Raw genomic sequence first — 137994 nt, 5'->3', positions numbered from 1 at the left:
TTAGACAAATCTAACTGTGCCATCAACATCACAATCTGTCACATTGTAGCTGTCAATCGCGAAATAAGCTTTGGAACCCTAGTGTTGTAAAATGGAAATCCGTTACATTACGGTAGGAGTTGTGTAAATGAGACAATGCAAGGTATGTCTCTCGGCCTGGTAACTTGTCTGTAATACGTAAAAAGCATTCTGCATCAATTTAAAAAAAAATCTGGTTTTTTATTCATCTATCAACTGAAGACAAAAAAGAATTCAGCAAAAAAAAGACGGTAATGTCGCCAAGTATCTAATTATTGTCTCAGATCGGTTGATTAAAAATTGATTGCCGCTTTCATCAAAATTATCTTTTTTTTTCTCGTTCCATTCCTTATGCAAGTTATCGACAATTACTCATTTACACCATAAAAAAACAGTATTGACACTATAATTTACGATAATTACACACTTTCGGGTCAAGAGGTGTTAATGGATTTGTGTATTTTCATTCCAACCAGCAGCACCAATCTCTATGTAATTCGTGCATTCGAATAAAAAAATCTCGTCTTAAAATCCCAACAACATTCCACATATAATACTCATTTAATCGACATAACATAAAATGCGTAACTTTTTGGTTAAATACAAGAAAAAAAAAACATTTCATTCCTCCAGCACCGAGTGCCCCAGACGGCCCAGACCAATCAATTGACAAATTTATAGCTCGTGTAATTTCATTATGACGCGATGTAAATTCATTTAATTCGTTTCCACTTAAAACGAAAATCTATGACATGGTATGAACGTATGAATACATTGCATGTTAAGATGTTCGATATTATGTTATCTTATCGATAGGGAAATAAATTTACATAAACTTTCAACGTCTAATGCTAAACACAGAAAATTGTGCTCTTGATATAAAATTTGCGCGAGGGGTATCACGGACGCCGGAGAATCGTGCACCAATATCCGCAAAGTATCATGTGTAAAGTCACTGCCCAAACTTCCAAGCACATGCACACAATCTCAGAATCGTAGGCAAAAGAACAGAATTTAAATAAGGTGACTCCGCGACGCAACAGTCCAAAATTCTCATATAAATTCAGTTTTTTTATGTTTATAATTGCGCTGCATTACCGACGTTCCATACAAAATAAGAGGCCAAATGACAGTTAATAAAATCTGTTCCTTTGCCTGTTCTTGGAATGCTTTGGTCACACCCACTGATGGAAGTGGTTCACCCCTCGACTTTACGTTTCGCATAATATAAACTAGCGTGAATTTTGCGTTCTTGTTTTCGGCAAGATGTAAACGTATGATATGTGGCGTTCGGATGTATGTGAACCTGCATTTTAATTTACTGCTCATATTGATGTAGCGTTCTTTGAACGAAAAAAGTTATGGCATGTTCAGTCCGGTATATCCGATACAGCAAAATGAATAGAAGTCTACAGAGCCAATATGACTTTGCATAACCCGTGCGATATCGGGGATGACACACATTATCAAATAGTTTTAGTTTTTAGACATCTCATGTGACGAATTTCGGGACCTGGGTGCCGATTCTCTTGAATTTGGGAATTCGTAACTTGACTGTCAAGTTACGAATTCTTAAATTTACGAGAAACAGAGCCTGTCCCGGTGATGAACGAAATTTTGCTTTGAAATACCTCGAAATCTTCAAAACTTTTCTGGTGGTAAAATTCAACGTCTAATCCAGCGTCTCTTTTTGGAAAAACGTTTTCCCAAATTTGCTCACATTTTTCCACATTGTTACATACAAGCAGAGCAAGCAGAGACAGCTGAAAAACAGCTTAAGCAAATTCATGCTGAAATTTCACTGCCTCTAAGTGAATTTTCCCAATTTTGTTTTTTGGGAAAATGCGGGAAATCTTTAGAAAAATTAAAAAAATTCGGAAACATTCACCATAAGTCAAAAATTCTACTGAATCGTATTAGCCCATTAGCTGCACTGTAGAGGTCGTCACCAATGAAAGTAAATGGATAGGTATGGCCAAACGTTCAAATTTGTTCTAGCCGGAGCACATACGGATTTGCATGGCGCCACCTCAAACGCACTCATTTCTAGTGCAAATTTCCACTAGAAATGAGTTCGTTTGAGGTGGCGCCATGCAAATCCGTATGTGCTCCGACTTGTATGGACTGGCCATACCTACTTATCTACTTTCATTGGTCGTCACTTTGCTCATGTCTATCATTTTTTCATATATTTTTGACGTATCGTAATCTTTGCTAATAGTGTTGCCAGCGTATACCTAAAGGGCATCAGGGAATCTCGCACATGTGCGTGATTAACATCTATAGGGGAATTTTGCACAAAAACTGTTTTGTGTGCGAGTCTATAGAAATAGTGTGCGAGTTTAGAGATTGTAGAGATGAATTTCGACCAATCCTTCACGATGCTCCCTTAGAGCGAAAATGATTTAGTGTAAACCAGACTTAAGGCTTGATTTCCACTCAAAAAAAAGTTCTCTTTTTTTCTCAGTATGAAAGCGAACTGTCAAGCAAACAGAGGAAAAATTGAAAACGATCAACGCACTTCAAGCAGAAGTGATCATAGACGACAACTGTCAAATATAGTACCATTTTGTATGAGTGCTTGAAGTACGTTGAAACGATTCAATTTTGCTTGACAGTTCGCTCTCACTAGGAGGCAGAACAGAGAACTTATTTTTTTTTTAAATGGAAACCATAAGGGATAACTAAATGAGTCCCGGTCATTGGTACGAGCCTAACAAAAAATCCAAAACTCAGGAAATTGTCTGGCGAATTTTTTGCTGAAAAAAAAAAATCTTGGAAAAATATGGTTAACCCATGGCATTAGATATAAACGAAAGTGACTGGACTCAATACAGTAATACAGTGCTATCATGTTGATTTTATTATAATTTATTATCGACCTATAAGATATATACCCAGTTCTGTTGGTGTTGCATTATTATAAAATAGGCGACGATCTTTGAATTTTCTTTTCTTTCTTTTCGTTGTAATTTGTTTTCATTATTATGCCAACAGTATGCAATAGTTGGTACCTCTCTCATATGTGCACTGTACACGTATGGTGTAATTTATTATGGTTGAGTTTAATAAGGCAGCGGTAGGAAGGTATCATCGATACATGAGTCGAGTTAATCATCTAGTAAATATTAATTTCGCTGGTGCTGCCGCTGATTTACACTGCTGATGTAATTTTTATCTCTATTTAGGAGGAAATAAAAACAAAATTGGTCTAGAGGGCGATAATCACTGTATTCGGAGAATTTAAGTGTCCAGTTGAGAAGTATGCCAATAAGGTAATACTTCAGAGGATCGCAAAAAGCGCAACTCTACTTCAATAAATTGAACCTGCGCTTCATTTGAATTCACCCGAAAAATTTGTTGCACTCGTTTTCGAGGATTTGCTATTTTTTCTCTCAAATTTCTGTGTAAATATGAAAGTTATGTGCAAAAATTGCGCACGATAATATCATTCTTAGCTTCACTGACGTTTCTAACATAAAGAGAAAGCAAATCACAGAATCTGTACAAAATTCCCATTCTCATTTTCTAAACGGAGACCAAAACCTATTGACTGCTTTTCGTGCTTAAGTCTCGATTTCCACTTAAACCGTTTACTCTTTAAACAATAGAAAAGAGTCGTTGTTTAGCTAACCGAGTGGTTTTTTTGTAGGTGGAAATCAAGCCTAAAGGTCCCAAAAAAAGCATTCCGTCTTGTATCCGTTTTGTCTCTGTTTACGTAAGCCACGCCTCTCTCCTATTGTTAAAATCGATCTGCAATTTCAGCTGAAGGCGTGATTTCCACTTACCAAAAAGGTGTATTAGAAACAAATTTTAATTTTTACAATTTGCCATTTGTTTACTTGACAGCTCGCTCGTTCACGAAGTACTTTTGTTGAGTGGAAACCATACTTTAAGCTGAATTCACAGTCATATGCTTTGCCTCCGTTTTCATTCCGTTTTGCCTTCGTCTACGTGATAGTTGACAGTGCAAACAATAGGTCTATGTGTGATGCATTGTTTGTAATGTCAACTACCCGGATACCCTGATACAAAACAGAGTGAAAACGCAGACAACATGGATGACTGTGAATTCAACTTAAAGCTGCAATCTCAGTCAAAAAAGTGCAGATTTGACTCCGTTTTGGCTCCGTTTACTTGACAGATCCCTTTAACAATAGGAAAGATGTGTGGTTTACGTAAACGAAGTGGTTTTTCTGACTTAAAGCTTAATTGACACTTCACTCCGTTTTCTCACTGTTTTCAGAAAAACATTGAAAACTGCTCTCTCTATCTCTCTCGGCATTTCCCATTTTTGTAGTGTAAATGAAACAAAGTGTAAACTTTTAAATCTAAACTTTTGTTGATACGATAAAAATTAAAATAATGGAGAAGTTCAGTTGTGAGACATCGTCCCCGCAGTACTCTCTCCGTTCATAAAGATATGGATTCAGAAAACTTGGAAAAAGAACCGACCCTAAATTAAAGGCAGAATTGAATGATGAAAAGGTGATTCAGCACATCTCTTATTGTTTCGTGATCGAAACGGAAAATATTCATTTTCTATACGACAATGCACTTCGCACATTAGCATTTTGTCACTGTGAGAGACGATGTGTATAAATAGATCAATAAAATATCATTCAATTCTCACGGTCAAAGCGGAATGGAAAGTCTTTTGTTTGAAACGAATCTAATTTTGCTATCTCATTCTCAAATTGGAAAATAAGTCGCATGATTGTGTGTCTCTCTATAGATACTCTGTACTGTGTGTATTACCAGATGGCATATAGTCAGACATAAAGTGTGTTTGTTCATATTTATTGTGTGCTGATTGCTTGTTTGACTTCGGTAAAATTCTTTGGAATGAAATTTTATTCGCTTTATTGTCGTACACCTTTTTCCTACTGGAATTATAAAACCAAACGAGCATTGAAACTCATCTCGAAAATCAGTTAGACTTTCAATTATATACAGAAATTAGTCCAGATGCTTTGTGACGGAGCGCGGAGCTGCAGTGTATTAGGTCCCTTATTTGACGTTTCAAAAATGAACCGCACCTGCCTGGCTGATTTTACTCTGCCGTGCTAGAAATCCCGGATTTAAGAGAGCCACTTAGCTAAACTATAGCCTACAACTGTGCGTTTCGTATTTTGTTATCTTTTTTCAAAAATTCTTCTCAATAAATGCGACCTTCATTTCCAGCATAAATGTGTCTTGTTTGGCACTTTATCGTCACGGACGTCACTTTTCTATGTAAACATTAGTTCAGCAAGCGAGCTGTCATGTCTCTCATTTTTCCATATATTTTTGACGTATCGTTATCGTTGCTAAATAGAGTATTATGATGAAGGAGAAAGAAATGTTTTGACAAGTACCCCAAGGCAAGTAATAATAAACTGGTCTTCGGTCTTCTCGCTCTGATCATAACAGTCTATGGTGTTGCCAGATTGCACCTCAAGTGCCAATAGGTTTCTTACAAGCAACGGTTAAGCCGAACGAAATGAACCGAACACGAACCGATGTCATCCATAGATCCATAAACACAATTTATTTTTCTTCGTTATTTTGACAATGGATGACGGTTTGACATCTCATTTCATTTCATTTCAGTCTCAGAGAGCTCGTCAAACTGACACAACCAATTCCATTTTCTATTGGCACTTTAAGTGTAAGCTGGAAACACTATTAGCAACGACCACGATTGATCAAGATACATCAAAAATATGTTTAAAAATGAGCGATAGAGAAATTGGATGACAACGAGCGATCACTTCTCATCATAGAAAATTGACGCCCTCTACAGTGCAGCTCAATTGCCTGACTTGACTTGAATTTAGAATTTTTTCATTCGTTAATCTTTGACATCTCTACTTAAACACTCGGCATACGTATTATACACGATTTGTACTGTGACTAACATTCTGAGTCTGAATTCACAGTCATCCGTTTTCATTCTGTTTTGCCTACGAGTGCATGACAGTTGACATTTTATACAATAGAGCAAGTGAGGTCAGGGACTAAAGTAAGGAACAAGTGTGTAGGCAATTGGCGACACTGCCCCTTAAAGTGGCGACACTGCCGTCGACATTTGCGACCACAGAATTTTCACGGTATTTGTGGCGAAACCGTTTTTCTAAATGAGGAGCTTATTTACAGCATTTGAACTCCTCCTCTGCAATTAATGCTTCGACTGAACTCAACAAATTGAACCAATAAACTACCAACAAAACATGCGTCACGAATGACAATTGTTGATGAAACCACACCATTTTCAAGAAAATTTTAGGATAAAATAAAATAACTTTAAAGACGAAAACCGAATCATTCGTTAAATTTTTTGAGTTCAGACGCAGAATGCGACACCATTAGCGGTCATGAGTTCCAAAGTTTGAATTACCACGCCAAAATTCTAACTTCAAGTTTGCAGATCTATCTTGATATTTTCCGGTCAGTTCTTTCCGCTGCGCTGAAAGAAACGTCTTCACCAGAACCCGAAGAATTAAAACTGCTTCTGGTTAGAAGATTGCCTGTAGCCAAACCAAGAAATTTAAAAATTTCACCTGCGTCGCATTTTTCCTTTAAATGTTTTTATATACCTAAATTACACCTAAATAAGTATTTGCTCGAATCAGAGATTCACTTATACTTTAAGAGTTGTGCAGTTCACTGTTTTTGTATCATCAAAAGTTAGTATTTAAAAAAAATTCATACCTAGTACCCGAAAAGTGCGATTTATGAAAATCTGTGTATTTTGGATAAATTCTGGTGGGTCAGTCTATGTTTCACTAACATTTTGGATAAATTCTGGTGAGTCAGTCTACGTTTATGATATAATCTGTCTATTTTGGATAAATTCTGGTGGGTCAGTCTATGACTCACTAAAAATAGACAGATTTATGAAAATTTGGCCAGTTCAGAGCAAAAACATGGGCCCCTGACAAGATCTGGCTACACCGAAAAAAATCCTTATTTTAGTCCCTGAGTGAGGTCACCTTTTGAGACCAGCCATTTAAAAAAAGAACGTTACAGCGCATTATTTGTAACACTACATAGCACTGGTATGTACTAGCAGATACTGGTACTAGCTGGTACTAATACTAGCAGATGACTTGTTTTTGTTGTATGTGTTAAAACATACAATACAAACAATCCTAAGCTGTAGCTCGTATCACTAAAGCCTCCAAATTTTACACTTGTCAATTCAGTGTTCATGCTAGTTGCAGTGCTGTAAACACTCTCAAAATCATTGATTAATTAAGAATTCTCATACATTTTTCCACACGACATGAAAATTTTGACAGGTGGCCCATCCATTTCTGTCAAAATTTAATTTCACTGGCTGGTGACTTGTTAGGGAAAAACGGAAAAGGAAGACGTAGGCAAAGCTTGACTTCAACGAATAAAATTACTCGAGAAGCCGGACTAAATGCTGTGCTTTATTCATCATATTTTACCTATCTCCTACATTGCCATGTACCGAACTCATTTCGTTTGGTTTTGTGCATAATAATAATGTAAAATAATTGAAAAATAAAATTACCAATTTGAATATTGAATGTTATCTAACAGTGTTAGACTAACACACCGAGTTACAGTGGAAATAATATTGTGAAGATGTAAAATTGAAGATTTTTTTTTCCTCATTTTTCGTATTAAATTTTTCATTAAATTATTGGTGTCGTAATTCAATACAGTTTTTAGAATTGGACATACACGTTCAAATTGGAAATGTACATTTTACACATTTATCCCGAATCCGACGCAGAGATACGGCTAGATTATTATGTTCAGATTCATAAATTTCATTTTATTTTATCGGATAAATTTGTACAAAATTGTTTATTTCGAGATAAATCTCTCCGACAGGTATTCCATTTCGGTCGGTTAGTCGAGACGCTTTTTGTCGCTTCCTGCTTTATAATGTATCATTTAAGTTAAGTATACAACCAGTTGGCGAAATGAAATTTCGACAGAAAATGTATGGGCCATCTGTCAAAATTCTCGTCATTTAGGTCATTTACGTCATTTTTCGTGAAAAGGGAGATCTATCATGTCCCATAATTGAAAATAGGGACCCTGGGTGGGCGCCGATTCTCATGAATTGAATTTAAGAATTCGTAATTTACGTGAAATTTGGTTCGTCCTAAAAGTATGAAAACAGTCCCAATGCAACGACGCTTCGTTCCAGACAACTTTATATAGTCCCTTCATTTCTTGCTCTTCCTAGCCTTTTAATTTAGAAATGTTCATAGAGAGATAGCATCAGTGCGACCATGTACAATGTACATGTCACCTCTCGTGATTATAACTCTTTCGATATATTAGGCAGTGTAGTGTTGTTGCTTTGTTAACATTGTTGCAGTGTAAAGATTTGGTCGCACTTCAAGTATGAGTGATACTGAAACTTGACAGTGTGTCACGCAACTGAAAAACACCATTTCATTCACATTATTACTCTTTTTGACAGCTGTCGACTATAATCACTTTTGAATGACTTAATGCATTGATTTCGTTGTTTACGTTATAAATGATGGAAATGATGCCGGAGAAGGAGTCTGTCTTCTACGATTATGAAAACTCTGATTTCCTTGGTCTCAATGACTTTTTTACAAATGCTGACTGGTCACGAGTGTTTTCTGATGGATCGAATGTTGACGAGGCAGTTGATGCGTTTCAGTCGGTGCTACGTGAAGGCTGCGAGCGGTTTGTTCCGATTTTAGTCAAAAGGTCGACGAATGCTCCACCGTGGTACACGAATGCGATCGCCAATTTGAAGAACAGGATGAACAGAGCATTCAAGAAGCTTGCACGCTCGAGTGACCCGTCGGATAAGCTTAAGTATTGTGCGTTGAACAAGGAGTTCCAAACGAAGCAGCGTTATGCCTATGACGCCTATGTTCGTAAGCTCCAGGTTGATCTGGTGGATGACCCCCGAAAGTTTTGGAAGTTTGTTGACTCGAAGAAGAAGACGAAAGGTCTGCCAGCTTCGATGTACTTAGGTGATGAAGTGGCCGATGACCCTGAAGGAATTTGTTCACTTTTCAGTAAGTTCTTCCAGTCAGTTTACGTTCCTGACGTTCACCCTCCGTCGGCCTTTCGTGTTGATAAGATGGCGGATGTTTTCAGTTACCGGCTGGATGAAGCCGAAGTGCTTAAAGCTCTGCAGAGCCTTGATGTTAATAAGGGTGACGGTCCAGATGACGTTTCGCCGCTTCTGATAGAAAGTTGTGCTGCCTCGCTGTTTTCGCCTCTGCATCGGATTTTCAACTTGTCTCTTAGTTCTCGTTCATTTCCTTCTCTGTGGAAATCTTCTTATTTGACGCCGGTTCATAAGAACGGTTCTAGGAGAGACGTTTCCAACTACAGAGGTATTGCGATACTGACTACTCTGGGAAAGCTGTTTGAGTCGTTGGTGTGTAGACGGATGGTTGATGACCTGAGTGATAAAATTTCTGTGAAACAACACGGCTTTCTGAAGGGGCGCTCCACTACCACCAATCTTTTAGAGTTTGTGACCAGTGCACTTCATGCCATTGAGTCTAAGTCCCAGGTTGATGTAGCTTACACTGATATTCAGAAGGCATTCGACCAGGTTCGTCACAGCTACCTTCTTCGGAAACTTAGTGAGTTGGGCGTACAGCCGTGTTTGTTGGACTGGATTGAGTCCTATCTCCGTCGCCGGGTCCAATTTGTCAAAGTCATGGGCCACTCATCTAAGTCGTTTGAAGTCACGTCAGGCCTTCCTCAGGGTAGCCATCTTGGGCCTCTTCTGTTCATTTTGTATTTTAATGATGTTACGAATGTTCTCATAAGAGCTGACTGTGGACTGTTTGCCGACGATCTTAAGCTTTATCACGTCGTCAATGGTCTATCCGACGCTATTGACCTTCAGAGTGACATTGATGCTTTTGCGAATTGGTGCCTTAGCAATCTTATGACTATTAATGTTTCCAAGTGTAAGGTTATGTCATTTTATCGGATTAAGAACCCAGTGGCTTTTGACTACTCAGTTGGTGATGTTGTTCTGACGAGGGTGTCCGAGATGACCGATCTTGGTGTGTTGCTGGATTCCCAGCTGACCTTTAAGCCTCACATTAGCGTGAAAGTTGCGAAGGCATATTCTATGCTGGGTTTCTTAAAGAGAATATGTTCTGATTTCAAGGATGTGAAATGTTTGACGAGTCTATATAATGCGCATGTCAGGTCTCATCTTGAATACGCTTCCGTGGTCTGGTCTCCTTCTGGTGTTGAGCTCAGCGACACCATTGAGTCTGTACAGAAGAGGTTTGTTTTGTATGCTCTAAGGCACTCGGTAAGGAGAAATCGGAACTATGAGCTTCCCCCGTATGACGAGCGTCGGAGGGTTTTGTGTCTTGAGCGGCTGTCCACTAGGAGGAGGAACGCGCGTGTGTTTTTCTTGTATGATGTGCTGAAGGCCAGAGTGAACTCGCCGAAGTTGACTACGATATTTGAATCGTATCGTCATATCCCTGACCACCCATACGGTTTGCGTCACTTTAATGTTTTTCGTCCTCCACGCCATAGAACGCTTTATGGCTATCATGAGCCGATTGCTGAGGCATGTAGAGAATTTGAAAGATTTATAGACGTTTTTAGAACCAGTGATTCTCGTGAGATTTTTCGTTCCAGGGTGAAGTCCTCCTCACGATGAAGGATCGTTACTGGCTATTCTCGTCGTTGCAGCAACTCATGACACACAATTCATTCGTACTACAAGCATAAGGTGGATTGCAATTTTGACGGGTCGACTGGGTTGCTTCCACTTCCGGTTTGCTTCTTCGTGCTACATCACAGTTAATCGATGTTGGCACCGTAATGATTTTATCAGTCTGATTACTTGGTTTTGTAAATTCTGTAATCTTTTGATAAATAAAATGTTTCAAATCAAATCAAAATATTATAGGAAGCAACGAATGAGACTTTCCAAAACCGAAGCGTAAAAACTTCCGCTACGCGCTCGGACTAGAGCTCTATGCAAAACGAAATTTTGTTTGTGTACACACAACAGACAACTTTTAAAATGTCAGTTTTGTAGATATTAAAACAAATAATTTGAAAATAAATTGATTTCTTCATTGTTAAATGTTTCAATTGTTGCTGAAATATTCTCGTTGTTATTCATAGACTTTTGCGTGTGGTCTTTCGCTTATCGCTGCAAAGCATCAAATTAACAACCGTTTACGTTTATTGTTGTTGTTGTTAAAAACCATGCTTGAATACAAAGCTTTAATTGAAAATCTACTTCCGGTATTCACCATTGCACCTTTTTTCGGCAGTTGAATAATGCAAATAATGCTGAGAAGGAGCTGAAAGCAAGCATTTTTGCATTGCCGAAGGCTTTATCAATTTACTGAAACACTACCGATAAAAGCAAAATGATCAGTAGGTAAGGTGATGTGAAGTAACGAGAGAAGTTTTAGGTGAATATGAAAGCGTTCAGCGGATGACCGAAATTGTGCGATCCTACTTTTGGGCAAGTGTAGCGCCACCCTTTCTTTTTCCTTGAATGAATTAATTAATGGGAGAGCGATCAATAGATCATGGTCAAATATCTTTTTAAATTCTCTCAAATCAATACTATCTCAAACTCTCAGCTCTCTGCGTCAAATCCACACCTTATTTCTTTGAAGTCTACAAACACTATTCTATATTTTGACTGACTACGCTGTAATTTACATGTAAATTTTAAAGGCTACTTGACACTTTCACCACCTTAATAAAAGTAGTTTGTTTGCTAGAGAGAGTATTGGTCAAATTCATCAAGAGCTAAAATTAAAATTTCAAATACATTTTTTAAACAATGGGGACAGCTGGGATGAAGTTGACAACTGATTTGACATATCAAACGACATTGGTAATGATCTATACATCGGAAAAGCCTTTCAACTCTGTGCGGAATTCTATAGAAATCGTAGGTTGCAAGTTGCAACACACAGTGTTCTCGACTTCACCTAAAAGTTGATTACAATTTTGGGAGCTTTTCTTTTGAGAAGCAGAGATGATAGATTTTCTCATTTGAAGTTCATAATACCAGAAGGTGTAGAACTTGCAATTGTTGGCGAGTGGACAATACAACAGTCTCTTCTGATGACAGATTTGTCAAAAACACAGATAGAGTTAATAGATTGGTCTGTGGATATGATCGTTAAGTTTGCACTGGTTGGATCCACCAACCACTTATTCCGAGCTTATATATTCAAGGAGTTCGTAACTCTAGTAATTCGACAAAAATGGTCAAAAGAGTTTCGAACGGATACCAGGGACCCATATGTTCCGATGGATTTGGACTATTTTCCTTGCTTAAATCCGAATTTACTCCATCCTTTTGAGACATAGTAACAGTGCTTACCAATGGAGTAAATGATGGAAATGATGCTTCTTGTGTGAAGTTTACCGATCCGATGCGAAGCCGAGTACACACAGATGAATTTTTCGAAAAATTAGATCAACACTGAACTTTGGAGTTCAGTATTGGGTCAAGTGTTCCATTGAAGGGGATCTGGTTGGCAACACTGAGGAATTTATCAGTGATGTCAGCTACGTCCGGTCTTTTTTAAATGACTAGACAAGTCTGGTTGGCAATACCTCAGTATTTTTGTTTAAACATCTCTCAGTGATGTCAGCCAGGTCAGAGAAATGTTAAGTTTTTACACACGCGGAGATTAGAAGGAATATGTGAATCCAGCGCCGATTTGGCCCATCGGTTTAATCCGGCTATGGAGTGTTATGATGAAAGAGAAAGAGATATTTTGACAAGTACCCCAAGGCAAGTCATAATAAACTGGTCTTCGTTCCTCTTGCTCCCAACGTACCACGTTGAATGAGAAACAAACACTTTGACAAGTACCCCAAGGCAAGTTTTAATAACTGGTCTTCGGTCTTCTCGCTCTGATCATAACAGTCTATGACTAGACAATTCTTGTTGGCACCACTGAAGTATTTTTGGTGAATCATTTCTCAGTGCTATCAGCTACGTCTTTTTTAAATGACTATACTGTAAGATAAATATTGATATCTTTAATGTTTCAAGCGTGTTTTCCTTGAATACGATTTTGATTAGTGATCTCATCACATTCTTTTCATATTTTTGCATCAGAAAAATGCTGCTGCCATTTATGCTCGCCAAATCTGTTTGCAAAAATTCAGACTATCAGACCAATTTGTGCCGTTTCGTATGAATTACAACCGAAAAACCGGTTCAATAAATATGTAGTCGACAATGTGTAATTGCAGATTATTGCCTACCGACGAACAAAAAAAAAACAACAACCATCCATCTCATCAATAAATCCTATCATTAATTTTGTATTATTTCCAATTAACAACTGAAACAATTTAATGTTGCAATATGGAATTACAACAACAATGCGAAGCATCAGCATCATCGTATATATTTATATCCAACTCCAACCGATAAATAATATAAAAAATTAATAAAACCGAAAGAAAGTATAAATAACGAAAAATGAGTGTGTTGAATTTTGTAGAATTTATAATATTCCATAATGTGGCTGATGGTGTGGTGTATTTCATACTTTACATACGCTGCTCACTTACGTTTATTTCAATTATTATGCAACTTGTGTAGTAAGTGAAATAAAATTATTTAAAAAAGCGAAATATTTCTTCTTCTAATAAGGATTGCATATTTATGAAACTGTTTACAACTAACGACCAAATATGTTGCAACGTTGTTTGATTCAAATTATATTTGGCTACATTCGAATGGATGGGTGGAAGTTTGCAGCCATAGCACTGCAAGGTTCTGAAAGTTCATGTTAAGACAACTCTGAGTTGATCACGAAGGCTGTGACACAGAGTTTGCGTCAGTGGCTAAGAAATTTGTTTATGTGAAAAATGGAACTTAACAAAAACAAAATACTGAATTTTCGAGAAAAAAAATATTTTTTTTAAGTTGATTCCTCCAAAGTTCTGAAAGAACAGGTTAAGACAACCACGAAGGCGGTTGACACCAAATTTTATAAATATTTTTCTCGAAAATTCAGAATTTTGTTTTTGTTAAGTTCCATTTTACATATAAACATCGCAGCCGTTGACGCAATTGTGTGTCACCGCCTTCGTGATCTACTCAAAGTTGTCTTAACCTGTTCTTTCAGAACCTTGGATTCCTCTCACTATCTATAGTGAGTGCACTTACAAAATTTGGTATCACCAGCATCCGTGGTTGACTTAACTTGTTCTTTCAGAACCTTGCAGCACTGCTCCTAGTATTAACAATGAAAAAACAAACGTCAAATTTGGAAGTCCGAGTGATAGAAGTCGCCACCGCTTTAGATTGTTGGTATTGAGTGTTTTAAAGCATACAACGAAAACAGGTCATCTTACTTGTCAGCCTCCACATATCTTCTATTTTAATGCTTAGGAGCAGTACTAGCAGAATCCAGCTCTTTGAGGCATTTCACATAAAAGATTCCAAAACAATGTTCGAGAGAGCACGCGAGGAAATTTGTTCGAATAAAAAGAGAACTTGATTTTTTGGAATCTTTGAATACTTCAGTGTCATGCCACTACTCCCAGCATTAATTCTCTTAAGTCGAACGTGTACATGGATTGTGTGTTTTAAAACTCCCACCAAGAATTTTTCAAGGTTGGATCATGGATTAACGGCTTTCACTTTTTTTTTGACAAATGCCTATGTTACGGGGTCAGATGTGACAAAACGATAAGCTTGATGACAATCTTCAATCTTGTCCGTGATCCCATGGGAAAGTACGCAGCAAGTTTGAAGTATATTTTACTGTAGTAAATGATAGTGTTGTGGTGCAAATGAAAGAAAAAAAAATGTTTATGTTCGGTCTCGGCGTATTTGCCTGTTTCCCGGGAAACAAAATCAAGGAGTTGACTTTCAGTCGTTAGAATGGGGAGATGCGAAAGTTGTCAATCGGGTTAAGTAATTGCCTTGACAGCAGACAGCCTATCCATCATATGAAACATGAAACTCACTATACATTGACAGAAACCGATGACGCATTGTTGTGGACTTGTGACATCTGACATAGGCGTGCGTGGCACATTGACATAACGCTAGAATTGTTTGTGATTCATCAAAGTACAATACACTAGTTTTTCTCTATCTCGATGTTGTGCGATTAAAGTTTGCGAAATTTATATCAAACAAAGAACAACCAGCTGCAGTCGATTACCACGTCAAAGATCAATTTTATTGACTACATTTCTACATTTTCCGTATCTATTCTACACAAGGGGTAGGTAAACAACTCTAACAACGTAGAGCCGAATTCGGCGCTCATAAACGTACGATTTCTTTCTAGAAAACAAGGACAATGTCAACTGACGTGGTGCTGGCCAATGACACCGAGGTTGTATCAAAAATTGGTAGAAATCTCTATTTGAACGCCGAGAAGGCTGATGTTCATTTCATTTTTCAATCCGGGGACGAGCGTGTTCCAGCTCAAAAAAACATTTTGTCTAGCGGCAGTGATGTTTTCGACACGATGTTTTACGGTTCGATGAAGGACGACGGCGACATCGAAATCGTCGACGCAACAGCTGAAGCGTTCAAAGAATTTCTGCGCTTTTTCTACTTTAACAAGGTCGATGTGAGCATGGAACATGTGGCGGGCGTCATGTATCTCAGCAGAAAGTACAATGTAGCAGAAGGTCAACGATTGTGCGTAAATTTATTGGCAGCCAATATCACAGATCAAACTGTGATTTCCACGCTCAGCCTGGCCATATCACATGAAGAGTCGCAGCTGCAGAAATCGTGTAAATCATTCATTGCATACAGAACGGATGAAATTTTTAAATCCGAGGATTTCCTCGTTAGTGATCGACGAGTGTTGGAGCACATCGTCAAAATGGATTATCTTGCATGCACTGAACAGGCACTGTTTGAAGCGTGTATGTCATGGGTCCGAGCGACCAGTCATGAAGATAACCTAACCAGAGATATTGTCCAAACTCACTTGGGACGGCTATTCTATGAAATTCGATTCGGAGCCATGACTTTAGAAGAATTCGGCAAACTCTTGCCTGTGTATAGCGAGTTGTTCTCCCCAAATGAATACAGTGAGCTTCTTCGAGTATTTTCTGGACAGGAAAGGAAGCCAAAAATATTCCAAACGAAACGACGTTTGCCCACTTGGATGTACAATGTACTAATAACTGAGTGCAACCGAGGCTTTACAGATAGTGGACGCTTACGGTTTGGTGCATGCAGCTTGGAATCAGAAACGGTCGCACGGTTTTCATCTAATACCAGGCTGTTTTTAAAATATTTTAATGTTGCCCCACTTTTCGACCGAAATTCTTTTCCTGTTAAAAATACTGAGAATGTTAACGTAGCTGTCATCGCCAATTCGACAGAAATAACACAATTCATTTGCACATTGAAACACTCAAATCGATACTATGTAGCCCTTCCATCACCAATATACATCACGCCTGAAAACATTTATGAAATTCGGTTAAACTTTCATTATCAAAGATTCCAAATGGCGAAATTATTTTGTTGTAGAGATAAGGTAAAGATGCAAAATAATATCGTTATAGTTTTCCAACCTTGTTCATTAACTAGCCCAATAGCTACGCTTGGAATTGATTTGATAGAGGGAATTAACTGACATAAATGTCAAAATAAATGTCATTGTTGCAGTCCATTTGTGTTTTTAATTACTTTTCAATAAATGGATTTTATTTAATGTCATTTCAATTAAGGAAAACACCTTGCCCGTTAAACAGAACTTTTCGTTTGGTCGAGTCGAGTCAATATTCAGGTTCCTTGTCGAGAAAATAGATTAAGTTTAGCTCGCTTAGTTTGTGTTTATTATGTAGATGGAAGCACTGGTTGTCAACTTGTAAAAATCAAAATCCACTGATGACCTGTGGCGACTCGCTTGACGAACGAATAATACGAGAACAAATTCCTTACTCTATTATATTCGCAGGGCAAAGGCTAAACCCAGCTCCATATATAGCGACGCGAGAAAGACCTAACACAAAGTTTTCTTTTGGTGTACTGTCAAACTTGACACGAGAACAAAAGAAAAATTTGAATTATAGGTCTCTTTCGCATCGCTGTATGTAGCAACAGTATAACGCTTCATTTAAGTTAATCGGAAAGCATTGAACAAGCCAAAACGAACGAAATTATAAGGGATAACACAAACGAAGCATTGAAAACGCGTTTTGGTCGTAGTTTTTCTTGACAGATGCAGTAATCGCAATTTCGATAGAGAAATTTCTAACTTTGTTTGACAGTTGTGACAATTTCGTCATGAAAACAAGGACCAAAACACGTTTTCAATGCCTCGTTTGTTCTCATCCTCGGCACAACTCTGAATAGAACTACTGTGTTTGTTTGTGTGCCAGTACCTTGCTCTAGAGCTCTAGAGCAGCTGCGATCGATCCTGCTCAAATAGTATTTTACATATCTAGGAATAAAAAGATGAAAAGTAGAGTTTTCGTGTGAATTTTGTTGATCCGAGGCAAAGCCGAGGTCAATAAACACACGAAAACGAGACTTTTCATTTTCATCCCGAGTTATGTAATGGATTTTACATGCTGAGGGCTTCGAAAGAAGTGCTTGAAACATGAAAAGTACGGTTTTCGACGCAAGTAGCATGTAAAACATATTGCGCAGTAGGAAGAGGAAACCTATTATCTAAGTTTACTCCATTAATCGTGTAAAGGCGTCCGAATAAAAAAATAATCGTAAGGTCAATCATGCACATCTCGCACAGTTTCACATCTAGGTATATGTGTAGTGCACGGTCGTTAATTTAAAGTCATGAAAGCGAGAAATTCTCTGTATACAAAACTCAGACCTAAAGGCACGGAAAAATCACCATCATCACCGCCGTGAGTACCTACAGTGAATATTCTCTTACGAACAAAAACGTCTTTGATTCATATAAGTTAGGCATTTATGAAAAATAATAATTGCAGATGGGAGCATAATATACCTGCTCTATACAGTACAACAAAATAACCGCCGAAGACATACACCAAAAGAATGGATCAACAAAAATCGTGAGTGTATCGCGCAGTGCTAAATAAATTCCACAGTAAATGTGTGACTTAATACATACAATATACAAATGCGGTAACCGACGATCACATATTTTTGCCCGCTTTTGGGAGAATAGTTGGGTGTAATGTGAGCGCATGGAGAGTTGCCTCTCTTTCGCTTTTTCTCGTATACGATCCAAGGATTTTATTAAACGGTAATTCAGTGATCGTTGTGCATATGAATAGTTAGTTGTTGTCGTTTGTTTGATGCGATCGGTTGTGTTTATAGAAACAGCAAAATCATTTTTTTTTTCTATTTCGTCGGGAGTTAGGATCAACAAGATTTTTTATTTATTTCGGTTAGGATGTTCGATTCCGTTCTGAATTGATGAATTGATTAAATTTTATCGACGGTTTTGGTTGCTCCGCGTCGATTGGGATTTTTACATTTTTTTGTGTGCTACATTTGCAAACAATGGTAAACAAACAGTACACGATTCAGGGTTCGAAAAAGGTGAAAAATAATTCACCGCCACCCAATCGCAGTGTATCCGTCATATCAAATGCACCGAATCCATCGAATTCGTCCGGTATAAGTGCAGATTCGAATGAAAACAATTGCTCGCAAAGTGTCTACGAACAGAACATTACTTATGTGCATAATGATGACTTTGGTGTTTGTGATGAGAATTGTGAACGGCTAAATCATAAGGATCTGTCGATAAATGACATAGGACGATTTCAGTATATTTTACAAATGGATAGAGAAATGGTAAGTCTTTTTGGTTTTGTATGATGCTGGTTCTTTATGCCTGTCCAGATGAAGGAGACAATGAATATATTTTTTTAAACGAGTTAACCGGTTGTCGACTTCGTTTTTTTTTATGTTCCGTTCTTCTTTTAGCTGTTTTGGCTGTTTGCATATTTCTTGAATAGAAATGGAAAATTAATAAAATTCTTGACTCGAAATGTGTAGAGTAGATTACGGATAGAGTATCTTCGGGTTGGTTTACACTGTAAAAAAAATGTTTCCAAAATTCTACAAGTCCATGCAAGGATGAGAATTGGTCTCCAAATTTCCGCTAATTTCAGAGTTTATTAAATTAAGTAGAGAATGGTGTGTTCCTTGCATCTACAACTTAAATTGATGAGACTGTCAAGATCAGGGTGAACTCTTAGGAAATTGATTCCCCATAATTTTCCAAAAATTTCAACGAATTTAAGATTTAAAAAGATGGTCATATAAAATCAGAATTTTTGCTCTGCTGAGGGCTTTCAAGAATTTAAAGCGTTTGAACTAGGGCCGTTAGGTTTCAGGAAAATGTGGACATTTGAAGTGGAAATTTGCGTCGTAAAAAATGTCTCGATCTGCAGGCTTGTTTTTCATACGTTGACGATTTCATTGAACACTAGCAATGATTTCTCTTGGCTTTACACTCTGGTGACGTGTTATGTAAATTCAGCTCCAAAAGTGGAAATTTCGCGCAAGAGATAAATTTAGCTCTTTGCGTCGACTTTTCGCGATTTAATTTAAAGGTACGGTGATGTGACGCACGCATTTACAAAATGAATGAACAGCAACATAGTTGCATCTGTAGCGCGCTCAATTTCCAATTTTTTTTTATATTTTTACGAAGTTGAAACGCAATGGAGTCAGTGAGTCTGTTATTTAGACGAGTTTTGTATTTTGAAGGCTACAAAGTTCACTGACATCTGAGCAAAGTTACTTTTCTATTCACAGAAAATTTCGATTTCGAATTTCGAAATCATTTAAATTTTGAAGCAATAGTTTAAGTTGAATCACATTTTGCAAACTCAGACCAAAATTTAATCGACCACAACCCTGTGTCTCATTGATGTCTCGTTTGACTGACTATTTTATCACTTCGTATCGTGAACACTAGCTCTCACGCCACTAAATCGATCTTCATAATACTCTTTCTCGTGGACGCTACCATTACACCCGTTTTTCCATTCACTTTATAATAGCTTGAAAAACTAATTTCTGTTCTTTAGTTCTAATTAAATTTTTCATTTTTCTTTGGTTAAACTGTCAAACTTGACGTAAACACTAAAATTGACTAAAGAAAAATTTCAATTAGATCTCTTTCGCAGTACTATGTGTAGCCTCGTGTGTAGCTACAGTTGCTCTCTGAAATATTCATGAGAAACTAACAATAAAACTTCGAAAATTCAGATTTTTTGATGTTATAACCTTACCTGCCTTGTATACCAAACTGGAAAGAGTTACTACAATCGTAAACTTGATCATCGGGAATTGCGACTACCGAGGGGAAAATTGCTCCCGAAAGTCCTGGTATAGTCCCCATTTCACTATACAAATAAACGTAAAGTCGAGGTCATTGGCTAAGCCTGACACTCAGCTCTATTCAAAATCACAAAGTCATAGTACAGCATTTTTCGAATTAGTTTCCCCCTCGTGACTACCATATACGAACGCAACGAAGACGATGAATTACATAAAGTGCATTTCTGTTGCATGGACAATGTTTCTTTGTAATCTTCCGCCTGACTGTTGCAACCATTTATATGTAGCGGCAAACGAGTACATTTTACTGGTAAAAAAGATAAATTTACGCTACAATGGTGCTACAGTGTAAAGCAACAGTATGTTTGACAAATTAATTTCCGAAGCCGCCTTTAGACTTGTAGTATAAAGCCAATCGACGGACGTTGGAATCTATATTTTTTGGTAGAACTGTACTTGTCTGAATTGAATCGACACTTGAAATTCATTATGTACACGAATAGCTATCGAATTTTTTCACAAACTTTGTAACAGCTAAAGTTTAAAATTAATGGTCGTGCAATCATCATTCATTTATAGGTCGACTGATTTACCATCCGATCCATTATAATATCTCTTCGTCTTCGTTTCTTTCAAAAATTATAAAGTTTTGCAATTTGAGCAAATTATTTTGTAAACGCGACCATCCCAAGTAAACAAACAAACAAAGCCGATCAAAATGCATTGACTCATTCCACCATCCCAACAACAACAGTGTCTATCGATAAATTATCCCCGATTATAAATTACCAGAAGACAAACACTATAGACTCACTTAATAGCTAAGGTGACCGATAAATCGCATGCACACATACTCTGCCAATCGGTGCATACCTCTTCATTACGTATTCTACACAGTTTTTGTTGCATGCTCATTTCATATCTGAGACACAATGTTCGAAATATTCATAACAAAACATTGAGATTTTTCTATTTTCGCAAATAAATAAAAAGTTTTCGATTTTAACGGGCTGCTTCCCACGGTGCATTGCAAATATTTGTAAATCCGTCTCTATGGGTATATCAGCGTGCATACACAGTGTCAAAAGTTCATTATTGTAACAATATATTTACACATTCAATTCTAGTTATACGATCAGTAACAACAACAACAACAAAAAAGTTCAGTCTTTAGGTCTTTTACTCTTCATAAGGTGTTCGGTGGTATTTTATACTATTAGATGTGTCTTATGTAGAGGTGAATGGTTTTTTAATTTGGCGTTATACATAATTGTAGGAGCGTCTCTCACTTTATTACATTAATAGTTTTATAGGCCGCAACATATTACACCGAGAGATTTATCTCGTGCAGTTGATGGGAAAGCAAAAAAAAATCAGCTTAAAAAATGCGATATTTATACTTATCCGTTTCGTCATCGTTTTATATTATTTTGTAAATTTAAATTTAAATATGTTTGACAATCGTACACGGATAATTATTATTAGAGAGAGAATTGCCATTGTTGCGCTTGCATTGTTAGAGATCTGTGCGAAAATTGTTTTTATTTTAAATTCCTGATTCAAAGTATTGATTAGCAGAGAGTTTTAAGCTTTTTATGGGAAACGGTAGATTTTTTTTCAGAAAATAAAAACTTTTCTCGCTGGAGGCGGTGGAGTCTGTTCCGATTGGTCAAACTTAAATATTTCTTCGTAAAATCTTTTTCTCAACGATCCGAAGTTTTAAATGAAATTATCAAAATGTATCTTGTGAAGGCAGGTCTCCAGCAACCAGATACACCTTTTTTACAAAACTAAGAGGCCTAAAAGTTCGTGTACGAACACAGTGCAATGAAATTTGCAAGTGAACACTGCCCGATTTCAGGCCTCCTAATTTTGTAAACAAGGTGTATGCGGTTGGAGCTGCTTTGATCTTGCAAACAAAAACGGCTGCAAATCAATTGTCACGTAAATTTATTGGCTTTCCTATACGTGACTGTCGTCGTCGGTAATTTACTCTTTTTTGAGTTCAATACAAAAAAAATTGTCTCAGAATTGAATGGCATGTCCTTCTCGCATTCTATTTTTTTCCTTCATTTCGAACCAATCTATACATCAACCGTAACACACATGACATGTTTGCTAAGAATTATAAAATAAAAATAAAAAGTGAATAGATCGTTGAACGTTCTCCTTAACTATGAAACACAATTTTGATCGTTTGATCGAATAAAACAATACAAAACCGATCGACGGTTATTAGACCATGATCTATATAATCGCAAAATAATGTCATGCAACGTGTGTCTATTATAATGGTCGCGCTGTAACATATAATATATATGAACGTAGTGTCACTGCCATACTATGCGTCTTATAAATTTTGTTTCAACGTATCAAACTGCCACATTTGATTACAAATCATAAATCACTGCAAATTTTTGTAATGACTGTAAAACTGTCGGCATGTTCGTATTACATGCATTGAATGCTAAAAGTTAAGTGTGCCGTAAATTATGGCCATTACATAAAAAGACAATTTATGTTTCTCGATTATATTTCGCTGGAATATTCGCATAACATGGCTTGGTTGAGATGATTCACAGGAGGATCGATGAGAGATACGCAAACACAATTACGATGCTAGCAAAGAACTCGTATGTGCGACAGGGGAAAATAATCAGATTCAGTCGATCTCTCGACATTCTTTCATTGGAATCTGAAATATCAGTTTTGATCCCAATTACAGAATCAATTGAGTTAAATCCAAAAATCTTTAGGAGGACAGAATCGCTGCCCTGAGACCTCACTAACAGCCTTTTACGGCCAGTTTACGACTTAACGTGACTTTTGAAATACGTCTCAAAGTATGCAAATACTCTCTATGAGGAAAGTTAGATGCGAATTGATATCTCGCCTAAATGTAGACTCCAAACAAGTATACCTACCCAAATTATGAAGCTTGAGGACGTTACCAATGCGATACAATCCCAAGTGGAATTGTTTGACACGGGAATTGAACCCGAGTCATTTTAGTGGAAGGCGAGCACATAACCACAGCGTCATCCTGTCATATACTTTCACTCCTTCAACTTATATCACTCATGTAAGTCATGCTTAACACACGACGATGCTCTGCGAACGAGGATCTGTGACCGCGTTCCGGCTTCATACAGTCTAACGTTTCAATAAAACAATGAGGACATAGGTTCTGACAGATGAGGCTATGACATCTCTCAGTTGCTCACGAAGGCAGCTGCAGCAAAATTTTCCAGTGGCTACTCCATCGACGTTTTCTGTACCAAAAAATTGTGTACGGCCAGTCCACTTAACCTTTAAAATTTCGGTGTCAGCTGTACTCGAGAGTATTTGAACACTTGTCTGAACATATGTTCTTTCGAGACTTTTGATTTATTCAAAAGGCTGTAAACTCTGAGGAGGTCACGCAGATCGCCATTTTATTTACTTATGGCGCGGTAACACACCAGTTCTCATGGTTTGCAATATTTTTCTTCAACATCACCACATGATCACGGTGGCGATAATCACCCACGAGAGAGGTGAATCTTTACCATTTTATCGTCAAGTATGTGGTGTGTCACCCGAAGTGTTACATCCTTGTGTTTTTTCAGCAGCCAATGCAAAATTTCATTGCAATTTTGTTAGCAGGCGCTGATAGTTTAGAACATTTTTCATAATCAAAATTCAGACTAGTTTAACAGAACGCAACCGTTTCGGAATTTAAATTAAATTTTTTGTAAAATGGACACTTCGTTGGATACTTTGATGTGCATACTGTTCGATCACGGTAATAGTTAGATTCCAATCGGTACATCGATTTATGTTCAAATTCTCTCTACACTTCATTATGAAAATTTCCTTCGCTTCCGTTCGTGATTTGTGTGTGAAAACATCGAATCCCTAAGCTAACCTCTTCACTGTTTCATCTATCAGATGCTCATGTATATCGACAAACGCTTTGCGATAGCTATGTGAGACAATGCGAAGCCAAATTCGAAGAAGCAAAAGAAGTTTATTTGCGACATGCCTCGTGTCGCCGCCGTCACGGGGATTTGGATCACATGTGGAGGCAATTACATCATAGAATTCGAAGGTACGGGCGCTTGCAACTTCCCAACTTCCTCCAGCAAGAACGTGACGATGGCGTAGCATTATCAATAGTTAAGCAAGCCATTCGTCGGTATAACAGGGACGCTAACAAATTTATGCGACTTGTGCGTGCACGTGCACGTGAATGATCCTTCTTTTAAACGAATAAATTGAAAAGTTCTTTTTATGCAAATCGTTGAGCCATTGGTAAATTCTATGCTGGCGACAGAGAGTCCAAACTGTGGCTTCTGCATTACATAGCGTTTCCTTCCAAGAATACAAAAAGTCGCCCAAAATTCTCATATAAATTCTGTTTTTTATGTTGGTATAAGCCACTACGGCCAAATGACAGTTATTAATAAAATCGGTTTCTTTGCCGGTTCTTGGAGTGCTCAAGAATTGATTCCAAACTTGCCGCTCGATCGGAGCGAGCGAAATGTTTGGTCGATTCATCGCCTGACGTCTCCGGTCCAAGGTTATTCGAAATGTCAAAAAATGAGCAGGCACTTTGTTCACGTTTGAAAATAGAAACCAATGTTTGGATGGTTTTCTTGTAAAATAATGAGCTTAAACACTTACGCAAAACAAGAAACAGTTAGCCATGGTTATCGGTCAAAGCCGTTATTGCTTATGCCAGATAGTAAATTACGACAGTGTACGATCTAATTTTTCATTTTTACACCGTTTCAAGGTCATGTCGTTAGCGTAAATATTAATCTTTGACATAACCATATCCTACCATGCTAGGTGCTTTGACATTTGTGCAAGCGAACCTATAAGATTGGTTCGACTGTCATGGTTTACGTTCATTACAAACGTAGCATTGAAATCTATTTCCTCAGATTAAAACGATTTGTAAAGAAAGGAACCGTTCCAATCATTTAAAACTCTTAACCGTTTCACGATATTAATCGTCTTCCATGTGCAACTCTTAAAGAAAAAAGCGCTAAGTCTCAATGTAAATTACAAATCCGTTTAACGATTACAATTATTCCATTTCTCTCCGACTCAGCGTAATCGTATAATCTCATCAATTACGGTTTTCATCAGTCAGTGTGTTAAGTGTCGGTGTTAAGTGAGTATGGTATTAGATAATGGAACATTTTGTAAATTGATATACAAAGCGACGAGATAATAGTTTTTGTTGTTTTTTTGTGTGTGATTTTTTTCTTCTTTCTTTTTGAATTTCGTATGTTTGTTTTAAAGATGTAATCCACGAATATAAATAATTATGGGTACGGAAGGCAGGGCCAATTTCAAGGAATTATTCAAAGCTCGGCTCTTCGGTCTACAATTAATGTTTGGATCAGTTCGATTGTTCTGGCTTACCTATACAGTGTTAAGAGAGCGTAAAAGAGAAGAAAAGAACCAGTTAATTAACTGGTCTCTATGGGTGATGCGGCGAAATTTGGATGTAAAGGTCCAGTTAACTACGAACCAACCAGTTAATTTAACTGAGTTCGATGGGTGATTACTCTTTTGGACATTTTGTTTTAGCACTCTATAGAGTGTTAGAAGAGAACGAAGACCATTTAAATTGAATTGGACTCGGGATCATCTGTGAACGATTAACGACTGAACATTGTAATTGGTCGTACGCTGCGCTAATACATCGTCTCCGTTGTGCTTTCTCTGTTCACCGAAAAGTTCTGCTCAACCGATGTTACAATTTACCTAGTCTAAGTAATCCTAAACGGAGGTGAATAGACTGAGAATAAATGGATGAGTTAAAGGCCGAATTCAGTTTCAATTCGCTAAAGATTCTTCTCTCACAGTGACGTTTTTAACTCGAGTTTGACATCTTAAGGATAATGTCAACGGCGGATCACTTTAATTACGGAACCTTAGTTGGTCGCGAGGATATTTTCCCTGGGATACTGGAATCAGAGTAGAATTTGTAATGGAGAGTTAATAGTTATTTGTTCACCGAGTGAAAAAAAATGTTAGAAATTTTATTTCGAGGGTGTTTTTTGTAGTAAGAGCGTAGTAAGCGCAACAATTCATCTGAGAAAATTTTCTACTTTCATCAGTGCAACGTTTTCACAACAAAGGCTTCGGAAGTTTCAGCGGATGGGAGAAAATTACTATGAACTGTTGGGAAGTGTCAAATGAAGGAGAAATTCTTTTGTGTAAACGTTTGACAGCTACTGCAAGCTCTTTGTTTCAAACTCAATTTCCCCTTCAAAACACTTCTTCGTCATAACAGTCTACAATTAAGTCAAATGCACTTAAAAGTTATTTAACTCGTTCCGTCTACTCCTCCACTCGGATATACTCGCAGATGCCACATTCAAATTCGTGCAATCACTGCTCACTTACTTGACCAAGTGTAATATTTCTTCTAAATTCAACTAGGACCGATGCGATGTTTTAAATATGCCCTGGTGTACATACACAATTTCGATGTCCAAACACGATTTTCGGTTACATCTCTCTCAGTTTTTTTTTATTCTCCGGGCGGTTACACCCATAATATTATTGTAATGTTAAAAAGGTTAGCACAGAAGTAACAGAAAAGAAGAAAATTTCAACAACAAAAAAGCCACCGCCATAACTCACAAAAACTCTGAACTTTTGCATAAAAATGGTCAACACGGTTCGCCCGATGTAAGCTCATTTGTGCAGATAGCAATTTGTCAACTTAATTTAATGTTAACGGTTCATGCGTGTGCGCACATTTAGCGGTGATGTATATTACGAGAAAGAGAGACCTTGAATTTCGTAACACTAAATAATAATAATAAAAAACATGTTTGTTAGTTCCGATAACAACGCGTAGACATCATCTAGACATACATAATGTAATATGCAAAAATGTGTTAATAATGTTCATTCATGAATTTAGTAGCTCGCGGGTCACTTTTACGTAAGATTTCGATGAATTTTTGGTGTTTTTGGTTGACTTTTAAAACCAAGCGATCGGTCGACCTAATTAACAAATATATCGATCGATCGATGACGAAAATCGGTTAATCGCTTTTGCTCAGAGGTCAGCCAAATCTGTTTTTTGCCTATTGGCGATTTTCAAACATATTCAGGTGGCATTCCGTTCTGCGCTAAACTTGGCATTTTGATTAGTTCCAATTGTTTTCATTACGATGTTGTGTCAGCACTTTCTTTGTCAATTATGGCACTGTGATTGGTACAATCATTTACCGTTATGCGTCGTATTCTTTGTTGCAAATCGCCAATTATGGTTAAATGAATTGCGGCATTTTAACCTGTCACAGACGGCAAGCATCGAAGATTCTCAGAGATTGATTTCAGAAATCTTTTACTTCATTTGTCAGATCAATAGTCAGATCTTGTTGTTTATTATCGCTGTCATGTCGTGGTCGATAACAGATGACAGCCATCTGTAACAGGCTAAAGTAGTACCGTCTCATGTAGTAAAGCTATATACGAAAATGGGGTGAGGTTTTTGGTGAGGTAAGCGCTTTGATTTGCGACAGTGAAGAAAAAATGTTTTTTGAGTCACCTACAGCATTTGTAAGAATTGCTGCTTACTCCAAAAAATATGCTAAAGGTGGCACTGTGTTGTAGATGAAAAGGAGATGTGAGGCAAAATTGATCGCTGAAATCTAGTCCTTCAAATTTTTGAAGATGCTTTTAACAAAAGAGGCTCGACGCAGATAAAAATTGTTTGTCAGCGCGACTTTTTTTTAAAATGTGGATATTTAGTTGCACGTTAGTCCGTATATTAACGAAAAGCATAACTGATATTCCGTCAATGACAATAATTGAATTTGGGGAACTTTGAAACCATTTTCCCTGGCCATTTCCAATCCATTTTTCATAAAGTGGGTGTCATTTGAAAGCTACATTCACAAGTACTTCTGATTCTCGGGAACCTGAGACATGGCCTGGGAAATTCATGTATGTGCAAATAAATATTTTGTATCTACTACTTCACCTCTCCTTCATTTCCTTTCGAGGATTATGGAAAGTTCCATTTGTGGGGAATCGTTATAGACGATTTTGCCTATGAAAATTTCAATTTACTTTTACGAAAGGTTATTCGTATGACATGACAAGTTCCTCGATGAAATTATTTTTGTGACTGCCCAAAATCCAAAATAAGGTCCAATCCTGACGTTCCTACAACTTCTTTGTTCTAGACACTACACATTCCTTACGGATCTGTCCATTTTTTCGGCTAACATTTGAACTTTTATCAAGTTTGAAGTCACCAGAGGTCAGTTCCTAAAAAGAAGTGACATTGTCATGGTCCTGTTCTCTGTTCTAGAACAATTGATCTGCAGTGAATTCAGCCGAGTTAAAAAGCTTCTTCTGAGTTTTATTGATGACTAACTAAGTCTAAGGTAGCTAGGACCTACAGTGTAGGTCAATTCATAAGAAAAAGCCAGGAGGGAACCAGAAAAGTCGGCTGAATTGCCTGAAATTTTATAGTTCTGCAACGGGGCAGATAGTTGGTCATGTCATTTCTTTTTCGGAACTTACCTCTGGTGACTTTAAACTTGCTAAAAGACCAAATGTTAGCCGTAAAATTGGCTAAAAACGTACGTTATTTGAATTTCCAATCCAATTTCATTATTTATTATTCTACACAGATTCTTCTGTCACGTAATGCGTTGTGACATAGTGCATAGTATTTAACAAGCCTTTCAAACTTTATCTCACACACATAACATCAACATCGGAAAAGGAGAAGACCTTCATAACCATTTCAAATAGTTCGATCCCTCCCTCCGCCAGCATTTTCATCGAACAAAATTTTTCGATTAAAAATCACAAACTTGGCTGTGTTGTGTGTGCATTCGAAGCATATTAAACACGGTGCATACCAAAAGAGTCATCGAATTGCATATTATTGTTTCGAGCATTGAATGCCATTACGTGCTTCTCTCGGTGTAACCTTTCTCGATCAGAAATGTCGCTTGTGAAGGTGTAAAAAAAAAGAGAATCAAACACATCTCGCATTTAATTGACTGTACCAGGTAAAACGTCGTAAAATATAAACGAATAGATTGTACGGTTGATATAGAGCTGCAGATATGCAAATCAACTGTGCATTCATTTGTGCTGGTTTTTAATTCCTCCTTGAACTAATAGTCAAACAATTTTATTTATCTGTTTCGTATACTGAACGCTGTAAGTAGCATCAAGAACACATTTTGTCAATAAAAACCATTACGATTCATTTTACGAGATTGCTTTTTGCAATTCAAATGCAAAATGTGCTCTTTTCCGATGCTTCAGCCGAATGCTGTACACCGTACAGATTTGATGGCAGCATGGATGAATAACGTTTGATCACGAAGTCGTTTTCAATTCAAAAAAAGTTCATCACAACACAAACGCTTGATGATGGGATGACTATCGTTAGAATATGACGATGAACTTTTTGCACGGACGAATGGCAGTAGTAACTTCAAAAGTTGTCTGTGTCCTATCGCGAAGTATATAAACACTGAAGATAAATGCAGCGAAAAACTTCTTTGGCACTTGGTGATACACTAAGGAAGCGCGGTGCCCCGTTGAACTCTTAAATATTACAAGCCGGTTCTTATTAACGTTAACTTAGCTGTAACTCACAATCGAGCCTACTAAATCGAGAGAATTTTCAATTTTCCTGAATTTTTCTCTGGATCACGTCCAGTACATTTACGTCAGGTATTGGCGACTTTCACGATCAACAGATGTCGCTGCTGTCTATCTATGAATTTAACTTCTATATTGGCACTTGAGCTGCACTGTAGATGGCGTCACTTTTCTATGAAAAAGCAATTGCTACTTGACATCTCATTTCTGTCTCTCATTTTTCAATATATTTTTGACGTATCTTTGCTAAATGATGCTACCAGCTTACACCTAAAGTGCCAATTAAACATTGAAGTTGATGCAAATAAACAGAAACTCACGAAACAATTAGCACTTGAGGTTCAAGCTGGCAACACCATTTCATAGAAAAGTAACGCCCTCCACAGTGCAGCTTAAGTACCAATACTTTCGGGTGAATATAATTTTCATACCACTGGCCATGGCCACAAGTCAAATTCCATTTGTTAATTGCAACACATGCCAAAACTCAATACTAACCAACGCTGTTCGAACCAAGGTTCTGAAAGAATAGACACTTACGAAGGCGTGTAAAACACAGATTTTGGCTATTTAGACGGGTTTTGTTAGCCAAACTCATAAGAAAAGAAACTTGGAATTTTTTTATTTTCATCAAGTTGACACAATCTGTAATGAGTTTAACAAAACCGTGTAAATAGCAAAAATCCGTGTTTCACCGACTTAACCTGTTCTTTCAGAACCTTGGTTCGAACAGTGTTTATTGGCACTTTAGGTGTAAACTGGCAACACTGCTAATATATGGAAAATAATATGGAAAATAAGGGAGAGAAATGAGATGAAAATTCGCGATCATAGAAAAGACGCTCTCTACAGTATAGCTCGATAGTTTCCATTACGCACGTATGTCGCCACTTTCTATGTTCAATTTGTACTTTTGCAGATGATTCTTTTTCCGTTACGCGTCGCACCCTTTGTTACATATAATCAATAGATTAAGATTGGCTCACCTAGTATGTGTATACTACGTAGATGGAAGCACGGGGTTTCAGTGGTTTTCGAACATTTGATTTTTTTTTTTTGCAGATATTGTAGTGTCAAATTCTGTCCAAGTTGTGACATATTTGCAAGGTATTGGCCTTTTTCACAAAGTATAATCAGCGTAACCTTCGTAAAAACAATCTTGAATCTGACAAGAGCGCGTGTGCCAACGTGTAAAAAACAAATGTTCAAAACCCACTGCTGAACCGTGGCGATCGCCGCTTGTCAAACGGACAGTACATAAACAAATTCCATCACCTATATCCGGGACTGTTACTGGTCGTTTTAGATTTACCAGGTAGGTCTGTTGATGCTTTGTCCCTTGTTACTGGTCGTTATATTTATGTCAATGATCTAACATTTGTATAATGTGAAATGAGATCTGAATTCTGTTATGTCCAACCGATACGAGTGAAATCAGTAGCAACTGATCGTACTGTTATTGGTTCATGAAGTGAAGAAGAATTTGCTTCATATTTTAAACTAAATCATCGGAGAACATCACGATGTTGCTTTCTATCTTTATCGAAAATGACATCCTGTCTTCAGTCGCATTTTCTTCGCTAAACTCTTAGGAATAACTCAGATTAGGAATAGAGACCTCATATTTAAATCAAATTAAATTCGTAGCTCGTGCTAATCTCAGCGGAAATGAAAATTACCGCAAAATGCATCGATAAAATGAATCATTTCCGTGGGATGCTGCGAGTGTGCGAATTGTTATGCGATCTCGTTAACCAAACATGTATTATTCCGAAGAAGAGTGGTACACCGTTTGCATCGAAAACGTAATGTTTTCGGTATGGCAGAAAGTGTGCAACAATTTTCGAACGATTGTAATTTATCGCCGACGATAAAATAAATTCACATCTGGTGCGATAAACCAACCTTCCATGCGAAAACTGTGACAAAAATCACTTATATTTTCTGTCATTTCGGTTTGATTTGTTCGCTGATAGAAAAACATGTTTGTACGACTTCTTCAACCAAAACTAAAAGCGCATTTAAACCGGGTTATTAGTGGTCCCGGGTAGTCCATTATTGCGTGTTTTGTATTAATGAATTGCGCTTACGATTGAATTATATGCACAAAAAAAAGAAGAATACGAAAAAATCGAAGAAAGTGTTAACAGTTTTCGGTCGGAACGAAGATAAATCTGTTTATAGGACCGGTATGTGTACCTATGCAGATTGCACACAAAAAAAACCTTCACCTGAGGGCCTCTTTCAGCCATGTGCACGGAACTGAAAATGTGTAAGAAGATATTTCACCTTTTTGTGCACTCTCGTTCATTTCATTAATTTTCATTTTAATTTATGAACTGACGAGACCGTAAATTAAAAAATCTTACAGGAAAACAATAATGAAATGCAATCGATTAAAGTGAAAGAATTTGCATTTATTGTATCCTGCTGAAAGAAGTTTTTGCTTTGTGGCTTTATGGTTTGGTCGAACGTAAATTTTATGTTTTACATGGAACCAAAAAAAAAAACAGGTCTCGAACTTACACAAAAATGATTCATGGCAAATTGCAGTAAAGTTGTCAGCGAGATGATGTAACCACACCAGCAAAATCAACGATATTTTAGTGGTTTTTGACAAACACTGAAGGTAATGCAGATCCTCAGCGAATCACAAACCAACCAACGAATAATGGAACCAACTTTGCGGTGAATCTTGTGTTTCCACACTTTGGTTTCTTATGCGTGTTTACAAAGGGAACCGAAAGCTTTTAAGTCCTACTTAACTCACTTATAGAAAGACTATGACGAAAATAGTAAAATATGCTCCGTGTTGCACAAATACGATTTGTGTGGTACTATCCCTCGACAAACCAAAATCAACAAACTGTGAGGGATTCTGTTGAAAAACCTCCTAACGAAATCGGACCCATTTCGTCTGAGATGGATAAAAAGCGTTTGATAGGTCTTGGTCTGAGGAATTCAAAACAGGCCTCAGATAGTCTCTAGCCACCATTGGCAGGCAGGTCTTCAAAGTTCGATAAATGGATGTTTTTTAGACTCATTTTACAGTAGTTAAATATGTGTGATCTGGATATGAGTGTATTCGTTGGAAAGCTGAGGTCCAGTACTTTCAGGCGTGCCTAGCTTAGTCTACTGACATATGACAGAAACAAATGATAAAATGGAAGTTGGGTAAAAAGGAGTCAAAATCTATGACAGGTCTGTGTCGGTAGTGTAGTGACATGTAGTAATGTGCAACTTACATGATCTCTGTAACGTACGTTATCTAAGCTTTCCATTGATATCTCATATGCCGTATGTTACATTCAAAGTGTCTGTATACTCGCTGCTAACTAGCGACAAGAAGGAGACTTTAATACAGTAACCAAAGGCTCCTGTCTCCTGTCTAAATTGAATTTGAGTTTTAACGTAGTAACAAAGAGAGAGAGAAGAAACTCCTGTCGAAATTCAAATTATTTATTTTGGTCTTTTTCAAATTACGTTTCAAATCAAAATTTAATGAGTGGATTGAATGAATTGAGTGAATTGAGTGGACCGTTTTTATTCGATTACATCGATGATAATTACAGTAGGGCCCAATCAACGCCAGAAAAAACCTCCCACTTGATTAGACGTGAATGGAAAATTTTCTTCGTAAAGAAATTGGACGATTTGTATGACAAGATCAGTCGAAAGTTTGAAACGAGAAGGAAGGACATTATAGACGCACTGTCTGACTTATGCAACGATAGCAAAGCCGCCGAACTTCAATTACAATTTGAAAATTTGGAATATGAAATCTATAGAACGCTCGGCGAACGAAGCGTAATACCGATATTTGAAAGCTTTGGAGACGCCGATATCGAAACTGAAAAGGAAAACGTCAATTATGAAATTGCAGATTGGAAATCACAGTGCCAGGATTTACTAGAAGAATTAGACGGAATTTGGAATGAGATCAGCAAATTAATAACTAGGCGACAAAAATTGTTTGATATCATTGACCTGTATTTTTAGAGATGCTTTGAGGTGGTACGTAGATTCTTACGTATGAACGCAATGGTGGAAAGCTAACAAACGCTGAATTATAAAAATGTGGGACAAAAGCTGTTTATCATTCATAAATTTTATGATGTGACACCAATGTTCAAACCTGAATATTCCGAATTCAACTCAAATTTAACTCTTTTTATGCTTTTGATCTATTTTTGTTTGTAGTATCATGTCCGGAGGGATAGCGGAGGACTTGACGCAGTGTAACTTCCAAAAAAAGAACGAAGAAATTTTTTTGAGACGCGGCAACTATATTTAGGCGAGAATTTAAGTTTCTTTCCTTTGGCCTGTATCACCACAAATCCTATTCTATCTTATTCGCGCTTCAAATACGAGCAAAACGAGCTATCACTCGACTATGTAGCTTTAAAATTTCCCGAGATACATCGTTTCGAAATTGGCACTTTTCATAGAAAATACACCAAATTGACTTTTCACAAACAATCAAAATCTTTCAACTTACTCTGTATGTTTCTATCTATCTGTCTATCTATCGACGGTCGATCTCGGAAACTAGTCAGCCAATCTCCATGAAATTTTGCAGGAACCTCAGGGTGGGCATAAAAATGAAAATGTGATACGCCATTACCCAGGAAAAACCAGAATTTTGTTTTATTGGCCTCGAAGTGGTTTCTGAGTGTGGTTTTCGAGGGTCGGGAACGCGTTTTCGGCTGTAGCTTAGCTGTATTGAAACCTACAGAGGCGTGCGACCCATCAAATGAAAGGTATTCGTAACACGACTCGAACAAAAAAATAATTTAAAAAATCGGGGCAGATTCGTTTGAGCTAGAGTGATTAGAGTGACCAAATTTTGAGCTACTCGAGCGTAGGATGAAAGGACTAATATTTTTTTGGGTTATGAGAGATAGAGAGTTACTTTCTTCGGCAAAGTCTCAGAGTTTTACGAGTAGAACATAGGGGCATATGTAAAAAATGTCGAAAGTTAGAAATGGGTGGGTCAATTAGGGTTTTAGAGTTATTTTGTGAATGGTGGCAGATAGAGAGTTACTTTCTTCGGCAAAGTCTCAAAGTTTTACGGGTAGAACAGAGGGACATATGCAAAAAATGTCAAAAATTGGAAATGGGTGGGTCAATTAGGGTTTTAGAGCTATTTCTTGAATTGTTGCAGTTAGATAGTTGCTTTCTTCGTCAAATTTTCGAATTTCGTTAAATTTTCAAATTTCGTCAAATTTTCGATTTTCGTCAAATTTTCGATTTTCGTCGAATTTTCGAATTTCGTCAAATTTTCGAATTTCGTCAAATATTCATTATTTCGTCAAATTTCCGAATTTCGTTCTAAAAAGCACTTCTAAAACGACTGATATCCCAACAAAAATCTCTTCGAGAAAAGTGTGACGCAGTCTATGAAGTACAATTTCTAAAATGAATGATATCGCTAGAGTTGACGCTTTCAGCTTCGTTACGCAAAAATTAAATTTTACACACAATTTTAGTTCAAACAAGCTGGCTTAGTTTTTCTCATCATCTGCCTAATAATTTTTACCAAAAAAAATTTGACTGGAAACAACCAAAATTTTACCAAAAAAATCTGCGTCGCATGTGGCAGATAAATTTTCTTGCTGGTCTGTTCCTGAACATTTGCCACTTTGCGACGCAGACTTTTTTGGTAAAATTTTTGTTGTTTTCAGTCAATTTTTTTTTGGTAAAAATTATTTGGCAGATGATGAGCCCGTGTCAAAACAAAAGGGTAGAAAATAGATTCTTTCTCCCCCGAACTGTCATCAAACGAAGCTACAACAAAACGTCATTTTTTCATGATCTTTAGGGTGGAGGGAATAAGCTTAATCACACGTCGAACATACGAAAAATGTTCTCTTTCGCGTTGTTACGTATAGCTACTGGTAGTGAAGGGTATCAACTGAAATCGAGAACATGGAAATCGTTTTTAGTACGCAGGCGAGAAAAAGGTCATTTTCTCCCTTCCGCACGGTGGGGTTGAACAAAACTAAAATAGAGCCGCGACAGCACCACTGAGTTTTCTTCATGTTCTTATTGAGGGACTCGAGTACTATCAGGAACCACATTCAGTCCGCGATCCATCCGGCCGTTTCGGCTTTAACCGACTGCAGATACACGTAATTATTGTAAGAATTGCTTTAAATAACTCAAACCACTTATTTATGAAGAATGGATAACACATCCACTCATCCTAAAGGAACGGGTACTTGAAGATATAATGTGGTTCCTTGTAGTACCCGAGTCTCTCAATAATAACACGAATAAAACTCAGAGGTGGTATCGCGACTCTATTTAAGTTTTGTTCAACCCCACCGTGTCAGGTGAAACTTCGGCAGCCTTTGTTGTGAAAAACGCTGTGTTAACCTTGGGAAAAAGGTTGGAAATTGAATTTTATCGAAGGACTAATTGAACACTCTTGACATGAAATTTCCAAGTTTTCTTCCCTCGGTGAACAAATAACTATTCATTTCCCAACGATCTCACTATGTTTCATTTTGCTTATAGTTTACTAAAGTTGTTGGGACATAAAACTATGACCCACCATTTTTAGGTTGTGCGGTTTACCTCGGTTACCTTAGCCTGCATGATGTAATACATCAGTGATGTATGCAGTAAATCTTTTTCGATTTTTATTGACTTTTCGACTTGCTAATTAAAATCCAACGTAAATCTTAAAACAGAAATTGTAATAACCGATGTTCCATTCAACGTTATTTATACAGTGAAGCATACCACGCTAAATCAGCGGATTTCATACGCGATGCAAAATGCAAATAAATTGTTAATGAAGTGATGTATTGAGCAAAAGAAAAAAACGAGAGAAATATCTAACCACTTCACTAATCAATAAACATTTTAGAGTTTATTTTCATACGTCCACCATACCTCTCTATAGCACTCAATCGTAGTTTATGGTTCATTAATCATTTGGCGCCAAAAAAAGCAAAATTGAAACGATCTTTCAGCATATTCCATTTTGTTTGTTCAATGTTTGTGTAATTAATGGGGCACATCTTTTATTCGTTCACATTTCGGCTATTTTTCTTCTTCATCATCATCGGATTTTCAATATTCGACAACGTCATTACATGATTGGCAATAATATAAATCAACTGACATTGAAACAGAGACTCTAATAAGTCTATTCTCTGAATTTGATTGAATTAAACACATTCATTACCAAGACCGTAATGATCATTTGATGATTGGACATAATAGACGAACAGATCGGAATTATAAAAGCCGAACGTATGTTTTCGGAAAAGGACAATTGAGAATACTTATTTAACGATTCGTAACTCGTATGACTTGTGGAATTTTGTTTTTATAACGAAACGGAAAAAAATAAACTTTTGTGATAATTAATGCACTCAAGATAACTCTATTGAAAATGTTTTCTTATTAAATTAATTTATTTAACCGTCTGCAAGGCCATTTTTGGAGCGAGCACCATTGTGATCGATGAGACCCATTTATTGCGATCGTGTCGTAATGGCACATTGAATGATTTGTTGAAAGAAGCAAATCATTCGCCCACTCTTAAGCAAATTGACATCTGATTTATTTCCTATCGTAATATCAGATCATGTGCCTCACTTCCGTCAATTTCACCGACTTTGTGTGAGTAAATTGTCACTCAATGTGGAAAGTGATGACTTTTATCCATCTTTCAACTGTAAAGTGTACTTTACAGTAGAGCAAACGAACTGTCAGTCGCTCGATATACAAAACCAATATCACTGTATTCATACACTTCTAAAATAATGAAATTTACAAGCGGACACTGTACGATTTTTGGCCTCCTGATTTTGTAAACAATTCGAGTGATATTGCTAGAGAGCTGCTTTGACAAAACTATTTATGCTGAATGAACGATATCTCGTAGAGTAGCAACACTGTAATTATGTCACAGCAGCACTGCTCCTAGCATGAACACTGAAAAGTGTCAAATTTGGAGGCTTTAGTGTTAAGAGCTACAGCTTACGATTGTTTGTATTGAGTGTCTTAACTCATACAACGAAAACCATTCACGCAGTGCCTACTGTCATCAGTCTCCGAATATTTTCTATGTTCACTGTTATGTCTTGTATTTCACATATCTTTGTGGTATGGGATCATTCATAAATTACGTAACGCTTTTTCAGTGCTGTCATCAAAAGTAACTATCGACAGAGTTAGCACCGAGTGACCGTAAGCTAAATTAGAAGTACAAATTTATGAGCGAAAGTCTAGAGTATGTGACGTAATTTTCTTGTGACATCACAATTGGCTTAAAATAAGTCGATCGACAGTTTGGTTGCAACGAAACCATAGTCAAAATTGCTTGTATGAAACTAAGAGTAATTCACGCCGTAAGTGTGCCTAAAATTTGAATTTTAAGTGAACGATTCGATGAAAAAGTGAACCGAAAAATACATTTCAACGCTTCATTGTATGAAAATGACGCTGCGTTAGAAAGACCTCCGCACTTTCCATTTTGAATTTCGACCGCACTTACGGCGTGAATTACTCTTAGGTATGAAAGTCCTTGTGACTTTGGCCTACTTACCCAACTCGTTGGATTTACAATATTTTGGCTGGAAAGTTACTTAAATACCACTGACTTCAGGTTACACAAAGCAACGCTGAAGGGACCTTATTTAAAATTTCCTTTTGTCCTCCTGTCTGTCAATGTTTACAGTGGAACAAAAGTTAAATTTGAATTAGGTCTCTTTCGAGTTGCAATGAGCAGAGAGAGGATAATATGACGACTGGGTCGTTTCGACGGATAGAGGGAATATGTCGAATGATTTTGAAATTGAGAGAAAATGTATTGAATTCTCTCTCAAAATCCCAACTGTCATTCGACATATTCCCTCTATCCGTCGAAACGACCCAGTCGTCATATTAGCATCTATGAGTGGATTACGCATTACGCAAGTTGTTGTACTACACGTAGCAGGGCGAAAGAGACCTAATTCAAATTTAACTTTTGTTTTGCTGTCAACTTTCACAGAAGATCTTTTACTTAAAGTCAACTTTTGGGAATGGAAGCTGAAAGCACAAAGTTAGAATAACTGGCGTAACTGTATCTATACATTGTAGCACGAAAGAGACCTAATTTATATATTTTGTTGTTTTGCTGTCAACTTTAACAGTAGATCAAAAGGGAAACATGAACATGAAATGTTAAGGCTTCTGGAATAGTTTTTGTTTTATTATAAGTAAATGTTACCAGGCACTAAGCTAGACTTGACCTCTGTCAAAATAAAGAATCGAAATAGTACAATGAATTCAAGATCAATTTTCTCTTACTGCAAATTTATGGGAAGCCTTTGTTGTAATTTGACAATAGCCAATGCTTAATTGCACCACTTTATCCATTCAATATGAACAGTCCCGCATCATTATGTGACTTACTATGCAATATAATCCGTTCGAATCATCAAAACTATGAATAATTACCGCACATTTTCGGTAGATGTCAATGTCAATAAGATTTACAAGCAAAAAAGCTATTAATCGATTTCCGCATTAAATGTTTATTAGAGACAAGCTTAATCTGTTAAATTCACATGAATGTTTGTCGGTTTTTTTTTCTCTCTTTTTTCTTTTTGCAATAAAAATCTTCATGTTTTCGTGTGGCTTTGTTTTTGTTGCTCGATGAAATATAAAAACTAGAAGCATTGTAACGTCGCATTTGTTTGGCTACATAATGTGCCAACAAGAATAAGATTAATGTTTCGGAATGACAATTGAATCATTCACCATTTTTTTTGTGCGATTCTAGATTTCTTATGACATTTTTGATGATTTAAAAAATTTATTTTTTTCATTATACCGAGATTCAGGTTCTTCTTTTTGAGTTTCCTTGTTGGCGGTGCATGTTTTTTAATCGCTTAAAAAAATGATTAATTAAGACAACAGAGTTGTTTCCAGGAAGATGTTGCACATGATGAGGAACAATTTTACAGTGGAACATTTCGTTTCCTTCAAAGACCACGGTTTTTTGTTACATAATTAGCGACATTGATGTTGATTTTTCGGTAACGTGAGACCCTCACTTTTCTTTTGCAACTTCGAATGTTCTTATCGCAGAATGGGCCGCCATCTTGATATAGGTTATGTCCATTCGCCCAAATAATCGAGAGAGAGAGAGAGAGAGAGAGAGAAATAGGACAGTACATTACTGAAGCGCCATTCGTACACATCACTGTAAGTCATTTGAAAGGGACCTGTCTGGCAACACTGAGGTAAATTTATATCAATGATGCCAGCCAGGTCCCTTTTATAAGTAGCTGGGAACACTGTGGTTAATTTACTTTAATTTGCATAGGTGATGCCAGCCAGCCAAATGACATTAATCGACTGGAAATACTGAGGTAAATCTACTTAAACTTACATCAGTGATGCTTGTCAGGGATCATTTCAAATGACTAGTCTTTACGCTGTTTAACGTCAAAGAGATTTTTCTGAACATGATCTTCAACTGAAAAGCGAACTTAAAATTTCCTATCTAACCTGATCGAACCTGAATCTGAAAACAATTCACGTTTCCTAAAAAATTTAGATCTGGTTCCGTTTAGTTCGGTGGAACATTTCATTTCCTTCAAAGACCACGGACTTTTGTTACATAATTAGCGACATTGATGCTGAGTTTTCGGTAACGCGAGACCCTCCTTTTCTTTTGTAATTACACAAAATGTTCTTTTCGCTGACTAAACCGCCAGCTTGATATAGGTTATGACCATTCACCCAAAGAATCGAAAGAGAAAAATAGGACATTACTGAAGCGCCACTCGTACACCTTACTGTAAGTCATTTGAAAGGGACCGGTCTGGCAACACTGAGGTAAATTAATATCAGTGATGCCAGCCAGGTACGTTTTATATGACAGGAACTTAGCTGGTAACACTGTGGTAAATTTACTTAAACTTACATCAGTGATGCCAGCCAGGTTCCTTTCAATTGAAATGACTAGTCCTTACACTCAAAGAGATTTTAGTGATCTTCAACTGAAGTTCGAAATTAAGATTTCCTTTCCAACCTGATGGAACCTGAATCGTCCGAAATCCATTCACGTCTCCTAAAAAATGCAGATCGGGTTCCGTTTAGTTTAAAAAACTCGAAATTACCAGACTTCAAATGATAAATCTCAGATTCAGGTCAGGACAAACTTGACCTCTTCAGAGGCTTTAGCGAAAGTCCATCTTACACCTCTATGGCAGGATGGTATAAGTCATAGCTCTATAAAAGGAAACGAATGAACGCATAGGTGAAGGTTTTCACGCAGCTCTACAAAGAATATCCGTTTAGTGATTCTAGTTTCCGCATCTAAAGGTGAAGATTTTCACACCTAACAATTGCAAATATTCGATGCAAAAATACCTTGAATGTCACATCATTGTCTTACACTATTGATAATTGGAATTTGCAATAAATGTATGCAAATTTCCTCATATATAACATGTGCTACCAATCGGCATCCAAGAAAAAAAAAATGGTCAAACTGACATTTCCACATCAATGTTACACAAATTTCGTAAATCGATTTATGAGACCCATTTTTTTTGGTTTCGTTTAACACGACCGGCATTATCACTGATGATAGTTAACCTTGCTAAGCGACAAAAATTAAATTGAAATTTCGGAATAAATTTGAATAAAATTATTGATAATGCACGAGCATAACTGTACCGGAAGAATGATTGAATGTTGAAAACGGTAACGAAAGAATAGAGCGGATGTGTAAGAAGCAGACGGAGCTGTTATAATATTTTTACGTAAAATGATAATAGATTAAGGTTAGCTCGCTTAGTATGCGTTTATTACGTAGGTGGAAGCACGTGTTTTCAGGTGGTATAATGTACCAATGCACGTTTGCAACTTGTAAAAAATAAAAAAATCAAAGAACACTGCTGACCGGTGGTAGCTCGCTTTTTTTTGACATGCAAATTTATTTTTCATTTATTAATCCTAAATTTGTACCCAATTCCATCCATGGAGTGGCTTCTATTCTTAACAAGCTCGCTTTTCCTTTCTCTATTTGAGAGGTGTTATTCGGAAGGTTGACAATAAAAGCAATTGTTATTTGACGTTTGATAATTGACTGTACGCAGTTCTTACAGTTGAATCTAAGTATGTAATTACACTAGCCTCATTGTGTAAAATAATTACGCTGGACCTGTATACGCCAAAACATCCTTTTCAAATAACGGTTCATGTTTACAAAAGTACAAACATAACCTCAATTCGAATGAATTCTCCAAAGAAATGATAGGGTAGTACACCCTGACTGGGAACCCAACCGCAGTAGTATCAAGTTAATATCATTTATTTGAAATTTTCTTTGTTGCCGAGCGGTTGTTTAAAAAATTTAAGAACTAAACAAAGCTAAGGGCCGGACTGGACTGCCTGAGGGCGCATCGGGCATTCATTCTATGGACACAAAATCTTACTCGAAAGGTTAAGTGCCAATGTTGGAATTTCAATAGATAAAACCAAGATTGACGCGGGATGGCTAGATTTCGCCATATGGCTAGTGCGGTCCTGCTATTTCGTGTCATTTTTTTGACATCTTAAACGTACTTCAAAATAATCTATAAAACCGTTAACGTATGACCATGTCGTTCAAGATTGCCTCTGAAAAGAAAATGTAGTTTTGACGGTAGGTTTGGAAATGTTGTCTTGAGTAGTTGGATGACTCTACGAAAAAGATACGACATTTTACACTGATCATTTTTGGCATGTCGAAAATGAGCCCTTGAGCGATTTTTTCCCTGTCTTATTGTCAGACTTCATTTATATCTTCCTAATAATGATCACCAGCCCAATTAAATTCACATATCGAAATAACGAGAGACAGATTTTCAGAACACGACGACGACGACTGTAAAATAGAAATTTGATTTTTTTGATGTATCTCTGGTTCATCACGCAACAGTCATATATGTATCAGTATCAGCATGAAATGATTTTTGTTTTTTGTTAAATATGAACATCAAAGTCAGACAAATGTTACGTTTTGTGGGAGCACGAAAGTAGACACAGTGCTATCTATAGAGGAAGCAAATATCAAAAACGGTTACATATGTCACTTCAAATCGTTCATGTCGAGAATAAGGAAAAGAAGGTAAAGAAAGCGCTACATTCCCACATACATAATGGTTAAGTTATGGTTGCGCCGACTATGAATGAAATTAATTGTTGTTCGTTACACAATTATATTTATTGTTTGTGTTAAATTTTACGACAATCCATAAGCAAAATTCGTTTATGCAAATTACGCAATCGAAAATGACATCAGGAATGGTCATATTGGTCACGATCAAGTGGGAATGTTTTTCGGAAATATTGAAACATTCAGCCATTTGTCTAGCGGACGATTATGAGTTCACCAATTAACTCACCATATCAATCAATCTAAACGACCTGAGCATTTCGGTATTCATCTGTTTAGATGTAGTGGATTTAAGGCTTAGCTTTACACAATAATGGAACCTGGGCGTAGATTCTCATGCTGTTCGTAACTTAAGAATTCGTAATTTGACAGTTGCATGTATAAGAACCCCATAAGAGTTGTCAAGTAACGAATTCTTAACCTGTTATATACGGCAAGCATTTGACTAGTATTATTGTCGGGTCTCGGCATTTTACTATACAAAGATCCACATTACCCAGAGCTTGTCATTAATTCGGTCGTCGTATCGATAACAGATGAATAGACGTATGTGACAGGTTAAAGTTACGAACAGCATGAGAATCTTTGCCCAGGTTAAATACCTCCGAGTTTCCACATAATTACTCCAAATGTTTCGTGAATAACTTTGCATAAACTACGAGTGAATAGAAAATAATTCGGAGTAGTTTTTACTCCACCGTCTTCATAACTCCGAAAAATGCTTTACTCGAACTTTGGTCTGTTCCATCGTATGGTCAAAACAAATTTTGACAGGTTAAAAACAGCCGACCGAAATCCCCAGAATCAAACATAACCGCAACTCAGACCAATTCTTTCGTTAAGAGTGCGAAGTGAGGTTGTGTTGGCTTTTATGGTGATGACGATTGATATTTTTAACAACCCTGGAACGGACCTATTTTCACAACTACTCTGAATGACGTCCCATGATAGTCCAAATTAGGTACTTCAGACAACAGGCTAACGACGCTACATCCTACCACCCTAAAGGCTACAATTTACGACTTACTGAGATAAACTCTCTAAACCGTTTTTTTTCTCTTACTTCTGTCATTTCTTACCTCTCTCACTTTGAGTAATGTCGATACCAAATCCGAATCCGACACAATTATGGTCCGCAACCTCAACTGTTCGAAATTTGCGCTAAATTTTCGGAATTAGTCATTTGTGCTAACTGTAGAAATTTGTGCTAACTGTTCGAACTGGAACAATGTATAGATTTAGGGTATTCCTTAGGAAGGATCATGGAAAAAGTAAGGTGACAGAACCCATCTTTTACAGACTAGAGACTTCAGAACTTTCGAAACTTTGACTTTGACAGGTGATGTTAAGAGACCGTACGAACGAATAAATCCTACACTGGATCTTTTGACGATGAACAGCTTTATTTTAAATATATATTGTTCCGCGTCAAAATTAAAGCTCTTCGATTCATTTAATTACTTTGCTTGTACTTTTCCAGTAATTCACTTATTTTTAGTGCGATCATTTCAAAATAATGGAAAAACATTCAATGAATTCAAACAACAACAAAATCTACGGTGCGATGATTAGATTGCCGGCAGTAAAAATCCAATAAAATAAAAACGAAAAATATTTTGAAAAAAAAATTGTTTAAAGCAAAAAAATGGAAAAAGCCATTCGGTTGTTGAACCTAAAAATTTTTCGTATTATTACCGCATAATGTTTGAATTGTAAATGGATAGCAAAATGTGATTTTCGCCACACGATACGACGTAATCAATCGGACCGTATCATAAACACAATTTCATTTTACAACATTAATTAAGTATGCAATGCGCTACTGTGCATTTGTAATCGCATTTGAAAGAAAGTGAAATTTTTCAGCGATAAAATTCCAAATGCTTTTTTTTCCCTATTAACATCAGAATCTTATTAGGATTGTGACAAATTTTTTGTTTGTTTCCATTTTAAGACTTTTAAGTTATTTCTCTGTTTTTCTCGTAATTTGTTGCTTGCAATAAAACAATAAAAAAAATTATTTTAACATCGCAAGCAATGTAAGAAGAATTTCGTATGTACACCAGATCGTGTGAGAGAAACACACATTTTTTCGGTTCATTTTACAATTGTCGACATTATCTTAACAGCAAGAAAAAAATCTGTGAAATGAATTATTCGAAATGAAATCAGACCGAAAGATTGAAATCTTGAGATCTGTTAGAGATTTGCATGAAAAAGTCAACCCATTTTGTGGCTGGGTGTTGCACAAGTCATTTTTTTATGATTTATGATAATTCAATGACTTTTTTCTCTTTCAGTTTTCAGTTATTCCACTCGGTAACAATAATTACAATTGCAATTAATTCGCACGGTTTCGTTTTTAGGATTCGAAAATATTTGGATTGTTTTCGAATTTGTTTACGGCTGTTGAAGCAGAATATGTCGGAACGTTTCAAGTATATTCTTTGACGCTTTTGTGAAAAAAAACATAGCTGACGCCGACCCGTACGAAACACCTATTCGTATCAAAAGCCTTTAATGTGAAACTCTTCATTTCTCTTACTTCATTTTCTTCTCTGCTGAAAAACTATTCTCCCTTTAAAATCACTTACATTATCCACTCTTTGCCTTGTTATCATATACAACTAAATTGCCGGAGGCAATATAGACAGCCCCGTACGAAGACAAATTTCATAAATTCCTATTTAAACAGCGATATACCGCTATATTTACCTATATTTCACTGTAAATAAACATTTCACAGAGGAATATGCTATTATATAGCTCTATATGCCTGTATATAGCTCAATATAGCTGTATATAGGTATATATAGATGTCCGTATATGGAATCTCTGAAACCCCACACACATAACAAATTATTTCCATGTTAACAGAAACTCTCTAAGTATCATTTTTCCCAAGATATTTCTATTTTACTAAAATCCAATATGGCCGCCGGCAGCCATTTTGTTAGGAGACCGGAAATAGTACCGACGCTTTACATTCGTTAATACCTTTCAAACAAAAAAAATAATCATGAAATTCGGTCAAAATTTACTCGAGATATTGTCAAAATACACCACGTTCACTGTACTTCCGAGTAGCCAGATAAGAGCTCACTCCAAGAGACCTAGCTCACGCTCCGGAGAACATAATTTCATAAAAAAAAATTCCCTGATTGGTACGGTCAATACCTATCTAATAAAGCTAAAACAGACGAAATATGTTCAAATGTGGCCGACCTACAAGCAAAAACTGCTTGCCGCCCTGTGCCTGTTCCACACCAAGGGGTCTAACTCACGAGTCGGTCATCCGATTTCCATAAACTTTTTTTTTGTCGATCGGTATTGTAAATACCTTTTATTTGACGTATCACTTACTAGTTTAACGTTTAAATGTCCGGAGATATCTTCGAAAAACCGTAAAGCACTTATTGGGCCACAGCTCGGGAGGGGTCGATCCAAAATCACTCATCTTCGAACTTAGCCTGTCTTTTGACATTACCAAACGGGAAAAAAAAGAATTTTCAAAATCGGATGCGTTTTACTCAAGTTATCGTGCAGACAGACAGACGGACAGACGGACATTTTTTTTTCGCGGATTTGGCATCTCTAGACAACCACAATAGGTTTCCCCTTACTCGGGGAGTCCAATTCGACGTGTTACAAACGTATGCGTAAACCTATAAGACCCCAGTACTTCGTACGGGTCTAAAAAACACTTTTTTAATAGTAGATTATTCACCTCAGTCCACATGTTTATTTAGACACTTGGAGAGTTATTGCATGAGCCGAAGGCGATATTGCGATAATTTTCACTGCTATTATTTCACCTAAAATAAATCAATTTATTCGACGAGTGAACAGAGCCGATTCTTTGTGAAAATGGTTTTCTAAATTTGCTGAAACTTGGCAAAATTTGCCATTTGCAAAGTAAGTTCAATTATCGAAAAATTGGTCCAGGGAGGTCCAGAATCGTATGGGTAAATAAAAGTTTCGAGAAAGTTGGCGGACCCCGGGGAAAACGAACCTATATGACCCACTGATAAAAAATGTATATGGGGCCGATGCGATCCTAGTTGGTTTATGTGTAGCTCAAGGACGAAATATGTGAAAAACCACGAAAATGAGGGTTAAAGAAAAATTGAACGTAACTAACAGATGCTGAGGTCACTTCTTAAGGTGAGTTGGACTATTTCACTTCAGAATAATACAAAGAGAACGATTTAATGATTTGTAAGTGCATTCGCATCTCCCAAGTCAGTCAAAGTTTCCCAATCTGTTCACCCAGTCTTTGGGTTCTTCCAAAACATTTATGGGATGTGCATCGGATATATTCATATCTAACGAGAGCTTATGGCATAAGCTTTCATTGCAAAATGAAATTTTTTCGAAAACAATTTTTTGAAAGAAATCGATTTTGATGCAAAAATGTCAGAGTTGTGAACTCAGGCAATTTTCAAATGACTCTTACGTCAAGACACCAACTTGAAACTTATCGTGTGTGGGCTCGTTAGAAAGCCACTGTCATTACCTTTACAACGACACCTAACACTTAATTTAAAGAGTGACTTCGCCTGACTTTGTATTACTTGGAAATTATCTGTCGATTTTTGTCTATATCAATATTGTAAGGTGTGCCCAGACGATATAAAAGTTCCAAAAAATGAAAACAACGCATTTTTGTTGCTCTTACATCTAATCTAGAGATGAGCGGGCCGACGTTTTTTCAATACCCGACCCGACCCGGCCCGATCCAATTTTTTGAACCCGAGCCCGACCCGACCCGAGACTTTTCTCTTCGCGGCCCGACCCAACCCGACCCGAAAAAATCATCGGCCCGACGTGACCCGACTTTTTTTTACTATAAGAAATTTAATGAAAAATCATTTTCTACGCATAAAAGCTTTGCAATAATCTTATACGCGAAGTAAAATAATAAAATAAGTTAGTGTTTCATGCTTTATAGGCTTTTATTGGCTTACTTTAAATTTGTATTTCTAAGTCGGGCCGGCCCGAATTTTTGTTTTCAAAGCCCGACCCGACCCGGCCCGAATGAATTTTCAAAACCCGGACCCGAACCCGATCGGGCCGGGTCGGGTCGGGTCGGGTCGATGTATTTCGGGCGGCCCGCTCATCTCTAATCTAATCTAAGTTGTCTGGACCAAAAAAGTTTGATATTGTCGTTAAAAAAATTTTCCCATAAAAAGTAATGGAAAAAATGTATGGAAAATTTCAGTGTTTTTTCACACATTTCGTCCTTGAGCTACCCATAAACCACCTCGGATCGCATCGGCCCCATATACAATTTTTATCAGGAGGTCATAAAGGTTTATTTTCCCCGGGGTCCGCCAACTTCATCGACACTTTTATTTTTTGGACCCCCCTAAGGGAGAGACCGTCCACTTTTAATTTTAATTATCTTAAGTACTTTCGACGCTGTATTCTCCACGCTTGTCCAATAGAGTAAAGAATTAGTTCTCGCATTATTCGTTCGTCAAGCGATTTAGCCACCGGTCAGCGTGGGTTTTGATCTTTTATTTTTACAAGTTGGCACCCATGCATTGCTACATTTTACTCCCTAAAAACCCATGCTTCCACCCTACAATCGCAAAATAAAACACAACATTCTCTAAAACAAATGAAAATTGAATTTAACTATTTCACTCCACTCTTTATCAGAACGTATTTCCATCACATAAACAAAAAACAAGCTGATTTCGTCGTTTACGACTCATCAGTGCACCTTTGTCATGACCATGTGCATATCAGCTCGTACACTTTTAGACTAAATCAAATCAAGTGTACGAAACACATCACACTCTGACCGTACTGATAGAACAATGGGTTACTGTAAATACAATTCGCTCGATGCTTCGAGAACCTAATTGTGAGTTTTTGGTTATTTTCATAGCAGAACTATGACCGAAAAATCGCAAACAAATATACATTCAAACGATCATCTAAGATGATATTTACGTTAGAAATTATTTTGCATATCGAAAGGCTAACCATACCTCCGTGTTTTAGAGCACACAACTCGAATCATTTAAAGGAAAAATTAAATGTGAAAAAAACCCTACAATATAAACGCATACCTAAGCGAGCCAAGCTAAATCTATTGCTACACTCCTATTCCTGAATCTATGTCTGAACTTTGTAATTTTCATAAAAAATTGTGGCGCAAGTTCAGTTAGGTCGGTCGCCGAGCGAAATAATGGGGATCGACGTAACCTACTCGTATAAAACCTTGGTTTTTCGTCTTTAGCGTTATTATTGCGTTGTTTTTAGTAAAATTAAAGTTCCTCGAAGAGCATAAATTTCGCATTTACCGAAGACGAAATTGAGTCCTACTTTCTTGGCCTTGCCAATTTCAATTAATTTAAGAAGGAAACTTTAGATAAAAATAAGAATTTTAAAGCGATAAGTGTATTACGGCCCTTTATCCTCGCCTTTGCCTCCATCTTCTTTGCTTCCGAGTACTGTCTTAACCAATCAGAATCGTTAATGATAAGATTTAAGGCGCATCTAGGCTCTTAAGCACTGACCTCAAAACTGATGACTCGTTATATTTTTCCAACAATCCTGATACCAATACGCCAAAATGTTCTTCAAACTTTTGGGGGCTTCCGTCCATTTACATTCTACGAAATACCTTTTCGCGGTTTTTGAATACTTTGCTTGTTACCTGATAACAACAAAAATTTGTTGGCGCCACTTAATGCATTCCTCAATTTTACGTAACTTTTTTTTGCATGTACTACAATCGGTAATAATGCACTTTCTTGTGAATTAAGTAACATGATGAAGATGAAGAAAAAGAAGAAGAAGAAGAGGAAAAAAAACTGAATAAAAATAACAATTTCATTGGAATGCGCAATTTATAGCTCCAGTACGTATGCAATGTTGATTGACTAATGAAAGTGAATTCTGTGTGTACAACACAGCACATTGTTTGTGTATACACAACACAGTATATGGAATTAAAAAATGCATAAATTCTGGTTGCGCTGACAAAAGTGACGACCTGCAAAAATTCTCCATTGAAAAGGAGAGGCTCGGTGCGCTTTTTGTAGCTTATGTAATGTAGAAAAATATTTCAATGAAAAATAAATACAGAAAAAAAGCGTTCAAGTAAATGAAGCTGTCAAATCAATAATGAACACACAAAAAAGCTGTACAATGAATGAATGAGGAAAGAAAGAAAAAAGTTTTGCTGAAAAAATAAATATTTTCAATTAAATAATATTGAAAAAAAAAGCCAACCGTGACAACTGTTCAAGTCATTTTTGTGAAAATATATTTAAATTATGTGTCTGCTTTCTTCGAGGCATTTCCTCCGAGGTATTTAAAGCATTCTTTGTGTGCTTTTTTAATTGAGGCAGGGCAGATGTACGTACACATTACAACGAACATCAATGTCAGATTGACTTTAAATTGATTTTCCGCGTTGATTGGGAAAGAAACGGTAAACATTTTTGAGTACAATTCAGATTAACGATTTTCACGATCAACAGATGTCGTTACTTTCTATGTGTACGTCGTCTTATATATTTTTTCCGCTACGTTGCAAATCGGAAATTGGTATGTGACAAACGTCAGCATAGTGTACGTGGGTAACGTACAGTGCTGTTTTTAGTTGGAACACATTTCAGATTGTTTAGAGTTTTAAAAGTCAATAAAGGGATTCCAGTCTATGGTATTTTGGCACGAGATTTGAAAATCCCTTAAGGATTTTGCGCCAAAATATCATAGACTGGGAATCACTTAATTGACTGGTAACATCGCCGACCTTTGAAACTCTAAAAAATAAAAAAAATGTGTTTTCTTAAGGTGGACAAACTGTATATCCATTTGTGTCAAATTGTGTTGTGATGCACGAATCACGTTAGATCAACAGAGAAATGATACCTAGATGGCGTTGCCGTGGCCCGCCGGATAGAAGGAACATCTGAGCAGTTTTCTTAGTAGAAGTAAAATGTCAAAATGGTCGAACGTTTGTTTGTTCGGCTGGTTCACAACATAACCACAGACAAAATAAATATTTTTGATAATGATTTTGAATCAACTTAAATAAACTGTCAGTGTCAATGTATTGGGTATATCGAATCTGTGATTATGTTTCACGACTTTGACAGCCGGCACCATGTCGTTCAATTTTTTGCATGAAATGGTTCAATGTTCCTTCTATCTGGCACGCAAGCGTGCCATCTAGGTATCATTTCTCTGTAGATCAACTGTGGACAGAGAGATTATATAAAATCAGGGTTCTGAAAGAATAGGTTAAGGCACTTCTGAGGTGATCACGAAAGCGGTGGCTACACCTGTTCTTTTAGAACCTTGTATAATATGGCGACAGGGACGTCGGTGCTCCCTGACTGTAAGCCTCAAACTTGATGATTTTTTTAATCTGAAATTTTATTGCTAATGTTATTAAGACAGAACCATCCCGCGTCCGCTTGTGAAGATGTCTTAAATGATTTTGAAAGCTCTTAAAATCCAGATAAAGGTAATTTTGGATGTCAGATTAAAATTCTGTCATATTTTGACAGGAAAGGGTTGCAATGCTTCAGTTTTTGAATGTAACGAATACACTTCTAATCTCTCCCCTTTTTTTCTCGAAAACTCACATGATGTCAGCGTGACACTTGAACTTTTCTTAATCTGGACATTAAGGACCTTCCAAGACATCTTGGGCTCTCCGAAACCTGAAAAAGTCAGATCTATGGTTGAACGCGAAATTGACCTAAATCGTTTCAAGTTCAGATGGATGAAGTTGGTGAAGCAGCTATAAAAACATAAATTCACTATTTCCCCATTATTCGCTTGGATTTCCCTTTATTCGCCCGAACCCTGTCCCACCATTCACTACTTTTGTTTCCCTGTTGCTAACTATTCAAATAATTCTTGTGAAATGAAACTGACCAATTAAATGACTTGATTTGTCAAGAACATTTACTGCCTGCCATGCGAAAGGTGACCATTGTCCAGTGCGTTAATGATCCATTAACATGAAGAACATTTTCAGTTCATGTGACGTGATTTCTTTTGTGATAATCAATTTTCACATAGGACAGGTAATGAATCAGAATACATTGGATTGGATGATTTTACGTAATTCATTAGTGCGGAAACAGCTTCGTGATGCTCGCAAACTACACGGGTGTTTGTGAGCAACGTTCTTCGGTTAACTGTTTTTCGACTAGTGTTGTTGTAAACTTCGCCACGGCTCGGATGCACAAACTCCACACTTGTCGCAAAGTCAGTTACCGAAGCTTGTTTCTTAAAAAACACATGCCTTTGTCACAAAATTGTTGCTCCATGTAATGAATTACTTTCCCAGCATCCAATATAATCTAATTTTTCCCTCCCAGACAAAAGTACTAAAAAAAATTTGGTTCTGCCTGTTTCTACTAAATTCATTGAAAAGAGCTTTGCAAACGGTAAACCTTTTCATGTTAAATAACTCGGCCAAAATTACATGTGAATACCGTTGATCTCGTTACATTTCAATTTTTTTCTCTCTAATTTGACAACTTTTATCGATGATTCGGTGACGACTCAATTGATACCTTTACCAGCATATAATAATGGTCATCTTCATGTTAAAGGAAAACAATTACGAAAATCAAAAATTATCAAAAGTTATGAGCTCTTACCGGCTTGTTACGGTACATCTTTTTACTTAACGAAGGTCATAGTGTCACGGTTTATGCAATCACCATTTCTTCAATTCGAAATATTATTCATTTCTCTTTGCGTTTAAACAAACCGACATAAATTTTGTTACATTGTTGTCGAGCCACAGACGAGACATAATGTTATTTCTCAGAGGATATGATGAGTTGTGTGGATGTATTGGGCATTGATAGGAACTAGGTGATGAATGAAACCATTCATTGTGAAGAATTGCCCATGAAATTGTTGTTTGGTTGAGGTTGAGCATTTGTAACTCTGTAAAGTTTGAGATCGGGCCATCAGAATGTGCAATAAATTGGGCTCCGCGGAGATGGGCGCTGTCACGTTATTTACACGATTTATGCCTGTTTCGAGAAGTATGTAGAAATAGTTATTTATGTCACCGAGTCAGAGCCTATTTTTAGGAATTTTTAGGGAAATCTGACGAGAATTTCACTTTTCGTCACTGAGTTGAGAAAAATAGTTCTTTTCAATATAAGTTTCGAAATGGGCCTTGACTAACTGAGAGCAACATTAGGCAAACAAAAAAATTGACACAAGGTTTTTAGGTGTTTTATGTAATGTAGGAACCGCCGCCTTCCGACGAGCCCATAAACACATAAGCTCTACGCCAAGGCAATTCTATGAATGGAAATTTTGAGCCTGTTTTTGGTGACGATTTTTGGCACAGCACTGATTCTAACATGAGCATAGACACAGGACTGCTTCTAGCATGAACATAGAAAATATTCGGAGGCTGATGAAATCACAGTGGGCACTGCGTTTCTTTTGTACAGACAGATGACTTGTTTCGTTGTATGAGTTAAAACATGCAATACAAACAATCATAAGCGGCAGCTCTGATCACTAAAGTCGCCAAATTTGACACATTGTCAATTCAGTGTTCATGCTAAGAACAGTGCCGTGTTTTTGGTCATAATTCCACCAGCAGCACTTTTTACAAAACACAAATAGTCCAAGAAATGGCGAGAATTTCTACTGCATTACGACGCGAAAATTCATTCAATAAAGCGTCGAGTCACGTGGACAACGCGTACCATGATATTTTAGCTGTGCTTTAAATTCTTGAATAATTTCGCCATGAGATCGCAAATTCTTTGTCGGGTGTTGTCTGCATTTAAAATGTTTAAAACAGAAGAAAAGCAGTCAGTCGCTAGTTATCTGTTTAAGCCGACCCGTTATGCACGCCACACGGAATTCAATTTCATTCTTTCTTTTGGCAAATCGATTTCGTTTATTTAACGATCGTAATTAGCGAGATAAATACAATCTTTAATTTGGTGTTTGTAATTCACCGAAAGCACACACACGCATTTACAGCGAATTTCAGAAAATTAAATTACATTTTCGGTGAAATATTGAATTTCTCTTACACTTCATCAATTAGCTTTATCGCCAATGAATCGGAATCGTTTTTTTTTTTGTTTTGTTCTGCTCTCTTTTGGATTGCATTCACAGAAACAACAGCATTCGGATATTGAATTGATTTTTTCGTAATGCACTTTTTGTCTGCGCCCGAAACAAGATCAATTAATTCAGTGTAATGGAAATAAATCACTCGGATATGGCAATTATCGCACCAATTCATTTCGTTTTTCGCCTGATGCTTTTCGCATTTCGTTCACATTTTATCGCAATATCAGACATTAATCACTGTCGTCTGGTGTTTTCGGAACATAAGTGGTATCGGAGCATGCGTCGAAGTTTTTTTTTGTTAAGTTAGCGATAGCTTCTTTATGATTTTATCTAACACTGAAAGCTTAGTGATCAGAGCCGTGTGATACATAGGCTAGCAACTGATACAAAACCGATCTTGTGTTGGTTTATCTGAACCTCAGCACATTCGGATACCGGAGGAGCTATGACCATCGATGTGTGTTTCTATTCTAAAAAAAAGTTTTTACATTTTGCGTATGATTCACTAGATAAGTGCATGCAGGTTCAAAGATAATGTCTACCTTTTTGGTGTTGATTGCTTCTTGGTCTAAAGATGAATCCAATCATTTCTCGGAGCGAAAGAGTCGTTTTTATAGGAAGCTACGCCGATTGCTTAAAAAAAGTGTCCGAAAATTCGTCGAGATGAGCAGTCGATGTTTTTGCAGGAACTTACCGTTTCTTCAGTAGGACATCGTTTCTTCACTTCTTTAACATTTTGTGGAAGGAAATTTTACGAACTACTAAGAAACAACGACCTCCTGTAGTAAAGGTTAGTTCCCGGAAAAATGTCGACTACTCTTCATTTCTTCAACTGACTCACCGTTTCTTGGGGTAAATCGTCAATGCTCATTTTATCGAATTTTCAGTGCTATAAAACAATCCAGGAGAGTGGATTAGATAACAGTTTTTTTGGGAAAAGATCCTTTGTATCCTACTCCCTGATGTTACTACTTCAGGGAAATTTCCGTGTTTTCCGATAAGAAGTCGTAAAGGCATTTCCCATCTCATGGTGGTAGATCATCATCTTGCAGTTCATAGTACCCTAAGGTGCGAAACCTGAAATTGATGTGAGGTGGACAATCTCCTCGAACGTTTCAACTTCTCTACACTTTTCTACATTCAGAATCTTAAAGCTAGAAAGTCCTTGACGATCTTAATTTCGCTAGCGCTGCAAAAACTTCGAAGTTCGAAGGCTAAATCAAGCACACCTGCGATATCCAATTCAAGAAAGTCTTCGCTATTCATATATTATGAGAGCTTTCTTGGCGCTTAATGAAGCTTTGGACTAGAGCGTAATTTATGAATAAGCTTCCAAGCAGATCTGCTAGACTCTGACAACCATGTTGAACATACAATTTACCGAAATCAACTCCAATTGAATTGAAAACACTTCCTTTCCTCATCTCTTTTCAGGAAAACAATGGCAATTTCCTCTATCACCTGCCGTCACCGTCATCTCCATCGAGTTCGATAAACTCAACCAATCAAGCCTTCTGGAAAGCAGGTTCCCAGTTACCAATTACCTCCAGCCACACAAATCGTCGACGGCACCATCGACTTCTCAAGTATTTGCGACTGTTCTGGCTGTACGCTCGATGGCCGATCGCTCTGCTGTTTGCGTGCGCATTTGTGGCGATGGTTGTGTACTTCTTAGTTGTAGAGAAAGAAATTTCCGATAATTTAACGAAAAATCAGCTAATTTTAAGTTCAATCACACATCACGACAGCGACGACCACATTCACACCATCAATTTCAATCAGCTGGACACAACGGACCCGATCGATCACAGCGAAAATATTGCGAATTCGGACGAACGGTCTACGGTCAGTATAGCCGGGATTCTCGCAACGGTTGCTAAAACTGGCGAAATGAGCGACATTGAATTCGAACCGAGTGGTGAAGTTGTCGAGAGCAGCACCAGTGTGGTGAAGCCCACCAAAAGCGATGTATACGTCCCGGGCCACAGAAATACGCAAATTCTGGAAATCTCCACACCGAAGTTGACCAAGGAATTCGAAAGGCCGGAAATAACAGACCCGGACGAAGATTTCACCGAAACGAAAATTTTGCTCCCCACCAAAGAGACGCTGGAGTTTTTCGGCTTCACTTCTGGCCATCAAAATAATTTTGGCGTCCCGATCGAAGAAGACGAACGTGTGCTGCGGATGCTGAATGAACAGTTGATCCGACGGGAGAAAAATCGAAACGGAACCGATTCGTACATGACCACCACGGATGGGTATGCGTACAGGACACGAGTATCGCCAACGCTGCCAGTGATTAATTCAATGGACCCGACAACTGAACGATTGGCTGCCAATTCAACGGATGACGGTGGGTTTCCTTTGCCTGTTTGTATTTTAAAGTTGTGACAGCCAATGGAACACGTTTTTCGCAGGTATATGCCAATCAACATCGTTCTCGATGTGCCGCAGTGTTCTACACTATGATCTGACTACGATAACGCATCACAGGAATCTCACACCAATCGATCGGCAACATTTCGAGTATCTGATTGAGTCGAAATGTTCGCCCAGGGCACACGAATTCATCTGTTCGATTCTGGAGCCAGAATGTCGTCCCGAGAGAATGGGAATTCTACCGCCGTGCAGGAGAATTTGTAAAGGTGAGTAGACGTGGAAGCCATTTTGTTTCTGAGTCGCTGAGTTCGTAACATTCCTTTCTTCCACCAGCTATTCTGGAACCGTGTGCACATATCGTCGCTGCATCAGAGTTTTTGACCATGTCGTTCGATTGCGGAATCTACCCCGACTCAAACGATCCCAGCGTTTGCAGAGATGCCACAAAGGAAATGGACTGTTTGGCCAACGAATTCCAATGCATCGATAAGACATGCATTCCGGCACAGTGGCGGTAAGACAATAATTGATCCGATCAACGATAGGTCAACCGACTGTAAATCTTTCCTTTCAGTTGCGACAACATCAAGGATTGCTCGTCGGCAGAGGACGAAGAGAACTGTAAATTCTGCGAGGATGACGAATTTCGGTAAGTGAAGCGAAAGCGAGTCGCTTGTCTTGTGAAAAGTGAACCGTGACCCATTCTTTCCCCTATGTCGACACAAAGATGCTACTCGAATCAGAAATGCATTCCGGATAAATGGCGCTGCGACGAGTATGACGACTGTCCCGATGCTTCGGATGAGGCTGATTGTTTCGATGACGATCCAACGCTACCGCCACCGCTCGGCAACACTAGAGTTTACTCGTTCACTCAAGAACAGAGTCCTAATCCTACCAGGTTGGTTGTTGCTGTCTCGGCTTTCTGTTCAAACTAAAATTTCCATTCTTAGTCGTCCCTATCTGACCATCTCTGGCGAAAATCGATTCAGCCTCGCCGACGATACGAACAGAGACTATCCCACAACCATCGATGATCACCAGTTAACGAACGAACAGCACAACGCTACGGAAACCGGTAGTCAATTACCGGATGAAAATGACGACATTCAGGGAGCCGCATCGGGAATCACGGTTCCGTTGTCGAAAAGTTTGGCCAACTTCCAGGACAGCAAGGAGATCATGATGACCAGCGACTCCGAATCGGACTACAAATATTCCAGCACCAATAACGTTCCTACGAATACGGCACATGTGTCGCCATGTCCACAGGGTGAACTGCGGTGCATCAATGGCAGATGTATAACGATAAGTCAACTGTGTGATAAGGTAAGTACGGTGGTGGTGATTTAGACGTAAGTGTGGTTGAAACACTTGTTTTGAATGGGATGTCGTTCAATTGATCAATCATCTTTAGATGGTATGCTAATAAGAGCTAATCTGCACAGATTGTAGTTTAAACCTACAGGGCGTAACATAAGCGCAGTGTAGTTCAATGAGGGAAAATTCATTTTTTTCCGACTCATTTTTGACGGCTCTGCCACAACAGTTTTGAGTGACAATTTTCGCTTCATATCCCACTTTTTTGGGATCGAATTTACCAATGTTACAGGCCGTGTAGACATTGATTGAAGCCAATGGTACTGGTCCTGTTGACATTGGTACATGCCGTGTAGACATTAGCACAAGTCGTGTATACAAAGGTGCAGGCTGTGTAGACATTGATACTGGTCGTGTAGACATTGACACACGCCGTGTAGACAGGTACAAGTCTTGTAGATATTGGTACAAACCGTGTAGACATTGGTCCTTGCCTGGTTGACAATAGTACATACCTCGTAGACATTGATACACGCCGTGTAGACATTGGTACATGACCTGTGGACATTGGTACATTACGTGTAGACATTAGTCGAGGTCCATGGCCGGTTGACAATGGTACAAGCCGTGTAGACATTGGTACAAGCCGTGTAGACATTGGTACAAGCCGTGTAGACATTGGTACAAGCCGTGTAGACATTGGTACAAGCCGTGTAGACAACATTTGATTCGGTCCATTCATTGACTGCTATCGAAATCGGTGCAGGACTGGCTCCCAAAAGGCTTTTCAGGAAAATAGGAACTTTTTTCATGTCAAAATGCAAAAAACCTTTCGGTAGTGGGAATAGTCAACCCACCAGCTCAATTTCTTCATACCAAACCTGTGACGGATCCGAACGTTTACATTTACGAAAAAAGTGGCCGATGGGGAAACAATTTCGGATTCCTGTTAATCGTCGGTAGAATCATCCCACCGGTTAGGATTTTCATAACTGACTATAAATTCCTCTGGCAAGGACTTTGTATTCAAAATAATTGCTTCAGTCTCACGACACTGGCTGTTTGCGTTTGATTAATCCAATTTCCTATTTTTGGTCAACAGATTACGGATTGTCCCGATGGAGCAGATGAGGCGATGTGCGTGTATAAGACGTGATTTATTTACCATGGACTAGAGACTACAGCACCATCATCATCATCGTCATCATCATCATCAACACATCCATTCCGTCCACAGGCATTGTTCGCTTTTGTGAACATTCTTCATTTCTCGTCGAAATTCGAGTTTAAAATCGCATTCCGTCTTTCATCCGAACTCTTTTGTATAATTAAATATTTTTAGGCTATTACCTACCTACTCGTAGCGTTATATTGTGTATATTTTGTTGCATTATTTTTTACTCTCATTTTGAATGTTTAATTTTACTTCTATTTACTGAACAATTATACTGGCCATTTGATATAAAAAGAACAACAAATTTTGTAAATAAATTCTTTGTTGTGTTTTCGGTATGAAGAAATGCAGTTCTGAGTCCTTACTGTCGCAATAAGACCTAAATTCAAAATTTTCTTTTGTTCTCCCTTCAAATTTGAGACGCAAACCAAATAACCAAAATCGATCAAATGTTCTTATCGTTGACAACAATCTGATGATAACGATCACATGTGTTGCGGTTAAATTTCCAACCCACTACAGAGTGTTCCAGTTCGAATTTTAAACAGTTTTCAAGCAACTTTGTACCAATGAAAGTAGATAAGTAGGTATGGCCAGTCCATACAAGTCGGAGCACATACGGATTTGCATGGCGCCACCTCAAATGAACTCATTTCTAGTGGAAATTTGCACTAGAAATGAGTTCGTTTGAGGTGGCGCCATGCAAATCCGTATGTGCTCCGGCTAGAACAAATTTGAACGTTTGGCCATACCTATCCATTTACTTTCATTGCTTTGTACCCTCTTATGACTTTTATGACGGGGAAACCGTCTTTTGTTTAAACTTACGAAAAGTGTCAAAAATGAAGGAGAAATTCTTTAGTGTCAACGTTTGACAGTTACCGCAAGTTCTTTGTTGAAACCAATGCACTGTGTGTTGTTGAAACTCAATTTCCTCTTCAAAGACTTCCCTGTCATAATGGTCTATAGGTTTGTTCCATCGTACGGTAAAAACGATTTTTGACAAGCCGAAAGCGAACGAGAGCATCCACAGAGCCATAACCTCAACGCTTTTGCGAACAATCTGTCAACATTAATTTTTTGTTACGGCACTATGGATCAAGGTTCTGAAAGAACAGGTTTGTGTGTCAGCCGCCCTCGTGGGTGTCTTAACCTGTTCTTTCAGAACCTTGCTATGGATGACGCCTTCACAGCTCAAATAACAATGCAACAGACCTATACAAAACAATTGCGAGAGTGAATAGGCTCCAAGGTTATTGGAGTTGTCAAAGTATCATCCAAAGCCTTACTGACTATTCAATAATTCAATGTGGAGTCTCCGACTTACCTCGCTATCTAGTATTGAAAAACACCGCATAATTGTCGATCACATCAATGCAGAATGCTCGTGTGTTTTACACCTTAGAAAGAGGCTAAAGGGTGAAAGCTCAATAAATTCTGACAATGTTGACCTAAGAGTATAATTATACCTAGAGTGGAAATTTGTGCGACGAAATGTGGTCCCAACAGAGAGATGCAAATCTGTCGAAACGGCGTCCCAGCCGTCATATTTGCATCTCTCTGGGTCCCAACATCAGTGTGTATAAGATACACATTTTTCGTATAATTTTACACCAACACATGTATGCTTTGACGCTTTTAATAGTTCAATGTGCCCACTTAATGGGGGACTGAAGTTTCAATAATTTCGATAGACATCATAATTCTAAGCAAAAAATTATTCTACACTATCGATAAATTATAAACATTTATATTTTTAATTAATTGTTTTCTGATTTTCAAATATCAGTCAAACATAAAAAAGACTATACGCCTATATATGCCTCTCTTTTCTTCTCATGTCATTTTTTCTTAATTCTCTCACGAAAAAGGTATGCTTTTGGGTTGAATTTGGGTCGTAGTCGTAATTGAAGTATAAATTAAAAGTATAAAACTTGAAAATTCGGCACTAGTGTAGAACATTTTTTTGTTTACAATAACATTCTTAATCTAAATACAAAAAATGTCAAAAGTTCAACGTCCCATTAGGAGGGCAAACACATACCAATAAACATTTCGTATTTCATGTTGGGACCACATGTTTTACGTAATTTTGTTGGAAATTTCCTCTCTAGGTATAATTACTCTTAGATGTTGACACGGTAAGTTTATGGAAAAAAGTCCTCTAGAGTTTTGACTACTTGAGAGTTACAACTCTTCCAGAATGTCAAGTCTTCGACAGACTGAATTCATCATGCGCTTCAACTTCTACCTCGCTCCATAAGAACGCGCTGGATTTTGTTCTTTACCAGTGGTAATTTTTCGGCAGATCTTCGAAGTTCGAAGGATCAAATCAATTAAGTTTGCCACATCGAAATTCTCAAATTGCTAAAAATTTCTTGAATCCTGTGAATTACTGCAACGATTCGTGTACCAATTTCAATCACTCACTCACAGAGTGGAAAATTTACCAGCGATACCGACTCCATGAGTAAACAACGAGTTTTGACTAGTGCGATTTTCTGTAAAGGCAGGGTAAATTAAAATGATCGATTATGAAGATTTTTAGCGTATCGTGATTTGAAAACGAGTATTGAACTAAATAACAATAAACTTCCGATCGATTTGTATAACATTCACAATGTTTAACAATCGTTTTATGCGTGTGCATTGGAACTGTTTACAGTTAATAAACCTGACAAATGCAATATAAACAGTTCAAATGGGCGGTATGTAAGACCATACTGGTTTTCAAATCTGGATACACTCAGAGTCGATCATTTTAATCTGCTTCCACTTTAGCAAAATACGTTTTCAAAAAAATTAAGGAAAATATTTTCAATAAATCTCTTTAAAATACGTAGATCAAATGAAGTAGTAGATGCGATAGAATAACAACTGAATCAGCAGCACTGTTGTGCTTATTCTCTATGAAAGATTAGGTCTCGATGCGATCTTTAAGAGTTCTATGACCGCTAACGTACTTCAAAAGCAAGTCCCTTCCATAAGGTTTCCAAGTCTGAGATAGTTCGCCCAGTTTATTGCTCGGCCAAAGTTTTTTTTTGCTAAGTAACTGAGAAATGAAATTGCTTTAGCCAGGATGGAATATCGATTTATTCGAAACGTTTTTGATTCAGAAAAACCAGAACGCAAATCCTTGGTTTGAAGACTTCAATACTGGTTAATTTATGTGCGCACAATTCATCAGCGTGCTTTTCCGACATCTAACTATCCTGCCCCATAGCGATTTTGAGAGAGAATAAACGTTTGAAATATTTACTTTCGGTTGTGTTGCTTCGGGCTTTCACCGAAAATGCTGAAATAGCACGAGATCTACAAGGTGACTAGTGCAGCATGAATAACCTTTTTTTCTCCACTCAAATGCGGTGAGAACATTCAGTGTCTTCTGACAATTCAAGTGAGAAAATCTTTATTTTCTCAACTCAGGCGAGAAAACCGTTTTTTTCTACCCTCCGCTGAAAGTTCTGAAGCCTTTGTTGTAAAAAACGTTGTGTTTAACTCTAGAAAAAAGTTGGAAATTGCATTTCCTCGGGTGAACAAACAACACCAACTCAACTCTTGTTTTAACCATGGAGCGAAATTGAGCGAAACGAATTTTAAAATTTCCTTTTGTCTCCCCTTCGTAAACAAATAACAAATATATCTAGCGTAGCCTCATTAAGTGTTTCGGTTTTCTGAATCAAGTTTCTAAAGATTCTTTAGTAAAGAAATCGCTGTGATGTGGCGAAAATTAGTGAAATTCAATGAAAACTTGACACACATTTTACGATCGTACAACGGAACAACCGGTCAATTTTTAATATTTTCTTCGATGGAATTTTTCCACTTATTAAAGTAACACTTGAAAAACGAGTAAAAATATTCAAAATTTCAACTTAATTATTCGAAAATGTGGAGCAAAACGTCTCTCTCGACGCGTTGCGACGATCCGGGATATTGGAATACGGATTTGTTTCGGTCCTTATAAGTTCAAAAATGGGATCCAAAAACTCCATCAGATCTTTCATCCTAATCCAGCATTTACATGGCCCCATAGTTCATCCCAATATCGGTCAAATTCAGCCGACATCCGATTTGTCGGGTTTTTAGATTTTCTTTGATAGTTCGGACTGTGATAGCCCATGATGAATTGGATTCGGTCTTTGTCAGAAAATCCTCAATTGTCACCTCTTTGGGCCTTACGAAATTAGTAGCAGAGTCATCCAGATTATCCTCAATTATCGTAGGATGATGGCTTGCCATAGTCGACGTACCTGTAAAAGAAGCAACGACAGACAATTAGCCCAATTTATTGGCCTAATTCGAATGAACAAAGAAACATTTGCGAAGTGTCTTAGAGACAATAGATGCATGACAGTCGTTTTACTGAGACTTTCTTCCACCAATTTTTTATAAACAGAAAAAAATAATCAAAAAAATAATCAAAAAACTAACCAAAGTTCAGGGCGATCCATGTAACCATACACAACACAAAAATTTTTGTAATTATACCAGTAGCCATCCTGCAGTTTAAAGTTTTACGAAAACAACAAGAAACAGTTTGATCTAACACACACGCCAACAATTGACTTATTGACTAAGCGTCAATTGAGAGAAATTTTTAGAAATGAATCCCACCGTCAAAATGAATCACCCGAATGAACTCCAACTGCAAATCAAAGTTCAAAAAGCCTTTCGTTATGTGGCTGTCAGTCAGGGTTAGATGTTAGGATTCGTCGATTTTTGTTAATTTTATTCTAAATGGTTAAGGGTCAGACTGCCGTACGGTTACAGCGATTCAGGAGTGATAAGGGTTTCTGTTTGTAACTCAGTCTGTCCTAGAACGCATAAAAAACTTAGTGCACAGAGGGATGCAAGATTTTGTGAGAGAATTTCATAAGTTTACTCTCTCAAAAATTTTGAGTCAATATCTTGCATCTCTTTTGCGCTGAGTTTTTTATACGTTTCGTTGACCACCTACATTCATAACGTGCTCTCTCTTTCTAACCAGAAAATGCGTTGTTGCACTGCGGAGTATAATAAACCTTATTCATAATAAACCTTCATGTTATTAAGCTGAAATCGCAGTTCACCGTTTTGGGTCTCCGTTTAGATATTGCGCATGCGCACAGAGAGAATTCTCTCTGTGCGCATGCGCAATATCTAAACGGAGACCCAAAACGGTGAACTGCGCTGGCACCTATGGTTAACTTTACTCTGCCGTGGTTATTGGTCAAGACGCGCTCTCCCAAAATCAGTGTCTGACATACAGTCGACGACTTTGAAATAAGATCCACTCACACAAACAAAAGTCAATTATACCTGCGTTGATCCGGGCACATGCGTGGTATTTGTAAAATCGTTTAAGACGCAAAATCTTTTTTGAGTGTATGAAGTGCATCAGCTAAAAAACAGCTGAAACAATTTGTGTTTTAAAGTCGCCCACTGCATTATTACAGCAAGCATAAAAATTGCTGACTTCCTAAGCAAATTGTTGTCCTGACATATATGGGTAGTTTGTAGTTCGAGCCGATGGTAAGCAAGCAAAATAGTAAGTGACTGGTATTCATACCGAGAGATAGGCACATAGTTGTAGGGAAATCTTTTTTTGTCTGCAAAATTATTCTTTTTTTGCAGCAAAATTATTTTTTTTATCAGCAAATTTATTCTTTTAGTTCAGCAAATTTATTGCTATTGTGACCAAATTTAATTCTTCGTCTGCAAATTTATTTTTTTGAAGCAGCAAATTTAATCTTACTTTGTCAGCACATTTATTTTTTTGCAATCTGCAAAATTAAATATTTTTTTAGCTATTTTTTAGCAGCAAATTTATTTATTTCTATCAGCAAATTTAATACTTTTGTCAGCAGATTTATTTCTTGTCATAAGCAAAATTAATTGTTTATTTTAGCTATTTTTTATCTATTTTTGGTGAAATGGATTTTCATATATTCTTTTCGTCACTAGTGGTGAAATAGACACCAAAACCCAATGCTTATCGAGCAACACCTCTAACCATTCGGCTATTGGGATATATAATCGCAGTGTAACAATTTTCAAAAGTTCATTTTTCGCAGCTGGTTGCAGAAAACGTTGTATGCAACACGTTGTGAAAGTGGTAGTTTTTGTCACATGCTTCGCTCGCTTCGCACGTTTGATAACATTACATCTAGTGACACAAACTACCACTTTTCGCAACTAGCTGCAGAAATTACTATTTCACGTCTTACGTCAACGTAAATAGTTATTGACACTACACGGACAATTCATTTCTTTTTACGAAATGGATACCAATTTTCATTGCACTTAAAAAGCGTTTTAACACGCCGAGCGACCCGGCCCATTGCCCCGGAGCGAAGCGGAGGGCCGCAATGCGAGCCGGGCGCCGGAACGGTGTCGGTAACTTAGGAGTTAATTTTTTTTCTCTCGCATCGTCTAATAATTAGTCTGTGTAATTCATTGCCCATAAAGAGCGTTTTAACACGCCGAGCGATCCGTAAACTTAGTTAAAGTGAAATTATTATGAAAGGTGTGCATCCTAGAAATTACGCATAGCGAAATTACGAAGCCCCATTCAAATCGAGGGATAAATGCTTTTTTAGGCACTAGGTGTGTAGATTGTCACTCGATACCGCAGGTCGAGCGTGACAATACACATCGTGTGCCTAAAAGATCTATCACCGAGTTGTGTACAACGTTTTTCGCAATCAAGGCAACGGAAAGTTCTACTTTTCGTCGCTTGTTGAGTTGACGTTTTCGTGTTAGTGGTGTTAGTGATATAATTTTATATGTCCTACTGCGGGACATATGCTGATTGAAGATAGTAATTTTCCTACTTATAAAAAAATAAATTTGCAATTGAAACACTAATAAATTTGCTGACAAAAAGCAATAACTTCGAGGTATTAATTTTGCTGTTCGAAGGCATTAAAAGTGCATATTACAAAACAATAAATTTGCTGACTACAAAGTAATAAATTTGCTGCCAGGGATTTGCTGCAAAAGAATTATTTTTGCTGCTTAAAGTCAGTAATATTGCTGCTCAGAAAGCAATAAAGATGCTGTTCGAGTACTAATAAGTTTGCTGAAAATAAGACTAATTTTGCTGATACAAAACACTAAATTTGCTGATAAAAAAGATTAAATTTGCTGCTAAAAAAAATAAATTTGCTGATGAAATAAATAATTTTGCTACTAAAAGAATAAATTTGCTGACAAAAAAATAGATGCCATAGTTGTATTAGAGTAATAAAAATGTCAAAAAGGAAAGCGTTGTTGCAGAGAGCACTGCTTCTAGCATGAACATAGAAAATATTCGGAGGCACTGCGTTTCTTTCCTACAGATAGATGACCTGTTTTCGATGTATGAGTTAAAACAGTAAAGCCTCCAAATTTGACACTTGTCAATTCAGTATTCATGCTAGGAGCAGTTCTGTGCTTGTTCGCAATAAAGTAAACCTGACTGAGGAAAATTCAAGCGTTGTATTGGTGTTTCATATGATGGCGATCGACCTAACCTGCTTATAGACTACCTTGGATTTATCGCACTTCCCATTCGCACAACAAGAACAAACCCAACACACGCCAAGGTTGTATATGCGGAGGTAACGCTAGTCGCCATTTTTTCTCTGTGGCAAAAAAAGAAACTGTTCGACTGTCGGCAACGGTAACTGCATTTCATTATGAAAATTGCAGAAAATGTCAGTGGAAAATTTCGTCGTAACCTCTTCATATACAACCTTGACACAAACACCATTATGACAGCACGTTGAACGACGGTTTTGAATTCATTCAACAATTCATCGAACTAGAATCGTATACCCAGACATTGACTGCTGACGTGTATAACTGTGACTGTCTAAAATTATTTGTTCCTTTCTGTTTGGAAGTTTGCAAAATAGTTAATTCTTATGACGATGGCTGGTACATCAACTTTAATGGCATTTCTTATCATAGCACTCACCATTTCTACTCTCGGTAAGTTGACCACTTGGTTACTACGAACAGGGATTAAAGTGCCACTTTGTGTGAGCAACAATTAGAAGAAATGTGGTTTGGATGATAGTTCATCCAGATCTTTGTTGATTTACTGTTACCTTATGTGGGTCTTTTTGACAACTCTTTTTTTGTTTACTTCGCAGTACCCCCGAGAGGAGCGCATTTCATTTTCCGTTCTAGGGCTAAAACCAACGTTCAACGCTATGAGAGTCCGCATAGATCTCCCGAGAGGATACCGTATCACCCAGTGTCACATTATAACAACTGGAACACACGATCATACTCTTCGTCTAATGGTTCTCGTGTGCTGTTAACCGAGTTTTCCGTTTTTATTTGTGTCTTGTGCACTTTTACGCACTTGTGCGTTCGACAATTTTAACTTCTGTTTGTTGTTTGTCGACTGTTCATTTGATGACAAATTTTTTAATCTCCTCGATTGGAGGACATATTGACGGTGAAGAACCTTTGAATACCATTCATTCACTAATATGTTTCTAAGGCGAAATTTGCCAAAAGTGAAAATTTTGGATTTTGGATCTTCGGTTCGATTTTTGTTCAAATCGACACTTGAATTTAGTGTTTAAGAGAAATCATGTAATTTCGTTAAACTGTCGTTACAGTAAAAATGTAAGTTCAAAATGAAACGGAATACTTTCATTTATCCACGATAAGCGACACTCAAGAATCGGCAAGGCACTTCCACGTAATTTGTAGTTGATTTTACTGGGTCGTTCATATGAAAGAGTCCAAAACGATTCATTTGCCTCTTTTACACTAGCCTTCGATGTATGTATATAAACATGGTAATGCATGGATCCCTACTTTCAGGTAAATTTAACGTCGTTATGTTGCACACTTGTTGAATTCGTTTTCGTCAAGTTGCAGTTAGTAGTGAAGTGAGTTCGATTCCATGCAAACTTAGCAGGGAAGTGCGGGAATTCGGTAAAATTCTAATTTTTCGTAAAATTATTGAATTCACCGACGTTCAATTAGAAAAATTAATTCTTTACACTGTTACAATCAATTAATAATTTTCAAATCAAATATATCCAAAATTTAATTTTAATCGTTAGTTTTCCGAAAATAAATGTAAGTTCTTCGGTTTGAATACTATTCTTTAGTCTTTTTTTGAACAGAAACAAAATGTTTGTGAACAAACACAATGATCGAAAACTAATTTCGACAAAATTAAATACAGTGAACGACATCTCAAATGTCTCACTGTCATTTTTTTCAGAGAATGTCATTGTGAATTTGCAATGACACAATAAAATTCTCAGAAATATTTGACAGTGAGACATTTGAGATGTCGTTCACTGTATGATTTATGTTTTTATACACAATCGAATTACCAAATGCTTAATTTTACATTGAAACTCGAATACATTATTTCATCTAAGACGATTTCGTCTTTAGCAAATATTCAACCTTTGCGCTAGTAGCCTTTGCCTTGATAACTCTACAAATTGAGTATATTGAGAAATCAGAAACTAATTTGTAAACCATGCACAAAACGACAATGTTGGCAACGTTGACAAAAATGGATTTGTTTTGTTTCTGTGAAATGACAAAATAATTCAAATTGAGTTCTGCAACGAATCATGAAATATTTCAAAACATTGCTTCTGATATCGATTAGGACTCAAACGTTTCGTCGATTTTCGGATTAAAATTATAAACGTTGTGTCAGTAATTCAGACAAAATAATGTTTGAAAACCTTGAATTCAGGTAATATTCCGACAGTAATTCAAGGTTTTCAAAAAGTACTTTGTCTGAATTTCTGACAGAACGCTGATAGTTTTAATGCGAAAATCGACGAAACGTTTGAGTCGTAATCGATATCCAAAGCGATGTTTCGAAATATTTCCTTATTCGTTGCAAAACTGAATTTGAATTATGTTGTCGCGGCAGAAACACGAACGAAACGTTTCAAACGTCCCGAATTTCGCATGGTTTACATGGTTTTTTCTCTCTCAATCATCGCAATCCGCTCAATGTAAAAAATGTGATTATTTATGTTACAGGCCATATTGGCTACCAGCGCAATCTTTGAATGTTTATTTCAAAGTATTTGTCTCAAACGCATTATCTATTAGACTTTAAATTCAAAACAGAATTAGTATTTGCAACAACATTAGTCACAGAAAATATGATGTTGACAACACAACGAAAATGAATTCACCTGAAAGTCGGGGATCCAAAAGAGCTATGATCTGCATTCGAATTTGAAGCATTAAGAATGGCCCTACATGTTTCCATGGGCAAATTTGTTCGTCCAATATCTGCAGATAACGAATCAGCAAAAAAAAAATTGTTCACCTCACCGTCCTCGCGATAACTCGAGTAAAAAGCAACGGACATTTCTAATCTTCCGAACAGAACGCTCCATGGGAGGTGCGGGAAAGCAGGAAAAAGAGGAAAATATGCAATTTTCGCCTATTGTACAAACCCGATTTTCTTAAAAAGTAAATATTTTGTTTCGTCTCAACAATACCTATCATTTGATGTATCGCACAAAAGCACTGTTCTTGTAACTTGGCTCTAAACCCTCTAAACTTATGTCGCTGTTTTGGCGCACTTTCCGTTGAGTCGCTACAGCGTTTTTACGCTAGAAAGTTAGGTGGGTTCGCAAAACCCATTATTCTCTATGTTCTGTCTAATGTTCCTGTTTCCCGCTGTTCTCCGACATTTTTTAAGAAAATCGGGTTTGTACATACAACAGTAGCTATGGGTGAGAGAGCAAGGAAAACGTTTTTTTTTCCCGCACTTCTCATCGTAAAAATAACACTTGTGATGGAAATCGTATCGTCTGATTTTATTCCGTGCTCGTTATCGGCATAACATCAACAATTTTATTCAGTTTCATTCACACAAAAAATATATATTTACACAAGCCTTGACCTCTTACACCGCTACTTCATCCACATCGCGTCTAATCAATTGAATTTCAATTTTAACGATTTCGATCACAGTTGACGTTTTTCATGTCTTCCATTTCTAACTATTTGGGATACGCATTGACACTTTCCACTGGAGCTGATTTGAATTTTATATCCAATTCCATACCGTTAGGCTCTGAAGTTCCTCTCATGGACCGGAGCAACGAATAGATGACAACCCAGAGATATGCAAGAAATACTGTGGAACAGAAATGGTTTTAGCTCATTTCATAGTTCTTTACATGACAAGGGATAAAAAGGTGAGAACTAGCGGTTTAGTGTGTTGATCCGAGACGTAGCCGAGGTCAATAGACACACAAAAACGATACTTTTCACCCTTTTGTCCCTAGTAATGTAATAAGCCATTTTCGACCCATGTAAAAGGAAGTGACAACCGTACCTGCAAGACAAAGTAGCAAATAGAAGTCATACAGGGCCCATTTCCAATCGAATGCACCCACTTGGCTCATTACAAGACCTTGAAGATATTCAGAGTTGGAAAACTTCCACTCAACCGTAACCAAAACTATGAAAATAAATCCGTCGATTATCACAAATAGCGCCACCACAGCAATGGCAAGAGCTGAGGAGCCCAGCGCTGGTAAAAGTAGCATCGGTTTTTTCTAAAGAAGCGAGGAAGTTTTATCATTGCAATTTCGGCCATCATCAGTTAATTTACCATCACAATTCCAATGATCAAGAGAATACTCCAAATTAGGTTCAAAGCTGGTGATAATCAAAAGCGAAACGTTGACAACAAAGTCACTAATACAGCGATTCCGAGCATTTAGTGCGGCGTCGACTTGCGTCAATGAATTTCACGATGAACGTTTCATCAAGCAGACCATAGGCTGGTATGACGGAGAATGGGAGAATCGTTTTCAAATTAAAATGTGACTCAATTTCCCAGTCATAACAGTCTATATAGTGACTCGAGGCGACGTAGCCAACACAATTACAATAACCCCGACTCAATAATTGCGTCAATACCGCTTATTTACATTGAGCTGTTTTATTATTGAGTCGGCTGCGTCCCATCAAGACATGCTATTGAATGTTATGTTATGATAGAAGGAAATATAATTGGGACCACTTATTTTGACTTGTCTATCGCGATGCTCAAAAATAATACGAAAAAAATCAAATGCCGCAAATAGCCTATTCACGCAGTAAGTGGTCCTTCTTAGTAGGTCATTTTAAAGCTTAGCTCTTGACATTTACTATGTGACGTCAGCGTTATTTTGTCCAACTGTCAGTTGTAAATATTTAAAATTTTGACGCACTTATGACGTGAATTTAAGGTCCGGCCAGTCTTAACAACACGAAATTTAATATCCTTTAAGCCGACGTCGCACTAAACGCATGGGATTCGACTCACCAGGTAATATAGCCAATTTCGTTGGTGGCAACAGTGCCCAAATTAGTAGACCGGTGTAGGTCATCGCTGTTAGGACACCTATCATTACTCCAGCCCATTTGAGGCCAATGTAGGGAATTTTATTGATCATCGGTATCCGGACATTAAACCGTTTCAGTAGAACCGGAATCGGTTCTCGCGCATCCATTTTTAATATAAATTGCTCAACAATAAAAACCGGGAAACTTGTAATTATGTCTAAAAACATCACTGCACTGATAATGCGTGTATATGGGCCAGCAAAAGAGAAGTCACGGCCAATTCATTTTTTCCGATTCCGACTTTAAATGTATACTGTGACTGCTTTGCAACAAGAGTACTTCGACGAAACTGGCTTAATCGAGGGGAATTGATGATATACATTCCCAGAACGAAACTATTTCAACTCAAATTCTCACATCTTATCATCAGTAGTGCTGATTCAGTTCGGCACACATAAATGATTGAATTATCAATATAACAAAAATACGGTCTTATCTTTAAAATGTCGATTATTCCGGTTATTTCGATTACTTTTATTTAGTTTAATTCACTAGAATCTATTTTTGGTATTGGTAGGAGTGACGGTTGTATTGATGGGTATGCTAATCGTGTAGTGGACTACCCTATCATGGAATTTGTGGAGCATCTTTTGTCGAACGGATTTGGATCGTCAACTCTCCATCCTTATATTTGTTCTTAGGTTTAGTCATTTTGTTCTCATGCTTCAACGCTCCTAGTAATGCCAATTTTCATATTTGGCTCATGGGGTAGAAAGGCAATCAAGGTTTTAGTTAGGCAAGGTATGTTTTACAAGGACATTCATTGGGGACATTCTATGCGGGCATTAGTGACAGTTGGTCTTTTTTCGGCGAAAAAGGATCGTTGGCAAATCAGCACATAACATCCTGTTGTTTTTTTGTCTCTTTTGAATGCCCCTGTGAACTATCAGTGCCTCAGTAGTTTTTTTTTAAATTTGTTACATTTTACTAGAAATGTTGCGACAGTAGAAAATTCCATGATAAAATTGACATTGGTAATAATTCAGTTGAAGCAAAACAATCAACATAACAGTAGTGATAAGGTCTGTTTTTACTGAAACATTGAAACAAGCCACTATCAATTAGAATGATTGATTTTAACTCTTTTCTTGAAACGAAATTATTAATCAAATTTGATGTTCTTGGAAATTGAATACTTGTGTACCACACATCCTTGCTTCGTTCCAGTTCCCATCACTGCAATTTATTTGACTGATTTAAAAGTTACATACATTTCCTTGCTTCATATAGTCAGGCTCGGACTGGCCTTATGGGTATTCGGGCCTTGCCTGAAGGGTCTTTTTAATTTTCTTTGGATTAATGACAACGAATGGCTTCTTGTAAATTTATTCCATACAACGCCCGAAGGGCTTTTTCGAGCCAGTCCGGTCCTGCATATAGTTCATAAACTACGTCGAAATTTTAGCTGCTCTACACTTTTGTCAAAGTGCATTCAATCCATGCGATTCGTACGGCATCGGCTTATGTCAAATGATAATTAAAATTTGATCATGTCGAGTAAACGTAATACAATTCTTTCAATTCGATGACTAATTAATTAGGGTCGGGTATGGATAAAGCTGTTACAGGAAAGGTACGAAGAATATCTTTATTATTTGTATTCTAAATTGAAAAAATTTTAACCGCAATAACGACCACAAATGTGTTAAGCTGTGATCGTCTCTCTCCTGTTTTAAAGACAGTTCACCTTTATATGACAGTTCACCTGTTTACATGACAGTTTACCCGTTTACATGACAGTTCACCCGTTTACATGACAGTTCACCCGTTTACATGACAGTTAAACAAACGCGATGAATCGAAATGGATTTTTTGATAGGACTGTCAACTAAGGCTTTATTTCCACTTACCAAAAAAGTACTCCGTGTTATAGACAAAATTGAATTTTGTCAATTTTTGCTCTGTTTACTTGACAGATGCTCTACAACGGAGTACGTTTTGTTGAGTGGAAACCATACTTAAGCGGAGGCAAATTGAATAGACAAAGACTGGATCGTTAGGTATGTGCAATAATACGTAGGTAGATGCATTCTCAGGAGGTTTAAAATCCAGTTTCTCTATGTTGCACATATTGTTTTTCATCTGCGGGAGGAGTTTCCGAAACAAAAAAGATGATAGTTCGGGGTAGAAAACACCAGTTTCACATGCCATTTGAGTGGAGAAAATAAGGTTAATTGGGTTAAGCACACCGCGAACATAGGTAAATGCCTTTATCTATCGTGTTCAATTTTTCCTTGACAGCTGTCAAACAAACTCGACAAAAACGAAGTGAAGAAGTTTGCCTTTTTTTAATGGAGTAACTGCGATTCTAGCTTTCAAATAAATAGATTTGTTTGTGTGGTAGCTTGACCAAAGAAACTATAAGGAAAGTCAGCAGTTTACCTAAATGTTTGGTCTTTCTAATACTTCGACTCTTTAACCATACCTTTTAGCATGATGTACTTTATGAACGCCCCCTTATTGTTAGAGCAAGTCATAATACGATTATTCGAGTCATTTAATGAATTTGTGAAAAGAAGAACAAAACAAACAAAAATCAACGAAAAATGTGTGGTGTTGGTGAATACAACACTCACTTAATAGGTGTGTATTCCAAGCTGTTCAAAGTGACGATTGTCTATACTTTTAGTCAATTAAGACATTATTGTTGCCACAGTCCTGTAAATATAATGCTAAATAATGCAACACAAAAAAATAGCCCGGCAAAGGTCACGACGAATAGTAAACAAACCGGCCGGCAATTAACACACAAACACATCATACCCGAAAATAAATTAATGTCTTCACATACACACAATACGGTAGACGATAGGGTGAGTCGATTTGATTATTTGTAAATCAAAGTTCAATCTCCATTAGAGCTCGTTCAGGAACTAAAATTTCCCGACGAAACTTGAGGAACGGTAAATTAACCAAGGTTTTATATGAGGAGGTTACGTCGATCCAAGGTTGTATATGAGACGGTGAAGCTGATCGCCATTATTATTTGTTAACACTAAAACAAAATTTCTCCTGAACCGAAATTGCGCTACAATTTTGTGTGAAAATTACAGCAAAGTTCAGTGGATTTTTACGACAACGGCGTCAGTGATCCGAGTAATCTTCTTATATGCAACCTTAACATCTTAATATTTCAATATCACGACTTCTTGCAGTGTTGAAATATTCACCCAACATTCAACTCATTCACATTCCATCAATTCTAAAGAAATCGTCAGTGTTATTTACACTACACAAAATATGTCGCCGCATTTATATACACCCTAAACTAGGGTTCCGTATCTTTGTGATCCGCTGCAGCTTTGAATTATCTCCATTCAGTCTTTCAGGCCGTCCAGAAAAGATAAATTCAACGTCGATGGGTTGTGATTTCCGCCATTTTAAGAAGAAGAAGAATTGCGATCAAGGTATATGACGCTCGTAAATAAGACATGTATTCTGGTTGTTTATGTTTTGATTCGGTAGTAGAGTTTGTATTTTTTAAGTAAAATTACAAAATTATTCCCGTTTGAGTAGAAATTACGTGTGAAATTCGAGAAAGAAAATTACAAAGTTGGCGCTGGAGTCGATTTTTGCGGCTAAATCTGTAACTTCTATCACAACCCATTGGCTTTGTATGACATTTTATAATACGGCTTCCGGCAACGCACTTCAAGCAAAAGTTCTATTAATGACAGCTGCCAAATAGAGTACTAATTTGTATGAAATTTTATCCTTACTCTTTTTACAGTGTAAAACTTTGTATGCAGCACTGTCAAGTTTCATTACCCTATTTAGAGTACCACTTTTGCTTGAAGTGCGTTGCTTCGGGAAATCTTTTATTTAAAATTTTTCCATTTCCAACGGTCCTTTTTTCTGTAGCGCAATTGTAGCGTAAATCTATCTGCGCGTTCGTATATAGCAGCACCTTAACCGTTCAAAAAGATTTTAGCTCAATGCACCCTATCCAGTTGTCGTATGGCAAACCACTACCAGACGTGTATACATAATGAATATGTTTGTGCTATCAATGCTCGAACTGGTATCAGTGTTTTTCTAGTGTCGAGTTGTAGTTATATTGATGATTGGATGATGATGTGCATAAAACGTTATCGTAGTGTGAACATTTGGACTTAAAACTTTATTTTATCGACCCGGGTTGGGCTTTTTCTGAAAGTCATCGATCAATTGAGTCCTAGCTGTGAATTGAGAATAATTTGAAAAAGTGCAGCGCGTTCTTGGTCATTACTGAGCGTGCAATATTTTTGGTTAATTCGTTCTATTCTCTATAAAGTAAACGATTGGTGCCGACTTCACTCTTTTTTTCGAACCAGTGCGCAATCTTATCTATAAATTGAAAACGAAACGAACGAGATTTGTCTCCTATTGTGCGATAACGAAATAAAAGGTTTTCATATCGACTGATATCAAAAAAAAATTTTATTATAAATTATGAGTAGTTTGTCGGCGATGAGATCAATACTAAATAAATTTACCGGTAGATCGGCTGGTGTGGAAATTTCTCGTCATTTTGCAACGATGGTCAAGACAAAGAAATTTATTTACGCCAAAGCGTTCGAGGGTGAACCGAAGGTGACGGACTTTCAATTGGTTGAAGAGGAATTGCCGCCGCTAAAGGATGGAGGTACGTTTTTTTTTGAACTTCTACGATCGTTTGTTGCGTACGTTTTATATATAACTTCGGCGTAGTAGCGGTAAATTATCGATTCGATTTTCTTTCTTCTTGCGAGCGAAATATTTCTTGATATCAAAGTTTGATCAGGGTACAGAAATATTGACACTAGCCTAGTTGACCTTGAAGACATTTCATTTCCTAGACTTTTATCCTCAACACATACTTCTCGTAAAATCTCATACTTGATAATAGACCGCGTACATTGAAACACGATACACGGTGACATTGTCAATAGAATATTTATAAGCTACAAGTACATCAATTAATGGTATAACCGGTTCGTATGGTTGAAGTTACAGTGTACGACAACTGGGAGATAAATATCGGTTAAATCTACATGTAAAGACCCCGTGACCAATTGCACCAGCATTTACGTATCTGGATTTCAGATACCACAATCGGACAGAATACCGTACAATCCACTTACGCTTATAAAACAAGTCCATGCAACTGAGATACTTATGATGTCGTTGTTATATGCAATGCAAATGCTGGTACGTTGCCTTGCCACTAGGGTAGATGTCAATACCCTACGTTCGTAGAACGGTTAACTGATTTTTCATACGCGCGTTTTTTGCCCTATTTTCTCCAAGGTAAATATAATGAGGAGGTAATGCCATTCAGACGCGCGGCCTAGCACATAAGTTCGATGCCAATGACATCTTTTTAGCCCCGTACGAAGTACAAAGGGGCTTATAGGATTACGATGCCGTGTGTAATTGATGGAATTCGAAGCAGACGGTAAGGGCAAAGTGTTTGCCTATGTTCATAGATGACGAATCTGCAATAAAAATTTCGTCTGTCCGTCTGTCCGTCTGTCCGTCTGTCCGTCTGTCCGTCTGTCCGTCTGTCCGTCTGTCCGTCTGTCCGTCTGTCCGTCTGTCCGTCTGTCCGTCTGTCACGTCGATATCTTGAGTAAATCAAATCCGATTTCAAAAATTTTTTTTTTCCCTGAAAGATAGTCGAAATAGTGAGGCTAAGTTCGAAGATGGGCATATTCGGGTCGGCCCTTCGTGAGTTAGGGCCACCTAAGTGATTTAAGGTCTTTTGGTGATATTTATGGCAAAATAAACGATGGAAATGTAAATGACACGGCAAATGATAGGTATTGTCAATACCAATCCAGGAAAAAAAAGTTTTTTAAAATCGGTTGAGTGGACCGTGAGTTAGGGCCTTAGAAGTGAAATGCTACTAGGGCCCTATGTGTATTTTACATAGAACTCGAGTAAATTTCATTCGTTTTTCGTAATTTTTGTTTGATTTGGAAGGTAATCGAATGCCGAATAGAATGTTGTTGAAAAAAAATTAAATTTGGGTCCTTGGCCTAAGGCCGCTACTAGGGCCCTGTGTGTATTTCACATATAACTCGAGTATATTTCATCCGTTTTTCGTAATTTTTGTTTCATTTGGAAGGCAATCAAAGGCCGAATAGAATGTTGTTGAAAAAAAATTAAATTTGGGTCCTTGGACTTAGGCCACTACTAGGGCCCTATGTGTATTTTACACATAACTCGAGCAAATTTCATCCGTTTTTCGTAATTTTTGTTTCATTTGGGAGGTAATCAAAGGCCGAATAGAATGTAGTTGAAAAAAAAATTAAATTTGAGTCCTTGGACTAAGGCCGCTACTAGGGCCCTATGTGTATTTTACATATAACTCGAGCAAATTTCATTTGTTTTTCGTAATTTTTGTTTCATTTGGAAGGTAATCAAAGGCCGAATAGAATGTTGTTGGAAAAAAAATTAAATTTGGGTCCTTGGACTAAGGCCACTACTAGGGCCCTATGTGTATTTTACATATAACTCGAGCAAATTTCATCCGTTTTTCGTAATTTTTGTTTCATTTGGGAGGTAATCAAAGGCCGAATAGAATGTAGTTGAAAAAAAGTTAAATTTGGGTCCTCGGACTGAGGCCGATACTAGGGCCCTATGTGTATTTTACATATAACTCGAGCAAATTTCATTCGTTTTTCGTAATTTTTGTTTCATTTGGAAGGTAATCAAAGGCCGAATAGAATGTTGTTGTAAAAAAATTAAATTTGGGTCCTTGGACTAAGGCCGATATTAGGCCCTTCAAAAAAATAAAATTTTAGGGCGATTTGAAATTTTTGTTTCATTTGAAAGGAACGTCGTACGGGGCTTCGTAATTGCGCTATGCGCAATTTGTAAGATGTACATATTACATAATAATTTTACTTTAACTACATTAACCGGCGCAATAGGCTTACGGTCAAAGTAGGGTGACAGACGCACTAGGGTCACGTACGCAATAGATATACGGGTTTGTACGGGGCTCAGTCGCAGCAAACGCTCCGACTGTTCTGATGGCTCGTTTTTAAATGGTTGACTACGATTTACTTGTATTTCACAAAAATATTTTCGCTATCTCACAACAGATGGCCCGACTTTCTATTCCATTTTTTGCATTCAACGAAGGTATGAGATGGCGTTTGTACCGAACTTTCGTGCCACCGCACATTTGATTCGGTTATATATGGCATTACCTCCTCACTATGTTTACCTTGATTTTCTCCCCTCAATAGGCCATGTGAAATAGTATATTTCAACATACCCCAATACACACAAGGTGTGTGTGTACGCGCGGGCGAAGCCCAAGCGAAAACACACATCGAGTGTGTGTGTATTGGGGTATTTTGAAAGATATTTTTCTGTACATTCCTTCCCAACCGTTACTTTCCTTCTCGACCGTTTACTTTCCCTCCCAACCGATTCATATCATAGCTCACCAATACACTCTCACGTATACAGAAAATCATGTTTTCTTGACGACAGGTCGAATGACATTTCTAGTGAGAAAAGTGCAGCCCCGCGTGGGGTGATAAACGAACTTTTCTCATTCGAACTGTCACTTTTCATGTTTTCGAAAATGGTACGGCGAATCGATGTTTCGTGGAGAAAAACGGCCCAACACAACATGCACGCATCAAAAGCGTTGTGTTCACCTCTCTGGCCGCAAACATAGCTCTTATCGGAATTTTCACTACTTCATTCGAATTGCTGCAAGGTATTCTTAAAAACCTCTCAATGCTTGTTGGTACTTCTGCAGTAATTTTCCTGAGGGACTTAGTTAAATATTTAGACAAAAGGATTTCCAATTATGCTGGGTTCTGTTGGACAGTTAAACCCTTAAGGGACAGTAGATCTGTTCATTGTCTGGACTTTAGTTCTTTGTTTACCGAGGGGAGAAAACAGGAAATTCCAATAAAGCGATGTTTTTCATGACGTGCATGTTGTGTTTCTCCACGAAACGAAACAGGCACTTCGTCATACAATTTTCAAAAACGTAAACAAAGTGACAGGTCGAATGAGAAAAAGTTTATTTTCTCCCACAGGAGACAGTGCGTTATATGCACTTTTCACATCAGAAATGTCGTTCGACCAGTCGTTGACAGCTCAGTTTTCTCATTTTCTCAAATCGATTGCATTGAATTGATTATGTTTGCATAGTGGTGGACAAGTTAATTATTTGGGACTTCGATCTCACCAAAAAAGATATTTCTCTTCCGTGTCCACAACTGACTCAAAAAAAGGAATTTCTTTTCCCCTGAAAGCTCAGTCACTCAATTTTTCAATTTTCATTTTACTTACCACAGAGGTCCTATCCGAAGCAATTTACCACTCTGTCGATCCATATATGAGGCCGTACATGGCTCGTTATCCGATTGGCGTTACAATGATCGGTGGCCAGATTGCGAAGTGAGTACAAATTTGGTGTTTCTACATTGCGAGAACCAATGGTAAATGTTTGCTCTCTGCAACAAAACAGGGTCATTGAAAGCAAGAACACAGCTTATCCAGTCGGTTCAACGATTTTCGGATCATTCGGATGGCAGACGCATACCATTTTCAATCCATCAGAACATAAAGATCCGACCAAATCGTATGTACTTCCATCGTTCGGAAAACATCCATCATCGCTCGGTTTGGGTGTACTGGGAATGCCCGGGTAAGTACACACTGAACCAATTCGTGTTCTTTTGGACGATGAAAGTATCCGTTTACAGCAACACGGCATACTTCGGGTTCCTCGAAATCTGTAAACCAAAGTCTGGTGAAGTGGTTGCAGTCACTGGAGCAGCCGGTGCTGTAGGCACATTGGTCGGTCAAATTGCTAAACTGAAAGGATGTAAAGTAATCGGATTCGCTGGCTCTGATGACAAGTGCTCCTGGTTGACCAATGAACTCGGGTTCGACCATGCCATCAACTATAAAACCGAAAACGTTTCGAAGGCACTGCGTGCCGCTGCTCCGGAAGGTAAATTATTTTTTGTCCAGACCACTCGTTATTCACATAAAGGATTTACTCAGGCGTTGACTGCTACTTCGACAACGTTGGTGGCCAAATAAGTTCGCAGATTATCCAGCAAATGAAAGACTACGGTCGCATTGCCGTTTGCGGTTCCATTTCTTCGTACAATTTAGATGTTAAGGACATTCCTCAAGTTCCCATTCTGCAGCCGATTTTCGTATTCAAACAGTTGCAAATGGAAGGTAAGTACCGGGGTGCTCGTAAAGTAGCGACAGAAAGAATTTATTTTTCACTGTGAATGCTCACAGGATTCTTGGTGTGGCGATACGCCGACAAATGGATGGAAGGCATCAAGCAAATGAGCCAATGGGTCGACTCGGGTAAGATCAAGTACCACGAGACGACAACGGATGGATTCGAAAATTTGCCAAGAGCCTTGATTGACATGTTGAGAGGCGGTAACACCGGAAAGGCAATTGTTAAGTCGTCATTGTAAATGCTGGTTGATTTGAAATAAAAAATTTTGTTTGCTGGGCTCCGAAACTAGAAAGTCTTTGTGATAATGGGAAAAGACAAGCAGTGTCCACAAAACAATTTTTTCTTTAAAAGTAACACACTTTTGCGTGCTTTCACGGTTTTACTTTTTCAAAAAAAATTTGGTTCAGTGAAATCATCAAAAAACGAATAGTTTTCCGCCCAAATGTAGGCTACAAATTTGCAAAGGGTCCATTGCTCTTAAGCCAAGAGGTCTTCCGCACTCGTCCAATTTCCAATGAACATCACATTTACCATCACCGATTTTCGCTATCGACACAACTTTTGTTTTGAGTCCTCAAGGTCCTCAATGTGAACGACTATTCCGCCGAACGTTGTGGTGTATGGGTGACCTGGGATATTACAAAATTGATGGAAGGAATAAACTCTCTGTCCACAATCTAAAACTAATATTATTTGCTGGAATTGTCACCGTTTCTATAAACGAGCGATTCGGGACCATGAATATCGTTGAAGTAGTAGACGTTTAGCATTCGAAAGAATGTTATTCGGTTTCAATGGACCATCGAAAGCGTCGAAAACATTGGAGCTGCTGTGAAGTATTTTAGAGCAATGCAACATTCATGATTGGTATGGGAAATAGACAATTATAAGGGAGGTAGTCAAACTTTTGATGAACTGTTGATGAAGTCAAGGCCGCAGTAGCCGAGATGAAAAACAAAAAGTCTACCGGAGAATATGGTGTTCCAGTGGAAGCCATTGAACTAGGTGGAGACTCCTTATTAAAGGCAATCACGGCTTCGTTTAATCAATGTCTCCAATGGGAAGAAGTACCAGAATCCTGGGAAAATGCGGTAATTACATTGCTGCATAAAAAAGGAGACATAACAAAGCTGGAAAATTACCGACCCATAAGCCTATTGTCAACACTCTACAAGTGAAAATCATGACTATTGTCAATACTCTATTATGAAAATCATTACGAAGAGGAACACTAACAAGTTCGCCTTCTACCAACCTGTTGAACAAGCTGCTTTCAGATCTGGTTTCAGCACAAATGACCATTTGCAGGTGATGAGAACGCTTATTGAGAAGTGTCGTGAATACAACATCGACATAGTCTTGCTATTCATAGACTTCGAAAAAGCTTTCGATTCGGGGGAAACATGGTCGATATCGGAAGCATTAGACGAATGTAGAGTAGACTCAAGGTACTCCAACACAATTCGATATGTGTACAAAAATGCTACTTCATGTATAAAACTTCATAAGAGCACGGAGAAATTCAGAATTGGCCGAGGTGTAAGGCAGGGTGACACCATTTCACCCAAATTATTCACGGCGATTCTGCAGAGTGTTTTTAGGAAGTTAAACTGGAGTAAAAATGGGAATAAAGATAAATGGAGAGTACCTGAGCAATCTCCGCTTCGCTGATGACATTGTACCGATAGCAGCGAATCTAGGTCAGGCTCAGCTTATGCTACAACAGTTAAGTGAAGAGGCAAGCAAAGTTGGCCTCAAGATGAACTTATCGAAAACAAAAGTCATGACCAACATCGGGGGCGATAGAGAAATCAAAATTGGTGACACTGTCATTGAACGAGTCGACAGCTATGTATATCTAGGACATAAACTGAAGTTAGGTAGGATAGAAACAGGCTGAAAAAGAAGAAGAAGAAGAGTCACACTTTAGGTTCGGTATCAATCAGGTCAGACGCTTCTTATGAGGAAGCGTTATACTTGAACTGAACCTAAATTTATGGAACCTGTCAGGTCAGAAGAACTTTCCAATCTTGATTTTCTAGAGTAGGACGTCAAGACTTCATCTCTGAAAATTTTCAATTTCGAACGCAGTAACCACAATGCACATTCGTTATCAGCTATAAAATTCTGTCGTGTTGTAAAATTTTATCGTTTTTCTTTAAATTTCCTTTTTTTTTTAATTTCGGCCAAAAATAAATAAAGTTTTGCGTTCGCCTCATAAATTGTGAATGATCCAATGAAAACCAAGTACATACTTGTCAATGAACAAAAAATATGGTCGCCCGAATCTATTGCCGTTCTCAACAAATACCAAGGCTTTGAACTAGCTCGAAGTTCCAATGAACATGGAACCATCATCGAATACATTTCTGATGACATCCCCGGTTATGTTTTCCGTAACATGAAAGAATTGTTGAGCGATGATAACGAGCTTTTACGCTATATTTTTCCCAATTTCATTAACACCGCACATTACCTGCAGAATCGGGATGCAAACGTTGTACGTGTACCTGAACCTGGACAATACATGATACCTTCACCGTACGTCGTACCATATTTGATCAATGCGACGTGGCATCCTCTAATGTCGATGCTGCCTTCGGCCAGTAGTGAAATGGACGTAGCGCCACGTAGCGATTTATCGCCAACAATCGATTTGTCTAGCCCAATGGATTCAGAAGACTATTCAAATATGGAAACCACATCCCATGCACGATCTGCACCCTCAAGTCCTTACGCTTCAACAAGAAGAACAACTCATGTTGATTTACGTTCCGGTCGTTCACGTTATTCGCCCTATACGCGTAATCAATCCCAAAGTCCACCGCTCCAATTTAGGAGTCACTCACGCGTTAGTCCTTCACGTCAATTTTACGGATCGCAAACATTCGGAAGTTCGCAACGACAAAGACCAACCAGTACGGTCACGTCACAGTCAACTTATTCTGGTGTTAGTCCTTCACATCGTTTTACACACCATTCACCTGGAGGCGCTTCAAATTATTCGCAAGACTTACGCGGAGCAACTAGTTCAAGCATGGCCCGGGCAAGTGATTCGTTTAGAAGTACAAGGCCTCAACAAACACATAGCCGCAGTCGTTCGAGCCCATCTCATAGACCGTCAAGGCAAAGAGACCGCAGAGAAGATGGGAATTACAGACATAGTTCACGTTATGACCCGAGACGATGACAAATTATTCGCTTGCTTGGAAAATCGTTGTTAAAAGTGGCATCCAAGACAAATTGGTAAAGTTTTCATATTTTACAGTTTTAATAAATTGGCCAGCAAACGCAAACATCTTTTCACATTTAAGGGTGGGTTACTCTCTGTTCTGGCAAAACATTTCCCTCGTCTTCATTTACTACCAATTACGAACCCTTTTCATGTTAAATACGAGTCTCTGTTTTATGAATCTCAGCAAGGAAAAAGAAATTTGCGTCACAAGTGGCAGATGATTCGGTTTTCTTCCGTTCAATATTCCGAAGGTTTCTGCGCCTCAACGTAATCAATTTTCACCAAGAAAATTTTAACAAGAAAATATGTCAACACGAGAAGTTTATCGATGACTTGCAGCTTAATGAGATCGAAGGTCGATACGGGTCGTGTGGTCGACGTTACGCCTTCGACAGAAAATGGTGCCGGCAGCCAACTGTTGACAGAGCTCGATAAGGAGATTGCAGCAGGGCGGTATTCTCCACGGATTGGATTCTATTCGTAAGTTTTTCGCTTGCAATTTTTTTTCTAGAGGTCTTTTAGATAAACAAAAGCTGGTGAAAAGCTCTGCTTTTGGATTCCCATGAAACATTCCAAGAGTAGTTAAACCTGATAAAAGAGTGGGGGTAATCTAGAACACGGTGCCAGATTCACCGATACCTACATAACATGACTAAATCTGAATTATATGGAATTCTATGAATCATTGACTCTAATAAATGACTCTGTGGAAATGTCCCGTCATCAACGAACGGAATGGATTTTTTTTTTACAGGAACGAAAGCACAAAACATGCCTTGACTTACTAGCACGATTTTTTAATGAATAAATTCGTTCCGATGGTCAACAGCATGACAAGCATTACATTGGTTCAATGATTGGAATACTGTGGCGTGGTAAATATATTTACAAATTTATATGACGCCGAGAAAACACATCGAAAGTTTGTTGCGACCAAAATTTTCATTGCTCTTTAAAGCTTAACGAAAGAATAACGAACAGAATTTTGATCGAAACAAGATTCCGGTGCTTCACGTGTCTCGAGCATAATCGTATTAGATTAGTGTGACGCAAGTCTTTTTATCCACTTATAAAAGAACTGACATCGTTGGGGGTGACGCTTACAGTTCGACTCTTAAAAAGGAAAGGATTTTACATACATAAGATACATAAGAGATGGGCTCAAGGAAGCGGAGAAAAAAATTGCAGATGGCCCACATTTTGTGGTTTTTTTCGTCCCCAGAAAATATGGCACCAAAGAGACGTCCACAGAACATAACTTGGGATTGCACATGGCAGCACTGGTAGTCAGATTAAGTGGAAATGACAAAAGCGGTAAGAGGAAGATAGAAATAGATGCTTCCGGTATGCATTTCAATAACGTGGATTTTTTGACCAGCTATCTTCTACGATCCGAGTCCGAAATGTTTCGGCCATGCAGTGCCAGCTATTTTGGACGACTTAGGCATAACACCATTTACATTTCAATACGGAAGTGTATCGGGTAACTTTACCAACATTACTCGCGTTATTTTAAGAGTTTGTAAATATGGTTTCCTTGCAGAGAGAGAGGACTGCGTGTATCGTGTGATGAGGCACATCGTTCATTTGGCGGAAGACGAAACTCAATTTAGAGTGGATTTAGAGTGTTCTTGTAAATGATTTTAAGTGTCCGCCAAATTTGAACTCAAAAATTTAAATATAAAATGTTGGTGACGGGGATAAGATCCCCAAGTGAACTGTTTTATTATCCCTCAAACAGAATCAACGACATCGATGGATGACTGTTTTTCGATATGGTTCTGCATTGGAACAGTGGAATATTGTATGTTACTTCAATGCTTGTGAACTCAATTCAACCTTATCTCAAAACACCATAGCGTGAAAATTTATTTTTTTTGCGTTAATAAATCTGTGACAATCTATTTTACAAAACAGAATCATTGACAAAGTGTTGTATTGCTTTGACTTGACCAAAATTGTTGAAAAAATTTCTTTTATAGGTGCACTGATGATGGCGTGATACGCCGAAATCAGCATTGTTTTGTCCTGTTGTTCGTCCGCATTATGATTGTAAACGGTAAAACGTTTCGTCACGAATCGTAAACGGTAACACGTTTCGTTCGCCCTTCGTTGAATAAAAGAAATTTTTTCAACAATTTTGGTCAAGTCAAAGCAATACAACACTTTGTCAATGTTGAATTACTGACCAAGCAATACAACAATTTTATTAATAAAACAGAATCAACGACATCGATGGATGACTGTTTTTTAATATGGTTCTTCATTGGAACAGTGGAATATTGTATGCTACTTCAATGCTTGTGAACTCAATTCAACCTTATCTCAAAACACTACAACGTGAAAATTTATTTTTTTTGCTTTAATAAATCTGTGACGATCTATTTTACAAAACAGAATCAACGACATCGATGGATGACTGTTTTTATCGATATGGTTTTTCATTGGAACTGTAATGCTGAAAACAAACGAGGCATTCAAAACATGTTTTGGTTCTTGTTTTCATGGTGAAATTGTCGCAACTGTCAAATAAAATTAGAAATTTCTCTATCGAAAATTTCGATTGCTGCATTTGTCAATGAAAACTAGGACCAAAACACGTTTTCAATGTCTCGTTTGTTTTCAGCATTAAGGGTTTTAATTTAACATGACTGGACTAACGTTGAAACAGTCTACTCAAAGCACCTAGCAGGGTAATAGAGATTTTTTGGTGTCAAATAGAGTAGTTTTTAGTACGAGTTGCCATTTACATTATATTAGACAGGAGTCGCCGTGAGATGCCGGATTGGAGGCAAATTTGAAAACGAAAAAGTGGTTACTGCGAAGGGTTTTCATTTAACTTTTATTAAAGAATTTACATTCAGTTACGTAATTTAGTTATTTGTATGCAGACTGCTAACGTGATGTTAGATTATTTGTTAAAATAATGTACATTTCAGTGATCATATTTTCATTGAAAGAACGTTCGTGCCTATTTTTCGAACACTGCCAAAATTACCTACTTTATTTTTTTCTATTACCCTGCTTGGTGCTTTGGTCTACTTCTAGGCATAATCGAATTCAACATAAAATACATTCGTAAGGTTTATCTAAGCATATCCAAGTATTTTGAAATATGTGAGATGATTCAATAACAGCGGCAGATGGTGTTTAAATTATAATATATTCAATAGTTGTATATAATGAAGTAGAGGATTGAATTCAAAAATATCACACCTCAAAACAATTTATGATCTACATCCATAAAACCTAATAATGAAACATCTGCCCTGCCTAAAGGATGGCTTTGATACTTTATGACTCCCTATCTATCCTAATGTATAAATAAGGATTATTCACGTAGAATAAGGACAGTCAGTTTTCATCAATCTAAGAGTTGTCTCTTCGGATCCGCGACTCTAAGATATCAAATAATATTTATAAAAAGAACTTGTAATAATTTTGTGTGAAATAAAATAAAGTGTTTGAACCAAAGGATTTTGTATTTATAAATAATCATTTTTACATCTGGTAAGACTGAAATTTTTTGCCTATCTTCCCGGAGAGTGCGACAATATTCGACTGATTTATTGAGAGCCCATTGATTAGAATGTTTTGTTTTTGCCGACTGTATTAGTTAGCAGAAGCACAGCAGTGCTACTGGCACGAACATAGCAAATATTCGGAGGCTGATGAAATCACAGTAGGCACTGTGTTTCTGTTATACAGATAGATGACTTGTTCTCGTTGTATGAGTTAAAACATACAATACAAACAATCCTAAGCGGTAGCTCGTATCACTAAAGCCTCCAAATTTGACACTTGTCAATTCAGTGTTAATGCTAGTAGCAGAGCTGTGGCTGAAGGAATCGTTGAAACAATGGACGAATTGCTTTACTCGAATACGGAATACTTAGCTTGATTGTAAATCACTCTGGAGGTATTAACGAGTTAGATGCCAAGGGGAAAATTATTCGCCTTATTTTAGTGGCGAATATAGTTTTTGTCAGAAGTTTACGAAGTTCTGGGTGACAATGGGGAACGGACTTAATTTCTTGGATCCATATGGGAACAATTACTTACGTACATTAGTCGTTAATGATGGTTGAAAAGTGACTGGAAAAGAGCATACTGGCTGAAAAATGTGTGGAGTTATTTTGTCTGTGCGCTGGCTCAATTCTTGTTAAAATATAGATTGGTACTCGTCTTTACATTAATCTTCAGTCAACGCACTCCAATAATAGGCACAAGAACCAATGAACGTCAACACAAGGTATGGTCGAATGTCAAACTTTGTATGGAGCGGAGGACATGGCGATTTCATGTAAACAAAACAAACCTCTCATGAACTCCGGTTTGTATGAACAGACCATATCTGGTTTATACTTTCATTGACAAGAACCAATACCCAGAACAGATGTTTTTATTTGTCATTTGGCCTCTTATTTTTTAGGGAACTATGTTCCATTGGAACGTCTGTAACGCAATACCAACATAAAAACATAGCTAACGCCGACCCGTACGAAACACCTATTCGTATCAAAAGCCTATACAGTCGAGGAAATTTAGATTTCGGGTTTTCCAAAGGTATTAATCTTATTTAACCCACACTTTATCCCACAACAATGGAATCCACAAATTTAAATTTAGTTAACACAACGGTCACAATGACGGCGCTGCAGTCACGATTTCAAAATGTGATATAGGGTGGTTTTAGCTACATTTTCTCTTGGTTTTTAATTATTATATTAGGCTTCTAAATTAAGAGTAAATTTATGCAATATAAACCGTTTGAGTTTGAAAAAAGATGTTTTGTATCAGTGAACGATATAGGAAAGCGTTCAGTACGTCTCAACATACAAAAGAACGTAAAATATAATTGAAATGTACACCCTACGTCCGTCATCGCTTCTATTGTCTTCAAAAACATATTGTGTGTTTGTCATGATATGTATCAGACGTTTGTTTATTTATGTGTCTCATCTAAAATGCTGGCCAGCAAAATTTTGATCATTAAATTCAACGGCAAAATTGATCTAAATGTTAAAATAATTGTGAATAATAGTGAAGTTAATGTGGTTTTGTTTTCTCTTCATAAAGGAATTTGCATCAGTTCGATGTAAAGTGCGGAGCACCATTAGAAAAAAAACTTGTCGCTGAAGAATGATCAAAAAGTTGCTGGACGCAATAGCTTCAACTAATGCTTTGCAGGATATAGAATCAAAATTAGAGATACACCAAGAGCCGTCCATTTGAAATCTTCATCATCATCATTTCAACTAAAGGTTTTTTTTAACGAAACGGAAGTTCGCTCGCAGATTCGGATCGGCACATCTCATTCGTTTTCGCTAAAGCTCGTAGCCGTCATTAATCATGATTCCCATGAAGAATCGCCAAAAATAAAAAATTGGCAAGGGATGAAGAAACGCCGGCAAAAACAAAGAATGATAAATTTGTCGTTGTTGCGTTTCATCACACTTTGGCGATTCTTCGTGGTGATTAAACAAATCCTTGGAAATTTATCCTTTTACGAAATTTATCTAAAAGGCGTTATTTGTTCGAAGCTAGTGAATCTATCCTTTTATAAAAGTTACGAAATGCTGCCTGGTTCGATCCTAAGGAAACTCTTATTTTACGTCAGGTAACGGCATCTTGTTCGATCCTAGGAAATTCATACTTTAACGAAAGATCCCGAGGACACTATCATTTTACGAAAGATAATGTAGAGACATTTCAAAAACGTATTTTTACACTTTGGCGTTTCCTCACACTCTGGCGATTTTTCTCTTCTTCTCTTCACACTCTATCGATTTTTCTTGGCAATTCATCATTATGGTTGATTTGTTAAATCAACAAGAAAAATCGCCATAATGTGAAGAAAGACCAAGAAATATCGCCAAAGAGTAAAGAAACTCCAAGGATCATAGAGAATTGAAAATTTGTCTTTATGGCGTTTCTTCACACTTCTGAGACTTTTCTTGATGATTTAACAAATCAACTAAATATGATGAATTGTCAAGAAAAATCGCCAAAGTGTGAAGAAACTCCAAAATATGACAAATCGCCAAATAATACAATATTGTCGATTTGACTATAACTTTTATTTAGAAAAAGATTGTACGGGACAGTATGTACTGCATATCATATAATTCCTCTATCTTGTGTTTATCTGTGTTCTACGAAGCCAAAATATAATTTCGGACTACAAGTAAACCGTCTCGACTGCCCAGTAGTTATTTTCCTAAGTTCCTAATGAGTGCAAAAAGGCTATTTCAACATTAGTTAGGAAAGCATAATTTTTATGTGAATGTTTCTGAGGTTTTCCATCTCAATATTTTCATGAAGTTACAAATAATCCACAGAAAATTTTATTACCCTAGAACGAGGTCGGAAATACATCAAATAAATCAAATAGAAAACAGACTTGGAAATTGTTATTTTGTCTAAAAGTTGATATTAAAATTCTTTGGAAATCGTAAATCGCATAATTGCATGAGCAGGCATCTCAGGATTATAAATCAGGAACTTTGAAGTTCGTCATATATTCATATTCTTATCTTATTCCTGACCAGATTCTGTTTTCATGATTGAGCTCATTCATGAGCTTCACTTATACAAAGAATTGAATTTATTTCCTATGCCAAATTGTAATTTGGCGAAAAAGAATGTTCCGAATCTGCGTTTCGTTTAAAAAAAGCCTTTAGTTGAAATGATGATTGTGAAGACTTCAAATGGACGGCTCTTGGTGTTTCTCTAATTTTTATTCTATATCCTGCAAAGCATTAATTGTAGCTACTACGTCCAGCAACTTTTTGATCATTCTTCAGCGACAAGTTTTTTTTTCTAATGGTGCTCCGCACTTTACATCGAACTGATGCAAATTCCTTTATGAAGAGAAAACAAAACCACATTAACTTCACTATTATTCACAATTATTTTAACATTTAGATCAATTTTGCCGTTGAATTTTATGATCAAAATTTTGCTGGCCAGTATTTTAGATGAGACACATAAATAAACAAACGTCTGATACTTATCATGACAAGCACACAATATGTTTTTGAAGACAATAGAAGCGATGACGGACGTAGGGTGGCTAAATGTACAATTATATTTTACGTTCTTTTGTATGTTGAGACGTACTGAACGCTTTCCTATATCGTTCACTGATACAAAACATCTTTTTTGAAACTCAAATGGTTGATATTGCATAAAGGTACTCTTAATTTAGAAGCCTGATGTAATAATTAAAAACCAAGAGAAAATGTAACCAAAACCAAAATTTAGTTTATCCACCCTATATCACATTTTGAAATCGTGACTGCAGCGCCGTCATTGCGACCGCTGTGTTAACTAAATTTAAATTTGTGGATTCCATTGTTGTGGGATAAAGTGTGGGTTAAATAAGATTAATACCTTTGGAAAACCCGAAAACTAAATTTCTTCGACTGTAATGTGAAACTCTTCATTTCTCTTACTTCATTTTCTTCTCTGCTGAAAAACTATTCTCCCTTTAAAATCACTTACATTATCCACTCTTTGCCTTGTTATCATACACAACTAAATTGCCGGAGGCAATATAGACAGCCCCGTACGAAGACAAATTTCATAAATTCCTATTTAAACAGCTATATACCGCTATATTTAACTATATTTCACTATAAATAAACATTTCACAGATAAATATATGCTATTATATAGCTCTATATGCCTGTATATAGCTCAATATAGCTGTATATAGGTATATATAGATGTCCGTATATGGAATCCCTGAAACCCCACACACATAACAAATTATTTCCATGTTAACAGAAGTATCTAAGTATCATTTTTCCCAAGATATTTCTATTTTACTAAAATCCAATATGGCCGCCGGCAGCCATTTTGTTAGGAGACCGGAAATAGTACCGACGCTTTACATTCGTTAATACCTTTCAAACAAAAAAAAAATCATGAAATTCGGTCAAAATTTACTCGAGATATTGTCAAAATACACCACGTTCACTGTACTTCCGAGTAGCCAGATAAGAGCTCACTCCAAGAGACCTAGCTAACGCTCCGGAGAACATAATTTCATAAAACTTTTTTTCCCTGATTGGTACGGTCAATACCTATCTAATAAAGCTAAAACAGACGAAATATGTTCAAATGTGGCCGACCTACAAGCAAAAACTGCTTGCCGCCCTGTGCCTGTTCCACACCAAGGGGTCTAACTCACGAGTCGGTCATCCGATTTCCATAAACTTTTTTTTTGTCGATCGGTATTGTAAATACCTTTTATTTGACGTACCACTTACAAGTTTAACGTTTAAATGTCCGGAGATATCTTCGAAAAACCGTAAAGCAGTTATTGGGCCACAGCTCGGGAGGGGTCGATCCAAAATCACTCATCTTCGAACTTAGCCTGTCTTTTGACATTACCAAACGGGAAAAAAAAGAATTTTCAAAATCGGATGCGTTTTACTCAAGTTATCGTGCAGACAGACAGACGGACAGACGGACAGACGGACTTTTTAGCCCCGTACGAAGTACAAAGGGGCTTATAGGATTACGATGCCGTGTGTAATTGATGGAATTCGAAGCAGACGGTAAGGGCAAAGTGTTTGCCTATGTTCATAGATGACGAATCTGCAATAAAAATTTTGTCTGTCCGTCTGTCCGTCTGTCCGTCTGTCACGTCGATATCTTGAGTAAATCAAATCCGATTTCAAAAATTTTTTTTCCCCTGAAAGATAGTCGAAATAGTGAGGCTAAGTTCGAAGATGGGCATATTCGGGTCGGCCCTTCGTGAGTTAGGGCCACCTAAGTGATTTAAGGTCTTTTGGTGATATTTATGGCAAAATAAACGATGGAAATGTAAATGACACGGCAATTGTCAATACCAATCCAGGAAAAAAAAGTTTTTTAAAATCGGGTAAGTGGGCCGTGAGTTAGGGCCTTAGAAGTGAAATGCTACTAGGGCCCTATGTGTATTTTACATAGAACTCGAGTAAATTTCATTCGTTTTTCGTAATTTTTGTTTCATTTGGAAGGTAATCAAAGGCCGAATAGAATGTTGTTGAAAAAAAATTAAATTTGGGTCCTTGGACTAAGGCCACTACTAGGGCCCTATGTGTATTTTACATATAACTCGAGCAAAATTCATCCGTTTTTCGAAATTTTTGTTTTATTTGGGAGTTAATCAAAGGCCGAATAGAATGTTGTTGAAAAAAAATTAAATTTGGGTCCTTGGACTAAGGCCGCTACTAGGGCCCTATGTGTATTTCACATATAACTCGAGCAAATTTCATCCGTTTTTCGTAATTTTTGTTTCATTTGGGAGGTAATCAAAGACCGAATAGAATGTAGTTGAAAAAAAAATTAAATTTGGGTCCTCGGACTGAGGCCGATACTAGGGCCCTATGTGTATTTTACATATAGCAAATTTCATCCGTTTTTCGTAATTTTTGTTTCATTTGGAAGGTACTCAAAGGCCGAATAGAATGTAGTTGAAAAAAATTTTAAATTTGGGTCCTCGGACTGAGGCCGATACTAGGCTCTTCAAAAAAATAAAATTTTAGGGCGATTTGAAATTTTTGTTTCATTTGAAAGGAACGTCGTACGGGGCTTCGTAATTGCGCTATGCGCAATTTGTAAGATGTACACATTACATAATAATTTTACTTTAACTACATTAACCGGCGCAATAGGTTTACGGTCAAAGTAGGATGACAGACGCACTAGGGTCACGTATAGATCTCTAGACAACCACAATAGGTTTCCCCTTACTCAGGGAGTCCAATTCGACGTGTTACAAACGTATGCGTAAACCTATAAGACCCCAGTACTTCGTACGGGTCTAAAAATGAATTTTTATGAGAATTTTGATCTACTGAGTCGTGGAGGTCTCTTATTTGAATTCTGTTCTTGGAGTGCGTTGCTTCAGTGGTTTATTCTTTGATTAAACCGATTAAACGCAGCGCGCCAATTTCTTTTTATTTTATACTCAACCGCCATCTGGTGCAACATCCCACAATCATTTTTATCATTTCTCTTTCTGACGTTTCATTTCCATCCGTTCCATTCATTTGAGATGTCAGTTTTCTGTGCGCAAATAGATTTCACAACATCCAAGAAGCAAACAGCAACAAAGTTTGTGTTGCAAAATTAAGTCAAAACTTGTCGTGTTGTGGTCGTCTGTGTTTGATGTTAAATTGTACTCCCTGCAATAATTATGAAACGAAAATTGCCGCAATGGCTTCTTGACGCCACAAACAATAACGATAAGATTGCAAAACCAAATCCAACGGAATCGATACAAAAACCTTCTAACGACATTTCACCTGACATCGACAATCAACCTGAACCACATTCCACTTCAGTAAACAGTCAGTCCGAACAAACAAAGCCATCGAACAGCACAATCGCTATAGTTCCTCTGGCCAATCTTCTATCACCATCGCGAGGAGGCATTCGAGTCAGCGAACTGCACAGAAATGTTCCCAACGAAGCAGAACTGCGAACAGCCGACAGTACTTCAACAGAATCGGAAAGTGGTGCAGTGCCAGTACCAGTAGTTGTTAAGACAGAAACACCTGATGCTAATGAACCAAATGCATCGAATGCATCAGATGAGCAACAAGTGGTTGTTAAACAAGAAATCAAAGATGAGCCCGAGGACACTGCAAGTTCGAATGCATTGACGCCTGCACCGACACTGGTGCCGAAAATCGAAGATGTGAAGCCGAAACGACAGTCATGCAATTACGGGATTAAGTGTTTCAGGTGAGAACCGCACAGTTTGCTTGACGGTGAGAGTGTTTCTTCGGGAATGCGATGCTCCGCCTGCCTGATCTTCGGTTGACATTCTCAGCCAATTGTTGTGACGGATAGAATTACGTAGCGAGCCACAACGTCCGCTGGTACCCTTAAATAAACACGATTCGTGCATCATCCTTAGCTGATGGAATCGACATTTAGAGTCTTCGTTGCTTTATCTGAAAAGGTGTAAGTGCTTCCCATACTCCTCACTCAAATTCTTTGCATTACAGACGAAATCCTGCTCACCGCACTGAACTCGCCCATCCAGGAGACGTCGACTACAGGCGACCAAATCTACCAAGCGCTCCAGCCGGAACGCCAGCCTGTCCTTGGGGAGCGGCATGCTATCGCCGAAATCCACAGCATTTCATCCAATTGAGTCATCCACCAGCAAGTAAGTCGCAACGTTCGCAACGACTGTGTAGATTGTCTAACGGCTCCAATCAGATATTTATAATCCGACAGCAAACACAACAGCCGTAACCGTTACCCATGTTCCACAAGTGAATCTGCCGCAGCGACGTAATCGGAATGCCACTGGAAATGGCCGAATAGGCGCTGGTAATGACGATTCAGATGCAGAAGAAGATGACTACGATTTGGAGGATCCTTTCATTGACGACGGGAGTTCGGATGAGTATGTGCCAGATGGAAATGATGATGATGATGACGATGAGGACGATCTTGAAGACTCGCAACTGGTGGACAGTTAAAATTTATTTTCGTTTTTTTCGTGGTAAATTCCCCAATAAAATCGTTCAGCGAATGTTAACCCATGTGGGATGCTGTGCAAGTTTTTCCATTTCCAAAGTTTATGTGAAGGCGCAAAGTACAAATTTTTATGACCAAAAAAGAATTTAAATAAAATCCAAGTCGCAGAGACTACACTGTCAGTGTTTGTGAATGGCTGACGACAAGATCGAAAACAATTTCTTTTACTGTAGTGACTACTCAGGGAGTTTCTCACTGTTTATTGATCGTGAAATGAGCAACTAAAATCACAGAAAAAATATATTCTCGGTTCAGTGTAGATGTTGTGTCCATGGTGGATAAGCCACAGAAAACATTGGACATTTTTCGCGAAATTTAATGTGAGATTTTTAGATTTGTACGCATACGTTTGTAACACGTCGAATTGGACTCCCTGAGTAAGTTGAAACCTATTGTGGTTGTCTGGAGATGCCAAATCAGTGAGTATAAATACACATAGGGCCTAGTATCGGCCTCAGTCCGAGGATCCAAATTTAATTTTTTTTTTCAACTACATTCTATTCGGCCTTTGATTACCTTCAAAATGAAACAAAACATAGCTAACGCCGACCCGTACGAAACACCTATTCGTATCAAAAGCCTTTAATGTGAAACTCTTCATTTCTCTTACTTCATTTTCTTCTCTGCTGAAAAACTATTCTCCCTTTAAAATCACTTACATTATCCACTCTTTGCCTTGTTATCATATACAACTAAATTGCCGGAGGCAATATAGACAGCCCCGTACGAAGACAAATTTCATAAATTCCTATTTAAACAGCTATATACCGCTATATTTAACTATATTTCACTATAAATAAACATTTCACAGATAAATATATGCTATTATATAGCTCTATATGCCTGTACATAGCTCAATATAGCTGTATATGGGTATATATAGATGTCCATATATGGAATGCCTGAAACCCCACACACATAACAAATTATTTCCATGTTAACAGAAACTCTCTAAGTATCATTTTTCCCAAGATATTTCTATTTTACTAAAATCCAATATGGCCGCCGGCAGCCATTTTGTTAGGAGACCGGAAATAGTACCGACGCTTTACATTCGTTAATACCTTTCAAACAAAAAAAAATTCATGAAATTCGGTCAAAATTTACTCGAGATATTGTCAAAATACACCACGTTCACTGTACGGCCGAGTAGCCAGATAAGAGCTCACTCCAAGAGACCTAGCTCACGCTCCGGAGAACATAATTTCATAAAAAAAAAATTTCCCTGATTGGTACGGTCAATACCTATCTAATAAAGCTAAAACAGACGAAATATGTTCAAATGTGGCCGACCTACAAGCAAAAACTGCTTGCCGCCCTGTGCCTGTTCCACACCAAGGGGTCTAACTCACGAGTCGGTCATCCGATTTCCATAAACTTTTTTTTTGTCGATCGGTATTGTAAATACCTTTTATTTGACGTATCACTTACAAGTTTAACGTTTAAATGTCCGGAGATATCTTCGAAAAACCGTAAAGCACTTATTGGGCCACAGCTCGGGAGGGGTCGATCCAAAATCACTCATCTTCGAACTTAGCCTGTTTTTTAACATTACCAAACGGGAAAAAAAAGAATTTTCAAAATCGGATGCGTTTTACTCAAGTTATCGTGCAGACAGACAGACGGACAGACGGACATTTTTTTTCGCGGATTTGGCATCTCTAGACAACCACAATAGGTTTCCCCTTGCTCAGGGAGTCCAATTCTACGTGTTACAAACGTATGCGTAAACCTATAAGACCCCAGTACTTCGTACGGGTCTAAAAATTACGAAAAACGGATGAAATTTGCTCGAGTTATATGTAAAATACACATAGGGCCCTAGTAGCGGCCTTAGTCCAAGGACCCAAATTTAATTTTTTTTTTCAACCACATTCTATTCGGCCTTTGATTACCTTCAAAATCAAACAAAAATTACGAAAAACGGATTAAATTTACTTGAGTTCTATGTAAAATACACATAGGGCCCTAGTAGCGGCCTTAGTCCGAGCACCCAATTTTTTTTTTCAACAACATTCTATTCGGCCTTTGATTACCTTCCAAATGACACAAAAATTACGAAAAACGAATGAAATTTACTCGAGTTCAATGTAAAATACACATAGGGCCCTAGTAGTGGCCTTAGTCCAAGGACCCAAATTTAATTTTTTTTTCAACAACTTTCTATTCGGCGTTCGATTACCTTCCAAATGAAACAAAAATTACGAAAAACGGATTAAATTTACTTGAGTTCTATGTAAAATACACATAGGGCCCTAGTAGCTTTTCACTTCTAAGGCCCTAACTCACAGTCCCCTCACCCGATTTTAAAAAACTTTTTTTTCCTGGATTGGTATTGACAATACCTATCATTTGCCGTGTCATTTACATTTTATTTTGCCATAAATATCACCAAAAGACCTTAAATCACTTAGGTGGCCCTAACTCACGAAGGGCCGACCCGAATATGCCCATCTTCGAACTTAGCCTCACTATTTTGACTATCCTTCAGGGAAAAAAAAATTTGAAATCGGATTTGATTTACTCAAGACAGACAATTTGTTATGTGTGTGGGGTGTTTCAGGCATTCCATATATGGACTAGGTATATATAGATGTCATATAGCTATATTGAGCTATATACAGGCATATAGAGCTATATAATAACATATTCCTCTGTGAAATGTTTATTTATAGTAAAATATAGGTAAATATAGCGGTATATAGCTGTTTCAATAGGAATTTATGAAAGTTGACTTCGTACGGGGCTGTCTATATTGCCTCCGGCAATTAATTTGTATATGATAACAAGGCAAAGAGTGGATAATGCAAGTGATTTTAAAGCGCGAATAGCTTTTCAGTAGAGAATGAAGTAAAAGAAATGAAGAGTTTCACAGTAAAGGCTTATGATACAAATAGGTGTTTCGTACGGGTCGGCGTTAGCTATGTTTATTATTGTTTTCCATTTATTGTGCTGTTGTTCTTCTACTAACGCATAAAATATCATTATTCTGTCGAGGTACAAACCACTTTTTGTGCATCGGATACCGGAAATCGTTTGGAGGCTTTTAAGCTTCAATTTTTTTAAAGCATGCCCTTAAAGAGAATGTCGAAAAGAGTGTTACCCAACGAACTCAATTAAACCAAGGTTCTGAAAGAACAGGTTAAGACCACACTGAGTTGATCACGAAGGCGGTGACACACAAATTGCGTCAACGGCTGCGTAGTTTATATGAAAAATGCAACTTAAACACACCTGCTGTCGACAGCTTCGAAATAAAATTTTCCCTGCCATCGTCTCGTTTATTTTATCAAATTTAAGGCTACTAGCTCAAAACCCATTTCAATTACATCAAACTATCATTTGAAATACTCAATTCCATTAGTTTTCACTTCCAAGTACGGTCTGAGGTAATGCATCCGCTTCCTTGTACCATTCACATACATAAAATATTGAAAATCAACGTAAACTTCAGCCCTCGGAACAATGGTCGGGAAATGATCGTCATTGAAGGTCATATTTCTCAAGTAAAAATGTCCCTTTTTCAAATGAATGACAACATCAAATTAACCGAATCTTCTAAACACAAAAAGGTACTCACTCCGTGCGGACATGGATGCATAAAATTACTGTACTTTTTTAAGTCATTCGCAATAATGTCCAACAATCTATTTTCTAGAATCCCGCTCATATACGCACAAACGTCCACAATGTAATGGACGATCATGTGAGGTCGCCACTCTAAGTTCTGTTGCCGAGAGTAGACGGTAACGTCAATCTGGAGTGGAAATTTCGTGTGAGCTTTGTGGAATAATGAAAAGCCGTTAAATTCTGTAATAACAAATAAATTGTTGGTATTGTTGAGGGCTGAAAAGTAGGGTGTATAATATCCGTCAAATGACCAAAATTCGGTTGTCCGATTCACTCTCTTAAAATTGCATGTCATTGTTACCAATTCGGGAGCGTATGATCCACAAAGTAATTTTTCTCCTCTGATAATGTTGTGTTTCTGTCAAATGACCGAGAGTTTCAATGTGATGCGGTCCTCAAATTGCAAGGGGCTACCGATTACTATAAAATCGTGTGACACCATTTGCCCATGCCCTTGGCGTCTTTTTCGAATTGTCAGTCAATCTATAGTCCTCAGCTTGTCAACGTGTGACACCATTTACTCGAGTCGGTAACCCCTCGAAAAATGGTTTCAAAAACATCGAACTCACTGTGGTAACTACTGATCGTATGTGGATGAGAGCGTAACTCAATACCAGGGACGATAAAAGTTGCTTCCGCACAGACGCCATCATTACAACCGAATATGTCTGGTAAGCAGGAGCAAGGTTCTGAAAGAACAGGTTAAGACAACTCTGAGTTGATCACGAAGGCGGTGACACACAATTGCGTCAACGGCTGCGAAGTTTATATGTAATATGGAGCTTAACAAAAACAAAATTTTGAATTTTCAAGAAAAATATTTCCTTTAAGTTGATTTCTCACACTATCTGTTTATAAAATTTGGTGTCACCCGCCTTCGTGGTTGTCTTAACCTGTTCTTTCAGAACTTTGAGCAGGAGCTCCAATCGCAGTACAGACGCAGCCTTTTCAAAACTAAATCGACCTGATGGTTCAGTTTACCATCATAGGTATGCCGGTAATTATTACAGTTATTTGAGCGTCGACTATTTTCGCTCATTAAAACCGCAATTGTGTAGAAAGATTCAAGCTCTTTCAGTGGTATCAAAATCAATTAAAAAAGAATTTGGAAATAAAAAACATCATCGAAATGTCTAAAATCGGTCTAAAATTAGATGCATTCGTTGGTCGTTAGAAAAATATTATTGATAACAATCTTGATTGACTGAAACAAAAGCCAATTTGTCCTCGAAATATTTAGTAGGTGGTTGACGTAATAGTCCAACGTCCAACAGTGACACAGGAAAATTCGGAATTCGGTGTCAGATTTAAATCTTACTTTTTCCGGTGCTTACGGTTCGAAAATCATTCTTATCATCCGGAACTCGAGAACATTTCCATGAGTTTATTTACGTCGGCAACGTAACGGTTTTACAAAATTCACACGAAAACTGGACTGATCATTATCTTTTTATCCGTAGCTATGAGAAAAGTAGGCAAAAGTTATATCAACAAAAGTTTTACCCGAAAATTTTTAGAATGAAAATTCTAACAAAAAAAAATTGCGTCAAAAAGTGGCAGATGATTCGGTTTTCTTCCGTTTGAATTCCATTCTTCCACAATTTTAAAATTTTTCCTTCCTCAACATCTGCCCCTTGTGACGCAATTTTTTTTGTTATAATTTTCTTTCTAAAATTTATCGGGTAAAACTTTTGTTAATAAAACTTTCGCCTACTTTTCTCATGTTACTTTGCGTGTCTAATCTGTAAGCGTCACCTACACCGATATCAGTTCTTTTGTAAGTGGATAACAGGACTTGCGTCACACTGCCATTGTGGTTTTGGGCTATATCAGTTCTTTTGTAGGTTGTGATTTTTCAGGATTTGGGCGCAGACAATAGACAATCAAATTGTGCAGTTTGAACGAAAATATACTTCTTACAAAACTGTATAACTTTCTCTTTGATCTAAACCTTCCAGCTTTCATTTGAGAAAATTTGAAAATTTGTCGAAATACAAAAATTTGGCGAAAATCGAAAATTTGACGGAAAATTTGACGAAATTTGAAAATTTTACTAAAATAAAAATTTAATGAAAATCGAAAAAATGACGAAAATTGAAAAATAAAGAAAATCGAATATTTGACGAAAATCAAAATTTGAGGAAATTCGAAAATTTGACGAAATTTGAAAATTGGACGAAAATCGAAAATTTGACGAAAATTGAAAATTTGACGTGATATGGGTCACATACATCACACTGAAAACGCTCAAAGCACCCAAATAAACGGCCTTTTGGGCAAACCATGAAACGAGTGTCGACTAGAATGTGAAACTCTTTGTCTTTTAAACGAACTTTCTATCTGCTATATTTTCCTAGTTAAAACGCTCATAGCTCCGAAATTATAATCTTTTATAAAAAATCCTTCAAATTATTTTCTTAGAATTACGTCCTTAACATACCCTGAAAATTTCAGCCAAATTCAAAAAGTTCAGAAATTCAAAAGTTTCGTTGTAACAAAGTGACAAAGTAACAACGGTTGGTAAAATCAACGCACTGTCTTAGCACCGAAGCTGACTTTGACGTCACTCAAATAGAGGACTGAACCGATCAAAGTTGGCTATTCTTTTCATACAATGGCTATCAAAATTGTTTTTAAAATAGTCAACAGGTGTGTGTTTGGCCTTCTAATTGAGTGATGTCAAAGTCAGCTTCGGTGCTTCTAATTGAGTGATGTCAAAGTCAGCTTCGGTGCTTGACAGTGCTATGGTAAAATTCATCTATTTCAAAATGTATGAAAATACATTTCTTCATACAAAATTCCAAGTTTTTAAAATTTATATCTCGGCCAGGCGTGTGATAGCTCGTTGAACTTGAACTCGTATGGACGCCAAGATTACGAATAAAATAAGTGAGGAGTAGTAGGAGCAAAGGGGGAAAAGTAAAAAAAGTCGTGTGTATTCCTCAGTCCTGCGGAAAAAAAATAAATTTTTTAGTGTGAACGGACTTTTGTCACAGCCCTTCACTAACGTAGGGCCATGATCTGATCTCGTATCCAGCCCGAGGTACTTTTACTCATCGTGATACGAGATATCAAATTATTTCACGTGTAAAGTATGACATTTTACATTACGAGCGAGGGACTGAAGCCCTCATCTGGATACGAGATATTACTTCACTGGTAGTACTGGTAGTAATGTGCTATTCTCTCAGATCGAAACAGTGGTCAAACGTCCTACTATAACAACAATATCAACAATGTTTACATTAGCTGCTTCACATTACAATACTCGGAAAATGTTTTCTTTTATTTCTTATTCTTTGGAAGAGAACGGAAAAGTGTAGACAATGTGAGTCGTCTTGTTTTGTGTTTCTCGTTCGATTCGGATGACCTTCGTTGGTTGAATTTTAATTATAAATAAAAAAGTGTTCGTGTTGGAATTTCGAACAGCTTTGAAAAATAGATGCCGTGGTTATGTCGCTGTCAAAAACAAAACAACGACGGACAAATCGAAATGTTTTCTTCAAGTAATTGACGTAATTGAAGTAATTGCGTATCCGTAGCATCCATTTTTAAAAGCTGTTCAAAATTCGAACAATCTGTTTCGAAAATTCGAAATCATTAAACTTTGAGAGAAAACTTTTTAGCATAGCGATGTACGTGGAACACTTGCTTCAAATATTTTTTTGCAACAAAGTGCATCTCTCTGTGGAACGAAACGGTGACTTCAGGAAGTGTAACACAAACGTAACGAACGACCCGACATTTCCTGTTTTATGCAACGGTGCATTATTGAACGTTAGGTGTTGCTCGCCACTGTTGCTATTCACCTGTTTCACCTTCAAGTGATCATTCGCCTCGTTCGCTCAAAAAGTGTTTCTTGTTGTAAATAATCTGCAGATGTTCTAAACGTTTGCACAAGGTTATGCATGGAGGTCTCAAAGTGATTACAACCGATCATTGTCCTTGATCATTTCTATGATATACACTGTACAGTGCAAGGAACAGTGCTCAGAACGTAATCATGGGTAGCCTTGCAGTGTTTATCACCAAATTGCCAGAACAATTTGAAAATTTTCTGTGAACACATTCAGTGAACACTTAAATGCAGAAACCTAGCCCAATTTATCAATATCTAGCTGCGGTAGTTGGTAAGGGTGAAATCAGTTGAGTCCGACAAATTTGGGTAATTTTGAAATTTCTTTGAAACACTTTCCGCACCAGTTGGACTATTAAAATTGAGCGATGGCATGCTCATCGGCTGGGTCTCACCGAATTTGATTCTGCTTAAGTCCAACAACACAATATTGCCTGCACCATTGACCGAAGATGAAGCTTCGTGGTTACCGACAGTAATGCCAATTGGCGCTCTCGCAGGCATTTTAGTGTACGGTTTTGTGACAAAATTGTATGGTCGGAAAATTCCCCAACTCCTGTTGTCCATTCCTGCGATTGTAATTAGTTTCACGCAATAGTTTCGTCATCATTTGCTAACCGGCTGATTGATCCAAATTTTCATCACAGATCGGCTGGTTTCTCTGCTGCTTCGCACGAGAAGTCTCGCACTTGTACTTGTCCAGATTTTTTCTTGGTTTTGCGATCGGAGGAAATTATGTGGTCGCACCGGTTTACTTGGTTGAAATAGCCGACGATCGGTGAGTATTTACAGTTGAGGACAACTTAGAAACTGAGGGAAGAATCTTGATTCTGTCCGGTAAAGCGCTTTTCAACTAATTAAATAAATGGCGCGAAATTCGAATTTTACACGTTGCCGCTGATGTCACGTACATAGAGCTCCTACTTACACATATAACTTACTTCTTTCATGCAACACAGGATACGTGGCATTCTGGGCGCGACTATCATGGTGAATGAGAATACTGGCGTGCTGTTGGGATTCGCAATTGGTGGATTTTGTGATTACAAAGTTCTGCCGGCGGTTGGAATTACTTTGAACTTGTTATTCGTTATCTTGTTCGTCTGGTTTCCAGAATCGCCAGCTTTTCTTGTGAGCCAGGACAAGATACTGGCAGCAGAAAAATCGATTCGCTTCTATCGGAATCTGCACATCGACGACACGGCCGCTGTTGAAGAGACAATGGAGCGTCTGAAACAGGCCGTTGGGGAGGCAGACGGAAATGTTAATACGAGTCGATTGAGAATCTCGGATGTAACGACTAAACCGGGCAGTAGGGCTATGCTAATTGCGATAGTTTTGGTTCTACTGAATCAGGGCAGCGGCGTCTTTACCCTGATGAACTATTCGGCAGAAATTTTTCAGGAATCCGGATCGTTTCTGTCGGAAAATCTGTCGTCTGTAATCGTACAATCAATTCAAGCGATTGGAGCATGTTTTGTCGCTTTTCTAATCGAAAAAGGTGGTCGACGAGTAAGACATTTTTTGTCGATTTTCAATTTCGGCTGACCTCAGATCACAATTTATTCTGATCATCGCGTTTTCAGTTTCTTTACATCACATCGACGTTGGGATGTGGATTTGGCTATGCAGTTTTGGGTACGTACATGTATCTGTTATCCGAAAAGCGCGACGTTGAGTCTTTCAACTGGGTTCCTTTGGGTGAGTAACGCTTCCTGAAATAGTTTGAACCAGGAATCGAGCAGACGAAAAATTTCTCAACTTCGTGCAAACTTTGATCAAATGAAGTAATAGACCCGATATAGTTGAACTGCCGACATTTGGCCGTTTGTGAATCGATCACTTTTATCAGACAACTCGAAGAATACCTTGTATCAAATCTGACCTAACCTAACCTTTTCTTCCAGCAAGCTTCTCATTCATTCTCTTCATTTCTTCGTGGGCCGTCGCATCGATTACATTTTCAGTGGCAGCCGAGCTTATGCCATTAAAATTGAGGGAAATCGGCGCAACCGTTTGTGCCGTTACGCTATCGGTACGTATGAAATGCCCGACACAAATAAATGATTCGTTCAACATCCGCATCGCTTCAAGCTTTCGTCGTTTGCCATATTGAAATTGTACCCGATTATGTTGAAATGGATTGGAGTGCATGGTGCCATGTTCATTTTCGGCGGCATCTGCGTTCTGGGTGCGATATTCGTAATCTTTATGCTACCCGAAATAAAGGGTAAGAGCTACGAGGAGATAATGAATGATTTGCGTGGAAAACGGACGAAGAAAGTTGTGGTCGAATAGGTGCCTCGATAGGCGCTGGGTGCGATGCGGTCAATTTGTTGTGTATTTCTTCCGAAAATGCGATTTCGTGTCAATAAAAATTTAACAAAGTTGAACTGTCCCACTTTTTTGATTGTTAGGAAATGCTACTCGCGTATTTTCGTCTCGAGAGTTTTCTCTACTGTTTTCATCCTTTACCATTTTGTATTTTTCACCACGCAGGCGAGAGAATAGTCATTTGATCACCTCAGCTGAAACTTCGGATGGCTTTTTATTGTGAGAAACGTTGTTTCGTTTGACTCGTTTGATTTGTGGCAACAAACAATACCCTCAAAATGAAATTTCCAACTTTTTGTTTCCCTTGGTAAACAAATGACTATTTCATATGTACGGTGTGATTATCCTTATGAGAAATTTGCTTTTTTGTTGACAATTGATCGAATGACATTTCTAGTGAGAAAAATGCAGCGCATTCTCCCCATGAGGAGAAAATAGAAATTTTCGAAAATGATGTTTTTAGTCTTCTTCTTCTTCTTTTTCAGCCTGTTTCTGTCCACTGCTGGACGTAGGCCTCCCCAATTCTTTTCCATTCCGAACGATTAGTTGCCACTTGTTGCCAATTTGCGCCTGCAATTCTCTTTATACCATTACTCCATCTCTCTGGTGGTCTACCTCTAGGTCGTGTTTTAGGTGGTCTCCAGTTCATGATCTTTTTGGTCCAACGTTCGTCCGTCCTTCTTGCAATATGTCCCGCCCAGCTCCACTTTAAAGATGCTATTCTTTCCATGACATCAACGACTTTTGTTTGTTGTCGAATCCATTGATTTGTCATTCTATCTCTGAGCGTAATTCCAAGCATACTTCGTTCCATAGCTCTTTGTGCCACTCTTAATTTATTTTCGGAAGCTTTTGTTAACGTTAACGTTTCCGCTCCATATGTGAGCACAGGAAGGACACACGTATCGAACGGTTGCTAGGAATTTCGCGCCGCGTCATTCACAATAATTGACAAAATGACATATTTTGTATAAGGAAAATGTCACTTTGTGGTTTATTGTGAATGACGCGGCGCGAAATTCCTCAACACCGTATCGAACACTTTACGTTTCAGACTATTATTCATTTTGCTTTTGAAAATTAGCCTGAGTTTTCCGAACGCTGCCCATGCAAGACCAATTCTACGTTTTATTTCTGCAGTTTGGTTTTCTAGACCCAACTTCAATTTGTGACCTAGGTACACATAACTGTCGACTCGTTCAATGACAGTATCACCGATTTTAATGTCTCTGTCGTCGTCAATGTTTGTCATGATTTTCGTTTTTGACAAATTCATCTTGAGGCCGACTTTGTTTGACTCCTCATTCAGCTGTTGCAACATAATTTGCGCCTGATCTAGATCAGCTGCCATCAGGGAGATGTCATCTGCGAAACGGAGATTACTCAGGTACTCTCCATTTATGTTGATACCCATTTCACTCCAGTCTAATTTCTTAAAAACACTCTCCAGAATCGATGTGAATAACTTAGGTGATATGGTGTCACCCTGTCGTACACCTCGGCCGATTCTGAATTTTTCAGTGCTTTTATGAAGTTTTATACACGACATAGCGTTTTTATAGACGTATCGAATTGTGTTGGAGTATCTTGAGTCTACTCTGCACTCGTCTAATGAGTCCAATATCGACCATGTTTCCACTGAATCAAAAGCTCTCTGCTAGTGATCCCAGGACGCATAGAAATGTGCGGGTCAGAGTTCGAGGAATTCCGGGGGCGAACCACATAAAGCACTCACATATTTCATATTTTTTCCCTTCGGTAAACAAATATCTATTCATCCCTCTATGTGATGTAATAGTACTATGCTGCGAATGCTATTGATTACGTGAGAGGTAACAATTTTGTGTTAAAAGCAAACTCACTCGTGTTTTTAAGCAACAAGCTTCAATAACTGTCTTTTGTCGAGTGCAGAATTTGTATATCCGATCCGAAGGCGAAACAGTTGCGAAAAGCAAGTGGCTCAAAAAACACGAGTGAATTTGCTTTTAACACGAAAGTTGTTGCTTCATGTATGCTCTTTATGGCTGTTAATATCGTTTATCTACTTAGGTGAAATAATAGCAGTGAAAAAGTGCTATTATTTCACCGTCGGTAGATAAAATAGCGTATTCACCTCTGTACATATGTTTATTTAGACACTTGGGGAGTTATTGCATGAGCCGAAGGCGAATCTACTATTATTTCCTCTTCTAACAACCAAAGTATATAAACACTAGGCCTGTTCATTTTTGAGAAATAGTCTCAAATTCATCTGGCATGGTGTCTATCTGGTCCGGAAGGCTAAAATATTGGATCCGTATTTTTTTTAGAATTTAAAAAAATAGTTTACAGTTACCCAATTATATTATGACTACGGTTGTGGGATTCATTCCTTTTACATCCTACACACTTCCCACATTCAATTGAACCAACGAATTCAATTTCATTTTTGATTTTGTCGATTGGCACCATTGACATACAAGTGGTTAGTTCTCATTATCTGCTTGTGGTGGCACCATATACTTTGCGTGTCCAAGCAGTTAAAGAAGTACTAGGTAGCGTCAATCAAAATTCTGAAAGAACAGTTTAGATCAAATCTGATTTGATCGCAAAGGCAGTAAGCAATTTAGAAGGTTTTTTTTGTGCATTATATGTATTTTACATGCTACATGCGTCGAAAACGGTACTTTTCGTGTTTCACGCACTAATTTCGACTTCCAAAGCATGTGAAAACCACTCGGGATAAAAAGATGAAATGTCTCGTTTTCTCGTGTTTATTGACCTCGGCTACGCCTCGGATCAATAAAATTCACACGAAAATTCTACTTTTCATCTTTTTATCCCTAGTCATGTAAAATGCTAATGCTTTTCTGATCTTTCAAACATGAGAAGCAAGTTCGTGTGAAATGGGAGAAATGTAAAACGCTGATGAAATACATGTATAGAATGAATGGAATGAATTGGATGAAAAAAACCAACAAAAGCGGTAAAAACGTATGTTGATTGTTGAGTTTAAATTGGACAAAATAGCAAAATTCTAATCATAAGATGTTGTGCAACAAAATGACGATCGGCTGTACCTCCACCGTTTTTGATATCCGTCTTCTTGGTACATCACATATGCAAGATTCTTTTCATAACATTTTCATTGTTCATTTGTCAACAGATTGCGAAGTGACATTTCAGTTATTTTTAAGCTTTTCGTGATATCGCAAAAACTGCAGGTTATTTCATTATCTTTGGGAACACGGGTTCTCCAATTCAAATGAGTGATAGATCGTTGGATTCATCTTTGAATTCTAGAGAAGTCGCATCTTTAATTTTTTCGATTAATTTTGTTTGTTTTCGGTGCAAAGTGTTCAAAAGTGAAGGCTTGTCAGAGGGTCCCGTGAACAGTTTTTCAGCAATAACTCAAGAAATTGTTATTGTAAATCATTGTTATGCTATACTAATGTCGGTCTTGGGAAGACGTACTACAGGTGGAGTGTATGCACTGGTTGGTGCAAGTATACCTCCACAAGATTTATGACCAAAAATATAGTGTTCGCCTTCTCTGCAAAATTGATGTTTCACGGGACTGACTGTGTAGTGTTCTAGCCTGCCTCACCCACTATCGTTTCACATATATAAGATCCCAGGTCTTCTGTGTGGCAAGCCTACAGAAACTGCAAGTCTTCGGAAAAAGGGAAAAAGTAGATAAAAATGACTGCACTTCCAGACGCTGTTTCAGTAGCAGAGCCCCTAGAAAGAAAGTTAAAATTTTCAACTTTACAGTAACCTTTTTCCGAAGACTTGCAGGTTTTGTAGGCTTGCAACACAGAAGTACTGGGATCTTATATATGTGGAACAATAGTGGGTGAGGCAAGCTACAACACTACACAGTCAGTCCCTTGGAACATCAATAAAATGTTTTTGTCAAAACTTTTGTGGAGGTATACTTGCACCAACCAGTGCATACACTCCACCTGTAGTACGTCTTCCCAAGACCGACATTAGTATAGCATAACAATGATTTACAATAACAATTTCTTGAGTTATTGCTGAAAAACTGTTCACGGGACCCTCTGACAAGCCTCACTTTTGAACACTTTGCACCGAAAACAAACAAAATTAATCGAAAAAATTAAAGATGTGACTTCTCTAGAATTCAAAGATGAATCCAACGATCTATCACTCATTTGAATTGGGGAACCCGTGTTCCCAAAGATAATGAAATAACCTGCAGTTTTTGCGATATCACGAAAAGCTTAAAAATAACTGAAATGTCACTTCGCAATCTGTTGACAAATGAACAATGAAAATGTTATGAAAAGAATCTGGCATATGTCATGTACCAAGAATGCGGATATCAAAAACGGTGGAGGTACAGCCGATCGTCATTTTGTTGCACAACATCTTATGATTAGAATTTTGCTATTTTGTCCAATTTAAACTCAACAATCAACATACGTTTTTACCGCTTTTGTTGGTTTTCTTCATCCAATTCGTTCCATTCATTCTACATGTATTTCTTTAGCGTTTTACATTTCTCCTATTTCACACGAACTTGCTTCTCAGGTATGAAAGACCAGAAAAGCATTTGTATTTTTCATTTCTTGGGATAAAAAGATGAAAAGTAGAGTTTTCGTGTGAATTTTGTTGATCCGAGTCGTAGCAGAGGTCAATAATCACGCGAAAACGAGACATTTCATCTTTTTATACCGAGTGGTTTTTACATGCTTTGGAAGTCGAAATTAGTGCGTGAAACATGAAAAGTATTGTTTTTGACGCATGTAGCATGTAAAATACATATAATTCACAAAAAAAACCTTCTAAATTGCTTACTGCCTTTGCGATCAAATCAGATTTGATCTAAACTGTTCTTTCAGAATTTTGATTGACGCTACCTAGTACTTCTTTAACTGCTTGGACACGCAAAGTATATGGTGCCACCACAAGCAGATAATGAGAACTAACCACTTGTATGTCAATGGTGCCAATCGACAAAATCAAAAATGAAATTGAATTCGTTGGTTCAATTGAATGTGGGAAGTGTGTAGGATGTAAAAGGAATGAATCCTACAATCCCATAGTCATAATATAATTGAGTACCTGTAGATCTGGGGAGCGAAGCATTTGTTCAAATGTACGAAAGCGTTGGTTAGAAGAGAGGAGAATGATGGTGTATATCTTTTTTACTCTTCTAACCAACGCATTCGTACATATGAACAAATGCTTCGCTCCCCAGATGTAAACTATTTTTTTAAATTCTAAAAAAAAATACGGGTCCAATATTTTAGCCTTCCGGACCAGATAGACACCATGCCAGATGAATTTGAGACTATTTCTCTAAAATGAACAGGCCTAATAAACACTGAAGGTAACGCCAATTCGCAGTTACACACGGATCCATCTACTTTCAGGTGAATTTAGTTTCGTTATGTTGGTGAGGTGCTAATCAAGACTGTATACTTTCAAGTAAAGGCTGTAAACCTCAAAGTATATAAACATACTGAAGGTAATGCAAATGCTCATCGGATCACAAATTTTACGGAACCCAAGTTTCGGGTGAATATAAGATTTGTTATGTTGCTTGCGTGATGGTTGGGGTGGTTATGTTGGTAGAAATGTGTTGTTCTGCATACAATTTTTTGTGTTGAGTATAAATATGCAACCTAACAAAGTGAATTTAACTAGTGGTCAACATTGTAAAGATTATATTCACCCGAAAGTAGGGTTCAGTGAGTTTTTGTGGATTTGCATTACCTTCAGTATGTTTATATACTTTGGTAAACCAGTGGAGGTCACGCAGATCGCCATTTTATTTGATACGAGGGAACACACCACTTCTGATGATTTTACATGTAAAAAAATTCACCACATCATCACGGCGACGAGAATCATCACAGGAGGTGAGTTTTTGTATGATATCCGCCATTTTATCAGCAACTGTGGTGTGTCACCCGCGCATCTGTTTCTGCGTGACCTCCCCAAGTTTACAGCCTTGGTATACTTTGGGGAGGTCACGCAAATACTAATCAACATCAGTGCCTATATTCGCGAAAATATTTTCACGAATTTTCTCAAATTTTCGTGAATTTTCGCAAAAAGTTTTTTGTGAAAATTTGATAAAATCGCGAAGCTTTGAGAAAATTCGTGAAAATATTTTCACGAATATAGGCACTGCTGTTGATATGAGGTGAATTCGATCCAAAACAAACTTAACAGGTGCAACAATATTAAAAACAAGAAAATATGACGATGGCAACATTACAAAAATGAATTCACCTGAAAGTAGGGATCCAAAAGAACTCTGATCCGCTGAGAGTTTACATTACCTTCAGTGTTTGTAGATCATCTTCAAGGATGTTTTAAATACCATCCATGTTAAGAAATGCCATCCACGTTAAAAAAATGTCATACAAATGAATGAATGAACGAAACATTTTCAAGTAGACCTGAAAGTACCGTAACTTGAAGATGATCTAAATACTTTGCTGACGACGACTGTTTCGAATAACTTTCGGCGCATGATTTCTTGTCATGATGAGTGTAAAATAACTTGCATGTGAAGTTGTTTATCTCGCACTCGCTTCGCTCGTGCTACAAAATACGAAATTTTCTCAAATCAACCGTCAATGTAACTATAAAAGCCACATGCTGTTAAAGCTCAGTTTCGAATCCTGCAAAATAACTTTCCTCCTTGTTTCTACATTGGTTGTTTGACGAGTAGCTGGCGCCTGGGGCAGTCTTACGTGATCTGTTATTCAGATTCAGTCAGTTCAGTCAATATGATTGATTAAAAAAATAGCCCGCCATCCGGTTCATCATGACTATTTATTTGAATGTCGTAACTGTCATGGCTGTCATAACACTTTTGACACTCATATGTTTAATGTCAGATCCATTTGTTGTTACATGTGTTACATATTCAAATTGAGAAAGGTAAATAAGTTCTGTGTCATGACTGACCCTCCGAGATAAAATTATTTTAGTCTTTCGTTTGGATGAGGTGGCGATTGTGATAAATGAAAATTTCTCGTTCGTTTGCATACGCTTCGACGTAAAATCCTCAGTGCGTTAAGTTTTGCAGATTATTTGAATGCTTGACTGTTAGATTGCGGCAGGATGATGCAAAACGTATGCAAATGGACGAAGGATTATTCATCTGATACCCTGACATCCAAAAACAGTTAACAAATTAGTTAACAAAATTCTCCTGAAGGAATCGTCTCCTTTCAGCCAATGTTGCGGTTTCACACTTTAACCGGGCGAGTACTGGAACAAAAGCGTAAGTCAACCATAAATGCAATGCGAGACGAAAAACTGTTCCGTCTGCACAACTTAATTCGACAAACACTGGACCAGGCGCGTAGACCGACCATAAACGAATGGCATGAGCTGCGTGAGAAACTATTGCTGAATTGGCCGCGAAACGGGCAACACAAGTCCGTGATCGACAAACTTGTTGTGGACAATTGTTTTCCCGACAAGTTGGACAGTGGCAAGTCCTACGTTGACTATTTGAAAGCGTCCAAACAGAAGCTGCCCAAAAGTATTTGGATTAGCGCGCTGGGACTGTATTACAATGCAAGCAAATGTGGAATTAGGATGACCGCTAACCATCAACGAGACATTATCGAAATGTTAGTGGTAAAAGCAATGAATGATTACCGAACCCTGGCAACACAATCAACTGCAAGACTTATTTGTTATAGGTGCCAATACCTTCATGGAACGCACACACACTTTTGCCCGAATTTAGGCGTTGCAATTATTCGGGGTCTCGTGTTGACTGCCGATTGGCGTAAATCGCTAGACATCATAGACTCACTGAGAACATCAAGTCAATTGCAGACGGTCTACAGTGCCATTGTTCAACGAGCCATTCAAGAGCAGGACGAACATCTTGTGTGGGAAATGTTTGACAAAATTGCTGCCAAACGGATCTGCCTTCACGACGAAGTGCTCACACTGTATATTGGCCAGTGTGAGAGGAATGCAAGCACATTCAAAGAAAATATCGACAGAATGCTGGCAGCGATCGGGGCCAATCGAATACTGGTGACAGCCGAAGTGGCTAATGAATTTCAGCGCGCCTTTCGCAGATTTAACTACAGTTGCACCGTCACTACTGTCAGCGAACGGTAAGTTTCAGCAATCCCGGAGTGTCTTGAACATCCCATTTGATTTTGTCAATTGTTTCAGGGGAGAATGTCATTCGTGCGGAAAGCATCTTCGTGGCGGTGTTAAGCTAACAGACGACGAATTCGACAGTCTACGGAGCCACTTTTGGCACAACATTTCTGCGAAATCAACGCCGAAGGAAATGGACTCGTTTAAGCCATTTATCGACGGAACAAGGACGTACGACATCGTTATTGATGGATTGAATGTGAGGACAACCAGATGCAGACCTGTGGAACCTGAAGCTGCCTCTGTGTACGAAATACACTTGTCTCAGCTCACCAATGTCGTCAAATATTTTGCTGATCGAAAGAAGAAGGTGCTGGTCATTGGACGGGAACACATGAATGAATGGTCGAAGACTCAAATGGATTACATTGGCGAACATGCGGACCTATTTCTAGCCGAAAATTCGTAAGTGCAAGAGTGTCCTGTGTTCCAATCCGATTTCCCAAACGGTAAATTGCTTGCAGATCCGAAGACGATGAATTTTTGATATATTCGGCGCTGAAAAGCGGTCCCAACACAAACATTGTAACCCGCGATGCGTTGCAAAATCATGCCCACAAATTGGATGAGAAATTGCGAACAGTGTTCCGACGATGGCAACAACAGCATCAGTACAGTGTCAAACTCGGCGACGATCCCCGGATCGTGGAGTTTGATGAGCGTATCGAATTCGACATGAATGCACAGCAAACAGATGATGGTTGCTGGCATATTCCGTTCGTGAACGGTCCCCGGTTTACGTTTCAGGACAATAATTTCTTCAAATTGTGGAAGAATTGGGTGTGCGTGTCGATGAAATAAAATTGAGATTTTTAGCGAGCAAAATTCATTCGTTCCAACGGAGGGCGCGTTAGTCGCTCTGGGCATACACAACTCCTCAAAAATTATGATTTTAATTCAGTCTTCTCGTCTGGAGAACTGGCCATACTGGGCCACTGGGCATTTTCAGTAGGGTGGGTCGTATTTTCATTTTGTTTTTATTTTAAAAGGCCTGGCCCCATTCTGTACTCAGAATTGACCAAGGAATCCGAAACAGCAAAAAAAAATTTTTTTAATTCATTTTTCTCTTGCCTCTAGGCTGATTTTTGATTTTTGGGGTAGTAGCATGAAATTGCACACAATGTTGACAGATATCTCGGGCAGTTGGGAACAGAAGACATTGCTGCTAACTGTAATGAATAGCTGAGGAGTCCAGCTATGAAATACCATAAGAACGTTGTTGTTCTTCGCCTTCACTCGGGCAGGGTAACTCTGTCAGTGTTCGAGACTAAAACTTTTCGACAAAAAATTTCAACTTTATTCGCAAACAAAATCGGCAAATCACGACATAATGCATCGTGTGAGGTATGTCTGAACAGGTAATCTCATAGAGAATCCATTGCAGAGACGTTTTTTGAAAACAAGTTGAAAAAACTCACAGGAGCTTTGTTTTTGAAGCCCAAAGTTGGCAATTTTTTGTTAGAATGAAAAAGTTAAATGAACAAAAAAGGTTCTAATCTGTTGAAATTGATAGTTTTATACCTATTCACCCTAAATAACAATTTTCTGAGCAAACAAACGTAAATTCGTTGATTTTTGTTCATTTAACTTTTTCATTCTAACAAAAAATTGCCAACTTTGGGCTTCAAAAACAAAGCTCCAGTGAGTTTTTTTCAACTTGTTTTCAAAAAACGTCTCTGCAATGGATTCTCTATTAGATTACCTGTTCAGACATACCTCACACGACGTGTTATGTCATGATTTGTCGATTTTATTTGTAAATAAAGTTGAAATTTTTTGGTCTTATGGTATTTCATAGCTGGACTCCTCGGCTATTCACTACAGTTAGCAGCAATGTCTTCTGTTCCCAACTGCCCGAGATATCTGTCAACATTGTGTGCAATTTCATGCTACTACTCCAATTGTTTCATTCACTATTCTGGAACTCTAGGCATCCACGCGAGTTCAACGAGCTATCACATGTCAATATCGGTTATTGATTTGGCCGAGATATCGCATTTCAAAAAATCGACATTTGTATTAAATTAAGCAACGAAGTGCGTTAAAATAAGCCAAATTTCGTGTTTTGGGATAGCTCAAATTGTCAGTGTTAGTTCCTATGAAAAAGGACGTTTTCGTAAGGAAGAGACTATTGGCACCGGGTTCCAATAGTCTCTTTATTATACTAATGCTAATCGCACCCGGTGCCATTAGCCACAGTATTATAAAAAGACTATTGGACTATTGGACTATTGGAAAAATTAAAATTTGAATAAAAAATCAGGATATTTTGAAAATTAAACTTGTTTTGAACACAATCCTAGGGAATTCATCTTTTTACAAAATGTAAGGTAAAGGCTGATTGTTTGATCCTGCAGAATTCATCCTTTTACGAAATGTAACGTATCGAACAATCCGCCTTTACATTACATATCTCAATACGATTAATTCCCTACGATCGATGAAACTACCTTTACGTTAAATTTCGTAAAAGGAATAATTCCTCAGGATTGAACACCGCCTTTACGTTACATTTCGTAAAAGGACGAATTCCTCAGGATCGAATGATCCGCCTTTACGTTAAATTTCGTAAAAGGACGAATTCCCTAAGATCGAACAAACTACCTTTACGTTACATTTCGTAAAAGGATGAGTTCCTCAGGATCGAATGATCCGCCTTTACGTTAAATTTCGTAGAAGGACGAATTCCCTAAGATCGAACAAACTACCTTTACGTTACATTTCGTAAAAGGATGAATTCCTCAGGATCGAATGATCCGCCTTTACGTTAAATTTCGTAGAAGGACGAATTCCCTAAGATCGAACAAACTACCTTTACGTTACATTTCGTAAAAGGATGAATTCCTCAGGATCGAACGATCCGCCTTCACGTTAAATTTCGTAAAAGGACGAATTCCCTAAGATCGAACAAACTACCCTTACGTTACATTTTGTAAAAAGATGGATTCCCTAGTATTGTGTAAAGTTTAGTTTTCAAAATATTCGGATTTTTTATTCAGATTTAAATTTTTCCGGGTGCCAACAGTCTCTTTATAATACTGTGGCTAATGGCACCAGGTGCCAATAGTCTCTTTATAATACTGTGGCTAATGGCACCGGGTGCGATTAGCATTGGTATAATAAAGAGCCACAGTATTATAAAGAGACTATTGGCACCCGGTGCCAATCGCATATTCGTTTTCGTAACTCCTAAACGTTTCTATAGATTTCTCGGAAATTATGGCTATGGAGGATGCTGAGGGTAGCTGAGGGTAAATACCCATGGAAATGCGAGCCGCAAACGTTAGGATGGACTCTGAGGAATGATGATATGTTAGAAAGTGACCTGTAGACCTCAGAGGTCTTCAACATTTCATAGATACAAAATAGAGTCGAAAAAACTGATGGAAGCTAACGATATCCTTGAGTTCTAGCGTTGGAAGCACCAGAGAGCAGTTGGAGGACACTAAAGAATAGTCATACTACTGTGGTAGATCATCATTCAAAACCATATAAAAGATGCTTGGCCTTACGTAAAGCACAGTACGTACGTGATTCCAATTTTTTTTTAAATATTGGGAATACCGCTTTCCTCTTCGGATCACGGATGTAACGTTCTATGCTATTCAACATAAGCAAACAAAACTGAAAACATAAATGCATTTACAGCCATATGACGAGACGTGTGTAGGACTATGGCCATGGCACTGTAAAATACACCAGGCAGGAGCTGTTCATTTTTGAAAAGTCAATTAAGAGCCTAATTCATGCCGTAAGTACGCCTCAGAATCTGAGTTTTAATTGAACGAACAAAGCATGAACCGAACAATAAATTTCAAATGTTCCCTGTATGAGATTGGGGTGATTTAGCGCTGCGTAATAAAGACCTTCGCACGTTCTATTTTGAATTTATAGCGCACTTACAGCATAGCGTATTCATGCTGTAAGTGCGCTATAAATAATAGTATGAAAACGAACTCAAGCAAACATTGACTACTGGATAATGGAGGTCCTAGTCAAATCAAGCGCTCCGTCCTGATTGGTTTCATTCTGCCCTGCTTAGACTAATCATACATAGAGCCATTTTCACTAGCCATTTCCTATCCATTTTTCCAACGCACTTCAAACGTGATCAAAGGGGCAGGTGCAGAAAGTACTCTATTTTACATGAAAATGTTTTTACGGTTGTGTGACACACTGTCAAGTTTCAGTACCCTATTAGGAGTACGACTCATGAAGTGTGTTGATTTGTTATAAAAGAAGAGACATTCGAAAGCTACATTCAAGCACTTCTGATTACAGTCGGGCGGCCATGCTCCAAGTTCACGAGCCTGAGATATGGCCTGGGAAAGTCATGCAAGTCCTAATAAGGATTTTTGAATATTTTTTTTAGATCAATAAAAGATGCGTTTCTTGCACAGACATTAATCCTTCAGACTCATCCATTTCTGGTCAAGATTATGGAAATTTTATTTCTTGGATGTTATTGAAGATGCAAATGAAAATTTCAATTTACTTTTACGAAAGATTTTTTGTGTGGCATGGCCATTAAATTGGACCCGTTCCTCGAAGAAACTATTTTTTGTGACTTTTTATGGAGTGACTCTGACTCATCCAAAATAATGTCGAATCCTGCCGTTCCTACCACTTCTTTGTTCTAGACACTACACATTTCTTGCATTCTTGGCCGTCGGAGCTATTTTTTTGCGACGGTTTGTTCATATGCCCAGATAGCCCTTGGTCCCAATAGTCCAAAACCGCAGTCGTTTAATTTTCATGTTTGCGTCTTGGCTGGTGGTGAAGGTGCAAAAGTCGAAAAAGGGTGTTTTTTATACGTGATTTACTGCCGCTGCAGACGATGGACACACATGTGTGGCGGCTCGTTGGATAGGTACTGTCCAGGAGACCCGGGGCAAAGACACATATCAAATGTGTACTCAAGCACTATTCAAAAATAACAAAAAGTATGTATCAGTCAAAGGCCGGAAATTTTGATGAGCTTTATTAGGTGATATTTTGTACCTGGTGACTGTTGTTGTACAAATCAGTGGTTGCCCTGATAGAGGCTTAACCCAGCTCTACAATTATACCTCAATTGCCATAGAAGTGAAAGGTTTCAGGATACTTTTTTGGGTATAAAGCAAATGTCTTCCTTCACTCGAAAGCAAAATATTGATTTTCGAAAAATACACGAATTATGCTATTTTTGATGTCTGCATCGAATGATCTAACCATAAACATTCTCCAGGTGCGAGATATCACCTTTTGAAGTTCATCAAAATTTACGGCCTTTGACTGACACAATATTTTTGTTATTTTCGAACAATGGCACAGAACATGTAAGATATCTATGCTTGCCCCGGTTCTCCTGGACAGTACCTATCCAACGAGCTGCCACACATGTGTGTCCATTGTCTGTAGCGGCAGTAAATCATGTATAAAAACACCCTTTTTTCGACTTTTGCACCTTCACCACCAGCCAAGACGCAAATATGAAAATTAAACGACAGCGGTTTTGGACTATTGGGGCCAAGGGCTATCTGGGCATATAAACAAACCGCCGCGAAAAAATAGCTCCGACGGTCCACTTTCAAAAAAATCCCTCTATGGAATTGCAGTAAATTCAAACGATTTTTCTGGTTCTTTCCTGGTTTTTTCTTTATGAACTGGCTTGTTGTTACCTTAACCATCGACAGAGTCCAGAAAGGAACCAGAAAAATCGTCATCCCTCCCGCGTAACAGCGCTATTCGCAACCTTTTAAAAGGTTTTGTGACTGATCGATTGTCACAAACCCTATTAAAGTGTGAAGGTGACACATCAAGTTCTTGCTCACCCTTTCAGGGTTTTTCGACTGATGATAGTTCATCGATCCTTTCGATTTTATGTTTTTCCTTGCATGCAATCGCCAAGTGTGCTTGGAAATATTCGAACCCAACGATGAAGAAACACAAACCGAATCCCATGTCGAAATCAACTTTATTTTCCGCTCAATAAAATCCTTCGTCAACATCGTCCGACGGCTTATCGACATTATCAAGCGAACCCCATTTGGCCGCCTCTCCACCGCGTACGGTTACATTGTAACAGACATTCTCCACTTTCAACACACTCTGGCGCAGTGTGTAGATTTTGTTGGTCATGTCCTTTTGGCGCATGTGACACAGACTCATGTAACTGAAACGATACAAATGCGGAAAAAATTATGTTCGGGATGGGAGGAGGAGTTGGAGTCACAGCTTTAAAAACTCACCCACTGTACAACGACTGCAAAAATGTGCACGCCTGGAAGCAGGTCTCAACATCTCCAGTGCCCAACGATGTGATGCACCGTCGCATTACTTCTCCACTCAAATCGCCAAGGCCAAGCATGAATTCCATCGGCTGTACCAGACATTTAAACGATTTTCTCTCAACGATACCGAGAACCGGATCATCGGCACCGTCTTTCTTCGAATTTTCTTTGTCCTCGCTCGAATCGCTATCACGTTCGTCGTACGTCATTTTATTCTGGACATCGGTCCAGTCGAGAATCTTATTTCCGCCGTTGACGTATTCATAGTAAGTGAACGCTTCGATGAATTCCTGCAGTCCTGGAGAGTAGGCTCTGGTGTACTGATACGGGTCGAGGCCACGCAGCTCTCTGGCTATATTGGCGAAATGTGTCTCACAAAGCGTCAACAGACGTGCGTGTGCCTCATTCAAAATGGGTTCATTGTTCGCATTTCTATTCAGGCGAAAAGGAAACAATCGAAAACAATGGGCAGGTCAGGTCAATGCGGGCCACTTAATAAACAAACATGACACACTCACTTGTTGGTCGCAGTGTGCAGTAGAAAGATGATCCGTTTGCTTTCGATCGTTATGTCCCGGCCAAATTTGACGATTTTCTCGTAGCGATCCTGTTTGTCGTCCAATTCCTTTGAGCATTGTTTGAAAATTGCCATCACCGGATTCGTTTCATCGAAAGTTTTCGTCTCCTTTCGGTTGAAATTCCGTTTGTTGCGACTCATTTTCGACTCAATTTTACGGTGAAATTCGGCGTAAAAGTTTGTAAACAAAATCGATTAACATCAGTCCTCTCAAGACACCGGTACCGTATGAAATGCCAGACGAAATAATAAACAAAAGAAAATATTGCCAGTGTTGCCATCGAATGTTTGAAGGTCAGTAAGTATTTACACGACAGTCAGTGTTGAGCGGCTGTAATTTAAAATCTTTGGACTTTCCATTTCCTTCTTTTGGAGCCAGGTTGCCAGTTTCTTTGAATTATATTTATCACGTTACTGGACGCTAACAGTTACAATAAGATTCATTAATAAATGTTGTTAGGTAGCTAGATAGGTTATTGTCTCTATAGTTGATCTAATAGACAACAATAAACGCCAATGACATCAATAAACGACAATAGAAAGCAATAGACACCAATAATAGGGTGTGTCGATTTCAATTATTTTTTTTTAGTCATTCCGGGTTCCGCCCTACCGCGATTCACCCTCGCACTAGCAATAATAATCAGCAAAAATTTTTTTTTTCTAAGTCAATATAAGCTTGCACCGTCACTTTTTCAAAAATTTTCGAGCTACACGAGATAGCTGGATTATGGGTCCGAACCAAAAAAAATCTACAGATGCTCTTGCAAAGTTTTCACTCTGTACGGCATCTAGAGGGTCTACTAGAACATACAAAAATTAAAAAAAGTTAAAAAAATGTTTTACCGTCATTTTGGTATAGCATCAAGTTTCACCGAGGTGGAATTTTCAAGAATTTTGTAATCGAGAAAGTCATCTCTTTTGGGTGAATTCTTTTTCAAGCTATTGTTGTGATAGCTCATTTTGTAGGTATTTCAATAGCGCATCCAGCAAACATACAGTTTAGATAGATAAATTTAAATATTTTTTGGTTTCGCTGTTGGAAGGCCCAAAAATTGGGCATTTCTTCGAGTATGGAGACAATTAACATTTTAAATACAGCAAGTAAATGAACAATTTTGACAGAAATTCAAATATTATTCATGAATAACACATTTAAAAGCTGAAAATAGTAAGATTTCGTTTTTTAAGAGAAGCCAATTTGTTATGTTTTCGAAAATACCCAAAGAAATGCCCCATTTTTGGGCCTTCCAACAGTGAAACCAAAAAATATTTAAATTTACCTATCGAAACTGTACGTTTGCTGTATGCGCTATTGAAATACCTACAAAATGAGCTATCACAACAATAGCTTGAAAAAAATTCACCCAGGTGAGATGACTTTTCCACTTACAAAATTCTTGAAAATTCCGCCTCGGTGAAACTTGATGCTATATTAAAATGACGGTAAAACATTTTTTTAACTTTTTTTAATTTTTGTATGTTCTAGTAGACCCTCTAGATGCCGTACAGAGTGAAAACTTTGCAAGAGCATCTGTAGATTTTTTTTGGTTCGGACCCATAATCCAGCTATCTCGTGTAGCTCGAAAATTTTTGAAAAAGTGACGGTGCAAGCTTATATTGACTTAGAAAAAAAACTTTTTTGCTGATTATTATTGCTAGTGCGAGGGTGAATCGCGGTAGGGCGGAACCCGGAATGACTAAAAAAAATAATTGAAATCGACACACCCTAAATATAACCGAATCAGATGTGCGGTGGCACGAAAGTTCGGTACAAAGAACTCTCATACCTTCGTTGAAAGCAAAAAATTGAATAGAAAGTTTGGCCATCTGTTGTGAGATACGAAGCCCCGTACGACGCGACGTTCGTTTCAAATGTAACACAAACTACAAATTGACCTAAAACAACGCACTGACAGTGCTATGCCTAAAATTTTATAAATACACATTAGCCTAGTCGGTTGGCCTGTAGAGGCGCCACATTTTTTTTATAGTACTTCAATCTCACTGGACTATTTTTTTGTGTAACAACTTCACGTCAGTCCAAAGAACCAAATTTTGAACGTTTTTCGCCATATTTTATTCGGGCTTCGATTACCTTACAAATGAAATAAAAATTAGGAAAAACCGAGAGGGAAACAACAATGGAGAATCATGTCCCACCGTTCGTCCATTCGCCTATTATTTCCCCATTATTCGCCTTCATTCGGTCAATATTCGCCTTATTCGCTCATTATTCGCCCAACATTGTCCCACCATTCGCTCGTGTTGTTTTCCCCTCGGGAAAAACGGATGAAATTTACTCGAGTTATATGCAAAATGCACTTAGGGTCAAGTAGCCTTTCACTCCTACACTATGATTGGCATTTGGGGTAGAATTGGGCGACACCATCCGACAAAAAATGACTTATGGAACAACAAAAGAAAATTTGAAAAGCCAAGATATAAGTATGGTTTCCACACAAAAAGTACGACGTGAGACAGCCGTGAGAGAGCGATCTGTCAAGTAAACAAAGCAAAATTTGGAAAAAAATCAATTTTGTCTCTCAAAACGGGGTTCTTTTTTGGTAAGTGGAAATCAAGCCTTACTGTCCAAATGTATGAACGAATGTTGTTTCTGTCGACTCAATGAATTTTCAACTATTTTTCACGAACTGGGTGCTCGCCTGTACCTTCAGTGTCATGTGTATACACGCTTTGGGTACTGCAACACTACTTATAAATTTGATGACAGCACTACACACTCATATGTGTATGACAGCAGTTGTCAGTCTCTACCGTCTATACATAATAAGAAAATGTAAACAAAAATTTCGTAATTTCTTCTCTGAAACAATTTGTTCCACCACCGTTACAATGATAATACAGCGTCGTCTCATACCGCATCTGGCACAGATTTTCCGGTCGAAGCATAATCTGATCTCATTTTTAAAGAATCCGAAAAGGGCCGTAAAAAATGCACGAGCTGCCGAAACGAAACTGAACCTGTCTTTTGTGGAATCTATGGACGATGGGTTCATCAGCAAGTTTCCGAAAAGGATAACCCGCACATCCCAAGTAAATTCGCTGGATGCACATCACTTGTACCTGGTCAATGACGAAACAGCGACAAAGATCGCTCGACACTTAACCGAATCAGTCGATCCAAGTAAAACGTTTGTCGAAACGAATCCCGGTCTGGGTCTGTTAACCAAATTGCTCGTCCAAAGTGACATCACCGATTTGCGGTTGTTTGAGGCCCATTCGGAATTTTCCGATGATCTGCAGATGATGTACACGGATGTCCAGCCCGATCGGGTGAAATTGAGAAATTTCGACTTAATCACCCTGCACCGGTCCCTTTACGTAGATCAATTGACTGGCGGTAATCGAATCGATAGGACACTTTCTGGACTGCCATCGACCGAATGGGAAAACGACACAAATTTTACGCTGTTCGGTGCAACCGGATCGAGTTCATTCTTCTGGCACCTCATCAATTCGATCGTGTACCAGAACAGCATACTGGCGCTGGGCCGATGTGAAATGTACATGGTTATGCCGTCATTGACGTACATGGTAAGTGTGGATGAGTATGGCGTTCAGCAATATGATGGAGAGCTTTTTGCATCTCAATCTTTTTTCGCAGACGTTGGCCGGCTCTAACAGCAGCGCACTTCAATATTACCGCTCCTTGTCGATTCTGTTCCAAATCTTTTTCGAGTATCAACTTTTGGACAAATTTCCGCGGGCGGATTTCTTGCCGCACCTTAAGAACCCGCCACGAGTTGGTAAATTGAACTTTAGGCTTCGGAACAATGTCAAGGGGATTCAGGTCAGTGATCTCTGGTGCTTCGAACCCTGACGTCAGAAAAGAATTCATTTCACCTCAAGCAGACACCTGACGCTAGACCAATTTACTCATTCACAGCTCGCGACAGTCGATCCGGAATTGATGTATTTCGTGAAAATTGTTCCGCGGAGTGACTTATACGAATGCTGTCCACCGAAACAAATCCAAGAGCTGTGGCATTTCATCTGCCTGCATTGCTTCGCTCGCCAAAACCGGATTATTCCGCTATTAGAGTAAGTCATTCGTCTGGTGTAGCCAATGCGGCACTGTTGATGTTCAACGAAATATTTACAGAAAATGGATACCAGGCTGCGGTGCTCGATTGCTAATTGATTTCTGTACAAAAGAACGCAAACGGCCGCAACGCATCCACAAATTTGATCTATTCGAACCACCGCCCAGCACCAATCGATCGATGACATTGTCCGACCGTGATTATTACGACAATTTGAACATTTACACCCAGTTCGGCGATCTACAGCCAACGCAACTGTTGACGTTGTTCCGCGAATTTCACGCGATGCCCGAGTATGCGAGTTGCAGTTTTGTGGCGTCGCTGGAGAGGGTTTTACAGAAGAAGACGGTCATTAAGTCGGACGAGAGTAGTGGAAGTAGTGCAAGTATCAAACAGGCGAGGGATGTTCGGTAGTGATTTTAGGAAAATGGAGAGAATTGAGAGAGAGGGAGAGGGAGAGAGAGAGAAATAAAAGTTTTCTTATGTTCATGTTGAATTCTCTGACTTTCTTGTTGTTTGTTTTTACCTTCAAGCGACCAGAGCCGATGAAACTGGATGGGTCATTATGCCATCCCAGTTTACCAAACTTTAGGATTTGCTCAAGAGCCAGATTCTCAGAGTAGATTGATGCAAACATGGAGTACTACTGATCACCGTTCATCACGAGCTAATGTTGTCGTTCCTGACACCTACCTAGTTTCTAAGAAAAATTACCATTCCAGGACAGGACCCACTGCCACTTCATTTCTTAAAAACTATTTGTAACTCCCACCAAGTCCTTCCATTCCACGGCATCTGCTTGATTCGTCTGTTCATAAAATGTTGATCAGATCGAAGGCACTTAAATCGGCAACATCGCAGCGTGCACAGTGGATGTCAGTGTTTAGACCTGAATTTGCTTCAGCTGCTCATACGGCTATAATACGGCTTTACCACAAGCAGGAGTATGTGTGTGCTCGTATTAATCACTTTGGATTGTATGACTAGACCAGCTGAAGCAAATTCGTGTCTAAATTTCACTGACGACCACTCAACATATTTTATGTGAATCTGAAATGAACAACAGGAACAGTCCATTATGTTCGCAAAGAAATCACCTCACATCGGCAACGGCCATACCATGATGAATGCACCAGTTCTCGTCCGATCACTGAAGTTAAGCATCATTGGGCGCGGTTAGTACTTAGATGGGTGACCGCTTGGGAACACCGCGTGTCGTTGGCAATTTTTTTTTCTTTCTTCCTCGAAGTATTCAATTCAGTCTATACTTCGTGCTCAGTTAACATATTGGTGCCCACATGCATATAGAACGGTCACAGCTTTTTTCGAATGAATATTTTCCAATTCATTTGAAAGCGGAACATAAAGCACGAAAATTCAAAAAATTCCATTCCACAGATTCAAAACGAATGTAAATTTGAAAAAAAAAAATGCCAACGACACGCGGTGTTCCCAAGCGGTCACCCATCTAAGTACTAACCGCGCCCAATGATGCTTAACTTCAGTGATCGGACGAGAACTGGTGTATTCATCATGGTATGGCCGTTGCCGATGTGAAATGATTTCATTGCAAACACTTTTTAGTTCCACCACATACCGATCGAAGTGATGGTATTAGTTACGTATCTATTGTGGACGGTATATTTTAGGCAATTTCGAAAGTTGTAGCCCGAACGAAGTTAGTGCTACAAGCGAAACTGTGTAAAATCAAGCGTCCACAAAAGATGCGTGTACAACATTTCATGGTGTAATTTACAAGAAACATTCTGAAAAACTTCATGCACATCGAAAAAAAATCCAAACAGACTCAACACAATCACATCGACTCTAAAAATGTAAGAAAAAAAAAATTCTGGAGATGCGGGGCATCGATCCCCGTACCTCTCACATGCTAAGCGAGCGCTCTACCATCTGAGCTACATCCCCATGTTATTCACCTCGTTCTTGTGTCGAGTGTCTTTGGCATATACCGCAATTCGTGTCCGTTTTTATTTTGTGTTGAATTGTTGGCTGCTGTTCGTTATTTGACATTATACTTGAATTCGTGTTGAATTTTTGATATTTCCATTATTAATTGAATTCGATTTTTCGATTTATAATTGAGATGATCGACTGCTTGTAGCCTCATAATGAATGTATGAACCTGATGGTGCTTTGAGACTTTAAGAAATGTTATGTTTAGAAGAGCACATTATGGAGAATAGAAATTGGAACAGCCTGCAGATCATTTTCGCACTAACAGATCACTTTTTGAGCATTACAATTCTGCAATGGGTCTCAGATTTTTTCAACGAGGGATTCTTTTGAAAAACAGCCTACCGAAATCGGACGTATTTTCCAGAGAACTTTTTGTATGTGCCTAAAAAGGACTTACGACTTTAGTAGTCGGTACTCCCACAATTGAAAACAATGTCTTGGTTGGGTCAATGGTTGAAGAAGCCAGTACCCCCATTGACAAAAATGTGGCAGAGTCAACGACTTTAGTAGTCGGTACTCCCACAATTGAAAACAATGTCTTGGTTGGGTCAATGGTTGAAGAAGCCAGTACCCCCATTGACAAAAATGTGGCAGAGTCAACGACTTTAGTAGTCGGTACTCCCACAATTGAAAACAATGTCTTGGTTGGGTCAGTGACTGAAAAAGTCAGTACCATTGAAAGCGAAAGTGAAACTATCTATGTGGTATATGAGCACACACCACAAAGTTTTGAACAATTTATTTATAAAGGGCCGATATTAGAATGTCAGAGAAGCTATTCCGATTGTTAATGTTAGTGAGCAAGGAGAATTCAATTCGGTTCGTTCATCTGATATACACAGCTCCTCAATGTGTTGTGCTAAAACACTTTTTGAACGATTTTTTCAGGTGCATCTGTGCGAAGCACCTGGTGCATTCGTTACCGCCCTGAATCATTTCCTAAAGATCCATCACCCAAAATCGAATTTTAACTGGTGTGCAATGACATTGAATCCCTACTACAAGGGGAATTTGTTTGACGGTGCAGTTCTCGATGATCGTTTAATAGTTGAAACACTTGACCATTGGGAGTTTGGGGAAGATTTGACTGGCAATATAAAAAACAAACGTAATGTAGACCGACTGGTGGCACGGTGCCGAAAAATGGGAAAAGTAATATATTTTCATGTTTCAAAATAATGATTCTGTAAGTGGCGTTTCTCTCTCAATACCTCTCTCTCTCTCTTTCTCCTCTAAATTTCAGATTAGTCTAGTCACAGCCGATGGTTCTGTGGATTGTACAGATAATCCGAATGACCAGGAGAATAAGGTACACCATTTACATTTATCCGAAGTGGTAGCAGCACTTCAAGTGCTGCAATTCGGCGGAACGTTTGTTCTAAAGATGTTCACATTCTTCGAGTTGACCACCGTCAGTCTCTTGTATTTTCTGGTCAACGTGTTTGACAAAGTTGATATATTTAAGCCAGCTACATCGAAACAGGGTAACTCAGAGGTATATGTCATTTGTAATGGTTATCAACGAGTTTATAAGAACGTCAGTTACGTGTTAGAAATGGCAAATCGAATGTCACACAGCGAAACCCCAATGTTCGATTTAAACATAATACCGAGCGATTTCATTCAAGAAGTCAATTGTTGTGCTGAAAAGTTTATGAACTTTCAAACAAAAGCAATCCGAACGAACATCTTCCATTTCCAAAAACACGAATCTCATCAGCAACACATGCACAACCTCCGGTATGAGATAAGAATGGAGTATTGTCGAGTCTATCGTATTAAATCGATTCCCGACCGACAGAAATTATTGTACGGTAAGCAATGTTCTGGCCAACTTAGTCATTACGATTCGAACAAAAAACCAGCTCAACTATTGATGACAGTCGTAGAGCGGCTTGTCGATAAAAAGCTTAAGGATTTTGCCGTCAAAAACTTTGTATGCCCACGAAAAGGACAATGTGTCTGTTGTGATTTTTACGAAAAGTAAAATAAGATTACGATTTTATTATTTAATTTGTACCTTCGTTAATCTCAACTAGTGAATGTAATTACCGTCACTTATTTAAAAACCGGTAAACGGTATTACCGAAATTTTTCAGTAAATCTACATTGCATAGACATGGGTTAATTAAGTTCAATTTTATGACAAAACGTAAAAAATTTCTTTGTCTTAAGCTTAGTGAGCTTCATGACAAACATACGTTGAATTTGAAAATAAAAAAAATAGTTTATTAAGTAAATACACCTCAAGTTTTTTCACTCCAATTTTACGATGGAGATTTTCCTTAAATCAAAAAGTTAGGGACTTTCCGAGTTTCTTCACGTACTCGAATGATACAACAAAATTTTCATACAAAATCAACGCACTTCAAGCAAAAGTGCTTCGCATGACAGCTGCCAAATAGAGTACTATTTTGTATGAAAAATGTTTCCAGTTTTGTTTCCAGCATGAGTGGTACTCTGAATAGGGTACTGAAACTGGCCAGTGTATCGAACAAATTTTGGCACTGTAAAAAAATTCGCACAATTTTCTCATCTATTTGGCAGCTGTCATTAATAGCGCTTTTGCTTGAAGTGCGTTGACAAAATACAAGTGACAAAACATCACAATTCTATATTTAACACTGTTAACACTTAGTTATGAATCTATGTTTGAATTTGCCTTCTCGGGCTGTGTTACATTGGGAAACCTAAGCGGGCTTGATATACATTTTGTAGACTTTTCAATATTTTTCAGCAAAACTTACTTAAATTTGACGATATAGGAAAAGTCGGTTGTCCTGGACAGGGGCCACAATTTTTTTCAGTACTTCATTCTTTGCACCCTTTGCGAAAATTCACGTGAAATATCCTCACTATGGTTGATAGATGGCTGATATTACTGACTATAGACCTTACGCATTAATAATTAATTTGTGAAAAATGTAATTTTGAGTAATTTTGTAAGTCAAATTCGTTATCATCATTTATGAAGTGAAAATGTCCTACCGTAAAGCCGGTAATCAAAAATTTATTTACCGGTAAACGGTAATAGCTATTACCGGTTTCTTCCGGTTTTTGATTACCGATTGCATTCACTAATCTCAACAACTAAAAATTTCAATAAATAAAATATGAAGTCTCAGATTTTTGTATGAAGATTCTCTTTCGGAAAAATCCTGGAAGATGGAACAAATCTCTTTTGGTCACCTCTGAACAAAGACTGCCTTCTGGTCGTTCCAGATGAAGGAATTTTTCCACACAGAAATTTCTGGAAGCTATAACTCGGGAAGGCAGCCTCGTACCCATTAGATCTTTTGGATCTAGTTGTCTTATGATACAAGCTTTCAAACGAGTATATTAAGACATGGGTACGAGGCTGCCTTCTGGTAGCTCCCGAACAAAGATTCATTCCATACAGAAAATTCCGGAAGCTGTATCTTGGGAAGGCAGCCTCGTACCAACAAAATCTTTTGGATTTCTTAGTCTTATTATACAAGCTTTCAAACGAGTATAATAAGACATGGGTACGAGGCTGCCTTCTGGTGGCTCCTGAACAAAGATTCATTACATACATAAAATTCTGGAAGCTGTATCTTGGGAAGGCAGCCTCGTACCAACAAAATCTTTTGGATTTCTTAGTCTTATTATACAAGCTTTCAAACGAGTATAATATGACATGGGTACGAGGCTGCCTTCTGGTGGCTTTTGAACAAAGATTCATTCCATACAGAAAATTCCGGAAGCTGTATCTTGGGAAGGCAGTCTCGTACCAACAAAATCTTTTGGATTTCTTAGTCTTATTATACAAGCTTTCAAACGAGTATAATATGACATGGGTACGAGGCTGCCTTCTGGTGGCTCCTGAACAAAGATTCATTACATACAGAAAATTCTGGAAGCTGTATCTTGGGAAGGCAGCCTCGTACCAACAAAATCTTTCGGATTTCTTAGTCTTATTATACAAGCTTTCAAACGAGTATAATATGACATGGGTACGAGGCTGCCTTCTGGTGGCTCCTGAACAAAGATTCATTCCATACAAAAAATTCCGGAAGCTGTATCTTGGGAAGGCAGCCTCGTACCAACAAAATCTTTTGGATTTCTTAGTCTTATTATACAAGCTTTCAAACGAGTATAATATGACATGGGTACGAGGCTGCCTTCTGGTAGCTCCCGAACAAAGATTCATTCCATTCAGAAAATTCCGGAAGCTGTATCTTGGGAAGGCAGCCTCGTACCAACAAAATCTTTTGGATTTCTTAGTCTTATTATACAAGCTTTCAAACGAGTATAATATGACATGGGTACGAGGCTGCCTTCTGGTGGCTCCTGAACAAAGATTCATTCCATACAAAAAATTCCGGAAGCTGTATCTTGGGAAGGCAGCCTCGTACCAACAAAATCTTTTGGATTTTTGGGTACGAGGCTGCCTTCTGATCCCTTCTGAAGAACAAGAAGCAAAAATTAAAAAGAAAATTTTCACGGGATGAAGTTTCTTATTGTGTTTTATTTCCTATACACATTACGTATTGACACTGCTAACCATAATAATAATAAAATATTTATAACAAATTACAATATTAACAATTTCACCGATAAAAAAAAAATCGATCGGGATTCGACCACGGTACATCCCGCACTCCAAGCTATGATAATTACGCTGCTCCACACAATTCTCTCTTTGCGAATTGTAAATCACATATAACTCTCTCAAATATCTCCTGTTAACATTGAGAGAGAAATTAAATTTTAAAATGAGAGTTTTGAGAGAAATGTGGATGCGTTCACTTTCACGGGCGGAACTCTCTCACGGGCTAACTTCACAGTAATAAAAAATGAAGAAGAAAAATTATATAAGGCAGTTTCCACGCTCAGTGAGAATTCACAATTTGTACTAACACACATAGGGACAGTAGTACTAGTGTTAAAAATATACATTCGTAGCACATTTTTGTTTGTTACCGGTATTTTACAGAAATTTGTAGCGGATTTTTGGTTTCTACCGGTATTTGGCGTCATTAATCTTTTGTTTTCAATGTAAAATAGCGCACAAAGTGCTATTTGCATACCAATTTGATGTAACCAATTTAACTTAGTAGCGTTTTGTTCGAAAACTTTCTGCCTATCGATATGGTGTTTTAAATTTTTTTTACTGATGAAACGTTCGGAACGGTGATAATTTTAATTATTTTATACTTATTTTACAATCAAATTTAACTTAATCCGTGATCAAAATGAAGTTTTGCCCTTCTTGTTATTTTTAAATGAAGTAATGGTTCAAATTGTATTGTGAAACTATAAGAAAACACCTTTGCCGTCGATGGCTGCATACTCTTTTTCTCACTTTAGAAACGTTCGGAACGACGCTTGATTTGGTTGTACTTGACAGATTTTTCATAATACTTTATATTTTTTTTGTTTAAATATGAAGATTCATCTTTACTTATCATTTAGAAACAGTTTTTAAATCATTTTTAATGTTTAAAATATCTTTATTTTGCATTGAAAAAATACCATGCACGAAAATGCTACAAAAGAACATGCCATAAACAAAGTCAATCTAGTGTGCCATTTCAAAAAAATTGCCCTGAGGGATATGTCAATATATAATATATGAAAATATTCAATGACGAATAACTCAGGGCAAGTTATAATTAACTGGTCTTTGGTATTCTCGCTGTAATCATCTATGGGAATTACAATGATGACAATTACCACAATGATGACATGTACCGGTATGAACAATGCAAAACTCAGTGTTATCTCTTCGAAGTTCCCCTTTCGAGTTGAATTTCCAACTTACTCGAACCAGAGTGTTCAAAAAGCTTTCATCGGGAGTAGTACCATGAACAGTGACATTACCTCGTTTACCAAGAGGCGTTGTTTCATATGATGAAATATGGTCACTGTACGGATCAATGCTTCTGATTCCAATAATCCTTTCGAGACCTAACTGCTTCAGAAGCTCAATAAACTCAATACAAAAAGCACTTTCCGGTGCTCGAGTACGGTTTTGTTGTGACATTCCGTACTCAAATGGACAAAGCTCACCTTCCGCAGTCATTGCCCATGTTCGGGGAACAATAAAAGTGCTCGTTGAAAGTTTATACTCTTCCCACAAATCTTTTTCACTGCTGCTTGGTGTTGCAGACTTGCCATCCTCTGTTGACAATAAGAAAGTTATATGGTGTATAACAAATCATTACCTTGAAGTACCTGCCAAATTCCAAGGCACAGCAACTGTTATGGAAGAATCTTCACTTTCGACGTCAACCAAAATCTCATGCTTCGACATTGAAAAGTGCTTGTGCACAAGACAAAGTGCAAAATCAGAAAACATGTTGTACTTCACAAACACATTTCCAAATTTTCCCAAAACATCGATGACTTTCTTCTCGTCGAATTCTTCAATGGCGTTACTGAGGAACGGTACGTCAGAGTAAAGGTTGTTTTTCGAGTTGACTGGAGGACACAGAACACAGGCGGCCATTGTGAAGTGTTCAACGACGATTTCGTAATGTGATGTATTCAGAGAAAAATCACCACAATTTATATTTTGAAATGTATGAATAATTTTGCACAATTTCGGACATGACATCAGGTTTTTTGTAGATACTTTAGATTAGATAAGCTTCCCATAAAGATTATATGTAGCCAATTTCATGTTTTATCACACTTCAATTCTTGTGAATCAATGAAAGTACACTGAAAACGAAAAACTATTTGGAATGCATGAAACAAATACTTCGTCTTACAGCCTGGTATAGATTCTGGATAATACAATATGGTTTACTTGGGTTGTCTTAAATTCATTCGAAGTTTTTTTTTGGAAATTTTCCAGGCCCGTAGCTAGGGCGTAAGCCCGAGGGGAGCTGGAGTAAAAAACAAAGATTTGAAAAATTACCGAATTTGTAAAAACAATTAATGTAGCTAAATACGTCTACGAGGGTTGGAATTAAAATCTTTGAGAACGTCGTCAACGTTTATTTCGGTCAATCTTTTAGACTCAAACGCCAAAGACGATAAATTTTGAAGTCTTTCGTTTTGGCTGCCCGATTCTATCTAATGCTGAAAACGAACATTCACAAACAGCCGTGATACACCCAAATATATCAACTATCGCAATAAAACGATAAACCTCGGGGAACACATCTTTCTTTCGATACAATTCCATCAACGAATTAAATCTCTTCAAAAATTTCTTGTCGTTATTTTTTTCTCATATTTATTCTTTAACTTTTCGATGTACTTTTGTGCTACAAATAATTCCTCTTTTGATGGAAGTTTAAGTCCTAACTTTAGAAGAGGCATCATCTTGTCGTAGCACAGTCTGAGTTGTCGAAGAATCGTTTCTTCATTTCTGACGAAAAGTCGTCAATTACTCGAAAAAACGTTGATCGAATTTCAATTTTCAAATCCGAATTACGTTCACCGATACGGTCCGTGATGATAAACGAATCCAGGTTTATCGGCCTACGTTTAACACGATTAGATATCACTTCCAAATTAAAGCTATCCTCGCATTCACATCACAGTTCGTCAAACGATAATGGAGATCTTAAATTTCCACCTCGGACATTACGCTCTCTATTACGGGGAGAGCTTCGCGACAACCGACATCTCGCGATTGAAGTATCTTGTCAGCAGGTGAAATCAAGTTAAAAAATGGCTTCATAAATACTAGCATGAAAATGAACTGTGGTTTTTTCATTGCCGCCAGAATACCAGTTGCGAGAGCCATATCGTCTGCATCGAAATTGTAGCTTGTGTTGGTTTTGACCTGGGTAGCAGTTCTAGCCATATTATACACACACTTTTTCGGAACAAATTTTGTGTGTAAATTTTTCTACATGGCTAAACTGATGTCGCCCGATGAAAAAGGTGCAAATCAACTTTATGTTGTCGAAAAATTCGCTTGCCATTTCGATGTTCGCGAAAATGACGACCAAATGCAAACGGTGGTTGAAGGAATCAATTTGCCTACTTCGTCCTGAATTATACGTTGAATTACACCGTGATCGCCACTCATGACATTCGCGCCATCATAGCATTGGCACAACATATTATGCAACAACTCCAGCCCATTCACTTGAAGACATTTTAGAATCAATTGATGGACCATGTTTGACTTATCGAATCGCGATTGAAATAACTTCCTTGTCAGTGCGATCTTTGGTTCCATCAGCAAATATTGTGTAGAACTATGTGTCTCCGCTCAAAATATCAGCAACTATACGGTGCGTCACGTATAAAAGTTACCAAAAAATTTTTCCTCTCACTCCTTTAAAATATGAGTAAAAAAACCAATACAGCTGGTAACTTTTAGAAAGACCCAGCGTTCCTCGGCATGAACGCCTCACAGCTTTTGAGCTCATCATTGTGCGACAGCTCGAATTCATACATGTTCCGAAACACAACATCTTCTTTGTGACTTTAAATGTCCCAGATCCCACGTATAGCTATACCTCGTTCGCAATCAGAAAAATTTATATTTCGACCACCGTTTTCATATAAAATCGACGTTTTTGAATAATGGTATGTACTCGACACAAGTTCACTTAACTATTTCACTCGAATTCGCTCTGAAACATTCACGTGAGTTCTTAATTTTACTGCGAAAAAACATACGAATACAAGATAATTCAAGTCCCTCGTCAAATCAACCGCTCCTGCCTGTGTTTAATATGCCGTGAAAGAAATCATTAAAAAAAATCAAAGAAAAGTTGTAATTTTTCACCTAACATACCAAGTGCTTAAAAGGAAATATTCTAGGAAGTATAGGAACAGGAGCATTCTGGCGTAGCTCGTAGTCAAGTAAAGACGTTGTGTTTGTAACAGGAAATATTTAACTGTAAATCTCAATATTAGCTAGAATTAAGCTACATGCCGCACAAAAAAGATAAATTCAAGAACAATACGCTTAAAAATAGAAGCCTATTGTTCTTTCAATTTATCATTTTTGGGCGATCTGTACACAAAAAAAAACCAACTTGGAAAAACTACATTACGCTGCCGTTCGAGAAACTCATAACTGTAGGAAGTAGCGCGGATCAGATACTCGTAGAGTTTCTATGGTGAAATTGATGTCATTTCAAATGCGGTAAAATATTTCACATGTAAATCGAAAATGCACCACAGAAACTAAGATTTGCTCTGCGTGTATTTGTTTAGAGAGCTTTTATGATTCCACACTTTTACGATGTACATCGACTAGTTCAACAAGAGATGGCGCACCGATTTCTGGTGTTTCACTCAAAATCACCATAGAAACTCTGCTCGACAGTTCGGTAAATACTTCGTGTTCCCAGGTTCCGAAAGGAAAGCAAGGGTGTTCGTTTGAGCCAAGGTTTTTAAAAAACAGGTTAAGACACCTTCGAGATGATCACGCAGCAGAACACAAATTTTCTACTAGCGCCAACTACGTCTAAAAAAATTTGTATGGCAAAATCAAGAATAGTACATTGTGCATCAAGTTTTGGAATGTCGATTTAAATTTTGTTGTTGCTGCCAGGGTTGTACACTGTGTGGAGGTAGCGACACTCAGATAATTGGCTGTCACACCACTTCTCATACAAAATTTTCCCCTCTTCATACAACGTTGGCTGTGGTGAATTTTTTCGTATAGAAATCGTGTGACGCCGTTTATCTGATAAAATGGCTTATGGCGTCACCTCCACACAGTATATGGCCTTGGTTGCTGCCTTCGTGGTTGACTTAACCTGTTTTTTTTTCTAAACCTTGGTTTGAGCCAGTCTGGAGACTGGAGCGAGCTCAAATTTGATGTGAAAACATTTCGATTGTGTTACGATTTCTTAACAAAATGGCGTGATCGTCATTAACGCGTGTGAAGATAGTTTGCATGAACTGTCGAATCGAAAAGTTATTTTCCTTTATACCGTCGTCCGGTGCTATTGCACTCTTCATATTGCTTTTGCTTACAATGAAATATTGCACGATTGATATTTCAACACTTTCCCTTAATGAATATTTTAATCCTTCAAAATGTTTCATTATACAATGCAAATATCAGTTCTAACATATTTCATTATTTTCACAGAAAATCTGATACCATTCAAAATTTAGAACTACTTTAGATTCCAGTGATTCAGATTCACAAATTTAAACTCAATTTTTCCCAGATCCATTCTGCAATCACTTTCCCTGAATCAAATACAATTTCTACGAATTTACTTCCCGCTTTCAATTTTCAATCGATTCGATTACGCGAATTTTCATCAATTTACTGCCCCTTAATCGAATACCTCAACAAATGTTGCATATCAATACGTCTCCCATAATGGATATTAAACTCATTTAATCTTCAGTACACTATTAGATGCAACATTACTATCCTCAGTTATCATTCAACAGGATAGCTTCAACACAACAGCCCAATGTCTTTGACCTGCCCACTGTTGATTCGATCAATTGCATTTGACCAATGTTATCTGTATGTCTAGTGTGTCTGGTGTAAAACTCAATGTTCGTTCTCGCCCCATATACTAGATATAGTAGACATTCTCTTGCTTTCTAAAACGATACACCAATGTATTAAATTAATAAATTCCAATTACCTCGACGTCCACACAGTTCTTGTTTTAATCATCAAATTTTTGCATGTGCCAACTAAATTGTTGCTTGTACCAACCAATTTTGCTGCTTGTGCCAACCAATTTGTTGCTTGTACATACAAACCCATTGTTGCTAATTTTTGTGTTGCGTCCGACGACCAACCAATTTTTGGAACAGCACTATTTCACAACTAACATTTCCTTTAGTCGCGTTGCAGGTTTTTTTTTTAAACACAGCGCCTGAGCTCGCTGCTATTTTTTTACCACGTTATTCCCCATTTCAGGATAACGTTTGACCCCACTGTACAGCCATTGTCCAATAATCTCGTTTATGTCCAGCTCGTCCTGATCTAGTTCCATTCCATGTACGTTCACTTGCAACATGGTCATTTCTATGACTTCTTCAGGTTAGCATTTTTATTGACCTCGATGACTATCTCTACAGATTTCATGTATCTGTCCAGACAAGTTAACTCCTTTTGTAGCTCAGTGATTATATCTCCTCAGATTTCTCTTTATCTGTCCAGATTTTTCACCTCCAATGCTACACCATGCACTTTGACCAGCGCATTCTACATTACGGTTGGCTATCCTCAATGAAATTTCTGTTTCAGCATCACAAATTTTCTATCCTTTTGTCCCAACCTTCTTGACCATTCCACAGGCCATAGATGACAATTTTTGATTAATTTGTTTTCCATGCCAACAGCCAAATCTCCACGTTGAACAACTGAGCGGCCGAAATCCAATTCACCGTTTGCATTGCCGTATCCTTGATCCTTGCTCGTGATTCATTCATTTGACTAAAACTTCCAAAAATCACGCCAGATTTTAACCCTTTTGTCTGTTGAATCCCTCTCACGCAACATCCATCCTGGACCTTAATGCGAAACTCTGATGACGATTTCCTCAGCATTTTTTTGATCAGCCATTTAGAATTTACGTAAATGATCCATCTCAAAGTTGTTTTTACTGCGTAAAAACCAACGTCTTTGTAGCACACAGCCACTGGTCCGTCAATAACCTGTTTTTACGGCACATAGCCAACGTTTTGTAGCTTACCGCCACTGGTACGTCACTGACCATTTTTCACTGGAAACTGGTTCTTTGGTTCTTTGCTTGCTTGAGCGACC

At 37.9% G+C, this 137994-nt stretch overlaps 10 protein-coding genes, 5 long non-coding RNA genes and 3 other non-coding genes across 25 annotated transcripts; 11 read left to right on the top strand and 7 right to left on the bottom strand.

Moving 5' to 3' along the window:
* The first annotated feature begins 18245 nt into the window (after positions 1-18245).
* LOC119077375 lies at positions 18246-59419 on the top strand. Its single transcript, XM_037184566.1, has 8 exons — positions 18246-18787; positions 55638-56559; positions 56624-56851; positions 56919-57099; positions 57160-57234; positions 57313-57486; positions 57539-57914; positions 59008-59419. Exons 1-8 carry the CDS (start codon positions 18491-18493, stop codon positions 59059-59061), a joined length of 2307 nt encoding a protein of 768 aa, XP_037040461.1. The 5' UTR covers positions 18246-18490; the 3' UTR covers positions 59062-59419.
* Positions 59420-63178: 3759 nt separating this feature from the next.
* Positions 63179-63655, bottom strand: LOC119077449. Its single transcript, XR_005087794.1, has 2 exons — positions 63514-63655; positions 63179-63332 (listed from the first exon to the last, which is right to left on the bottom strand). It is a non-coding gene; the product is annotated as an uncharacterized LOC119077449 (long non-coding RNA).
* A 3152-nt stretch (positions 63656-66807) lies between these two features.
* On the top strand, positions 66808-67700 carry LOC119077445. Its single transcript, XR_005087790.1, has 2 exons — positions 66808-67035; positions 67200-67700. It is a non-coding gene; the product is annotated as an uncharacterized LOC119077445 (long non-coding RNA).
* Positions 67701-69848: 2148 nt separating this feature from the next.
* On the bottom strand, positions 69849-71647 carry LOC119077429. Its single transcript, XM_037184644.1, has 4 exons — positions 71375-71647; positions 70676-70722; positions 70397-70619; positions 69849-70195 (listed from the first exon to the last, which is right to left on the bottom strand). Exons 1-4 carry the CDS (start codon positions 71619-71621, stop codon positions 70059-70061), a joined length of 654 nt encoding a protein of 217 aa, XP_037040539.1. The 5' UTR covers positions 71622-71647; the 3' UTR covers positions 69849-70058.
* A 3862-nt stretch (positions 71648-75509) lies between these two features.
* On the top strand, positions 75510-80937 carry LOC119077401 (prostaglandin reductase 1-like). 3 transcript variants are annotated; one of them, XM_037184609.1, is made up of 7 exons: positions 75510-75841; positions 75936-76078; positions 79743-79845; positions 79916-80095; positions 80154-80404; positions 80458-80640; positions 80707-80937. In XM_037184609.1, exons 2-7 carry the CDS (start codon positions 75973-75975, stop codon positions 80892-80894), a joined length of 1011 nt encoding a protein of 336 aa, XP_037040504.1. In that variant the 5' UTR covers positions 75510-75841; positions 75936-75972; the 3' UTR covers positions 80895-80937. The 3 variants fall into 3 exon arrangements, with proteins under 3 accessions (XP_037040504.1, XP_037040506.1, XP_037040503.1); XM_037184611.1 differs by having other exon boundaries at positions 75514-75840; positions 75933-76078; XM_037184608.1 differs by lacking the exon at positions 75510-75841 and having other exon boundaries at positions 75848-76078.
* Positions 80938-82742: 1805 nt separating this feature from the next.
* On the top strand, positions 82743-84096 carry LOC119077409. 2 transcript variants are annotated; one of them, XM_037184621.1, is made up of 2 exons: positions 82743-83902; positions 84076-84096. In XM_037184621.1, exon 1 carries the CDS (start codon positions 82893-82895, stop codon positions 83844-83846), a length of 954 nt encoding a protein of 317 aa, XP_037040516.1. In that variant the 5' UTR covers positions 82743-82892; the 3' UTR covers positions 83847-83902; positions 84076-84096. The 2 variants fall into 2 exon arrangements, with proteins under 2 accessions (XP_037040516.1, XP_037040517.1); XM_037184622.1 differs by lacking the exon at positions 84076-84096 and adding an exon at positions 83971-84038.
* Positions 84097-84938: 842 nt separating this feature from the next.
* On the top strand, positions 84939-85585 carry LOC119077448. Its single transcript, XR_005087793.1, has 3 exons — positions 84939-85205; positions 85270-85374; positions 85435-85585. It is a non-coding gene; the product is annotated as an uncharacterized LOC119077448 (long non-coding RNA).
* Positions 85586-86933: 1348 nt separating this feature from the next.
* On the top strand, positions 86934-107108 carry LOC119077450. Its single transcript, XR_005087795.1, has 4 exons — positions 86934-87334; positions 88941-88945; positions 89012-89022; positions 107094-107108. It is a non-coding gene; the product is annotated as an uncharacterized LOC119077450 (long non-coding RNA).
* Positions 93925-95544, top strand: LOC119077408 (aprataxin and PNK-like factor). 2 transcript variants are annotated; one of them, XM_037184620.1, is made up of 3 exons: positions 93925-94634; positions 94901-95064; positions 95136-95544. In XM_037184620.1, exons 1-3 carry the CDS (start codon positions 94084-94086, stop codon positions 95381-95383), a joined length of 963 nt encoding a protein of 320 aa, XP_037040515.1. In that variant the 5' UTR covers positions 93925-94083; the 3' UTR covers positions 95384-95544. The 2 variants fall into 2 exon arrangements, with proteins under 2 accessions (XP_037040515.1, XP_037040514.1); XM_037184619.1 differs by having other exon boundaries at positions 95118-95544.
* On the bottom strand, positions 98836-99421 carry LOC119077446. The gene is made up of 3 exons (XR_005087791.1): positions 99262-99421; positions 99022-99198; positions 98836-98959 (listed from the first exon to the last, which is right to left on the bottom strand). It is a non-coding gene; the product is annotated as an uncharacterized LOC119077446 (long non-coding RNA).
* LOC119077385 (facilitated trehalose transporter Tret1-like) lies at positions 103076-105315 on the top strand. 2 transcript variants are annotated; one of them, XM_037184583.1, is made up of 7 exons: positions 103076-103201; positions 103275-103504; positions 103575-103705; positions 103887-104439; positions 104514-104565; positions 104835-104962; positions 105022-105315. In XM_037184583.1, exons 1-7 carry the CDS (start codon positions 103156-103158, stop codon positions 105223-105225), a joined length of 1344 nt encoding a protein of 447 aa, XP_037040478.1. In that variant the 5' UTR covers positions 103076-103155; the 3' UTR covers positions 105226-105315. The 2 variants fall into 2 exon arrangements, with proteins under 2 accessions (XP_037040478.1, XP_037040477.1); XM_037184582.1 differs by having other exon boundaries at positions 104514-104628.
* A 4987-nt stretch (positions 107109-112095) lies between the features above and the next one.
* On the top strand, positions 112096-114240 carry LOC119077380 (mitochondrial ribonuclease P catalytic subunit-like). 2 transcript variants are annotated; one of them, XM_037184574.1, is made up of 5 exons: positions 112096-112106; positions 112407-112865; positions 112938-113366; positions 113428-113820; positions 113880-114240. In XM_037184574.1, exons 2-5 carry the CDS (start codon positions 112465-112467, stop codon positions 114214-114216), a joined length of 1560 nt encoding a protein of 519 aa, XP_037040469.1. In that variant the 5' UTR covers positions 112096-112106; positions 112407-112464; the 3' UTR covers positions 114217-114240. The 2 variants fall into 2 exon arrangements, with proteins under 2 accessions (XP_037040469.1, XP_037040470.1); XM_037184575.1 differs by lacking the exon at positions 112096-112106 and having other exon boundaries at positions 112391-112865.
* A 5114-nt stretch (positions 114241-119354) lies between these two features.
* Positions 119355-120692, bottom strand: LOC119077417 (translin-associated protein X). Its single transcript, XM_037184629.1, has 3 exons — positions 120206-120692; positions 119646-120119; positions 119355-119569 (listed from the first exon to the last, which is right to left on the bottom strand). The coding sequence occupies exons 1-3, from the start codon at positions 120403-120405 to the stop codon at positions 119383-119385; spliced, it is 861 nt and encodes a 286-aa protein (XP_037040524.1). The 5' UTR covers positions 120406-120692; the 3' UTR covers positions 119355-119382.
* A 2331-nt stretch (positions 120693-123023) lies between these two features.
* Positions 123024-124828, top strand: LOC119077387 (dimethyladenosine transferase 2, mitochondrial). 2 transcript variants are annotated; one of them, XM_037184587.1, is made up of 5 exons: positions 123031-123532; positions 123599-123822; positions 123893-124078; positions 124175-124329; positions 124391-124821. In XM_037184587.1, the coding sequence occupies exons 1-5, from the start codon at positions 123121-123123 to the stop codon at positions 124743-124745; spliced, it is 1332 nt and encodes a 443-aa protein (XP_037040482.1). In that variant the 5' UTR covers positions 123031-123120; the 3' UTR covers positions 124746-124821. The 2 variants fall into 2 exon arrangements, with proteins under 2 accessions (XP_037040481.1, XP_037040482.1); XM_037184586.1 differs by having other exon boundaries at positions 123024-123822; positions 124391-124828.
* A 608-nt stretch (positions 124829-125436) lies between these two features.
* On the top strand, positions 125437-125555 carry LOC119077527. The gene has a single exon (XR_005087825.1). It is a non-coding gene; the product is annotated as a 5S ribosomal RNA (ribosomal RNA).
* A 207-nt stretch (positions 125556-125762) lies between these two features.
* LOC119077530 lies at positions 125763-125881 on the bottom strand. Its single transcript, XR_005087827.1, has one exon. It is a non-coding gene; the product is annotated as a 5S ribosomal RNA (ribosomal RNA).
* Positions 125882-126184: 303 nt separating this feature from the next.
* Trnaa-agc lies at positions 126185-126257 on the bottom strand. The gene has a single exon. It is a non-coding gene; the product is annotated as a tRNA-Ala (tRNA).
* A 5504-nt stretch (positions 126258-131761) lies between these two features.
* Positions 131762-132839, bottom strand: LOC119077425. The gene is made up of 2 exons (XM_037184639.1): positions 132507-132839; positions 131762-132452 (listed from the first exon to the last, which is right to left on the bottom strand). Exons 1-2 carry the CDS (start codon positions 132778-132780, stop codon positions 131974-131976), a joined length of 753 nt encoding a protein of 250 aa, XP_037040534.1. The 5' UTR covers positions 132781-132839; the 3' UTR covers positions 131762-131973.
* Between the last annotated feature and the right edge of the window lie 5155 nt (positions 132840-137994).

Source organism: Bradysia coprophila, unplaced genomic scaffold (assembly GCF_014529535.1).
Source record: "Bradysia coprophila strain Holo2 unplaced genomic scaffold, BU_Bcop_v1 contig_235, whole genome shotgun sequence".
Taxonomy (NCBI): Eukaryota; Metazoa; Arthropoda; class Insecta; order Diptera; family Sciaridae; genus Bradysia; species Bradysia coprophila.
This window is presented reverse-complemented; position numbering and strand designations above follow the sequence as displayed.

Bases quoted from the DNA above. Each gene is read 5' to 3' on its own strand.
- LOC119077425 (XM_037184639.1), bottom strand. From the start codon at position 132,780: ATGGCCGCCTGTGTTCTGTGTCCTCCAGTCAACTCGAAAAACAACCTT. The intron at 132,453-132,506 runs GTACTTCAAGGT...TATTGTCAACAG, and splicing joins TGTGCCTTGGAATTTGGCAG to AGGATGGCAAGTCTGCAACA.
- LOC119077385 (XM_037184582.1), top strand. From the start codon at position 103,156: ATGCAGAAACCTAGCCCAATTTATCAATATCTAGCTGCGGTAGTTG. The intron at 104,440-104,513 runs GTAAGACATTTT...TCGCGTTTTCAG, and splicing joins TCGAAAAAGGTGGTCGACGA to TTTCTTTACATCACATCGAC. The intron at 104,963-105,021 runs GTACGTATGAAA...CATCGCTTCAAG, and splicing joins TTTGTGCCGTTACGCTATCG to CTTTCGTCGTTTGCCATATT.
- LOC119077417 (XM_037184629.1), bottom strand. From the start codon at position 120,405: ATGAGTCGCAACAAACGGAATTTCAACCGAAAGGAGACGAAAACTTTC. The intron at 120,120-120,205 runs GTGAGTGTGTCA...TCGCCTGAATAG, and splicing joins CTGCACACTGCGACCAACAA to AAATGCGAACAATGAACCCA. The intron at 119,570-119,645 runs GTGAGTTTTTAA...GTATCGTTTCAG, and splicing joins TTGCAGTCGTTGTACAGTGG to TTACATGAGTCTGTGTCACA.
- LOC119077408 (XM_037184619.1), top strand. From the start codon at position 94,084: ATGAAACGAAAATTGCCGCAATGGCTTCTTGACGCCACAAACAATAAC. The intron at 94,635-94,900 runs GTGAGAACCGCA...TTTGCATTACAG, and splicing joins TACGGGATTAAGTGTTTCAG to ACGAAATCCTGCTCACCGCA. The intron at 95,065-95,117 runs GTAAGTCGCAAC...GGCTCCAATCAG, and splicing joins ATTGAGTCATCCACCAGCAA to ATATTTATAATCCGACAGCA.
- LOC119077409 (XM_037184621.1), top strand. From the start codon at position 82,893: ATGAAAACCAAGTACATACTTGTCAATGAACAAAAAATATGGTCGCCC.
- LOC119077401 (XM_037184608.1), top strand. From the start codon at position 75,886: ATGAGTAGTTTGTCGGCGATGAGATCAATACTAAATAAATTTACCGGT. The intron at 76,079-79,742 runs GTACGTTTTTTT...TACTTACCACAG, and splicing joins GCCGCCGCTAAAGGATGGAG to AGGTCCTATCCGAAGCAATT. The intron at 80,096-80,153 runs GTAAGTACACAC...ATCCGTTTACAG, and splicing joins GGTGTACTGGGAATGCCCGG to CAACACGGCATACTTCGGGT.
- LOC119077387 (XM_037184586.1), top strand. From the start codon at position 123,121: ATGATAATACAGCGTCGTCTCATACCGCATCTGGCACAGATTTTCCGG. The intron at 123,823-123,892 runs GTAAGTGTGGAT...CTTTTTTCGCAG, and splicing joins TGCCGTCATTGACGTACATG to ACGTTGGCCGGCTCTAACAG. The intron at 124,079-124,174 runs GTCAGTGATCTC...ACTCATTCACAG, and splicing joins ACAATGTCAAGGGGATTCAG to CTCGCGACAGTCGATCCGGA.
- LOC119077380 (XM_037184574.1), top strand. From the start codon at position 112,465: ATGTTGCGGTTTCACACTTTAACCGGGCGAGTACTGGAACAAAAGCGT. The intron at 112,866-112,937 runs GTTAGTGGTAAA...TATTTGTTATAG, and splicing joins CAACGAGACATTATCGAAAT to GTGCCAATACCTTCATGGAA. The intron at 113,367-113,427 runs GTAAGTTTCAGC...CAATTGTTTCAG, and splicing joins GTCACTACTGTCAGCGAACG to GGGAGAATGTCATTCGTGCG.
- LOC119077375 (XM_037184566.1), top strand. From the start codon at position 18,491: ATGGTAAACAAACAGTACACGATTCAGGGTTCGAAAAAGGTGAAAAAT. The intron at 56,560-56,623 runs GTGGGTTTCCTT...CGTTTTTCGCAG, and splicing joins TGCCAATTCAACGGATGACG to GTATATGCCAATCAACATCG. The intron at 57,915-59,007 runs GTAAGTACGGTG...TTTGGTCAACAG, and splicing joins TAAGTCAACTGTGTGATAAG to ATTACGGATTGTCCCGATGG.
- LOC119077429 (XM_037184644.1), bottom strand. From the start codon at position 71,621: ATGTTTTTAGACATAATTACAAGTTTCCCGGTTTTTATTGTTGAGCAA. The intron at 70,620-70,675 runs GTAAATTAACTG...TCGCTTCTTTAG, and splicing joins TGATCATTGGAATTGTGATG to AAAAAACCGATGCTACTTTT. The intron at 70,196-70,396 runs GTACGGTTGTCA...TCTGTTCCACAG, and splicing joins TTTGCTACTTTGTCTTGCAG to TATTTCTTGCATATCTCTGG.